The sequence below is a fragment of the Oryza glaberrima genome, chromosome 1 (assembly GCF_000147395.1).
Source record: "Oryza glaberrima chromosome 1, OglaRS2, whole genome shotgun sequence".
In the NCBI taxonomy this organism is placed as follows: Eukaryota; Viridiplantae; Streptophyta; class Magnoliopsida; order Poales; family Poaceae; genus Oryza; species Oryza glaberrima.
The window spans coordinates 20,011,403-20,135,817 of record NC_068326.1 but is presented as its reverse complement, the minus strand read 5'-3'; the positions used below and the strand labels follow the sequence as shown (position 1 = coordinate 20,135,817).

Here is a 124,415-nt window from a genome sequence, read left to right as displayed (position 1 = left end):
GAGGAAGAATAGTGTACAGGGGCATTTTGGTACTTACACAACTCTTTCTCTCTCCATTTCGACATAAAAAATAAAATAATGGGAGGATTGTCAATTTGTTATAGTGTCCACGAGCAAATACATGATCTTCGAGTGTCTCACAGCAAAGATCGCAATTTTTCGGTGTCCGGTAGCAAATTTTGCCATTTCTTAACAACATTACTAGAAACATAAATTCCCAGCAATGGCACTAGAAATGATCTGGGTGTATATATGGTTTATAGAAAGAATCAGCAAGCGCACGGATATACCATTGTAGCATTTCACCTGGGAGTATTCCAATGTATCGTATTTATTTAATCCCAAGGAAAGATTGTAAGAGATAACTATGCTAATAATGTATCCATGCCACTTGTATGATCATAGTCTCTTCAGGGGTTAAGATATTTATATTGGTAGAGTGGCACGAAGCAAAGAACTCATATATCTCATTTAATCATTCCCAAGCTGTGTGGAAGAATAAATAGTGTGGAAGAATAAATAGTGCCCCCTAACAGTGCCCTACTGGTGCTTTGAGAGACCACCCCGGGTTGCCGAGTTTCTTACGACAATCTGTCATGGCCGTCCAACCGAGTACCCTCCCCAGTAAAGTGTCTTAGGAATATATACTATCATGGAGGAATACCCGTATTGAGCTGTCAACATCAACGGCCCACCTCGAATGACCCGTAGCACATATGCCCAGATAATGATACTTAATAATCTAGACACTACGTTTACATTATTAAATACTACTCTACATCTCTCGAGATGACATAGAGCAACCGAATATTCGGACACTAAACCCATACCACTGTACCTCTCTGGTAGGTTAACTATACGACTGTACTGATACAGATATAAAGTAAAGACGATACTTAGATAAACTAAAGTATCAAGAGTATATAAAGAATGACATTTCATTAATTCTAAAATTCTTACAAAAGAAAGAAGAAAAGCTACTAGAGCCATATTGAAATTCCTCCGAAGACTCCGAGGACTCCGAGAGCTATTTTATTCTATTCCACTTAGCACTAGAATACTAAACTAAAGTATAGAAAAGATATCTTGAGCTTGCTTGAGTGTGTTGAGAGAGTGAATGAGCTCCTCCTTTTATAGCGTGGTTATGACGGATGTAGCTATGCGAATTGTCCATTCTGCCCCGCTGCCGTCATTGTGAAGTGATCTGGAGCGTCCACATGGAGGGCCGAGCTGAGCCGACTCTGCCAGGGTTCGGCCGAACCCCTGCATGGGCTAGCCTAGCAGGCCTCCAAACGTCTCTAGGTCACTGACAGGTGGGTCCCTATGACGGTTGTGGTAGTTATGACGGTTTCTGGGACGGTTACACCTGACATGTGGGCCCATCTTATCCGTAGGCTTGCTTAGGAGTGAGGTTTCCTCATTTTCTCTTCATTTTATTTGCTCAATTCCTACAACAAATAATGCTACAAGTACAAGTGGAAATAGATTATTCTAAAACAAATATGCATTGCAAGTATAGCTAGTTCTCCTTTATTTTAGTTATATTGATGGTCAAAATTGGTGTATAACGACCGTCAGCACTTAGCCGCCCCCTTAACTTGCCGTCGCCACGGTTGGGATCGCAAGAGCAAGCCGAACTCCATTCACCCCTTCGCCACCGCTGCGCACCGCCGGAACACCGCCACCGACGATGACCCAAACCGAGCCACCGCTCCGACCTCGCCGCCCTCGCCCGTCCTTCGCCGCCCATCATCGCGCCATCCACCGGTGAGTTCCTTGCGTCAAGCTGAATCCACCGGTGCCCTCGTTTAGCGTCGCCGGTGATGACATCAGCGCCACATCAGTCGCCATTCACCACGTCAGCACTTGTGTGGCAAACCGATCTAATGCTTAGTCATGCTTAGTAGATCGCTTCGATGCACCTGGTTTATCATGGACTCAATCCATGTTGATGCAATAATCCCCTTTTCCAATTCAAAAATAACTCTTTATTGCATCACAAATCATAAATATTATCTGCTTAAGGTTTAAATCTGATTAAACTTAGAAAATTTATAATTAATTCACCGTAACTAATTTATAACTAACTCGGATATAGGTGGTTCAACTCTCTAAATTCAACTAAAATCAAGATCTATCCATTAAAAATATATATCCGCATGTACTATATAGAGAAAATTCCCTATGTACCCTTGAAACTTCACCCAATCCCTTTTATGCCCCTGAGATTTGCTCATTCCCTTCCATACCCCTAAGTTTCAATTTGGATCACTTCTATATCCCTTCCATCAGTTGACTTTTAGTTGACCGTTAAATTTTTATCATAAAGTCCATTTTGCCCTTGTATCAAGAAAATATAAATTTATGAAGTATATTGATGAAGTGTATAAATTTATTGTATGCAACTATTACATGTATGAGTTTATTTTAGTTTCGCCTCGCGAAGGGAAAACAAAATTAATTTTTAACTATGAAAAAATTTATTTTAGATAAAACAAAAAAAATAATATTTTTACCATTAAAAAATGTATATATAGCAAGTTTTGTTATAGTAGTACACAATTTTTTAATAAGATAAATCTTGGTATGCGAGATAAAAATTGTTTTTTGTTAAATAATATCTCACAAAATAAACTCATAAATATAATAGTCGCATACAATAAATTTATACACACCATCAATATACTTCATAAATTTATATTTTCTTGATACCAAAGGGTAAAATGGACTTTATGATATGAATTTAACAGTCAACTGACGGAAGGGGTATAGATAGAAGGGATCCAAACCGAAATTTAGGGGGATGGAAGGGAATGAGCAAATCTCAAGGGTATAGAAGGGATTATGCGAACTTTCAGGGGTACAAAGGGAATTTTCTCTACTATATATGCTTATTTTTGTACAGTTTTGTTGATTTGCTTTAGCTTCTGACGTTCCCGAAGAGGCTGTTTACACTCAAGAAGGTTTGGAAGTCTTTGAAGACCTACAAGGAAAGTCACACATATCCTAAATACTCTTTGAGCATGTTGAATCCATTTAAAGCTATTGTTTCTATTCAACTATTGCATTTTTTTTGAATGTCACCGAGAAGAGTTGACCTATATCCTTTCTTATAGCCCTTTTAATATTGGTTACCTATCCTTTGTAAATGAGTTAATAATACAATTAGGTAGAACATTATATGGTTTTAGCTAAAGTTATTAGGAATGCTTAATCATGCTTAGAGATATTTGTTCATTATTGGGGAAGACTTCGGGCTCTTAGGCTTGATGGTCCTTGTTGCTCGTAGTATTGCCACGCCTGGAGGCCCTACCCGGCTAAGCCAGGTGTCCTTTCTTCCATCGGCTCCACAGGTGGCTGGCAACCACCTAGGGGTTGAGCCAAGACCTCGGGTTCTTGGGTTTGACGGTCCTTGTTACCTACAGTACAGGTATTGCCACGCCCGGAGGCTTAAAACTTCCCGACCACTCACTTGGCCCTGGCCATGCCCTACCCGGCTAAGCCAAGTGTCCCTTTTTCCGTCAGCCCGGCAGGTGACTGGCAACCACCTAGGGGGTTAAGCGAAGGCTTCAGGTTCTTGGGCTCGACGGTCCTCGTTACCTGAAGTATGGTCGCGCTCGGAGGCTTACGACCTCTAGGCCACCCATCCTACCCTGGTCAGACCTTATCAGCTGAGCCAGGTGCCCTCCCCTTCCGTCAGCTCCGGAAATGGTTTGCAACCATCTAGGAGTTGAGCGAACACCTTAGGTTCTTGTGATTGACGGTCCTTGGTTCCTTTGGTACTGCCATGCCCGGAGGCCCGTAACCTCCCAGCCCCTCACTCGGGCCTGGCCACGCCCTACTCGGCTGAGCCAGGAGTCCCCTTTTCCGTCGACCCCGCAGGTGGCTAGCAAACACCTAGGGGTTGAGCGAAGACCTTGGGTTCTTGGGCTTGACGGTCCTTGTTACCTGTGGTATTGCCACGCCCGGAGGCTTAAAACCTCCCGGCCACCTACTCCCCGTTGGCCCCATAGGTGGCTGGCAACCATCTAGGGGTTAAGCGAAGACCTCGGGCTCTTGGGCTTGGTAGTCCTTGCTGTCTGCGGTACTACTACACCCCTAGGCTCAAAACCTGATGGCGACCCACTCGGTCCTGGCCATGCCTTGACTGGCTAAGCCAGGTGTACCTTACCTGCTTGCCCCGTGGCTCAAAACCACCTAGTGGCACAGCGGAAGACTATAGACTTGATTCGCTGCAAAATTTCAAGACAACTCCACCCTGTGAAGACCCTAGTCATCATAGCACGGAGTCGTGAGGCTACCCGGCTTCGCTTCAAGTTTTTCAAGACAACTCTGCCCTGTGATGACCCTAGTCATCTCGGCATGGAGTCAGGAGGCTTCCCGCTTCGCTTCGCTGCAAGAATTTCAAGTGAACTCTACCCCGCAATGACCCTAGTCATCCCGGCATGGAGTCGGGAGGCTACCCAACTTCGCCGTGAGAATTTCAACTCAACTCCACCCCGCAACGACCCCAGTCATCCCGGTATGGAGTCGGGAGGCTACCCGGCTTTGCTTTACCCAAAATTACAATGAATTAACCTCATTCTACCTCAGCGTAAGGGGCCTACTAGGTATAGCTACTGACCTGCATTTTCTGAAGATCAAGAATGAGGCCTAGGTCCTGGTGGGCGTACTTGAGACCTCGAGCCATACCCCAGAGGGAGATGTGCCCTGGAGGGCTGCCTTATTTGGCCACCATTTCGTCGCCGCTTGGAAGCTTACACCTCCATGCCGGTCACCTACGTCGCTGCCAGGTGACGTCGTCTCCGTGCAGGATGGCTACTTCGTCACCGCCAAGAGGCTTACACCTCCACGCCAGCTACCTACGTGGCTACGTCGCTGCCGGGTGACATCGTCCCCGTGCAGGACAGCTACATCGTCAACGCCTGGAGGCCTAAACCACCACGCTAGCCACATTTAACGCCGCTGGGTGACATCGTCTCCGTGCTGGACGGCTATTTCGTCGCCTCCTGGAGGCTTGCACCTCCATGGCAGCCACCTACGCCGCTGCCGGGTGAGACGTCGTCTCCATGCATGACGGCTATTTCGTCGCCGCTTGGAGGCTTGCACCTCTACGCCAGCTGCCTACTTCACCGCCGGGTGACATCATCCCTGTGCTGGACGCCGTCGCCGCTTGGACGCTTACACCCCCATGCCGGCCACCTTCGTCGCCGTCGGGTGACCTCGTCCCCATGCTGGACGGCTACTTCGTCGCCGCCTGGAGGTTTATACCTCCACGCCGGCCACCTTCGCCGCCGCCGGGTGACGTCGTCCCCGTGGTGGACGGCTACTTCACCGTTGCCTAGAGGCTTGCATCTCCGAGAAGACTGCTTTCGCCTCTATGTCAAATACGACACTTCTTCAACATGATGATTATTCGGCTGATCAGTCGGACAAGGACTCGGCTACAATAACTACCACTCGGCAATGTTGGGGATGAGTACTCAGCCAATCTTGTCTCCCTCAGATAGCTTCACCAACCTCTGAGACTTCGTCAAGCTAAGTACTTGGGGACTACTGTGGGGTACACGGTACCCGGGTACCCAACGACAAGCCTTGGGCTATCCCGCATGGGGTGGGCCGAGTATCCTAGGCCCATGCAGCATAGATGTATACATAGAAGGAGATAAAGGATAAGGAAGTCTATGCCGTCTCTTGTACATAGGTGGCAGGTACCTAGATTATAAGGGATACCGTGCCACGTAAGGCTGTGCCGGAGCCCTAGCTCTATATAAAGGGCACTGGCAGCAATCCTGGAGACTCTTCTTTTGATCAGCTTCCACCGGATACAGATAATCCACCACACTGGACGTAGGGTATGACCTCACCTTGAGGGCCTGAACCAGGATAATCATCTATGTCACCATCTCTCCTTGATCTAGCGCACCTCATAAAATATATTGCCGATCACAGAAATCGACAAAGTGGCCCTAGCCTCCTAAGTTTTTACTTGTTTAGAGTGTTACATAATTAACCCGTTGATAGGAATATTTAGAGGGACATTCTAGGACTTTCATAGCCTATTTTACCTACATGGCTTTCATGGGTTGGCCGTGGGGATGGCCGTGGGTCTTAACCATGCCGGCCTCCTTATGAAGGTATTCTTTAGGGACTATCTTTACATTTGTTGAATTTGTCAGATGTAAATATAATACGATTCTAGTATAATTATACTGTAACTTGCATTTAAATAAAAATAACATGTATGTAGTTTTTAAATATCCCACGGTACCATGCTATACTCGTAAAGCGGATGCCACGCGGATGCCACGAGACAAAATCACATCACCCATGTTCGCACTGTGATTTTTTTTCTTCACCTCTTGCATGAATTTTTAAGCAAATCTAACGATTCAAAATTATGTGAATGTTACATTAGAGTTACATAGCAAGTTACAATGTAATTATACTTATAATATAAGGTAATTACATTTGACAAAATTTCAACAGAAAATTTGATGATAAATATATAGCAAAATCGCTTCCATGTGCTTGTGGCTCCTCGCCCTTGACCTCCTCAGCTATGAGCCTATGATGGCTCCTCGCCTAATTCATTCCTCTTTAGGCGCTGCATTTCGCCACCCATGTGGTTTCGGTTGGTCCGCTATGCCTCACCACGCTTCGCACTCATCTGGACTTGCCTCGTCTTGTTTCACCAAGTTTTGCTGCCCCTTTGTCACTCCTGTGGACTTGCTTGCTTGGGCAATCCTAACGAAGCCTTCATGGCTGGCCTGTCTCCAACCAGAAGTTCCGGAGGCTGAGTGTTGAACATATATAGAAAAGTAAAACCAGTCCAAGATCTGATTCCCTTTTTTTCTATGGTACTTCCTCCGTTTCACAATATAAGACTTTCTAACATTGTCCACATTTATTTGGATGTTAATGAATTTAGACATATGCATGTGTTTAGATTCATTAGCATCTATATGTATGTGGTAAATGCTAAAAAGTCTTACATTGTAAAACGAAGGGAGTACACAATTGATCAACATGATAACTGACAAGCATCCATGACAGCCCGACGCCGCTATTAGGCGGGTCTGACTGCAATATTGATCAGAGAAAAATCATCTGGGACAGCACAGTACGTGACAGTTAGCTCGTGCAGGAGAAGGGGAGCTGGTGGCCGGCGACAACCTCTCCGGGAGAGCGCAACGACACGCGCGCGTATGGTTAGCTCGGTATCGCCCATCAGCTTCAGTGAAGCAGCATCCTGGACTGACTCCCGGCATCAATGAAAGCCACCGGCCGGCCGGCTGGAGAAATGGCATGGAAAATATTGGTAACCTTTGTCTCACTACTACAGAAAGGGTAAAAGGTGCCGGTTCAGAAACCCTAATAGGTGCCGGTTTTCCCTACCGGCATAAAGGAGACGGCACTGATGATACTTGTCATCAGTGCCGGTTCTAGAACCGGCACCTATTAGGAAATAGGTGCCGGTTTTGCACTCAACCGACACCTATATGCTCCTAATAGGTGCCGGTTCTAAAGCAAAATGCCACGTGGCTGTCAAATAGGTGCCGGTTTTGAACTCAAAACCGGCACCTATATGGTCCTAATAGGTGTCGGTTCTAAAGCAAAATGCCACGTGGCTGTCAAATAGGTGCCAGTTTTAAACTCAAAACCGGCACCTATATGGTCCTAATAGGTGCCGGTTTAAGCCAAATTGCCACGTGGCTATTAAATAGGTGCCGGTTTTTGAGGTCAAAACCGGCACCTATTAGGGCCATATAGGTGCCGGTTCAAGCCTAAAAACCGGCACCTATTTGTTGGGTTAAAAAAAAATACAGCCCACATCCATATAGCACATTCCACATTCCACAATCACAAATCACAATCACAATCACAATCACAATCCACAATCCACAATCAACAATCCACAATTCAATTCACAATTCACAATTCACAATTCACAATCACAATGCACATTCCACATTCCACATTCCACATTCACATTCACATTCACATTCACAATCACAATCACAATTCACAACCTTTCACTTTCACTTTCACTTTCACTTTCACATTCACATTCATCACAACAAATAAAAACCTACAAGCCATTCATCACAACATATAAAAACCTACAAGCCTAAGTCAAAATTCGTAAATCCAAAAATTCCTATCTTTAAATCCTAAACATTTGCATATATATCCTAACTCAAAATATACCTAGTTTAAAATTCCTAAGTTAAAAGATTGTAAGTCTAAAATTTTTTAAGTCCAAAAATTCCTATGTCTAAATTGTGAACATTAATTTGAAAAATTCCTAAGTATGCAATATCTAAGAATTCATAAGTGCAAAAATATAAATGCGATTGTATTTTACCTCCAACATGGGGTGAGCATATGATTTTAAGAGTTTCTTGTCCTCAAGTCATCGAGCCTATAATAGAAAACAAAAGAATAGAATCCATAATAATAGCAAATATTCAAATGCATTACACATAAAGTAAACTTCCATAAAGTACACTTCCATAGTTCATGCATAAACACTAATTAAATACATTTTTTTCACATAAATCTAGCTAGTTGGTTTTTCTTTTCCTAGGAGATAATTTCTTCGCGACTTGGTCCCGAGGAGGAGGGGCAGAAGATTGCACTCGTTGTGGGGCCTTGTTGATGTTGTATTCGCCAGTTGGGTCTACGACATGACGACAGATGAACCCGCAAAACTCATCAGTGAGAGCTTTGAAGACGTGTGGTAGAATTTCACTTGTATCGAGACCCAATTTTTGCAACACAAGGATGGAAGCGCGTAAAAATTTACTTAGTACTTAAATAGAATTGCTCAATGTTATGACTTAGGTACCTGAAGCATGTCATACCTCAGCATTGCGGTGATTGTATCCATCCTCTACAAATTATAGCATGTACCGCATGACATAGAATCCGCAGAGGTCGGTGGCCTCTGGTTGACAAAGGATATATTTATGTTCGAAGATCCGAAATTCAGTTGCATCAATCTTGCATCTCCCATACGATCTTCCGGACCTACGGTACTTCTTATATGCCCTATTTAGTGCACTAAAAATAGTTTGGTACTTGTCTATCCCTCTCCTTAGGCTATCATATATGCAAATCGAACTGTCGTCGATGTTGTTCCTTTACCTGACGGGCCACCTCTAATCTCATACATTTGGCCTCCTCTTCTCTCGTGGGTCTTCTTGGACGGGCCCGATACATGTGTGCATCATCCGGGAACCATTCCTTCCATGGAACAGAACCAACGCCTCTCGTGTGTCCAGGGTGCTCTTTCGTCCCCAGTGCCACTATGAGTTCATCTTTTTCTCTTACTGGCACATATTTACCCTGTCTCGCCAAGGAAACGGCCTCGGTGATCTTTTCTTTCAGCTCTTGCTGTCGAGGTCCCTGAGTGACCAACTCCCCTGAATCCGATAATTGAGCCTTCCTGGCATACGCGTAGTGCTTTGTCTGGGTCCCCCATCCATCTGTCTCGACAACTATACCTGCTTGGCGCAGTTGTTCCTCCTTCTCTTCCTATTTGGGGATATTCTTAGCATATCCGCTTGGGCCAAGTCGGTGTGGATACTTGTTCAGCGCGGAGTTGGCCTTGTTTAGGGCGCTCACTTCTCTTGCCTCCTCAGATGTTTTCCAGTTCACAACCTCATCCCAGTAATCTGTCAACTTCTGATACCTGGGTTTCTCAAAATCCGGGGTCCGGTTGCGTTGGACGAACTTCGCGTTCAAGTCAGTCCTCCACTTTCTGAATAATGTGCACATCTTCAATAGGGCTCCCTTCTTTGCTAACTCTTCTTGGCCTTTTGGAAAGGTGAATATCAGCTTCATCTTTCGCCAACATTCTTCCTTCAGGTTATCTGGCACCGTCCAGTCGAGTTGTGTTACATCATTTGTTTTCCAATGTCTATACTTGATGGGAATGAAATCCTTGACGATACATCCACACGCCCTACCATAGGGAGTCACCGCCGTCGATGGTTCGTGTGGCCACCCAGTTTCAGTGAGCACTGTCACAACGTATTTTGTGCTCTCAAAACTGCTACAAGCACAAAACAGGAACATATTTGCTCTGAGATGGCGGGTTGCCAACTTAATGACCTCCTCGCCAAAATATGGCAGGCTGCCAATTGCGTGGCCTCCATGCCATGGTGTACTAGGTCGTCATCGATTATGTGTGGCAGTATAAATAGAGACGAGAATAAAGGGCAATTCAAAATTAGTGACCAAAAGAGAGTGAGAGAGAGAGCGTGTGGATAAGAGAGATAGAGGGTGAAGTGGGTAGGTGGCTGGACGGGTAATTAAATAGTAGGAGATAGGTGCCGGTTTTATACCCTAATCCGACACAATTCACAAATCACAAAAATAAATGAAATACTGCCACACATAATCTCCCACCATATGAATTTCATCATCGAGCAGCAAGTTATATTCACATGGGCAGTTTGGAAAGATTGGGGAAATGTTCAGATGTGCATGCCAAGATATACTTCTCCTTTACCAAACAAGAAATGAAGATGATGGATCATGGAAACAGAACCTAAGGGCATGAACATATTAATACTAGTAATATAACCTAAGTAAGCAAGTTTCATATATTTTAAATCATAGTCAGGACTCAGGGCAGCACCATAAGAGTTTCAGAAATTATGAAGCCTTACAATATGGCTAAATACTCTAAAACCAGTTTGGCAATTTAAAAGCATAATAACAATAAGAATTTTCATGGGAAACTGAAACAGACATTTGATCATCAGGAAACTGCTGTGATATCCCCTAACTTTGGAATTTCAGATCCAAACCCCAGTCTAAAGCAACAAATCTGGATAAACCAATAGTAAATTTTATGAATAAGACGAATGGTCAAGCATGTCATTAATCAACAAATCAGTAGTAATAATGATGCAGCAACAAGAGGACCAGAGACCAGACAGTAGAGCGCTGATCACTGCAATTCCCATCCCAAACATTCCAATTAGCTGCTTATTTACTGCTATTACGTACTCAACTTGCTATACAGAGCAAATAGTCCCCTTGATGTATAAAGCTCGATTGTTTAGAATCTGAGCCACTTTTAATGTATAAAGCTCGATTGTTTAGAATCTGAACCACACATTTAATGAAATTTACAACTTGATTGTTTAGAATCTGAGCCACTTTTGACACAAAATTTTCAACACAAAATTTATCATAGATGCCACTTGGTTTACCATGCTAGACTTGCCATTTTTCTATATATCCTAACATACAGAATTTTTGTTTTGTGACAGCCCATAAGATAGAGGATGGATGGGGGGGGAGAAGGGTACCTCTGCGTCGGGCCGTCGTTGCCGCCTCCACCTCTGCCTTGCCGCCGCTGCCCCACTTCACCTTGACACCGCACCGCACCGCTGCCGCTGCAAGAACCACAAAAAGTTCAGCACTGCCTAACTCTTCTAAAAACTACAAACAGAATTAAAGCAGCATGATAGTAGAAGGAACCAAATGTAAAAGCAATCAGTGAAGATAAGCATTTAGAATGTTAAACCATGATGACCTTGGAAAGAAGATAGTTTTTGCTTGGAATGAGAGATTCAGTGCAGCATCTACAGGATTAAGAGGCAAAACAAGGACATAATACAATTACGGAAGTAACATTAAATAACTCCTAGATTGAAGCAGAAAATTATATGTTCATTATTTCCTAAAATGCTACCTCTAACATAGACCAAAAATTTACTCAAATGCTAAAGTTCACTTTACATCATAAACTCATAATAGAGCAAAACTAATTGCTTTGCAAGACAAACATGAAGTCGTCAGAATCTACTCAAACATAGAAATATTGCACTAGTTCACATCAAAATAAGGTATATCTCCTCTTTTTCACCATATTTGCCAAAGCCCACAATGTACAATACCAAAATGGTAATAAGATTTTCTTTTCCGACGACAAACAATCAATTAGACCTAAATTTTCAACCAGCTCTGAATTCCTTGGTATGTATGTTTGATGTGCAATTGTGCATAGTGTGTGTGCATGTGTGTATTCAGTGTAAACAAAAAAAAATCTCAAAATTAGAGCCCCTGGCAGCAGCAGCAGGAGGCGGAGGTCGAGGAGGCAGGAGGAAGAAGAAGAGGAGGAGGATAGGCTTACCGTCGGGATGGATCTACCGCCGCCGCTGCCGCTCACCTCCTCCTCGCAGCCGCACGCCGTCGAGGCCTCCTCACCGCCGCGTCGAGCCGTCGCATCGCCGCGCGCCATCGAGGCCTTCTCACCGCCGCGTCGAGCCGCCGCACCGCCGCGCGCCGTCGAGCCCTCCTCGCCGCCGTACCACCGCCGTCGCCCTCCTCCTGCGCCGCGCCAAATGGATAAGGGAGAGAGAGCCCTGGCAGCTGCCGCCCTTCTCCCGCACCCTGGCAGCCGCCGCCCTCCTCCCACACCACTGCCGCCGCGCCAAATGGATAAGGGAGAGAGAGCCCTGGCCGCCGCCGCTCTCCTCCCGCACCCTCGCTGCCGCCGCTGCTGCATAGGGTGAGGAGGGGGCCGCGCCGCGCTCGCCGCCGCCGCCCCCGCCACTGCCGCCGAGGGTGAGGAGGGTGACGATGGTGAGAGAGTGAAGGGATAAGGGAGAGAGAGAGAGAGAGTGAGGGCATTTTAGAAAAGGAGATAGGTGCCGGTTCTACAACTAATAGGTGCCGGTTCTAACACCAATCCGGCACCTTCGACTATTGGAATTTTTTTTTCTTAAAAGATTACAGGCAAAAACATTTTCAAATTTTATAATAAGTAGAGTTAAGTGTGTTATATAAATGTAACTTTATACAGTATTAATTATAAATAACAATTTCTTTCTTAAATTTATGTTTCACTATAAAATAGGCATGTTACTTAATATGTTCCAAAAAAGAGTATAAAGGGTAAAAAAAAGAAATTAAATATTCTCATCTGTTGTGGGTGGCGGTGGCTCATCGGGCTGATCGTAGTCATCTTCGTCGATGATATTCCCCATTCCGACAATACTTCGCTTGCCTTCGAGTACAACATGACATGGCCTCACGAGTGATGGGTCCTTGATATAGAATATTTGCTTAACGGACTTTGCGAGCACGAATGATTCATCTTCATAGCCAACATCATTGAGGTCAACGATGATCGTTCCATGCTTGTCAATCTTCAAACCCCTTGGAATTTTGACCCATTTGCATTGGAATAGAGGGACTTTGAGGGCTCCATAATCTAACTCCCAGATTGACTCTATGAAACCGCAATAAGTCTACTTGTTGCCACCGTCATCGTAGGCGTCGATGCGCACGCCACTGTTTTGATTTGTACTCTTGTTGTCCCGGGCCTTGGTGTAAAAGGTATACCCGTTCATATCATAGCCCTGGTACGTGTGGATTGTGTTGGATGGCCCCCGAGATAAAGAAAAAAGGGCACCATTGATGTCTGCAGTTGTCAGGTACTCCATCAACCATTTCCCAAATTGAAGTTTATGCATCTTCGCGAGCCATGCTGCTCCTTTCCTGGGATTGTCTCTGTGGAGTACATCCAAGTGCATGTCCACGTACGGAGCTACCAAAGCTGACTGTCGTAACACTGCAAAATGGGCTTGTCTTATGGTTTGTCGATCAGGGGCAAAAATTCTCCTGTGACCTAATGTTCCCTTTCCAAGCATCCTGCCCTCGTGACGGGGCACAGGAACACCGATAGGTTGTAGATCCATGTAATCTATACAGAATTCGACCACCTCCTCTGTTGCATAACCCTCGACGATGCTGCCTTCGGGTCTCGATCTATTCCTAACATATTTCTTTATGATGCCCATAAACCTCTCGAAAGCCCACATGCTATGCAAATATGCTGGACCTAAGATCTTTACTTGTTCCACAAGATGAACAATCAGATGCACCATGATATCGAAGAAAGAAAGAGGGAACAACATCTCCAACTGGCAAAGGTTGAGAATCGCATCCTCCTGAAGCTTACCTAATGAAGCCGGATCGATAACCTTTTGGTTTATCGCTTTGAAGAACTGGCACAACTTGATGATTGGGTCTCGGACCTTTTCTGGAAGGATACCCCTGATTGCGACCGATAGCAGCTGCGTCATAAGAACATGGCAATCATGTGACTTTATTCCAACCAACCTCTTATCTTTCATGCTAACCAGTCTCTTAATGTTCGCACAGTAACCGGATGGGACTTTGATACCCTGCAGGCATTCCAACATACTCGTTTTTTCTGCAGCACTAAGAGTGTAGCATGCCGGAGGTAGGTAGTAGTGGCCATTTCCTCTGTCCTGAAGATGCAGCTCTTTCCTGATGCCCATGTCTTCGAGATCTTTCCGTGCTTGCAAAGTGTCTTTCATCTTGCCAGGTGTGTTCAACAATACCCCGAGCACGCCTTCGCACACATTCTTCTCCACGTGCATCACATCAATCGCATGACGAATATCCAGGTCTTCCCAATATGGCAAATCCCAAAAGACAGACTTCTTTTTGAATAGAGGGGTCTCACCGCTCGATGTGGATGCACATGTGCTTCCGCTCCCTTTACCGAATACAACTCTGAGATACTTCACCTCCGCCAAGATCTCACTTCCGGTTCTAAAAATTGGACGTCCATCCATTTCCATTGTCCCATCAAAAGCATCTTTATTTCGGCGGTACGGGTGATCCCGCCTGAGGAACCTCCGATGGCGCATGTACACGGTCTTCCGACAGTGATTCATCCACTTGCCTCCTGTTTGGGCCATGCACCTTACACATGCTTTTGCCCTTCACCGTTTGGCCCGACGTGTTTCCAAGTGCTGGGTAGTCTGTTATTGTCCCTAACAAAATAGCCCGACATGTGAAGTGTTCTCGCTTGTACGCATCCCACATCCGCACGCCTTCCGTCCATAGTGTATGAAGATCCTCTACCAGCGGCTTGAAGTACACATCGATATCGTTGCCAGGTTGTTTAGGCCCTTGAATCAGAAGTGGCATCATGATGTACTTACGCTTCAAATAGAGCCAGTAAGGGAGATTGTAGATAATAACAGCCACTGGCCATGTGCTATGATGACTGCTCATGTTACCAAACGGGTTCATGCCATCAGTGCTTAGTGCAATCCTCACATTTCTGATGTCGTGAGAAAACTCTTTTTGGTACTTCCTGTCTATCTTTCTCCACTGAGACCCATCAGCTGGGTGTCGTATCATTCCATCTTTTTTACGCTCTTCGTGGTGCCAACGCATCAGCTTGGCATGCTTTTTGTTTGCATACATACGTTCCAAACGGGGGATGATTGGAAAATACCAAACGACCTTCACCGGCACTCTTTTCTTATTTCCACCCTCATCATCCCTGTCTCCACACTTATAGCGGGAAGCCTTGCATACCGGGCATTGCTCCAAATCTGCAAATTCACCACGATACAGAATGCAATCATTTAGACAAGCGTGAATTTTCTGTATGTCAAGACCAAGGGGACATATAACTTTTTTGGCTTGGTACGTCGATTCTGGCAAGACATTGTCCGTAGGAAGAATTTCTTTCAAGAGCTCTAACAACTCAGTGAAGCTCTTATCGGACCATCCGTTGCTCGCCTTCAGGTGAAGCAGCGATAGGACCACTTGGAGATTGCTGTGCTCCGCCTTACATCCATTGTAAATTGGAGTTTTTGAGTCCTTCACCATGGTTGTGAACTTGTGATATTCCCTATCATCAGTGCCAAATCTCTCCCCGTCGCGCAGCATCTGATCTAGATTTGGTTCACCGTGATCGACACATGTTTGGTCCTCCTCCTCCTGGTAGCCAACATCTGCATCATGCCCGTGACAATTGCCGGCACTTCCCTCCCCTTGCTCCTCCTCGCCAAGGAAGTTGTCCATAAAACCCCTTGTAAGGAGATGTGAATGGACCCGCTGAGCTGGAAGTTGTCTGTCTTTCTTGCAATCATGGCATGGACATCAAATATATTCTAGTGCATCAACTGAGTTTGTGCTAGTGGCCACGGCAACGAGAGCCGTTACTCCCCTGAAATACTCCACAGAGTCACGATCCGCTGTAGTTATCCATTCTAGATCCATTATATCCAATGGGTACCTGTGATTATTATCGTTTATTACAAACCGTGAAGGAAAAAAACAATGAAGATTTCATAATTTACAAGCACATTAGAATAAAAACAATGAGGAATGACCATTTTACCCTACGATGAAATTGAGGTTTTAGCACACACTCAAGTCACCTTAACTAGATAGTCATGGCTAACGAAAAGATAAAAAAAAATTCTATTTTTCGTCAATGCGAAAAAATATTTGGCTAATGTGAAACATTAACGATGATGGCATAGATTGAAAAAACCATTAATTCAAATTTAGCATAGCACCCGAGAACAGATCTACGAATGACTTATGGATCCATACAAATTAATGACTAGTGCATTTTACATGTATTACCACATGGCAATTCAATTCAACGAGCGGGTGTGAATCGAGGTGAGAAATAATGAATATTTACCTTGTAGGCTTCAATCTTCAACCAAAACCCAAGAAAAATCGAGCAAAACTGCTTCCATCTCCTCTAGCGGATCGATGGGCACCCCTAACATAAATTTGAGATAAATCAAGCTATCAATGGATATTTTCGTGGCCTTAACATAGTTTGACAACCATTAATTTGACTAACGGCCATGACGTAGGTGGAAGAAAACATTAACACAAATTTAGCATTTCATCTAACAATAGACACAAAAAAATAAAAAGAATTATCCCTAAAAACAACACCCATATCATATTTTACATGCATACGCACACGACAATTCAAATCAACAACGAAGAGTTAAACGGAGGGAGAAATAATGAATATTTACCTTTAGGCTTCAATCTTTAACCAAACACCACAAAAAAATAGAGCAAAACCTCCTCCCCTCCTCAAGCTGATCGGGCAAGAAGGAGAGGCGTCGCTCTCTTCTTGCTCAATCAGCTCGAGTGGCAAGGGATGGAGTATAAGTACTGCTGTCGGAACAAAGGTGCCGGTTCTAGACCCAAAACCGGCACCTTTGTCTTCCCAACCGGCACCTTTGTGTAGGGCATGAAAAGCAATATTGGAAGAAAGGTGCTGGTTATAGACCAAAAACTGGCACCTTTGTGTGGGGCATGAAAAGCACTATTGGAACAAAGGTGCCGGTTCTAGACCCAAAACCGGCACCTTTGTCTTCCCAATCGGCACCTTTGTGTAGGGCATGAAAAGTGCTATTAGAAGAAAGGTGCCGGTTCTAGACCAAAAACCAGCACCTTTGTCTTGTCATAAAAAAAACCGGCACCTATGTGTGGGGCCCACCAACGGCTAGTGTGGGAGGGAAAATATTAAAGGTGCCGGTTTTGGATCGAGAACCGGCACCTTTGACTTGAATACCAAGAACCGGCACCTTTGTATAGGGCCCACCGTCGGACATGAAAAACACTAATGAAACAAAGGTGCAGGTTTTGGGTTGAGAACCGACACCTTTGTCTTAAAACCGGCACCTATGTGTGGGGCCCGCCAACGGCTAGTGTGGGAGGGAGAAAATTAAAGGTGCCGGTTTTGGGTCTAAAACCGGCACCTTTCTTGGACACAGGTTTTAGGTGTCGGTTTTATTTAAAAACCGGCACCTATTTAAAGATAAAGGTGCCGATTTTTAAATATGTGGTGCGTAGGGATGGGCTCATGGGCGGGGAAGGCATTATAGGTGCCGGTTTTTGGTGTGCCGGCACCTATAGTGACGTCATCTATTTGCCTTTTTTAGTAGTGTATGTTTTTGAATAATTGATGACGACTGGCTAAGTGGCTAGCTCTTATATTACTACTTGTTTGTTTTCGCTCGACAGTTCCTTCACGTCGATTCAATCAGATTGCGCTGATCGATCAGCTCCAGACTTTTAGCTACGGAAGGAATTAAATTTTTAAGTTGCAGAGTCTTGCAAACACTCCATTTTGGTCTTGTCTTGCATCAGAAATTTGACTCGCACCTACCACGTATTAGACCACAACGTCATTGGGCTGCCTTCGGGAGTGGCATGCAAAATGGAGCAGGGTTTAGCGTGTGATTAATTAAGTATTAACTATTTTTTAAAAAAGAAATGGATTAATATGATTTTTAAGCAACTTTCGTATATAGAAATTTTTTTGTAAAAAACGCACCGTTGAGTGGTTTGAAAAGTGTGCGCGCAAAAAACGAGGAGGAGAGGATAGGAACAGCTACTGCCGAACACAGCCTTAACCTGAGGTTTTTCCTAGCTTCATTTGTGTACCATATCTTCCAAATTTTACTTGTTGCTTTAGTGCACGGACCAGATTAGGTTTAACATAACATATTTGATAGTACTTGCTAAATCTGATCTCTGAAGTTGTGTGCTGTAATCTTTTGCATTCAGTAAACTTCACGTGAAATCAATGCAATGTTTTGATTATCATTTTTATGATGAACAATTGGTATATTGGTTTTGATGATTTGGTGATCTATTAGTATTTATCCATTTTGAATTCATGGTTTTGTGCAATCACATCAGGATATAATTAAATAAACAAGAGGTTTAGACTCTCGGTATCGATTTTTACATAATAGTTTTATGAGAAAAATAGGGTCTTAGCCTCGATTTTGATTTGAATTTGAAAGTTAAGAGCAAAGTGTTATAGTTGCACTTTGTAAAGACAATTAGAAGCAATAAGATTGATCTACTTTCAATGTGTATTTTGATTTGTGTTATTTTGGGTTCCGACGGTCGGACCAGAGGGCATTGCAATCAGCAGTGGCGTATAAGCTTTCGAACCGACGTAGGGAAACCGGTTGGACAAGTAGTAAAACAGCAGCCACACCGATGCACTGTTGCCGGTGAGATCAAATTTCAATTAGGTTTGAGTCCGAAAAAAAGTTTTGTTTTATGGTGTTCATACCATTCACCTACTCTGTAATATGATTGGTTCTTGTGTTCAATCCTACACTTTATACTTGTAGGTCCTTCCAAAATAGTTAGAGCGTTAGCCCTAAAAGTTGCTCAATAAAAGTGTATTTCCTCTTTTTTTTTCTTGGAAGAACTACACATTACTTGGGAAAAAAGGAAGGATGTTTGGAGCTCTTACCCGTGGATAATTTCAGAAAATAATGGATACTTAACACTTAAGTTCAAACATAAAACTTCTCTTTATGGGGGTAGCTCCGCATTTCCAGTGCAACCGTATGCTTCTTGACAGAAAACGATGCTGAAAATAAGTACAGTAATCACACAGATAGACGCAAAAAAAGCAATGTTAAAGCTTGCATGCTAGTGCTAGTGTTCATCTTAGGTTGTTATACGAGGTGACGAGGATTGATATCAGTCGCTTGCGTCCTGCTTGAGTACCTTGAGATGTTCATGTGGATATCCTTCCCCATTACGTGTAAAGGTGAAAGCTGATCGGGAAACAGAGAAAAACGGCCGCCGCACGAGCTACGCTGCTTGCTAGTGCAGCCAGGGTAAGAGAAGAAAAAGAACGGTATAGATCGCCCATCCACTAGTTCAAGTTTATTGTCTATTCGTCGCTGGAATTTTTTGCGACAACGTCTCCTCTCAGAAGGAATATGGACAGTGATCAAAGGAAGGCAAGAGGAGATGATTGCCCGCACGAAGGCCTTGTTCAATTGAGCCTGGATACCAAGAAGAGAACCACAGAACTGCCGTATCGACGTGTACGGACATCCATCCTCACATCGATTTCTAATTTCTAAACTTATACAATACGAATGGATCATATCGTATCATAGATATGGGAGTAGTCTACTCCAGATAACGATGGTGGCAGGCTGGCCACATAGCAGCAAAGAAAATACCTTTGGTAGTCTCACAAAATTGATAAAATTTGTTACAGGAATATAAATATTAGTATGTTCTTTACCGGTGAACACCGCTAAAACGTGGTTTGATCTTAGGACACGCAAAAAAAAACTTTTAATTTGCTATACGATACTGTAGTGATTATTTTAATTCACTGGGACGAAGTTTTGCGCGGCTCTGCATGGAGACGAGTCGCCTAGTGTGGTCGCGGGCACACGCGACACGTCGACCAAAATCCTCCGTGGCGCAACAAAGTCCCGGTCCAGCTCACCACACTGTGACCGACCTAAGCGTGAGGCCCAGCTGCCTGGTTAGCCCTGTTGCAGTGCGAGCAAACGGAAATACGCACGAGAATGCTGAAAAGGGCGGCGCAAGAAGAGGCAGGTGGACATTTTGGCGTCAGGAGCTGAGGAGGCAATCTTGTGGTAAGTCTCAACAATAGCCTTCTTTCTCATGAATGGCTCACTGGATGCGATCAAACTTCCATTATCAGGTTGTTTTGCTTGATCAAGCTTGCCTTTTTTTCTCATGGAACAAGCAGCTGGCTGACAATCCTGTTAAGATCGGTTGTCAAAGCTTACATTCCTGTCTACGATGGAAGGACATAGGTATGTAATACAATGTCATTGTTGTTCTATATGAATGTGTGTTGATATTGAATCAGTGATCTTAGCAAAGCTTATCCAATCTTTTAGGTCAACGTATATATCTTTGCACTAGTGTCATGCTCTGCCTTTTTTGTGTTAACGTATCTATGCACTCAGTACTTTTTTTTTTCCTTCCATATACGGAGAGAGCTTAATTCCCGGTTTGCTACCTAAAGTTGGCATGGAATTTACAAATCCTGGATGAAGCTTGGGCATTTTGGCTTTGCTACAGTGGGCAAAAAGGCTATGAGGTCAGAAAAAGGTATTCAAACAAAAGGCCATCCGATGACAAGGTTACATCATGTATATTTGTGTGTGCAAACAAGACTCATAGATTACCGGACAAAAGGGATCATTTAACAAAATTCCCTCGAGCTGAAACTAGAACTGGTTGTCAAGTTCACATGACTATTAAAATGGACAGAAAGGAGGGTAATTATAGTCTTTGATTTGGTATTGGAACACAATCACAAACAGGAGTCTGAAGATTACAGTGCTATTGATAGCTTCACGCAACTGTTGACGGTAATCTTGATCAAATAGTTAGTTTACAAATCTATAGATGATAATCAAGCAAAAAAAATCTTAATTGTTTATTTAATTTTCAGCGACCAATCACAAATGATCTTTTTACTGGAGATTTTGTGTCCTGGTGAAGTAATTCTATTGCTGGCAATCTTATACTCTGAGTTGATCTGTCAAGTATCTTTTGCCTTTTGGCAAGCAAGCAGGATATATATGCTTAGCTTTCTATTGCTCTTAAATTGACAGCACCCAGTTCTTCTTACAAAGTGGCAGAATTTAGCCTTCTCTCAAACTGGCAGCACTTAGTGATGTATATGTGTTCAGCTTTCTTTTGCCATTTTGCAAGCAAACATCCTGGGACAAAATATATATTTAATGTTCAGCCATCATGTTCACTGCAACAAATTGACAGCACCTTGTTCTTCTTTCAATTTGTCAGGATATACTGAATTAAACTCAAAAGATTCACAACAAGGCTGTGTTTAGTTTCCAACTTTTTTCTTCAAACTTCAAACTTTTCCGTCACATGAAATATTTAGACACCTCTATGGAGCATTAAATGTGGAAAAAAAACCAATTGCACAATTTGCATGTAAATTGCGAGACGAATTTTTTAAGCTTAATTACGCCATGATTAGCCATAAGTGCTACAGTAACCCATATTTGTTAATGACAGATTAATTAGGCTCAAAAGATTCATCTCGCAGTTTACAGACGGAATATGTAATTTGTTTTATTATTAGTCTATGTTTAATACTTCAAATGTGTGTCCGTATATGTCAAAAGAAATTTCGGCACCGACCTAAACACGGCCCAATACGATCTTCTCATTCTCAAACTGACACAATAATCAGTCTCAAATTGAAAAAGAAAAACTCATTCATCACATTCAGTATCGAGTCATACTCTCAATTCACATCAATTGAAAATCACAATTCATGTCCATCGTCAGTCTCAATCGTGGCTTCTCAAGCTGCTACTGTTGCCCTCCACTACAAGGCCTCCAAACCGGAGCAGCAGACCACCTGTGCCGGGGAGGAGACATCCATGCGATGGAGAGGGATGAGGTGGAGGCCGGCGGAGGAGGGGTCTTCTTCAGGGACGTCGTCGACGCAGATCACCTGCGCCGGTGGAAGCCGACGTTGTCGACGCAGAGCTCAACCTCCATACTGGGGCAGCAGAACTCCCACGCAGAGGACACATGGGAGAGGAATGGCGAGGAGGGCGGCGTCGGAGTGGTCTTCTTCAGGACCAACTCCACTTGCGCTAGCGCCGGCCGAGGCGACGACTAGCGGCGAGCGGTGGTCAGCTATGGAGGCGGAGCGTTGTTTATCCCCTGCACTTGCTCCAAACAGGGGGTGCGGGGACGTGGTGGCGACGAGGATGGACGTGAGGTGGTGCGGCGACTCGATGCACCGGTCCTGCCCGGCTCGGCATTTGGCCAAGCAGGTGGCGGGCGGCGTGCTGGCTGGCCTTGGGCCAGGCCAGGCGCAGTGGGGCCAGCGTGTCGCTGCGGCCCAGGAAGGAAGGAGGTGGGAAGCTGGGCCGGCCTAGAGAGGGAGGACAACAGGACCTGGGGTTGGCTGGCCTAAATAAGGAAAAAGTGCACCCAAGGTCCCTCAACTTGTCAACGAAATACAAAATCGTCCCCCAATCGCAAAACGAATTAGATCCCTCGGTGGTGGTTTTGATCCCGGTTTTATCTGACGTGGCAGCTGAGTCAGCGTAGGACCCATGTGGGCCCCACATGTCAGACTATCTATATCAGCCTCCTCTCCCTTCCTCCTCTCTCTTCCTCTCTCCTACACACCCAGACGAGTCGTCGGCTCTGTCGACGGCGGCGGCGGTAGCGCGTCTGCCCAGGAGCGGCTCCGTCGGCAGCGACGACTGTAGCGCGTCGGCAGCAGCGGGGGTAGCGCGTCCGCGCGTCGGCGGCTGCGGCGGCGGCGGTAGCACGTCTGCCCAGGAGCGGCTTCGTCAGCGGCGACGGCGGATGTAGCGCGTCGGTGCGTCTTCGTCGTCATTGCCGCCGCCGCCGTCGGCGACAACCTCCTGGAGCCGGTACCGTCATCGCGGGCACCATCGAAGGAGCGGCGCGAGCGGATGAGGACAGCGGCGGCGAAAAATCCCGCATGCAAAGTAATTAAGATCGATCGACAACCACATATTTACAACAGCCACCACGCACATCATCTCTTCATCATGCATAAATATACGCCCGCATGCGGAGTAATTAAGATCGATCGATCGATCGAATTAACAAGGACAATGGAGACCACCGGCGGAGGAGGATCTCCCAAGGAGGCGGTGGTGCCGTCCGCTGCCTCCGGCGACACCACACTCGGCCGCCACCTGGCGCACCGCCTCGTGCAGGACTGCAGGTGGGCATCAGCGACGTCTTCGCCGTGCCCGGGGACTTGAACCTCACGCTTCTCAACCACCTCATTTCACCGAGCCCGGCCTCTACATCGTCGGCTGCTGCAACGAGCTCAACGCTGGCTAGCTACGCCGCCGACGGCTACGCGCGGGCCCGTGGCGTGGGCGCCTGCGCCTGCGCCGTCACCTTCACCGTCCGCGGCCAGCTGCTGCACGGCTGCCGTCACCGCAGCCATCGGTTCTGGAATCAGGTGATGGGCGACGAAGCGCGGAAGCAGGCACCGCCTTTAGGAATCAGGAGCGCGCGGGCGCGGCTCCGTCGTTGCTGTCGGTGGTAGCTCGTCGGAGCGGCTCCGTCGTTGTCGGCGGCGGTAGCGCGTCTCCATCGTCGCCGCCGTCGCCTTCATCGGAGACGACAGCCTTCTGGGACCGGCACGGTTGAAGCGCGTGGGCGTGAGCTCGAGGCCGCGTTTTCCAGGAGCCACCGCCGCGCTCCTCCCCCGCCGGGCCTGCCGTGCCCACTGCATCGGTAACGCACTCCCCTTCTCCCGCGTCGTCGTCGCCGAGCGACGGCTCGCTTGCTCCGTCGGACAAGAGGAGAAAAGTGAGAGAGAGACGAGGAAGGGAGAGGATGGGGAAGAGAGAGGAGGCTAACATGGATAGCCTGATATGTGGGACCCACGTGGGTCCCATACTGACTTCGCCGCCACGTTAGATAAAACTAGGATCAAGGCCACCGAGGATCTAAAGCGAACGGTTTTGTTGGTTGAGGGACGCACGGTATCTGGTTTTGTGATTGGGGGATGATTTTGTATCTCGATGACAAGTTGAGGGACCTTGAGTGTACTTTTTCCTCTAAATAAGGAAGAAACCGTGTTGGGCTGATAAAGAAAGGAATGGCCCAAATGTAATAGATTCTTTTCCTATTTTCCTTATATTTGTATAAATGGACATTTGTTTGAATTTGTAATTGGACTTTTGAATCGTAATTTGGCATTTGGATGTGTGCGAGATATTGTGGTATTCCGAGAAGTGATGATGGATAGACTGTGCTGTTGAATAGAGGTTTAGGAACGACGCTCGAAATACAAATCCACCTGAAGTCTTAGGTTTGGAAGTAAGGGACTATTTCAATGAGTTTTGTATACAGTGGAATTTAGAGGAAAGGTATCTGAGGAAAGGGAATTCGAATAAACGGAATCGGGTTAGAATCAATTTGCTATTCAAAGGATTCACACGAATAACATGGTAGTGTACTAATAAGGGTGGGTGACGGGAACTTGTTTAACTTAAACACAACACGAATAAAGGAATAGACGGGAAAGGAGAGGACAAAGTGTAACATCTCGAAAAAAGGTAAGAAAAACATATGTTGGTTTGGTTCTTGGTTTTGAGTTGTATTAAAAAAAATGATGTTTGGCATAAATTCTTTGGCAGAAAAAAATACCTTTCGAAGTGAGCCAAGTCAACCTGGGCCAAAGCCCACCAACCCAATCTCTCCTACCCCACCTAAACCCCTAGAGGAGGGAGACCGAACCCGTCTCCCTGGCCGGCCTCCAACGGCGCCCCCTCCTCCCCTCCTCCTGTGTTCGCATCTCTCTCCCCTCTACAATAAATTGCTCTTCCTAGATCTCTACCTTCATAGCTTGGATCAAGAAGCGAAGTGGAAAAACGGAACGAGAAGGAGGAGAGGAGTAGAAGGAGGGGTTAGATCATAGTCTCCCCTATTGTCTTCTCACAAGTTCTTTAAACAAACCCTAGGTGAGGCTCTTCCCCTTGCTTTATCAGTTGTTCTAGCATGGCTTTACTGCTTTAATTCGTGGTTAGGGAAGGTTAGAGAAGGTGTTGCGGTTCGGTTTGTTGCAGTTCTGCATGTGGGCAGATTTGCAGTGCTTCAGTTTTCGATGTTTCGGGTCTCTAAATGTTCTTTTCTGAAAAAGTGTATAACTAGGAAGTTGTAGGTAATATTTAGATCTATTTTCTGACCAAAGGGCGTGATTTTATCTTAAGTGGTTTAGGTGATATGAATTTTTGATAACTATTGTTATTATGTCATAATCTAGATAGTAGTAGATTGAACTGTTTTTGGAGGGGTTAGTCAGAGGAATCAGTCAGGCCGCCTATAGACAAAGTTATAGATTTTTTTCTCCGAGCTTTCCATATTGATAAAATACACTTTGATCAGATGAGTAGAACTCTAGATATAGTTTTTTTTTGTGTGCCCTCTGAAATTCTGGACAGATTCTAAAGCCTGCTTTCAAGTGCAAATTAGACCATTTAAATGGCAGAATAAAAATATGCTTTCTATATAAAAGTTGTAGGTATTGTTCTGTAGATTTTCAAAATGTATATATTTTCAGTCATAACCTTTTTATATTTCAAGATATAAAGGTTTGAAGCAGCAATATTGTTTATAGTGCAGTAGGTTCACCTTTTTCATTGTTTTATATGCATGTTTGAATGTGTTTACTGAGGTTTTATTTGTGATTAGGTGGTGATTCTTCAGATCGTGCATGATGCCAACCCTTCATTGGAGGCAAGTGCATGGCGAACTAATTGTGCGATTCATGGATTGTTTGCTCTATTTATTTATTTCCGTTATATTTTTATGTGATATGTGATTGCTTATGTTCAGACTGTTGTTCATGCCATTTAGATTTCAAATTTATATTATGTTAACGATGTTATTCTTGTTTCAATATTCCGGATATTGGTTCTGGTTAAATAATTCAAGTTCTATGCTTGCAATGGATGTGCAATATGGTTTCAATTTTGGTTCTTTGTTTCCGGTTTCAATTATTCATGTTGCATGCGAGTTATGGATGTGCTATCTGATTTCTATTCATGTTCCTATGGGTAAGCGCTGATTACGCTTACTCGGCTTTGCCAGCAAATACTGGGATGTATTCACTATTGTCCGGGATGGAAACTACTATTTCAATTCATGCCTGCCCGGGATGAGAACTACTATTTTCTTCGACTTTGGTGTTTGAAAATGTGTTTCTTATTAAAGAAAGAAAGCTTTCTGTTCATGCTTTATTGCCAATGATGTGTATATGTGTTTTCTAGTTCCATATTCTACTTGCTGAGTATTTTTATACTCACTCTTGTGTTTTATTTGGTTTTAGGTACACATTGAGATCGGCATGCATGGGCGGGAAAGTAATACCCTTATATATGCACATCTATCTGCACACTATCAAACTATTTTGCTTAGGTCCATAATTATACTTAAACTATATGATGTTTTGGTCTTGTAATAAACTTTTAGATATCTATTAGTTTCTTTCCATAGATTATATCGATGGGTAGCACTGTAGGAATGAAATTATTATTAGTTTAACCTATAATTTCCTATCATGGATGACCGTATTTACAGGGGAGACTCTATCAAATTCTTAATGAATTTAGGACTTAGTGGTTTCTGCACCGTAGTGTGTGGCATTTCTAGGTAAGAGAATACCTGGGGTGTTACACAAAGAAAGGATACCTAACGGAGGACATCCTTGGCATGAAAACCTAAACACACATGTTTCATTAGGCGGGCCGAGCTAGGCCCTTCAAGGAGGATACCTTGGCATTCCTATGCATTTTACAAAGCTTTCTAACAAAGATTGGCAAACTATTAAATAAAGAATTGAGAAGAAATTTAGTAGTTGGAAAGGAAAACATATATCAGTTGGGGGAAGATTGGTTTTGATTATTTTAGTACTTTCATGTTTATGATTTCTTTTTTTTTAGATTCCAAAAGGGGTTCTTCAAAAAATTGATTATTATAGGTCACAGTTCTTTTAACAAGGAGATGACCATAAGAAAAAGTACAGACTCACAAGATTGGATATTATTTGCCAACCCAAAGAACAAGGGGGGTTTGTGTGTTCATAATCTGGAAACTAAAAACAAATGTCTCTTGAGTAAATGGTAGTATAAGTTAATTAATGAACAAGGGATTTGGCAGGACTTATTGAAAAGGAAGTATCTTTCTAATCTTTTTATATGCCAAGTTGATAGGAAACAGGGATATTCTCATTTTTGGTTGGGTCTCATGAAAGTTAAGAATAATTTTTTAAACGTGGGTTCCTGGATTGTGAATAATGGGGAACAAGTTAGATTTTGAGAGGATAAATGGTTAGCTAACTTGGCTTTTAAAGATAAATACCCATCTTTATATGCTATAGTTCGAAGGAGAAACTCTTCTATTGCTACTGTTGTGAGAACCGTTCCGCTGAATGTTTCTTTTAGGAGAGCTTTAGTTGGTTAGAATATAGTAAATTGGCATGAATTGTGTGCTTTAATTGTGCATCAGTTGACACAACAGAGTGATTGTTTTAGATGGAATTTTCATCAGAACGGTCAGTTTTTTGTTCGATATTTAATAAACAATGGTTATATTGACAAAAACAAGATTATTTGCAAGCTTAAGTTACCTCTAAAGATTAAGATCTTTTTGTGGTACTTGCATAAATGGGTTGTCTGGGGTTGTCTGAACCATGGATAATCTGGCAAGAAGGAATTGGAATGGTTGTTTAATGTGTTCTTTTTGTATGAAAAATGAGACTATTCATCAGCTTTTTTTGAATGCCATTATCCAAAGTTTCTTTGGAGGATGGTACAGCTTTCTTTTGGTCTATACCCTCCTCATAGCATATCTCATATGTTTGAAAATTGGCTACTGGGGTTGACAAAATATCCAGGAAACTTATACTTATAGTAGCATCTGCTATATGTTGGGTTTTATGGTTGAGTAGAAATGGTGTAGTTTTTAACAATTCACCATCTATGTGATATATATGCAGGTTCTTTTCAGGGCAACTCATTGGCTTCGGTCCTAAGCTCAATTACAAAGGTGTGATGTTGATGGCAAGTTTTTAAAAGTTGCATGTCGTAATCTTAAGACAACAATTATGCAATTTTTTTTGTCAACTTATGATGGAGGTTTACAAATAGGATTCAATAATTGTACACTCTTTATCTGGTGTTGACAAGTTTTCATTTTTAAGTTTGTTTATGTTTTAATGGCTACACTAGCCTTTATAAGTTTCATTGGTATGCACTCGTGTTGAGTGTTTCATTGTAATAATTGGTTGTAGCTCTCGGAGTAAAGGCTGGGATGGTTTTATTCTATTCCACTACTGGAGAAACCATCTTTGGCGGGTCGGCCAAAATCCACAATAACCCCGGTTTGAGTAGGAACCGGGACTAAAGATATGTCCCGGTTCAAAAGACCAGGGGTACTTTTTGATCTTTAGCCCTGGGTGATGTTACCAACCGGAAATAAAGATCATTTTTAATCCCGGTTTAAAACATGCCAGGCGGTGTCAGACCTCTTCACTATCTTTAGTCCCGGTTGGTAACACCAACCGGAATTAAAGATCTATTTTTACTCCCGGTTGTTAGGCCCCGAGCCGCGCGCTACCACCTGGCCGCCTCGTACTCCTCCCCGAGTTAACTCCTCACCTCGATCCTTCTCCTCGCAACTTATCTATTCTCCTCTCCTCCCACTCATTCACTCACCCCCATCTCCTCCCCTCTCCTCCTCCGGCCCCCTCCCCTCTCCTCCCCCTCCTCCCCTCCCCTGCCCTCCGGCTCCCTTCCGGCAGGCGGTGGCGCCCAGGTGGCATGCGACGGCAGTGGAGCGAGCCAGTTGTGTGGTAGGCGGCCAGGCGGTGGCCGCGGGGGCTGCGGCAGCCTGCGGTGGCAGTGGCCTCCCCTCCGTCAGATCCAGGAGGGGAGGCGGCCAGGGAGATAGGTGTTCATGCGGCAGCGGCGGAACAAGCCGGCCGCGTGGCAAGCGGCCGGGCGGCAGCGGCCCGCACGAGGGGCGGCAGCCTGCAGCGGTGGTGGCGTGTGGGCGGCACGAGGGTGGCGGCGATCTCCCCTCCGCCAGATCCGGGAGGGGAGGAGGCCGGGCGGCGGCGCCGGAGAAAAGCTGGCCGTTGTAGCCGACGGAAGGCGGGAGGCCGGCGGCGGGTGTGGAATTAGATTTGTAGATTTTTTTTTGTTGATTTGGGGATAGTTTTATGATTGATTTGTGGATTGTGGATGGGCATGTATTTTGGATGATTGTGTATGATTTGTGGGGATTTGGGTGTGAGATTGTGGTCGAGGTGCAAACAGCATAAAAACAATGAAAATAAAAAAAATCTTTTAGTCCCACCAACCGGATCTAAAGATCATCTTTAGCCTTGATTATTACAAGCGGAACTAAAGATGAACATCTTTAGTCCCCGATTTATAGTTCCAGTTCGTAACCTGGAACTAAGCAGGTTACAAATTATGACTAGAAACCTTTCTATAGCGGTGATATTAGAAAAAGGTATATGGAACAAATTAATAAAGATCGCGTGGACCCTCTTGAAGTAGTTCTGCATGCTTCCAGCATTATTTTTAATACAATTCGTTTTTATTCTTTATTTTCAATACAATTAATGCAGACCAATATATATCTGGTTTTCACATTTTTAGGACCATATATATATATATATATATATATATAAGACACTCATACGGGGCACCATGGTGTCCGGGCAACATGGTATGAAATACACAAATTATGAGTATATACCTAGTTATAAGTATTCGATTCATACCCATACCTAGCAACAAAACAACTGAAATTTAACTTTATTTCACAATCCAATATTACATACCTAACTAATTATATGTTTGGATGTTATATACCTAAAATCAAATTCTAATAAAAACATGTTTAAATTCAGTTCGAACTTGTTTTAAACTAGTTAGTAAAGTAGTTAATGTTAATACCTAAACATTTGAGAAAATTTCAAACTCAGTTAAATTGAGTATATACTCAATTTGAATCATGGAGCCCGGGCACCATGGAGCACCAAACAAATTTAATATATATATATATACATATATATATATATTAAATTTGTTTGGTGCTCAATGGTGCCTGGGCACCATTGTTGAAATTGAGTATATACCCAATTCAAATGAGTATGGAACTTTTTCAATTACTTAGGTATTAACATTAACTACTTTACTAACTAGTTCAAAGCAAGTTTGAACTGAATTTGAACTTGTTTTTGTTAGATTTTGATTGTAGGTATATAGCATCCATACATATAATTAGTTAGGTATGTAATCATGGATTGTGAAATAAAGTTAAATTTGAGTTGTTTTGTTGATAGGTATATGTATGAATCGAATTATTATAACTAGGTATATACTCACAATTTGAAAATTTTGAAAAATTTGAGTGATTTTGTGCATTTGATACCATGGTGCCCGGGCACCATGGTGCCCCCATATAAGTGTCATATATATATATATATATATATATATATATATATATATATATATATTTTTATTTATTTATTTATTTATTTATTTCCGACGTGCGAACGCCGCAACGCTCTCAGTTGTCAACATTAGTTGCCTGCTACGGCTGTCCGGAGAGTTTCACTGATCATCGCAGGCGCCACGGCGGCAGAAATGGCATACTGCAAAACAATACCGACACAGTTAGCATCAATGAATGAAAGCTCCATTTTATGCACTCTTTTCGGAGTTTCAGGTCCTCATTAATTATTGTCTTTTTAAAATCCATAAAATCGACATAAACTAATTAATTTTTGTCGTGATTATTATTTAAAACCTAAGTTCTGAGCATATGAAAACGGCGTAGCCAAATTTGTTACAATAAAGTTTCCACAATATTGCGCTTGTGAAACTATGGGTATATACGAACGTATGCATATATATGTATGCCTGTTTGGTTTATTTAAATTTCAGTCTTACTAAATTCTAGCAAATTCAAAATTGGTCATTAAGAAAGTTTGGTAGACCAGGTAAAAAATATATATATTTGGATTACACTCTTAATTCCAAACTTTGGTGTTCTGAGAGCTAGTAAAAGTTTCTAACATTACTAAAAATTGGTAAAATTACAATGGTTCTACATGTTTGGTTTACCGCTAAAACAAAGTTGATAAGTTTTTTTTTTCACAATAAGCCCTTTATCTTTTCAATTTATACAAAAGAATCTAGCTATCAGATCAAGATTAATTCTATATGTTTTCTGAAAAAAAAGGAACAGTCATATTTACCTACTTTGAAAAACTTAGAACCTAAAATGTTGTCCTCTATTCTCTCCAACCCAAAAGTCTGTCGGGAGGGCAGAGGCCCGCGCGCGGCGGCCAGCGAGGCCGGCGGTGGGGCGCCGCGGCGGACTGCGCTCGCGGGCAGAGGAGACCCGCGCGCGCGGAGTAGGAGGCCGGGAGGGCGGTGGCCGGCGGCAGCGCCAGATTTTTTTTTTTTTTAGAATTTGTGATTCATTGGATTGATCTATTATGTATTTGATTTGTGATGTGAATCTATAATTTGTGATTCAAATTTGATTTGGTGATATGATTGAGGATATCTAGTGAGCAACTCGATTTGGAAAATCAAAATATAGTGAGCAAAGGAACAATGAAAAAAAAAGAAAAAAATATAGTGACCAACCTAGACCACTATCATCTTTAGTCCCGGTTTGTAACACCAACCGGGACTAAAGATGGATTTTTAGTCCCGATTATTTCACCCGTACTACAGGGGGTTGCGAACCGTGGGTAAAACCCTTTTCTCCAGCAGTGATTTAATTATAATTAAATTCTTTGTATTTATGTTACTAGTGGTTGTACCTTATATTTTAGTATGGAGCGAGCCCCCCCCCCCCCCCCCCGCCCAAAAAAAAAGTCTAGGGCATATTTCTTTCGTCATCAAAAGCAAGAAAAATCAACTCATTCTACATGTAACAAATAGTAATGAGTATTAAGATGACGGCTTGATTCCGACCAACAGTTTAATCTAGCATTGCAAAACGAAAAGACAACTTCTTCATTTAAATCTTGGATGCACGTATATTACAAATATATCTATCTCATTTAGATAAAAACTAGAAAATAAAATATGCTTAACAGTTTTGAAAGGAGAGAGTACAATATATTAGCTTTAATGTTTTTTTTTGTTTTTTTTCCTCCTCTCACTTATGTGTTTAATCCATCTATCTTGGAGCACGTCTAAAACTAGCTCTTACTCCCTCCGTCCCTAAATATAAGAGATTATAGTGGGATGTGACACGTCTGTCCAGATTTGTTGTACTAGGATGTATTACATCTCACCAAAATCCCTTATATTTAGGGACGGAGGAAGTACATTATAAGTCAACATTTCTCTTTTTTTTTCACGCTCTCTTCCATACTTCCTTCGTCCTGTAAAAACCAACATAGGACGGAAAGTGACATTTTCTAGTACAATGAATCTGAACACACCCTTGTCCAGATTCATTATACTAGAAAACTTCACATCTCGTCCTATGTTGTTTTTTTTTTTGAGACGATGGGATTATGTGCTTAGTTATAGCAGGTTTATGGTATACAATTATACTGGCTCTAAATCCATATATCCTAACTCTAAATATTTGCTTATTAGTATCATATTAGACACATCATAATATGATGAATCTGAACATTAGGGTCTATCTAGATTCGTCATACTAAGATATCTAGTTTGATACTAGATTTTTATAATCTAGGACGAAGGGATTGAAACCTTTTTTTTTTAGATTTTATGGATATAGCGTACTACTTATGAAACAAGAGCATTAATAATACTAGGTGATTCCTCGTGCTTTGCGGCTGGAATTACTGAGAAATTATCGATATATGTTTTCAACAATCAAGCTAGACGTGAAAGGAAAAAAATGAAACATCAGAGTTTATCAGTAAGACAAGTATATAGTATAAATATTTTTATAGTATATATAGCTAACTATAAATATTATTATAGTATATATAGCTAACTAGTCTCTCTGTACCAAAATATAAGACAACTATTTTTCCACATATCATAATATAAGGCATGCATGCATGTATAACATCTTTCTCCTCTAAATTTGATTTGCTTTAAATCCTCTACCATCAAGCCCCTCAATCACATTACGTGCATATGCATCAAGGTGATCCAATCAAGAAGGTAATTCAATTCTTTCTTTCTATAAATTTGCATTACTTGTGGTTGTACTTTATATTTTGGGATGGAGGTACTACAAGCTATAAGCTCATCTAAAGATACTATTAGAGCTAACATATACTCCCTCCATCCAAAAGTTTAGAGTGTATTCTTTTGTCATTAAGAGCAAGAAAATAAACTCATCCTACATGTAACAAATACCAAGGATTATACGCATGCATAGAACCAATAAGTATTAAGATGACTGCTTAGATATATTCTGGCCAACAGTTTAGTCTAGCATTATAAAAACAAACAGACAACTACTTCATTGAAGTCTTGGATTCATGGATACTACAAATATGTCTATCTCATTTAGAAAAAGCTAGAAAATAAAATATGCAAAACACGTTTGAATGGAGAGAGTACAATATATTTGCTATAATTATTTTTTTTCCTCCTCTCACTTATGTGCTTGATCTATTTATATATCTTGGAGCATGTATAAAACTAGCTCTTACATTAGAGTCAACGTTAACATTTCTCTTTTTTTTCTTGCTCTCTTCCATATGTGCTCAGTTTTTTTATAACTTTTATGGATACGGCATACTAGTAGGTATACTAGTTAAGAAACATGAGCATTAATAATATAACATATGGAGTTTCTATTAAGTGAGAGAGACAACCTTAGCTCGTATCTTCAGTCCGAGAAGACCATTCGGTGCCGACGCCTGCACCGAGAGAACATCAAGACGGAGGCTCTTGATGGCGTCGAACAACCGTGTCATCATCAGCTCCTTCCACCGGCAGTGCACCTCCAGGTGCAGCTCATCCTTGTCCATGACGATCACACGCACATTGCTTGGGGTGCCCTCCTGGGAGTCGGAGAGCACCCAGTGGTGGTGCTCTTTAACAGCTCCGGCATCGCCGCCGCCGATGATCGTCTCCGAGCACGGCTTCCTCTTGGCCGGCCTAGACACCTTCTTCCCGGACTCGAGCTCTTGCACCCTCCTCTCCAGCTCCTTGAGGTAGGCTATCGTCTCTGCAAGGATGGATGCTTTGTCCACCTGAAATAAGTAACACAGTTATTTCAGTACATAGTAATGAGTAATAAAGTAACTTAATTTTCGTCATGAAATATCAATGAAAAGTTGATCTACTACTAAATTATTAAGCAGTAAGCTAGGTAGCTACCTTGTCGATGGACGGGACCAGTGATTTGAGAGTGAGGAACATCTCATTCAGCTTCTCCCGGCGCCTTCTCTCGGACATGACATGGTTCTTGATGCTGCTACCAGCGGCACGATTCATCCATGCGCCGCCGCCGCCCACGGCTTTCTTCAGCAACCTCTGCGCCGCCTCCCCGCCGCCGGCCACCGCCTGCTTGTCCAGCTCCGTTCTCTTCCAAGGCACAAAGCACGAGGCGGGAGAGACAACGACGTGGTCCAGGAGCTCGATCCAGCTGCTGCTGCTGTCGTTATCCCAGTTCCTGATCAGGCTGTAGATCATATCATCGTCGATCTCCATGGCGGTGGCTGCTTGTTGTTGCCCGAGGTCGTTGCCTAGCTGATGATCTTCTTGATCTCCTCCTGCTGGTATCGCATCGCTGTGGGCGAGGAAGAGGTCGTCGATGAGCACGGTGTTGGCGTCTCCAGTTTCTTTCGTCAGCGGCGATGATGGGGAAGAAGGGGTACCAGAGCTAATTGGCTCGTCTGAGCATGCCAGAAGTTGAAACTCCCAGAAAGCCGTGGTGATTCGGTTTACCACATTTGGTTCCTCCGGAACCTTTGGAAATATGGGATATCACGGTTACCACACCATCTTGTGAGTATAAATTATAATTAAATACAGTGGACTGAGAGCCTTAATTTCTTCATGTCTCTGGTTGCTATTTGTTCACTGAGTTTTTTTTCTTATCCATCCATTACTTTTTTCAACAACAGATAATATCCAATAACTTGTATTTATGTTCGTTTCTTCTTTTTATGAGGCCAATGTTACTACCTAAACATATAAAAATATGTACAATATCTACTTCCTTGTTTATTCTCAATGATATAAACAATTTCCAATGACCTCACGACAAGATAATCGAGCTATTGCCACCAAATTATTACAATGAAAAATAATTTATGATAATATATTGTACTATTGCAACAATAGTTTTTTTATGACAAATACCTTTATTTTGTTTCAATGATTTACAATAGTTGTTTCACTCAATATTTTTGTTAGAATAGTAAATGAGCTATCACCAAAAAAGCATTATTGTTGCAAAAAAAAACATATTCTATCTCGCCACAATTTTAATTTTTGTGGTAATTTGCATAGTACATGGTTGTGGTAAGTTACTTTTCACTATTTTATATTGCCATGATCAACAAATGCGTTACAATAAAAAAAATTATCATCTCACAATTTAACTTAGTTTTTTTTTCCATATGGACATAGATTGGGACAAATTTTATATGAAAATTATAGCTCTCCACAAGATCTACAATTTTATAGGTGGCAAATTTTTTATATGAAATCTTTTAGATACTCAAGTCTATGATTCAAATCTCAGTTAGTAGGCTCAAATGAAAAGATTTGCATTTTATAATAAAATTAATGCGTAGGTATGTTGGTAAAGGAGACCGTGCGTGGGGGAGAGGTTTTGGTTCAAATCCTAGCCATGACAAGATATCAAAAAGAAATAGTTATGATGATAGTTTAATATTTAAACTTTTTATTTGGCATGTAGAACTAATGCCACATATGAAGTAGTGGTATAATTATTTATTGCAACAATGTGAAGTGTTGCAATATGATTTTTTTGCCACATCCATTTTGTGGCAATATCGAAATTTGTTTCCACTAAATAAAAATCGTTGCAATAACCTATTACCATTATATTTATTACCATGACTATCAACGATTTTAAAATGGTGGGAACATGTATCTATTGCTACAGTTTCAACATTGATGACACATTTTTGTTTCATGGCGTAAATTATTTTCCTAGTAGTATAGAAGCATAAAAATACATATGGGTTTGTTGAATTAATAAATAAAGTAAAATAAAATGTTTATTTAATTTGCACTTTACTAGTTTATGAATTGTGTACGTGTAGTTTAATTTACACCTTATAGATGTAAGTGTAGGTGACTGACAATTTTTTTAAAAAAAATAGACGACTGATAAATAAGAAAGTTGGTATTTATTACAACATCTTTTGGTTATACATAGAGAAAAAAAAGTCTATTCACATGATCTATTTCGTTGGTATGGTGCACCGTGCACATGAACCCTAAACTTCTTTTGACTCATTCTACACCCGGTTCTTAAATTACTTTACTTGATCTTTCTTTATACTAACTAGCGAAATTTTAAGATTCCGCTAGTTACATGTGCATTTTCTAAGCTTCCTGATGGAACAATTAAGAAGACTGATAATAAAAAAGGCATGGTACGTATCTGGAGAGGTTCTAATTAGGACCTCTCCATTTGGTAGCTTGGGACAAAGTATTATGTCAACCAAAAAGAAACGATGGTCTAGGATCGTGAGATTCCTTGGGTTAACATGTTCTGGCTAATCCGCCGTGGTTTCCTACGCCGACAGGAGGAGGAGGAGGAGAGGCTGGAGGAGGACAGGAGGTGGAGAGGCTGCAGGAGGAAGAGAAGGAATGGGAGAGGTGAATGGGAAGGGATAAGATTGGAGGAGATTTTAATAGAGGGAATATTTTTTTCACAGTCGGTGCAAGTTAGCTGTCGCCAGCGAAAATCGGCTGCCAGCAAAAACCTAATTTTTTATGGCGGGCCTCTTAGCGTAGCCGCCAGTGAAAATAGAGCTATTTTTAATTGCGGACCTCTTAGCGTGGCCGCCAGCGAAAACCGATTTTCGCTGGCGGTCCGTAACCCCTCACCCCTTGTTACATTTTTAGTAGCAGTTTTCGCATATAACCTCCAGCGAAAATTATAGGGTGACGCCATGAAAAATCATTTTTTAGTAGAGAAAGGAATCACATGATTTTCAGAAATATAAGTCTCCACCTTTTTAAGTTTGTAAAATGTAGATTTAGATCATATTTTACCTTGGTTATTCATATAACAAAACATAGCTATATACCATCCACAGATTACAGAATGGCTAGACAACATGTAGTGAAACCTATACAATTTTTCTTTTTGTAATTTTTTGAGTAAATTTCACAAAACTATAGGTACTTTGATCAAACTACTGCAGAACTACAGATTTAAGCCGTTGTATCACAAAACTAAATATTTAACACCATATATATCACAAAATTACATATTTAAGGTTAAATAAAACTGCATATTTAAAATTGAAGTTATCACAAAAATACAGCTTTTAGAGTTTAAATCCTAGCTCCATTATTATGCTGCAGCTATAAACATTATTGTTTTGTGACTAAATTGGTTCTAAACTTATAGTTTTGTAATAATTTAGTTACTAAATATGTAGTTTTGTGACACTTCATCTTAAATGTGTAGTTTTGTGATAAATTTGGTGTTAAATGTTTAGTTTTGTGATAAACCTAGTTAAATTTGTAGTTTTGTGATAGTTTGGTCATGGTATGTATAGTTTTGTGAAATTTACTCTAATTTTTATATATTTAATATATACATTGTAGGAATATCTCCTACATTATATTTTTTTAAAAAAAATCTAACAAATTTTCCCACGTAACTTAAATATATGAAAAGCTAGATTTTAAAGGTAGAAGACACAACACTAGGGAAGTATGTCTAATTAACGAGCAAACTAATTTTCAGTGAACTGTGAGTTGGTGCATTAATTTAATTTCGTGAATATACGATGACATTAACACATGGTCGTATCCCAAGAATTTGAGGTACGGTCGAAGTACTAAACACAAAATGAGACCTTATATTTTAAAATGCCAAACGATACCCAAAAAAATGATTTCATTTGGGCTATCTATATATTGACCAAAGTTACACAAAGACTAGGGCTATACCTATTTTTCAATCCATCGCAAGAGGTCAATCTCTACCAGCACAGTCAATCTTTGCTCAATCAAAATCGCGGCTGGCAACACCCTCTCTATCCACATCAAGAAAGCTAGCTAAGCTAGTGATCAATCTAATGTGATAATCTCTGTGTTAAGTAGGAATCGTGTGTGACCAAATGATTGCTAGAGGAACACAGATGGATGCACAACAGATATGGCTGGGGAAATTAAGGTTACGAAGAAGAAGAATTTATGTCCTAAGACAACAATTTGATTTTCTTTAGGAAGTGCAAAAATAGAATCCTGAATACTTGAAACGTATGTTAACATCGTCCTCTAAGCTATGTAGTTTCTTTGAGGTAGCTAAATCATCAAAAACACTTGTTCAAGTCGAGAAAATTAAGAGACATCTTCAAACCAAATCGGTGGATAATTAAAGAGGGAGCTTGAAGAAAGAGAGAAAGAGGAGGTCTTGAAGCATACTAGAACTAACGCATTATGCGGCCTAATATTGTAGACTCTATTCCATCGCTTATGCTGAACGTGCCTATTCCCTTTGTCATATAAAAAGCCAACTTCTGACTATGAACTTGAACATACGTTATGTCCAGATTCGTAGCTAGAAGTTGATTTTTTATGAGATGAAGAAGCTAGGGAGTATATATATGCGGCCTGCAAGTATTGCAACGTCTTTGCAAACCCTATCGTCTGCACACTCTTGCATGTACAAATTAATTTAGTTAAGGCTTGCCTAGCTAGCTAGTGTTGTACACTCACGTATATATTATATTATCATATGTTATATACTCCCTCCGTACTTATAAAGGATATTGTTTTAGACATCGACACCGACACGGTCTTTAAAATACAACTTTGACTTCTTATTTCTATAAAAATATTTATTGAAAAATGATATATTGTACTTTATGAAAGTATTTTTTAAGACAAAACTATTCATATATTTTTTACATTTTCAAACTCAACAATTAGTGTTGAGAGTTATTAATGATTTATATTCTCAAAATTTGGCTTAAACATTGTTCTAAATGACTTCTTTTACGAGTATGGAGTGAGTATATATATATAATTTAACGTTGTGTAAGATTATACTCCCCCGTACGTCCTTAAAAGAAGGTAATCTAGGTGAGGATTTGGTACCATCTAAGATAATAAATCTGCATAATTAACCTAGCTCATATCCAGATTAATTCATGAGTAAGTGCTTACCGGATCAGTGGTCCCAAGCTCAAGTACGCCATTCATGAAGGGGACGCAGACAATTGTCTGTATAACCGATCGATATTCATTTCATTAATTAATTAATTAGCTGATGCAGATCAGAAATATAAAATATATATAGGACGTACGAACATCAATTTGGCCTCAAGAAGCATGTACAATAGGTATGTACCTGAATAGAAGCGTTCTGCAACAAATTATTGGCGATCCAAAGAGACACAGCATGTATGCACATAAGTTAGTACTAGATCGATCAACGTAGTCCCTTCATCTTAAAATAACTTAAGCTAATATAAGATATATATGACATATCCTAACACAACATGTCTAGATTCTATCCAAATTTATTGTTTTAGAATGTATCACATCAGATTCTATCCTACATCGTTAAGATATTTTAAGACGGAGGAGTACAACTATCCTACGTCATTAAGATATTTTAGAAGGGAGGGAGTACAACCGTATATTTTGGATGGGCCGGTTTAATGTACTAGTACGAAAGTACGTACCTTGGCTAAGAGCTGGCGTGGAAAGGCTTTGCTATCAGCAGACTGAGCGTTGCACAGCCAGGCACATCCATTGCTTGCAAAGCTTTTACCTGGCAAACTGACAGTGCATGCATACACCACCAGACCAACACGGTAACAACAATTCAGTACGTACACGTACTGTGAAATCATTTTTGTCAATATATACATAAAAAATTGACTGCCAGCTGCATGCTTGACTAGCTACTAGTACTATCTTGGATTTAAAATATTAGTACTACCTAGTAGTACATGATTACTTGCAAATGAATTTAGGCCCTCTTTAGCTCATGAAAAGAAAATTTTTTTTGTCACATCTATTTCTAGGATTCTTTTTTCGGGAGAGAGTGAGTATATGTTATAACACACTTCTTAACCGCCATCTGTGTGGCACCATTCAGATATAAGGAATTAATCGAAGTTTTCTAGGCCGAAAGAAATGTACCACTAACTAATTATACTATATATCAAAGAAGTATACCATTGTCCAGGCCGGAACGCATAGGTCATGCAGACCATGTAGAACCATTCCATGTTGCCGAGATCCTCCGGCGACAGCGCGGTGACAGGCCTCCTCCTCAGCTTTTCATTTTCTTGTACGTGGGACTCACCCGTCAGATTCATCTTCTTCCTCCATATATACTCATTTCTTCTTTCTTCACAGGTAGAGGAGAGGGGGCGCTGAAGCTCCGGTGGCTAGGAGGTGGCGACGCTTCTTTCTTCACATTGTTCTAGTGAAGACGACGATAAGAAAATGATCTGCACGGCGACGAGGTCCTTGAACACCGGCCGCTCGATCTGCAGCACGGCGTCGCCTACCTCCGCGCTAGGGAGGCCACGCTGCTGCTGCAACGACGTTGGCCTGCGGTGGTGGTCAGCGGCGAGGTCGTGCACGCCACCGCTGCGGATCAGCTCATTCAGGTGCAGGTCGGTATCCGGCAGCGCCACAGGGCTCACGCGCGCGCCTCACCTCGGCTTAGAGCTCGTCAGCGAGGAACGCCGCCATGTCGAGCACGGACACCGGGCTTGTCTACTAGTCGTCGCCGGCCGTGAACGCCTGGATGCTGCTCAGCAGCTTGCCTCAGCGCTGGAGCAATCCACGGTCACTCCGGAGCTCGTCGGGGAGGGTGCGCTGCTACATTTCAAAGAGCCAAAGATTCCAGTGCTTTGGTGGCTGGGAGCACCGACGCCCTGCTCCTTTCCTCCTTGTTCTCTGCCTGTGTTCACAGAGAGAAGAAACGAAGAAATGGTAGAGAGAGCTGAAAATAAACAGGGGAGGATGAAGGAAGAAGATGAATCTAACAGATGGATCCCATATACAGATGAGGGAGAAGATGGAAAGCTTGACGGCGGTGGCATGATTCTAATTTTATAAAGTATAAGTGGCACGGCTACCAATAGATGAATTATAATGCATTTATCTGAATAGCCACATTTGTAATGGCATGTATCAAATTAACCCAAAATGAAATTTGTGGGTGATCGTGCACGACTAGTCGCTTATTAGGTTTCTCGACCAGTGATGTATTATGTCTCATAGCCTCATCTACAATGGGTTTTATTTGGACCCTGTCATATATTATTATTTTTTTTGAATTGGTCACCGGGGGGGAGACCTTCCCCACCTGTATTCGCATTAAAAGGAAACCGGAAAGATAAGGTACATAGCAATTACAAATTCAGAGATCGAAGGGAGGAAGAGAAAATGTCTTTCCAGGCAGAGACCACAATTCGATCGTCCACCTTAAGCCTCTCTGCCCAGAGCGTTGCATCCTCGATGTATTTCACTAGCAGGTGATACAAGGATATTGCTTCATTTCGGAAAACTACGCTATGACGATGATTCCACAGGTTCTAAAAACATAGCAAGTAGAAGATCTTGTAGCGCCTTGCCGGGATCTGCGCCCTGTGTATAAGGTCATCTGGAATGAGATACTTTGAGCTGTCACAGATTGTGCCGTTTTGGTGTTTTACGTGCGAGTGGGTCATTGAGAGGAGTCCGTAGTGCTCTACATCTGTATACAGTGCCACAGCAGGATTGGAAGCGATGGATGTAGCTCTCTGTGAAGAGAGAAGGACTTGTTGTTGTCCCTACGCCAGCTCGTTGTTCGCGGGCAGGGCAGCTGCATGCGACGCGGATCTCCAAATCCCAAATCGAATCAACTGTCTAGCTCCACGCCAGATTTGACGGCTAGAAACCTACCGAGATGGAAAATCGGACAGTCTAGTTTTGTTTGATCATGACGTGGCACAGTATAATTTGCACGAGAGCTTGCTGATTTCACTATTTTATTAGATGCATCGTGATTAATTCTACACTTGCAGCCTCTATATATCCTATCGGAGTAGTCCATGCATGGATGGAGTGGAAATATTTGTCATTCGGTATAAGCATATTACATGTCTACCCTAGCTACTGGCATCTACTTCACAGTGCGCCGAGTCCCCTATGTCATGCCCAAAGGAAAAAAGCATATACACGTAGGCATGGAGATTATGAGGTTAGGCGCCAGATCCACTGCCCCCTCTTCCACCACCGCCATCTTTCCTTCTTCTCAGGGTGGTGGCCTTGCCGGTGGACCGCTGCTGCCTTGCACGGGGCGTCGCACGGGTCACGCCCTCTACCAACGCGCCGCTCGACAAGTACTCGCCCCGCCCTGACAAATGTCTGACAAATATTGATGAAGAACCGGTGTCTCACTTTGGCCTTGTTTAGTTCCTAAAACAAAAACTTTTCACCTATCACATCGAATGTTTAGGCACATGCATGGAGTATTAAATGTGTAAAAAAAAACAATTACATAGTTTGCGTGTAAATTACGAGACGAATCGTTTAAGCCTAATTGCTCCATGATGACAATGTGTTGTTACAGTAAACACTGTTAATGACAGATTAATTAGGCTTAATAAATTCATCTTGCAGTTTCCTTGCGGAATCTGTAATTTATTTTGTTATTAGACTATGTTTAATACTTTAAATGTATGTCCATATATCTGATGTGATAACCAAACCCAAAACTTTTCCCCAACTAAACAAGGCCTTTGGCTACGGGTTCTTCAAGTTGGGCACATCAGGCGCGTATGTGGCAACGAATCTCCTATGTGGAAACCAAGGCTGAACGCCAACAAGGAGCACTGTGAATGGCCTAATAAGTTTACTTCCAGAGTGATGATTGTATCGGAGTTTGTGAAAGTAGAAAAAATATTTGTATTGAAGTAAATAAAGTGAGGAATAGTAACATTGGGATTTGATAAAGTGTGGTTGTAGAGATCGCTGCCAGGTGGTTACCTCATTTGCAAAACAAACATTTGGCAGGAGATATTTTGTCTGCCCTAATGTATACAACAATTTCGTTATACGTCTAACATTTTCCCAATTTTGATCGCTAGAATCTGCATAATATTACTATCCTAACTAACTAACTATGTTTATTTCTCAGGACAATTCAAGGAGGTGTGGACTCACTTTGTAGATAGACAATGTCAATCCAACATATCATGGCCAAAAGATAACTAAGTCTAAAACACAAATATAGTACCAGCGATTGAAGTAGCATGAAAATGTAATACAAGTTGAACGACGTAGAAGGGGTCGGTAGATAAGCTCAGGCTCGATTCGTCGGGACTGACAAATTTGTATCATGTATCCCTGGCACTTCTTAACTATCTTATTATTATTATGTTTATTTATGATGGTGTGTTGTTGTATGCGTCACGAATTAAAAATTAATGTGATTGTATCGTTGCGATTTGCAAAGTTCCTTTGACGCCCCGATACGTTGTATTCCTTATAATTTTAAATTCTACCTTAATTGTGTACATGATTACATGATTCAACGTACACGAGAATTATACACAAGTTACGTAACTTACAATGTAGAGGTAAAAAACCCCCTCCTTGGGCTCCAATCTGGGTGAAAATAAATCATTGCAATTTTAAAAAAAAAATTCTTCCTGTTGTGTTCGTTTCAAAAAGATAGTATACCTATTTTTTATGTAAAACCAACCTCTTGGCCTCCAATTTGAGTGCAAAATAAATCATTGGAATTTTAATAATTCTTCCTATTTTGTTCATTTTCAAATCAATGATTTACCTAATATTTTTAACTAACAATTCAATATTTTGATGTAAAAAAACTCCCCCCTAGGGCTCCAATCCGCCTCAACAACAAATCATTCAAATCTAAAAACATTTTCCCTGTTTTGGTTGTTTTCAAAACGATGATTTACTTATTTTTTAAAACAAATGGTTAAATATAGCAGCAACAATATAAAACCACCCTATGGGAGGATGGCAAGGGGACCGCCTGCAAAAAAAACCAGGCGGCTACCCTTAAACTGGCGTCCCCGGCCCCCTGTACAGTGTAAAATCGTCCTCTCAGAGAGCAGCAAGAGAACCACCTGCAAAAAGGCCAGGCCGCCCTCCCCGCCACTCTGCAGGCAGCCCCCTAGACCAAAAATCAGCCTTTAGGAGGGCGGCAAGGGGGCTGCCTGCAAAATGGCTCCCCCTCCTTAGCCAGCCGTTAGGCGAGAGCCATGGTCGTTTGCCACGTCAGATAAATCGTCCTCTGAGAGGATCAAAGGGCGATGGGCGACTAGTTTTGTAAAATTTTAAAATAGAAAATTATTTTTGTAAATATTTAAATAAAAAAATCCATATTTGAGGAACGTTAAGCGAACTTTTTCCGACCCTGAATGGAAGAAAACATCATATGGGCATAGGCTGTGACCTACCACACTAAATTTACCCTTGTGTTAGGTACTTGGGCGCTTGCTGCCAGGGAAAGGTCACCCGTTATTCCAACCAAGAATCTCCTCCACCGCTGCAGTCTGCAGAGGCCTAGGGGCGCCTTGGTCATTTCCGGTCTGGTGAGTGGTGGCCGCGGCCACGGCAAGCGCGTCGACGTCTTCGTCTCTTTCGATCGACCGCGCGCACTACCGCATGCAGTTCGTTCCACTTCCATTTATTCCGGTGTGGTCTTCTTCTTCCATCATCTGTCAGTGTCATCTTCTTTGTTCAACACTGGTGGAGAAACCTTCCTTAGTCCCAGTTCATAACCCCGAACTACCAATCGCAAAAGAAGCAAGTCAGCAACAGATCAGTGTCTGCGTTGCTATAGAGAAAAAAAACGTATATATTAAAGAAAGATTGGCCTGATATCAAATAAATAGGAGAGGGTGAGGCTTCGAACCCTGATCGGCTAGCCCACAACTTTATGAAGCTAGCCGAAAATTCCTAAGCGTTTCTCTTTGCATTGCTATAGTATTTTTTATCTCTCTCTTAAATTTTTATGTCTTGATATTTACTTCTATGTAGTATAGAATAGATATGCACGCGCTACAATACTCCCTAGTTTAACGACCGCCGCCTTAGCTTGCTATAATTTTCTTTTCTATATAATTGGCACGTGAAACCTAGCTATATGATGGTGAAGGAGGAATTTTGCCTTACACGAACGAAACGAAGGGCAACTCGGTCAAGCCATGCATCTAATTAACTTGAGGTATGCTAGAGTGAGGCAATTTGTCCTATCAAACACGTTCCTTCAAAAAAAAAAATTCTTATCTTATCCTCACACACCCTCTCACCCCCACATGCATATTTCTTATTTATTAAGGGACACTAAGGTTTTTTTTTTCAACCGTAATATCTGCTAAAAAAATTCTGGAAATGATTCTATTTTTGGACGGTACTCCTCCATCCACAAATATAACAACTTCTAACATTTAAACCTATCTCATAATAAATTGCACATTCGGTCTATTAATTAACTTGTGTGGCCATGTCATGTAGGCCCTTAAACTTTCAAGATATAGATCGCAGTCGAGGGGGAAAAATTTTACCGATTGATTCTTTGTTAGGGATTTTATGATGTAGTGACAGCGTAAATATATTTTTTTTTCAGGTGGTAATTGATGTGCATGTATTACAGTGTTTTTTTTGTAAGAGGAGAAAAATCACCCATGTAAATGGTTTGTGCCGTCTGAACAAACATTTTACGTAGTAGTGTAAGTCCATCACCGATAAGTTATCATTGATAATGGGTGTGGCCATGAGGTTCAATCTTCAACTAGGCGTTTTTCGGCCCGTCACACGTGGGTGCCTGTATAATGGGTCATGGGCCTCTTTCACATATGAGCCGTACATAACGTTAACAGTCATTATTTAGTCCATAAACAAACTCTAAGAATTATAAGTTCTCATTTTTATAGTAACATATATAAGTGACCATAATGCAACACATCGTATCAACCTCAATATCACAACCGTAATTAACATACAAATTGACATGGATTAACTCGTTAAACTTATGTATATACAGATTATTGTTTATAGTCTGTAGTATGGATCCTCTTGGAGTAATTCTCTGCTTCCAGCATTATTTTCAATATAATGAAGACCGATATATATATAGTTTTCACATTTTAGGACTATATACATCTCCGATGTGCGAAGCAACGTTGTCAACACTAGCTGCCTATGGCTGTCCGGAGAGCTTCGCTGATCATCCCAGGCGCCGCGGCGGCAGAACTGGCATACTGCAAACAATACCAACATAGCTAGCATAAATAAATGAAAGCCCCATTTATACATCTCTTTCGGAGTTTCAGGTCATTATTGTCGTTTTACATAAAATCGACATAAACAAATTTTTATCATAATTCTTATTTAAAACATAAGTTTTGAGCATGTGAATAATAACGTGGCCAAATTTGTTAAAAAATAGTTTCAACAATATTGCACTTGTAAACCTATATATATGTGTATTTATGTATGTTTGATTATAATAAACCTTAGTAAATTCTAGCAAAGTCAAAATTGGTCATTACCAAAGTTTGGTAGGCCAGGTAAAAATATATTATTTGGCTTAAACTCTTAATTACCAAACTTTGGTGTTGTTTTGAGGACAAAAGTTTAAAATTACTTAAAAATGTAAAATTATAATGGTTAATTAGAACTTTTTGGTTTACTGCTAAAAGTTGGTATGAATTTTTCGTAATAAGCCAGGCATGTAACACTCCAGGTAACCACGTATCTAGAGTGTCACATAAAAATACACTCAAAACCACTAACTCCCAAAATTTTTTTAGAAATTCCGGCAAAGTCGATCTCCTCTATAATACGAACATCCACGACAAGCAAATATAAAATAACTCAATAACAACATAATCCACACAATCCAAACCATCCTAGCTCCATAAATTTCACGTGAAAATAAGGACCAGAACTTTAAATGACCTTTACAAATTCTATGCAAAACTTATGCTAAGCAGAATCATAGTCTAAAACTAATTTTCAATAGTGTGCAATAATAATGTGTAGTCCAAGGGTACTACTCCCACCCCATACCAATCAATGCCCTTTATATTTTAAATTTGTACGAAATATCACTACTACAAAACACCCTATTAAAACTAAATAGGGGTTGCCCGTGACTATTTTGACTCAACACATGGGTCAAGTCTATCGGTAACGGCATTTTCCTTAATGCCCGATTGAGATGACTAGTCATCCGTGACGGGCTTAGTAGTGTGCCTGATTAATATTAATCATCCGTGACGGGCTACTTCTTAATCTGGTTTGACTCGGGTTGCTTGGTCAATCTTATCTATGACGGGCTTGGTTGCTGGCCCGATTGAGATGACATATATCCGTGACGGCTTTGTGCCCGATTGAGATATTTTCTCACAGCAGTGAACTTTGCTTAGTGACAGGGGACCCAAAAGAGATGAGGCTTTAAGCCCATTAGAGATAACCAATCACATTCTAGTGTAGACACGCTGCTGGATGTAATTCGTTAAACTTATACACATACATTATCTGTTGTCTGTGCAGTACGTAGATGGAACAAATTAATTAATTAAGATCGCGTGGATCCTGTTGGAGTAGTTCTGCTTCCAGCATTATTTTCAATTCAATTCTTTTTTAATCTTTATTTTCAATACAATTAATGCAGAGCAATATATATCGATCTGGTTTTCATATTTTTAGGACCATATATATATATATTTCCAACGTGCGAACGCCGCAACGCTCTCAACAGTCAACATTAGTTGCCTGCTACGGCTGTCCGGAGAGTTTCACTGATCATCGCAGGCGCCACGGCGGCAGAAATGGCATACTGCAAAACAATACCAACACAGTTAGCATCAATGAATGAAAGCTCCATTTTATACACTCTTTTCGGAGTTTCAGGTCGTCATTAATTATTGTCTTTTTAAAATCCATAAAATCAATATAAACTAATTAATTTTTGTCGTTATCATTATTTAAACCTAAGTTCTAAGCAAATGAAAATGGTGTAGCTAGACAAAATGATATATTTGGGTCCCCTGTCTTATATTTCTCTGCACCAAATATAAGCCACTATTTTTCCATATATCATAAGGCGTGCATACGTGTATACATTAGCTAGTACATCTTTCTCCTCTAAATTTGATTTGTTTTAAATCCTCTGCCATCAAGCCCTCCAATCACATTACATGCATGCATCAAGGTGATCCAATCGAGAGGATAATTCAATTCTTTCTTTGTATTTGCGTTACTTATGGTTGTATTTTATATTTTAGGATGGAGGGACTACAAGCTATAAGCTCATCAAAAGATACTATCTTTCTATCCAAAAGTTTAGAGCGTATTCTTTTGCCATCAAGAGCAAGAAAAATAAAACTCATCCTACATATAACAAATACCAAGGATTATACGCATGCATGAAACCAATAAGTATTAATATATTCCGGCCAATAGTTTAGTCTAGCATTATAAAAACAAACAGACAACTTCTTCATTTAAGTCTTGGATACATGGATACTATAAATATGTCTATCTCATTTAGAAAACACTAGAAAATAAAATATGCAAAAGACTTTTGAATGGAGAGAGTACAATATATTTGCTATAATGTTTTTTTTAATTTTTCCTCCTCTCACTTATGTGCTTGATCTATCTATATATCTTGAAGCATGTATAAAACTAGCTCTTACATTAGAGTCAACATTTCTCTCTCTTTTTTTCGCTCTCTTCCATATGTGCTTAGTTATAGCTGGTTCATGGTATACAATTATATTGGCTTTAAATATTTGTTTATTAGTACTAGATTAGACACATCCTATTACGATATATATATATACATATATATATATACATATATACATATACATATATATATATATATATACATATGTGCATATATACATATATATATATATAGGACACTCGTATGGGGCACCATGGTGCCCGGGCACCATGGTATCTAATGCACAAAATCACTCAAATTTTTCAAAATTTTCAAATTGTGAGTATATACCTAGTTATAATAATTTGATTCATACCTATACTTATCAACAAAACAACTCAAATTTAACTTTATTTCACAGTCAATGATTACATAACTAACTAATTATATGTATGGATGCTATATACCTAGAATCAAAATCTAACAAAAACAAGTTCAAATTTAGTTCAAACTTGCTTTAAACTAGTTAGTAAAGTAGTTAATGTTAATACCTAAGTAATTGAAAAAGTTTCATACTCATTTGAATTGGGTATATACTCAATTTCAACAATGGTGCCCGGGCACCATAGAGCACCAAACAAATTTACTATATATATATATATTATATATATATATATATGAACATTATGGTCTATCGAGATTCGTCGTACTAAGATTTATTATTTAGTTTGATACTAGATTGTTACTATAATTTAAGATGAAGGGATCAGTTCTTTATAACTTTTATGGATACAACTTACTAAGTATACCACATAAAAAACATGAGCATTAATAATATAAAATGCTGAGTTTCTATCGAGTGAGAGAGACAACCTTAGCTCGTATCTTCAATCCGAGAAGACCATCCGGTGCTGATGCCTGAACCGAGAGAACGTCAAGACGGAGGCTCTTGATGGCGTCAAACACCCGTGTCATCAGCAGCTCCTTCCACCGGCAGTGCACCTCATATCATTTTTCTAGAGTTCAAACGGACCACTGACTGTTTCTTCATGTCAGTTTGAACTCATATCATTTTTCTAGAGTTCAAACCGGCAGTGCACCTCATATCATTTTCTCCGGCCAAGAAGATCTCTTTGAACTCAATTGACAGTCCGGCCAATAATTGCCCATAGACAAAAATGGCATAGGATGAAATAAAATATAACTTTATACAGGATTAGCAAATTACTAGTGACATCAGTAAAGTTGAGAATTTTGACTAGCAAATTAAAATTATCATATCGTCTTTGATTAACTCGATAATTTGTTACATTCACCAAAAATGTAAGAAGTATGGTTATAAACCCGACCACAGGCAAGTATCTTACCATGTTCACACCATCACCTGTTAACAACTACTCCCTATTTCATATTATAAGTTGTTTGATTTTTTTTTGTAGTCAAAGATTTTTAAGTTGATCAAGTTTATAGAAAAATATAGTAATATTTTCAATACAAACAAACATTATATCAAAATATATTTAATGCTAGATTTAATGAAACTAATTTCGTATTGTAGATATAGTTAACTTTTTTTATAAACTTGGTCAAAGTTAAAGAACTTTGACTACGGAAAAAGTCAAACGACTTATAATATGAAACGAGAGAGTATTATGTTCTACAAGCTACAGCGTAATATACAAACAAGTCATATTATCACATTTATATCATCTTCACAGTATCTTAACTTATATCCATTCATTATTTCTACGATATTTGAATTATATCTTGCAAAATATTTTTCGTTATGAAGTGCAGGACAATACCTATGACAGCACCTAGTATAAAAGATAATAGGATCCACTTGTTGTGAAAAAGAACCCATTAGTGAATAGCATGGAGTTACTAAAGTGCAAATTTCATTTTTCTCAAATTATAAGGAAGACACATACCATAGTCACATGTTAGCGGATACACCTTGTAATATTGTAACGCATCCTATCTTTGTATAAAGTTGATGCCAACTAACTCCTAAAACTCAACATGCAACTATATCACATCATCACCCACTAGCAATTATTATCTATTAACCTTATGCAAGCATACAACATTACTTTGGGCCTCTTCTTCCACATCCAGCTCCCTCTCTCTTATCTCTGTTTCTTCTCTCTATCTTGACTGCAAAGGGCTAGAGGAATCACCATGAGCAGGCCAACAAGTGATCACCAGCGTTGTTAGGGGTGGGCATACGGAGAAATTCGGTTCGGTTTCTAGGTCTTTTTAAAAATTCGGTCTTTAGAATCTCAAGACCGATCGGTCTCCAACAAAACTCAAGACTGAGCAATTCGGTCTTCGGTTAGTTCGGTTCGGTCTCGGTTATAGACCGAAATAACCATAACAAAAGTTTGAACAACAAAAAAAAATCAAATTATCAGTAAGATCGATGAATCAAGCAATTAGGCCGCAGATACACACTACAAATTGGTGTCACCAGCAAATCAAGCACGATTTAGGCAAAAAAAAAGAAGCAAATTGAGCACAATTTAGAAAAGAAAAGAAACAAATCGATACTGTCAATCTGCCATGACTTGAATCCATTGACTTGAATCTGCAATCTACTCATGGCTGGCCTCTTCCACCACCGAGCTCACGGCGCACAACGAATCGACGATGGAGGTTGGCTGGAGGCGGTGGAGGGCAGAGGCGGCGCCGGCGCGGGGGAGGACGACGGAGGCGGCACCGGCACGGTGGAGGCCGGCGGAGGCGGCGGCGGCAGCGGTGGAGGACGACGGAGGCGGCGCCGGCGTGGTGGAGACGGAGGCCGAGAGGATGGGGATGCGGCGCGATGGGAATGGGAGATTGGGATTAGGGAGTGCGGCAGTGGTAGGGTTGTATCTAGGGTTAGTACTACTGGGCTTATTGGGTTCTAGGCCTATTGGGCCAAAATTTTGATCAATTTGGTTAATCCGGTTAGCCGAGCCCAATAGCCGAAATGACCGAAATAAATTCGGCCTTTCGATGGCTGGGACCGAACAGCTAACCAAATTTATCGGTCTCGGTCTCGGTCTTTTCGCTTCGGTTCTTCGGTTCGGTCTAAATCTGCCCACCCATAAGTGTTGTACTTGTGTCGAAGCTCCGTCGGCGTCACCTCCGTGTGCTTGGAAAGGAGATCGACCTCCCTAATTGTTGGGAGGTCAAGCTCGAGGTAGAGTATGGCAAACAGCAGGACTCGAGATAGTGTGGCATCAGTAGAGCTTGAGGATGAGTGTGGTGTGAAATTCAAGTAGGGCGGAGAGAAGATCAATGGAGTTGAAGGTGGAAGAAGAGCCCCAAAATGAAACAACATGTAAATATAAATATAGGTGGTCCAAAGTGAAAAGGTTTCTCTACCCCTGGTCCAAGTTGAAATAATGGTAAAGAAAGGTGGCCCAATATGCAATTTAATCTTTATTTAATTCTACAAATATACATGCAAGTATATCTAATCATCACCTCTCACATCATTCCCACAAATATTTTAATAAATATATCTATCATTTTTATAATATTTAATATGTACTTATCAATATTTTTCCATATTAAATCACATGTATCATTTGTTTGTTTTACAATAAGTAGTGATAAACCCTCACGTTTTATTATTTTCTTTTCTTTTTACTCCTAACTTGATCGTCGAAAAAATATATTGAAAATTGTTTAGTAATTCACGCCGCAAAGCGTTGAGAATCGCCTATTATCAAAAAGAAAAGCACGTAAATTGCAATCATACATTTGTAAATGTGCTCTCTAACAAACGCTCAAAGAAACGAAAACTAGTATGAGTGTATGATATTTTTGAGCACGTGGATTTGTAAATAGTGAGTAGAGTCATGCCCCACTCCCAATGATCCCGCAACCACATCCTTGATATGATAGTGCTGAGATATAGATATAAAGTGTTCTTTTACGAAAGTACTCCCTCTATAAAAAGGATAAATCAAACTGTTTAAAATTCTGAATATTAACAATTTTTCAATTTCTTAGTTTCAAAATTCCTAATTGTAGCGTAAATCTGCTTTAAAAAATATCATAAACTTATTAGTTTTTATAAGCTTATTTCAATATAATATTTAATTATGAGAACTTCTGATCGAGTTTATCCTAAAATATCGAACATTCACGATTGTCCCGTCGTAATTTTACACAATCCATTTTTTCTAAAAGATCAACTTCGTACTGCTCTTCTACGAAAATTGAATTAGGGTGTGTTTTTCACGTTAAAATTAGAAGTTTGGTTAAAATTAGAATGATGTATTGGAAAAGTTAGAAATTTATATGTGTAGAAAAGTTTTAATATGATAAAAAAGTTGGAAGTTTGAAGAAAAAAGTTTGGTATTAAACTCGGCCTTAATTTTCGTGAAAATCACGTGTTTTCCCCATCTATCCGAGAGATTTCGTAACGAGTCAAACCGAGAGACCCACCCGACCCGCGTAGGCTTCGTCATCCTCCTCCTCCCCCAACCCGTTCGCGCAGGAGACCCGCAGCGATAGAGAGAGAGAGAGAGAGAGAGAGAGAGAGAGAGAGAGAGAAAGAGAGCGCGCTCTCGCGTCGCGCACAACCAGCCGCCGCGCCGTGGCGCCCCCTCCCCTCCCCTCCCTCCGGTGAGCAGCGCGCGGGCGCGGGGCGATCCCGGCGGGGGGATCCGGCGGCGGTGATGGCGTCGCGGATCTTCGAGTACTTCGTCGTGTGCGGGATGGGCCCGGAGATCCGGACGCTGGACGGCGTCAAGGGCTACCACGGCGTCGACGACATGTACATGCCGGCCTTCCTCGACCAGCTCCCGCCCTCCAGCCACGCGCTCTACCCGCCCCCGCCGCCGCAGCTCCCCACCGTGAGCACCCGCAGATCCCCCGCCCCCTCCCCTCTCTATAACAACCGCCTCGAATCTCGATCTGCTTCGGGCGCTTGTTTGCTGCCCCCCATTTTGTGGTTGGAATGGTGCCGAATTGGTGGTTTTGCGACGAAATGTGCGTGTGCTGTTGTCATTTGTTCGGTATGCGTGCTTGGTAATTAGGAAAACAATTTTATCGTTAGAGGTGAATTCGTGATACTGGCTTGCCCAAATCGGTTGGCTAGTCACTTTGTTGATTTGGTAGGGTTGAAGCGATCGTTTTGATTTAGGCGTTAGTGGCTAGGGTCGCTACTTGCTAGTGCTAGCGCAGTGGAGCATACTGTGATATATAGTCATATAGTAATCAAATTAGAGGCAAAACTAGCTAACCAATAGAGGGTTCCCTTCAACAATTTCCTTCCTTCTTAGATGAACATCATGATGGACATTTCTTTTCATTCATGTTAGTGAAGGAAGAAAAAAATACCAAAATATCTTGAAAGGCATCCCTTGTGGCCTTGCCACTGCAGGCCTTGTAGGGCACGCACTCGTTCTTGGTCTGGTTTTACACTATGTGAGCTGGTGGAAGCAGGAACTCAGTATGTCTTTGGGTAGAGTTGCTGTACATCGAAGGTCACTATTTATTCCATTATGATGCTATTGCTGTGATTGTGATAATGTTATGTATGTGGGCTTATGTTGTTGTAGCATGTACAATTCATGGTTTTATCCCTGCTGCTGTAAGATAATTTTATACCAGCACATATAATTTGTACCGAAAATACTTTTCAGTGTTGGGTGAAATAATGTTTTCAGTAATATATTTTAAAGCAGCACACCAACGCAACCTCGTATGGAATAAAAAAAATATGAGAAATGTAATGCGACTGTTTAGCCATTTGTTTTGTCAGCGATGGATAATACCATGAAATTTTGGCAGAAAGATGAACTTGGGGGGAGTGATTCGTGGTGATATTGTACGCACTATTTTATAGCAACATGTCAATGTTTTGAATTATTTTCCAGATGATACAGTACAAAAGAGAAAACAATTAAAAACAAATGGGTCTTGTAATAATACTTTTGAACTGCTCACTGACAATCGTAATACCTTTGATTCTGTTTATCTCTGCATCTAATTGTTTCGCTATATTTGTGAATCTGAGCCTCTATCATTGACTGGTGATAAATGCAGTGTGTTTTGCCAGCTGGAGTAAGGATATACTCTTCTGGGTTGGATGCAAATGATTTCTCAACCTATCCACGGAGTTATCCCATAGTTTTGACAGGTGCATGCAACGGTTGTTCAGATTGATGATCCTGTCGAAGGCTTGAAGCTGATATTTCCTAAACCTTTTGAGACTGTTTCATTCTTCTAGTTAAAACTGTTATTGGTTACTGTATATAGATTGCTCCCTTACCTTTGTTCTCACTTCTTGTAGAGGGAGATGGCTCAAAAATTTATGTTAGTTGTATTGCATTTCGGGATCCAATTTGTGAAGATATTCTTGAAGCTTACCAAATTCCGGCAAACTCTTTTGCTGATAAATGCATATGCTTTGTGTCCCATTCTCCTAGTTTCCAAGTCCTTCGTGATGCCCTAGAAGAAATATTTGTCCTTTGTTTTTCTCCTGCCGGCTGTAGGTAAACTTCAATGTTCATGCAAGTTGTATATTCTGGTTGGAACCTTCTTATGGTCTAATTTTTGTGTGCTCTGATTTCAGCAAGCCATTGTGGGACATAATATCACATTTGGTGTCAAATGTTCCATTACCAACACCAGGAAAGAATCGTGTTTTATTTGCCATTGAGAATTGCCTTCTTTCTGTGGAGGCTCCTCCAAAAGAATGGCTTCCTCATGCTGATGTATGGCCCCCCTTTTCTATTGTTCTTTTGTTTCTCTACTATATTCCCATTACCATTCACTCCTTAAGCTTGATAGATCCATTTTTAAGCATCCATTGCTTAAATTAAGCTTACTGTGACTGCAGATATCCTTCCAGCCATTGGTGCAGTGCCTAGATGTTGATAAATTAATACAATTATTTACTGCAGTTCTGCTTGAAAGAAGGATATTGCTGCGATCAAATAAGTGCGTCGAATTTTAACAAGTGTTACTTTGGTAGCTGTAACTTGATTCCTGTGCTGATTTAAGGCTTGATGGGTTTCTCTTTTATTCGTAACAATGCAGGTATACACTGTTGACTCTAGTTTCAGAAGCCATATGCCATTTAATATACCCACTTAGGTGGCAGGTAGGTTTGATTCAAAATTTGTCCTTTTTTACTACTAAGTTTTTCCGCAGTTTTCACAAATATGTCAGATGACAATTGCTGAAACTTGCAACTAAAGAGTCATTTGTATTTGTTCCCATAAGTCCCCATTGTTGCTACATTACTACATTACTTGATCATGGAGTGAATTACTCCCAAATTATTCGTCATGCTGCAGCATGTCTACATCCCAATAATTTTCTCTAGTGGGGTTGATTACATAGATGCTCCAACACCCTACATGATGGGACTTCATTCAGGTGTTGACACATCCACAGTGACAATGGATGGTGTAAGTTGGTTCCATTATTTAATACTTTTGTTTTTACTTGCCTCTGTTATTTTGGAGTATTTCACTACTTACATTTAGCACTGTGAAATAAGCCTTCTCACAATTGATTTGGCGAACTGGATTCTTTGCTGACTGAATTGCTTTACTTTTTAGAATGCATGTTTAAATCCATATCTTGATTTATTCACAAGCAAACACTGTCATAATATTCTTCTCATGAATAAGACTAGGTTGATAATGAGCAAGGTATCTTACAAAATTCTTAGAGTGAAAGTATTTTGTCACTCTATCTGAAGAACTTTTGTGCACATACTATTATATGTAGCTTAGGAGCACAATATTTACCTTCCAAAATGTGTGGACAATTTCTCCTTGAAACTAATCTGCTGTTGTATCACCTGACATGTTCACTACGCATATCAAAGTGACCTTAACAAGAGAAGTTGATTTGCCTTTTAGTTCTATGGACCAGATGCTTAGAAATATAGCTTGCTGTACATGCTGAATGCATTTTTCAGACTATGTTGCAATAATTTTTTGTGTTTGCCTATCAATGTAAACTTTTCAATACCTTGTTACTTGTTGTATTGCATATTGAACCACTCTGATGAGCTACAATGATGTAATTCCAGGTTGTGGTGGTAGACCTCGAATACAATCGGATTACAACCTCAGAAGAAATCCCTCCAATACCAGAGACTGAACATAATTTCTTGCGTGGTGAGATATTAAAACTACTACAGCCCAATGTAATGGGTATTGATTACATGAAAATCAACCTTGGCAGTATGGGTGACCATTCTCTCCGGACTGGCACAAAATCATGGGGGCAGGAACATGATTTTCAGCTTAGGTAATTTTACTATACTTTGTTTAACATGTAACTGTGCATGATTTCAAATTTATATGATGCTCACGGTTCACGTAAGCATGGTAGGCCTGGTACTAGTAGGACAGAATCATACTAACATTCAGTTGAATATAGACCTGGTGTCTTGCTAGCGTTTCTTGGACGTAAGACTAGTAACTTACACAAAATACATATAGTTTCAAATTAATACAATTTCATGGTAGGTCTAATTCTAGTAGCATAGAATTATGCTCAATTGAATGTAGGTCTAGTATCTTGCTAGCATTCTATTGGTCATGCCTTGTAACATACACAAAAATATGATAAGTTTAATTCAATTCCTGCACAAGCATAGATACACATAAAAGTGAATAATTTGACTATTTTACTTGATTCTTTCTTGTCCCATGGGACCAGCAGGTGTGCATAAAGAGTTAAAGACTATTCGCAATTACACAAACACAACAACCTCAAAACCAGATCATGCTAAATCATTAGAAATTGGAAAAAAAAGGAAGCATGCTCAACATGTCATATTGGGAGCTTAGGATTCTTCACGATGCATTGTTTTATTGCAAGTTAACACAATATACTGCGACTAACATGAGCTTTTATACTACTGTGGTAGTCATGATTGAAATTCTGGGACTTTCATTCTCTGTCAGTTAAAAATTATCATTGGAACAATCTTATCAGCTGATGTTCTGCATTTATGCAGGTTGATTTTCTTAAGATTCTTTGCCTTGATTATGAGCGGTTACCGTAACTTCATTGTAAGTTATGTCTAATATGTTTTCTGCCAGCTACTGACCTTGTTCCATATTATAAGTCATTTTTGGGTTTGCCCTAAATCAAACTTCAAGTTTGACCAAGTTTTTAGAAAACCATAGCAACATCTAGAACACCAAATTATTTTCACTAAACCCATCATTGGATATATTTTAATAATATACTTCTTTTGTGTTAGAAATGTTGTTATGCTTTTCTATAAACTTGGTCAAACTTGAAGAAGTTTGACTTGGGAGTTAGGGCAAACCTAAAATGACTTATAGTATGTAACGGTGGAAATATTTGTCTAAAAGGCTCGAGTTGTAACTTGTTTGAGTTTTGTTTTTAGGATAATGCTTCACCAAGTGGTTTCAATACTCAAGCATTTCTTAAAAAGCGTTCACGTGCAACTAATCAGCCTGTTGAGTCAATGTCAATGGTATGCTTACTACTCCTGTTCTACCTTTTCTTTTGGTTTCTTTTTGGCTGTTTGTTATTATTATCTAAATGTGATGCTTTCATCAATGACCATTTCAATTATTAGACATTTCAAGAAATATGAAAAATAAAAGGTGAACCTGGACAACTTTTAGTTTCTTAAGCTGTTTTAAGTCATAAATTCTAACGGTACTAGTCTCAGCTCTGGACCTGGAGTTGGGATCTTTTTTTCTCTTTTTGCTCTGTACTTCTGAAATTTTGAGTTCACTTCGATTTCATCTGGTACATTAGATACTGCGGTCTTCATGTATGAAAATGTCTCATACACCTGTTGAACATGTCCAGATTCAAACAAATTCTGGTTTTTCTTTGTTGATGCTACATGAAAATTTTCCGTTGTACTATAATGATTCATACACCTGTTGATATATAGTGTGCACCCAAGGTTCAAACTTCATAAGTTTTTATCAACAATTACTCAATTAGTTTAGCAATGTCTCATGATTTTGTGTTATACAGAATAAATTATAAGAAACTAATGGTCAAGTTTTAGTTTTATAGACTGCACTGAGTCAAACTGCGCCTTGTAAAAGTCAATGAGGATTGAGGAGTATTTATTTATTTTTCTCGATTATTCTTAATCCTACAAATAGCTAACTAGAGTTCTCTAACTTTATGTTATGTGCCTGGAGGTACTTTAATGTTAATATTCTAAAGTCAATTTGATTGTATCCATTGTTAATAAACTACAAAATTTCATGATTATTTGGCAGATTATGCAGTTTATAGAGACACAAGGATTCTTGGATTATCTGGAAAGATGCAACAATGCAGAAGAAAACACCAATAACCTTCTTGATAAGTTGCAGGATGCAACTGGGAGAGGACAAAACCCTCTGGCAATATTTCCTTCTCATGTTGCTGATCCTGAGATCATAACAATAGCTGATTCTGAGACTGGAGGTTCAGGTACTTAATCTCTATTTGATTTCTTTTTTACACTGGTATGCTCTCCAAATGTGTGTGTCAAAATTGCCAAAATGTGCTGTCTAGAAACAAATACTATCAGTCATACAAAAAAAAATACTGAAGGATATATATATGCCCATTAAGCATCATTTGTTTACTGTTAGAGGCCAGTTTGCCTTCATTACCCTGCATCACTTTGCTGATTAAAATAATGTTGGCAAATGGCAACTTAGTGAAGCCGTTAGAATAATGTTGGGATTGTTCTACAACCAACTAAAATTCTTTAGAGAAACCAACAGTATTTGACCTTTTGTGTTCAATTTGTTTATTTAAATGAAGGAACATTGTAATATTGAATTTTCGAATCTACTCCACGTCAAGGTCCATGTTTTATTTAATAATGCCTGTGGAGTGGGGGCTGATAATTCTGTAATTTCTGGTGTTTTCGGATTGATAATTGAGTAATTGACCACACGTGTTTACAGAAGCAGGTAAACGATTCTGCTATAAAAGGTTTCCAACAAACGCAAGGACAGAAGAACAAGAAGAAAAACGCAAATCAATTCTAGCAGTAGCTAGTGGGGCTAGTAAGCAAGTACCAAAGTAAGATTACATGCCAAGATTTTCCTCTGTTATTCTTTCCGTTGACTATAAATTTATAACTGCAATGTATACTTTCAGCTCTCCCTCAATTCCAACTATTGGAGGTGGTCCAAAGGTAGAAAGTTTGAGTCCTAGAGAGAGGGCGGTAAGTCATACATACTGGGAAATAATCTTTCCATTGTTTCTCTACATGCATGACAGGGTAACTATTTTGTTTTTACAAAATATTATTTTCTATTTTTCAACAGGCGGAGAGAGAAAGGATGGTTCTAGATATAAAAGTAAAGCTTCAGGTAATAAGCTGATTCATCTCAATTGTTCCAACCGATTGAGTTTCATATGTTCTTGGCAACACTTTTAACTTGTGATTATCATGTTCCGTAAGTATTTGCAAAATGAAGCTTTTATGGACTATCAAAAGCATGGTTAAAGCCATTGGATGCCATACTTTATTTTTTTTAAGTGATTTATTATATTTATTATATTCTGACAAAAAAATACTGTGAAACTGATGATTAAAAATAAAACAAGAAAGAGGACCATAGCCAAGTTGGAATTGGAAGCTGCAGCACTTACTCCAAAGTATGAAGTAATTACATCGCACCTTTATTGATTTGTTTGTTTTGAACTACTTAGTGAAGAGTCTTATATCATTTAAACCCTTGTTAAGCCAAAAGCCACATGCCCTATTATTGTCAAGCTTAGTGGCAGGAGACATGCAATAGGAACTTTTTTCTCTAGATATTCTCGTAGGCTGCCATCACTGCTATAAAAACCATAGCTGTGATAGTGTGAAAGTGGTTTACAGGTAGCGTCAGAGGTTCAGAACTGTAATAGGGCCATTATAGCCTGCGAATTAAAATAGTGATATTCAGGTAGTTCCATATGTTGTCCAGCCTTCTAAATATTCTCCAAAAAGGTAAAACCCCTCTTTTAAATAGAAAATGCTATTCAGATGATTCCATCTTAGGCAAGAGATTACCATCATCATATAACTGGCTCATGCATAAACAATACATATTCATGCTTGACATATTGCACATCACAAATTGTGAGCATATCATCGAGCATCTGCCCTTTTATTTTCAGGGACTGTGGCTTCGTCTTCTGAGACTTGGAGCAACTGAGGATCCCCTTTCATCATTTGAATATGGCACCATTCTTGGTATCTTGAAGTTTCAGTCAAACCATAACATTGCGTACTCTATTTATCTATGGCTGCCATACCTTCCCATTTCCCAACATAACTTTTATTTCTCTTTGCAGCTTTGATTGAGTCTGACGCAGAAGGCATTGGGGGTAGTGGCTTTGTTGAGTGCATCAGAGAGCATATTCATTCGGTAATCTGGATAAGCAATCAGTGAATGTATACCTTGGCATTTTCTGATCCACATTATATCCAACTAACTTCTCTACCTTTTAGGGTTGGCAATGCCGATTAACTGATGAACAGTTTATTGCTGTAAAAGAACTGGTGAGATGAATTTCTTGTTTCACTGTCCCACACTCTGCTAGATATAGACACTTTTGTTCCCCTTAGAACCGGTAAATACCTGTTCAAGGTAGTCGTTTCATGTTAGTATATTTTAGCTGGCAGGTGTACACTAGCTGCTATGCTTTTTTTTCTCTATCCGATTGTCATTGTCATATTTGTACTGCTGTTCTTTTTTTTTTTAAAAAAAAGAAAGACATCAAATTCACATAAATACATCTTCACCACTATGGAGGCTATGCAAAGTTTTTCTAATTTACAAGAGTAAGTTTTGGATACATGCAGACCTATCAATAATTCAATGTGCTTATTTTTCTCCGTGTGTCATATTGGTTGTTTTTGAACAATCTCATAATTCTCTCTGCATACAGCTCAAGACGGCTATAACTCGTGCCAACTCCCGCAATGACATGCTAACCATCAGAGATGCTCTTGAAGTTTCTGCTGAAATGTATAAGAAGGACCCAAACAATGTTCAAGACTATGTCCAGCGTCATCTATTGTCCCTGCCAGTATGGGAGGAACTTCGGTATGTTGTATGAGACAATTTGATCATATTTGTTTTGAAATTTATCTTAATTTCCTGATTTGCAATCAATTTGTCGTGTCATTCTCTGTATCTATGAATGTGGCCACATTAAGCTTGAAAGAACATGGTAGCTTGTCATGCCATTTAGCTTATTAATCTCAAGTTATCTTGCTACTTTAGAAACTACAATGCTAAGCTGAAGAAACTGAGGGTGTTTGTGATTTGAGTCGACTTGAGGTACTGTAGGTTCAGTTTTGTCCTTACATAATACTCCCTCCATCTACTTTTGGTAGTCATATTTCCAAATCTGAAAAATTTATTTTTGATAGGCATATTTCAATTCAACAACCTTTCATCTTAATGACTTTCTCGAATTTAATGCATGACTCTCCATTCTTCCACACAAGATTGGCTACATGGGCGTCGAGAAATGTAAATATTGATGAATCGCTTGTTTACGAGGAATGAGTAGTAGCATGTTTAAATGGATGATAAGTAGAATTACTTATCCTTGGTCTGTGTGCCAAGATGAAATATGACTATCAAAAGTAGATGGAGGGAGTAAGGCTGTGTTCGCATGCACCTTTTCCCATCCCCTCTCCCTCGTTTTCCGCGCGCACGCTTTTCAAACTGCTAAACGGTGCTTTTTTTGCAAAAAGTTTCTATACGAAAGTTGCTTAAAAAAATCAAATTAATCCAGTTTTGGAAAAAAATAGCTAATACTTAGTTAATCACGCGCTAATGGACTGCTCCGTTTTCTGCGCTTACTGTTCCTGGATGGGAACAAGCCACTGCGAACACAGCCTAAGTAGTTATGGAATTGGAAGAGGATGGAAAAAGTTTGCATAAATTCAAATAAGTATTACCTGTCATAGTAGCATGCATATCCAACTAGCTTGTGCAGCTGACTGCTGTCTCTGGATCAAATACTCAATTAGCTTGTGTATACTGCTGTCTCCAAAGCATGCTAAAGGTGTATCAGTTATTAATTTTTGATCTGTTAATTGTTAATGATAGGATATTCCACATGGTTACACTACTTGAAGAGTTTTACCAATCGGCGGTTGCCTTGCTTTGTTTTCTGGGTTTATTTTCATGTTACCTGTTTCAGATTCACTTTTGATATGACGCATCAATTCATTTCTCTTGCAGTTTCTGGGATGGCTATTTTGAATACTTGATGGAGAATTGTTCGAACAAGTATGTTGCGATTTGCCTGCTCTTATGTTCCTGTATTTATTTTGTTCAGTCTGTCTCAACACCATGCATGTATTCCTGGTGCAGCTTAAGAATGCTAACTGATAGCATGGAGATATGATTTTTCCTTTTTATACTTTCATTTTCCACACTTAAGAAATTTATATAATCAAAATATTAGCTTAAGTTGGCTGAACTAAATCACGAAAAATGTTTTGATGGCATCAAATATTCTGCCTTTTACTATTGGTCAGGTTTTAGTACAGCTCGTTTACACTGAGGAATTTTAGTATAATTGCATAATTATCATCTCATCTTTTATATCTTCTTTTTTTCTCAGGTCAACAAATTATGTAACATTAGTTACTGCACAGCTTATTGTCATGGCAACTCACATGGTACTTGAAATCTTTCACCTTATTTATACTCTTGGTAAAACAATTGCATTTAACTGTCCTGACTTGTTTATTTTCCACCAACAATGGAGGCCGGACTGGGACTATCTGATATTGATTCTTGGAATATGATTGAGAAAATAGCTGAGAGAAACAACTTGGGTTACAAGCAGCTCGTGAGTCAAACAACACCAGATTTTTTTTTTTTTTTGAAAATTTGATTGTTTTGAATACCTTTTCTTAACCATTCTTAAACCCTCCTCAGATCAAACTTAGAGCATTGCTCACACATCTGCAACAACTGCGCATTGGCTATTGGGGAGTCGCTACAGGGAAAGGACAACAACCGCCATCATATGGCATGGCTTCCCCCCGTGCGCTTGATGTATCTGATGAAAGCCAACAACCTGCCGAGGCATCTGGATTGGGTCGAAATTGGGTGCAAAGCATGTTTAGTAGGGACAGAAGCTTAAGGGCTAGCTCTTTCAACCGAACTAGTAAGCTTTTTGCTACTATTACCTCTCCTGCTTTTAGGACCCGAGTACAGTATGTTAGTGATTACTTTATCCACATCTCTCTAATATGGTGAATGTCGCCCAATTATTTCAGATGAAGTGAAGGTTGGTGCTACTGCAGGCAAAACTGACCTACCTGCTGCACAAAAGAAAATTCAAACAAATATGAGGACCCTTAGAGGACATACAGGTGCTATTACTGCTCTTCATTGTGTAACAAGGAAAGAGGTTTGGGATCTTGTTGGTGATCGTGAAGATGCTGGCTTTTTCATCAGTGGAAGCACAGATTGCACGGTTAGGCTAAGCTTCATGCGTTTCGTTCCTTATTTTCATTCATTTGTTGCTCAAAATCGTTGTTCCCTTTGTTATCAGTCACTCCATCACATAGAAAGGGTTTAGAGTACCTAAGCGTGTTGTGTTCTCCCAAATTTTGCTGATATTACAAAAAAAAAAAGAAGCTTTGCATGGAAAAGGCAAAGGTTTTATGATTAAAGTTTTGCTAGGCAAATTAAGACATTCACCATGGCACTCTTGATAATACCAGATTATGTGATATTGTGTTACTTTGTGTGTTTTTTTAGAGTAGTATTGGCCCATAAGTTTTTCTCAAATTTATTAAGAGACAATTTAAAGCCTTTTTGTGTTGTCGACCTGTTCTGAAGTACTCCCTCCATCCCAAGTTACAGTGTGCATACTTTTTTTATGCTAAGACCAAGGAGAGAACGCGTTAAGGGAGTTTGTTACTATTATGCCCCTAATTAAGCACACAGTTATGTATTTAATCTGATCGCTTCACTGGTTTGCATGCTCTGTGCGCATAGGCTGTGGCAGTTTGCATGCTTGCATCAGGAAAGGGTAATATTGGGAGATAGTGAATCAAATTGAAGATGTGCCTTGTATACTGGGACACCAGCCAGAAAATTAGACGCCCTCTGATCATAATTGAAAAAAATGGACTGGTGGATGACCCGGTGAACCCCTCGGTTCACCGGTCCAGCGGTCGGACCGGCTGGTCGGACGGTCGAACCGCGGTTTAATAAAGTAAAGTCATCTACCATGTATGTTTTAATTATTGCACACAACGGCACGAGGTGCGATGGTCATGGCAGTTGGCTTCTATCCTAGCGATCGGAGGTCGAATCCCCTCTGCGCGCCTTTGCAAGGCATTTTTTGCAAAAAAAAAAAAATCATTGTCTTGCCAGGCTGAAGAACTAAATGGGCCTTCGTGTGGCCCATTTACACCCTCTCATGTCTTAGCCCGGTACGACTGCCAGCGGTTTATTGTCCGGTTCAAACCGGTTCGATTACATGTTTGGTCTTTCTATTGAACCGAACCGTGCTAACCTCTGGTTCCGGTTTTTTCCGGTCAAACTGCCGGTCCGGTCCAGTTTTTTCCACTATGCCTCTGATCTGGGATGGAGGGAGCACATTAAACCAGATTGCGAGACCAAAATATACCTAGCATGACTAGTAAAATGCCTGCTGTTGACTTTTTTGTTCACTTTGTTTGTTTCTGGCCAGTTACTTGTAGAACATGGCATGCCACAACCATGCAAGTCTGTGGTTCATTCCAAGCAAAAACTTGGTTTGCCGAGAAATGAAGCAAAGATCAGCATGCTGCCAAGGTAGTGGCATGTCAGATTGTCACATTTCTGGAGGAAACAAAACTGCCCGAATTGTATTTCTAAAATCTGTTATTGGGTTTGAAGATAAGAACTGGCTGATGTCTTAGTTTCGATTAAAAAGTATCAAAACATGAATTTCATGTTCGATTGTTCCTAAACCAGTAAACTGGCCATAGTTTGAGAAAACAAAATTGGGCTAATCTAGCTTGTATTTGGCTGGTTACTGCCAGGTTGTGAATCATGTGTAGTAGGGGCTATCTGTATATTCAATTTCGTTTTAGAAATTGCTTCTATAAATTCCTGTGAAAATACATGCATCTATTCTGCAACCTTAATCTTTGTAAATTTATCAATGCTGTTTGTGTTCTAATGTAAGTACAATTAGCCAGTTTACAGCTTGTTTGGTATCGTTAACATTGCTTAACGTGCATGTTAGTGTGCAATGATTATTCAGGACCTTAATTGCATCACTATCAAAGCCTCTACATCTTGAAATTAAATGAGATTCATGTATACTTCATATGGACTATGCTGCTATAGGCTTATAGCATTTCTAGTCATTCTATATTATTATATTTTGTATGCTCCATCTTTACTTATACAGCTTGTAGCTAATGCTGCATTACTAGGAAATCTGTTGCTCAGGAAAAATTCTTGTGGATATTTTACTGATACTTTGTTTATGTACATTTTACAGGTAAAAATATGGGATCCAAGTTTGCGTGGTTCTGAACTTCGGACAACACTTAAAGGGCACACTAGGTAGAAATCATCTAAGTTAACCAGTTCAATGAAATATGCACTATCACCATCGTAGTTCACTGTGTTGTGAACTAACTAGATCTGCTTATCTCGGACATAATAATAGTTGTGGACAAATTAATTAAATGTCATGATTTCTGTCAATTTTGGCCTTGTACATCAATGAACTTGAACCATCTTGTAAGTGCCCATTTGATTTGGACTCTACTACTTTGGATATTCCAATTCGAGTTAAGTCCAAAGATTTCTGTAAGAAATCTTCCTTGACAGAAAATGTGCATATCCAAGATGCAGCTCTAAAATTAGCTTTGTATTTAGTGGTATTATCCATTATATTTTCCATTGTCGAGTGTGTTGTGTTAGATCTAAAATCCTACTTAACCAAGGAATTTGCCAAATTTTCTTGGTTTTTTGGCTGTGCATTGGATCATGAAGTCTACATTTATTTCTAAGCATGAGTAGTTGAGTTCTGCAAATAAATTTGTTCTAGCTCTATTGCACAGAATGTTACATAGAGCAGTATCATAAAATAGGTTGGATCATCTTGAATTGTAAAGTTCTTATGAAGTGCAATAGTGTATGAATGGCATTACTGTTTGTTTGTCTTGTCTCTTTCAAGAAGTGAGCGATTTGTAGTGAATTTAAGTTTCTTTGACTTTCTCCACAGGATTTTCCCATCCATTATTTATCCAGCTTGATGACAATAATGTACTTTCTTTTTTTGTAGGACAATTCGAGCAATTAGTTCAGATCGTGGTAAAATTGTTTCTGGAGCTGATGATCAATCTGTCATAGTCTGGGATAAGCAAACTTTTAAACTTTTGGAGGAACTTAAGGGTCATGATGCACCGGTCAGAATCCTCCCATGCCATGGCAATCTTTGACAATATTTTTTTTTCTAGTCTTTGTGCCACTGACATGTCGTAAGTGACAACTAATGGATTGCCTCCAAAATAGAAAAAAGTATGGAAAATATGACATATGTTAGATACAAGAAATACCAGAGAGTTGTCTTTATCTGATAAAATATAAGAGATTATTTATCATTTTAGTATATATATGTTCATATTTCTACCCAAATGTTTGTGTGCAAACTTTCTTTATATATATATTTTTAGATATTCTTTTGAAATGTACAAGTGCAAATTGAAAATGGGGTAGCGGGATGTTGCTACACCAAACATTACTTATAACATTCGCTTCCAAAATATCCTTATCCAGTCTTACACTTTTTGACACTGCTGCAGGTTAGTTCTGTCCGGATGCTCTCAGGAGAACGTGTTCTTACTGCATCTCATGATGGCACTGTCAAGATGTGGGATGTACGTACCGATACTTGTGTTGCTACTGTGGGTCGTTGTCAAAGTGCAGTTCTCTGTATGGAATATGATGACTCAACTGGAATTCTAGCAGCTGCTGGAAGAGATGTGTATGTACATCTTCTTAACTCCAACATGTTTCAAGATACATTAATTTTTTTAAAAAAGGAGTAAATTGCAGTTTGGGTCACATTTTATTGCCAAAATTTCACTTTGGACCACCCTTTGCCTAGACTTTCACTTTGGTCCAAGTAAGTTTGCATTCCACCTTTGGGCCACCCCAATTATCTTCTCTAGCCATGCTTAGTCTCTTATCCTGCAAAGATAGGGTTTGCATATATGTAGAAGAGCTCGCCAGCGTGCTAGAGTCGATGTGCTGGAGGTAGTTGATGTACTGAAGTTGGTTTGGGGTGGTCCAAAGTGTAACAAAAGGCAAATTTACCTAGTCCAAAGTGAAAAAACTGAGTAAAGGGTGATCCAAAGTGAAATTTCAGTAATAAATGGTGTCCCAAAGTGCATTTCACTCAATTTTAAATTCACTTGAGCAACTTGGGTTGCAATTTAATGTAAAAAAAAATAATTCCATCTTCAGGGTGGCACATGTCTGGGATATTCGTTCCAGTAAGCAGATGTTCAAGCTCCAAGGGCACACAAAGTGGATAAGGTAATGTCTAACCGCAGTTATGGGTGGGTGGGTCGGAGCAACTTGCACCCGTAATCTACAGATGCTTACACAAATTTTGGTTGATTGAAGATCAATGAGGATGACGGGTGAAACCATAATAACTGGGAGTGATGATTGGACGGCTAGGGTGTGGTCTCTTACCCGAGGAACATGTGACGCTGTGTTAGCATGCCATGCTGGCCCAATACTCTGTGTTGAGTACTCACCCTCAGATAAAGGAATCATCACGGGTATGTGACCATTGCTTATTTTAAAACTGGGGAGCTGAGCTCTATCACATATCCACTGTACTCTACAGTATTCATCATCAAATAATGCTCTTCATGTCAAATGAGTCTGATCCTTAATTAACATCCCAGGTTCCTCTGATGGGCTTATACGTTTTTGGGAAAATGAAGGTGAGATCTTCTGCATTTGTTGTTTGGTGCTCTTTTGGGAAATTCTGATCTTGTGCCTTTTATGTACACACAAGAAGCATGCCTTGTATGTACCCATGGGATGACTTCTTCAAGAAAGAATATGATACTAGCTAGAACTAGGTGTATTTTTTTTTAAAGTAGAAACACTAACGTCTCAACCTTGAGTTGAAGAGGACTCAAACCATGGTGGTGGGGTATTAGTGTATTACGACCGCACCTCCCATCAGCTAGTTGAACACAGGTAACCATGTGTTTGTATTTCTATGAAACTTGTCTACAATGGAGTCTGCATTAGCTGTAGACAGATCAAGACAGTGAAGACTTGAGGTAGAACAATGCTAGCTGGAGGGGACTGATTAGGGGATAAGGGCAGCTAAAAATTCTGCCTAGGGAACAGAATAGAGCTGGACTTTGGGCTAGGGGCTTACTTGTTCATCTTTGTTTAATTAAAAAAGATACATAATTCTTTGCTTAATTAAAAAAGATACATAATTCTTTGTTTAATTAAAAAAGATACACAATTCTTTTTTACATTTACTGGTATCTGTTCAATGGTAGGTGGTAGCCTCATCTTATTTTGTTATGGTTTTGAAATTCGTACATGCAGTACTATGATCTACCACCTGTTAGTGCATAAAAGAGATATCAAATTATACATGTGGTGAACTGGTGATTGATAGTCCAGCATTTTCATTCTCTTGTAGGAGGAATAAGATGTGTCAAGAACCTTACGCTTCACTCGGCATCTGTTCTGTCCATTAGTGCCAGTGATCATTGGCTAGGAATAGGTGCTGCTGACAACTCTATGTCTCTTTTCCATCGTCCGCAAGAAAGATTCGGGGGTTTCTCAAATACAGGATCAAAAGTTGCAGGATGGCAGCTTTACAGAACTCCCCAGAAAACTGCTGCTATGGTATGAAACTGTTTCTCACTATCAGTTATGTCCGTAGCATGGCCTTGTGTTGGCAATTGTTTACATAATCAATTATTTCTCATGCCAGTTCGAATATATATATATATATATATATATATATATATATATATATTATATATTTCTCATGCTTGATCATGAAGATAAGCATATTCAACAAATGATGTTCATATTTAATCTTTTTGAAGCATCATTGCAAGTCCGTACCGTGCTTAAATTGTGAGGTTAACAATAGTGTGCACTGATATACTCCCTCTATCTCAAAATATAAGAGATTTTGGAGGGATGTGACATATCCTAGTAATATGAATCTGGACAGGCTTATGTTTAGATTTGTAGTACTAAAATGTGTAGCATCCCTCCAAAATCCCTGATACTATGAGACGAATAGAGTATTACAAGAAAGCTAGAGCGCAAAGTGTAGGATTTAATAGTTCATGGGCTCATGGCTAAGTTGCTTTTGAGTTCGCAAGGGACAAAATGCATGTTTTTCTGAGAAGTCTGTCATGTTGAAGTTCAAAGAAAATGCTTGTAACAAAAACAAACTTAGTTATACATCGTTGTGTTTCTCCTTTAATTTGGCATATTATGTTGTTAAGTCCTCAATTTTGCTTTTGACAGGTGAGATGTGTAGCATCGGACCTGGATCGGAAAAGAATCTGCAGCGGTGGTCGCAACGGACTTCTTCGGCTTTGGGATGCCACCACGAGTATCTAAGTTATACCAGGACCCATGTCCATGTAAAGAAAATGTCAATTGCACTGTTGTGTTTGTTGTATGTTATTAATTTTTTAGTGGCCCTCTGTATAAATAATATAGGAACTCTATATAAGTTCCATCCATTTTTGTAATCTCAAAAGACCTGCCCAGATACCTCGAGTGGAATTTTGTGTATATTTAGAAGAAAATTTATTGTTCTAGCCCATCCTCAGCTGATCCCCTTTGTCGCTTTTTTTTCTAGTTCTATGTTCTATGCTCATCTTAAAACCCATGTGAATGAGCTCAACGTGTCACAAGTGCTCGAGTAAGTCCATCTGTCCATGGGAGGCTACTACCCGTATCGTGCTTATTATCACTTACTTCCTCCGTTTTAAATTGTTTGACACAGTTAACTTTTTAAGCACGTGTTTGACCATTCGTCTTATTCAAAAAAAATTAAGTAATTATTTATTTTTTTTCATATCATTTAATTCATTGTTAAATATATTTTTACGTATACATATAGATTTACATATTTTACAAATTTTTTTAATAAGACGAACGGTCAAACATGTGCTAAAAAGTTAACGGTGTCAAACATTTTAAAACAGAGAAAGTATTTCTTCGGCATGCTACTGCCGTCTGCGGAGGATATGCTTCGCCTATAGATGGCCAAAGGGCCCGCCCGGCACGGCCCAGCAGCCATCGGGCTGGCACGGCTCGATAGGCACTTCGTGCCGGGCCGTGCTGGCCCATGGGCTGCACTTCCCGCCCAGGCATGGCCCACCAGCTGTTGGGCCATGCTGTGCCGGCCCGAAGGCATGGGTGGTCCATCGGACTTTTTTTTAATAAGTCTATTTTTCGTCCCTTCTCTTTGGGTTATTTCATATGTATAACTAAATAAGTCTGTTTTTCTGTCCCTCCTCTTTAGGCTGACATATATATAGCTAAAATAAGTCTATTTTCTGTCCCTCCTCTTTGGCTAACATGTATAGATAAAAAAAGTCTATTTTAGATCACTATTCTTTCGTCCATGGCATATAATATGTCTATTTTTACTCCCCTATTTTTTTTTGTGTATCGGGCCTAGTTGCCGGCCCATCGTGCCGGGCCGGCCCGGCCGTGCCGGGCCTGCCCAACGTGCCGGTGGAGGGGACCAGGCACGGCACGGTGGTCGAGCTGGGCCGGCACGAGCCCGACCTCCGTCGGGCCGTGCTGTGCTTGGGCCGGGCCAAAATACCGTGCCATGGGCCGGACAGTCGAGCCTCGGACCTTTTGGCCATCTATAACTTCGCCACATGTACACCCAGTGCTTTCATCCATGCCTCCTCCCCGAGAGAGAGACAAGACAAACACCGGTGCCTGTGAAAGTTTAACAAGGGCCAGACACGCTTACAAATTTTACACGACAATCAGCAGCAGTCTCCTCCATACCCATTGGCTCACGCGCTATATCAAGGTCCGCCGTTTCCTTTACTTATATCACTGCTGTAAACCTGGTAGTAGCATCCAAAGTCCTTATAACGGGGAAAATATGTGGTGGAAACCACATATAAGTGGTGTGGTGGAAACTTATAAATTATCGTTCGATTGAAAAATGGACATCTTAGATTCGTTCACGTCATCAGTACAAGTAAAAATTTTACTTACGGGTTTACTCATGAGTAAATTTTTTTACTCGTAATAATGTGGACGAATCTTGGACGTCCATTTTTCGATCCAACGGTAGTTTTCAAGTTTCCACCACATATGTGGTTTCCACCGTATATTTTCTTCTTATAACTAGCCATGTACATTATGAACATTAGCCACAAGACATTAAATACCAAAAATTGCCATAAAATAATAAGATAATAAAACACAAATGCACACTAGAGGATGAGAATGTCTTTAGGGTATGGTGGGGCCCATTTTAAAATAGAATCTTTTTTTATATATAGATGTGTGATCTATCTTAATATCCATTCTTACCTTTTTGCAAGCACAATAAGGTGATGTAGGCGAGCTTTATAAGTTGTCACGTTATATCTGTGCTTATGTGTAGGAGAGAGGAGATGAGGTGAGCTTTATAAGTTGAAAAGAAAAGCGGGCTACAGATTTATAGTCAAATGTAACACAAGCTCCAATAAACCATACGAGATATGTGGGTTAGATATTAGATATTAATGCTAGCTGTAACACAAGCTCCAATAAACCATACGAGAGATATAGGTAAGATATAGATGATGTGTTAATTTTTTGAGATAATGGTTGCCTATAATATTAAATTTATTCTTAAGCGTTGTAGCCATAGCTATAGGGTATGATTGGATCTATCTTATTTTCACCGAAGTCATCAAGATTGTTGTTGCGGCTTTCGATATTTTGTAGCTGAGTGCGTTTTTACTGTCCAACAGGTACACTTGTGCGTTAGTTCTTCACTTCTTCTTCTTCTTCTTCTTCTTCTCTTTTTTAAATTATACAGTACAACACATGACAACACACACTCATCCCTATAAACTCGTTGTCAAAGGGTACGTCGCGTACCACTGAAAGCACAATACCGTTAAATTCTAGAACCGGCAAATCCTAAAGATTGACGAAGTCACCACAGTTACCTCGCTGTCTAGGGGTACATCATGTACCGCTGAAAGCACAATACCGTTAAATCCTAGAAAATTCACTCCTATGGGGAGTCGAACCCAGGACCTAAGATGCTACTGAGACTCTTATAACCACTGGGCTACGCACTCTTCTTTTTTTCTGGTTCAAAGCCCTTTTGTTTACTTAAACCCTTAATTTTGTTTAGGACCAGTGTATAAGGCGATAATGAACTTGGTTTAGTTACAGGAGTTCAATGTAACCACCAGTTTTAGATTATCTAAGTAAGCATGTGCAGTAACCAGAGAGAGCATACAATAAAGTAACCAGAGAGAGCATACGATTTGTAGGCAACTCAATGCACAGGCTACAAGAATTTTTTTTTAACGCCTCGCACGAGACGGTGTGAAGTTCTATTGATAGAGCAGGAAAAAATAACAAGATTATAACCCTGGAGGGACGTAACCAGGAAAAAGAAAAAAAATACCACCACCCACACACCAACATCGCCAACACACAAGCCCAGGAGAAGGCTAGCACCGGACTGGCCGCCGCTAAGCGTGACCGGCCGACACTAGACCAACAAAGGGACACAGCCGAGATCGCTCCCTAGGGGATGCCAAAACGACGTCTTCAAGAAGAGAAGCGACGGAAAAACCGCCACCGTCGTCCGTCGGGACTCAAAGGAGCCAAGACTGGGCTTACGCCCGACAATCACCCTTGAGGGGTGAGACCCACGGCTGACACACCGATGCTCCACCACCACACTAGCTCTGCCGACATGTGGGACCCCTGCACTGGCGTCCCCCGACGGCCAGCCTTCGTGCGCTGAAGACAGCGCCACACCCACCGGTAGCTTCTCCTCACACCTAGGTCGCCTCCTCCACCGCCAGCCGCGCCTCTCGCGCCAAGCCGGCCTCCTCCACTGGACGCGCCTCTCGCGCCAATCCGGCCTCCCTCCATCGGCTGCGCCTCTCGCGCCAAGCTGGCCTCCAACTCCGCCGCCCACGCCTCTCGCGTCGAGCCGGCCTCCACTGCCATCGGCTGCGCCTCTCTGCGCCAAGCCGGTCTCCGACCCTTCCACCAAACGATGCCGCGCCGGCCAAATGCAGTCGTCTCCCACGCCCTCGGCTAGCCGTCCAAGGCCGCCATGCCTCTGGTGACCGTTGTCGCGGCCACCAGCCACCGGCTCCGTGAATCGCCGCCTCTGCCAGCGGCTGCTTCGTTGTCGCCCTCCGCCATGCCGCCGCCAAGTCCTTCGCTCGTGTCGTCAGCCGACGCCGTCGCTGCCAACTGCCGCGGCCACCACCGTCGCCGCCGTCGCCAACTGTCGTCGCTAGCCGTCGCAAGTTGGCCGCCGTCGCCGACCACCACAGCCGGCCACCCTCCAGATCCGGACGAGAGGCGCGGATCTGGGGGCACCGCCGCCGTCGCCGCCGAGCACCGCACCGTCGCCGCGTAGGGACCAAAGCCGCTGCCTTCGCGCCCTCGGCCGACGCCATCCCCGTCGCCATCGCCATCCCTGACGCCTTCAACCACCGTGACGCTGTCACCACCACCACCAGAACCACCGCCGCCCAACTCAACCCCTCCACCAGCCGCTAGCTTGCCGGCACTATCGCCGCCGTGGCGGCCTCGCCGTTGCCAGGCAGCCACGGCCGTCATGTCGCGCTGCCGGCCACAGCCGCCCGCCGGTCAGCCACGGCCGTCGCGCCACCTGCTGCGGCCGCCCGCGCCCCCAGCCGTAGCGCTTGCCGCCGACACCGTGTCTCCCCGCCGACGCCACGCTCCCGCACCTCCGCCGACCAGCCACGGCCGTTGCGCCACCGGCGTCGCTGCATCCGCCGTGCTCCCGCACCACCACGGCTCAGATCCGGCAGCGGAGACGCCGGATCCAGCCGCCACTCGCCTCGTGGCCGATGCTGGGCGCTGGATCCGGTGGTGGCTGCGCCGAATCCGCCGCCCCTCGCCTCGCCGCCGCTGCGGCCTTCCCGAAGCTCCGCGCCGCCCCTTCGCGCCGAGGCGGCCACGCTGCCTGGGTTGGAGCCTCGCCGCAGTCATCCCAGCGGCCGCACGGTTTCTAGCGACATGCTCCGGTGGCGGCGAGGCCGGGGAGAGGAGGGGTGTGGCGGCGGCCGGGGGCTAGGGTTCGCCCCCGGTCGCCCGCGCGAGGACGACTGGGAGCGCTCTATCAGCGTGTATGATTCTCCGCTACAAGATTTTTATGCTACACTTGATCACTGTAGCTACTAGCTAGCTAGCTCAGCTTCTTGGAGAACCATGGCATGTCGAGGGCCGGGGCGGCGGTGAGCCTGTCTCCGGCGGCGTACTGCAACAAGCCGTTGAGCACGATCGAAGCCCGCCGGCGAGAGCTTCTCCTCGGGCACCTTGCGCCGCAGCTGGCTCGGCCTGGTAGTGACGCCCAGGGGCAAGCCGTCCATCGCCTCGTCGGCCACGCCGAGGACGCCGGCGACGAGGACCACCTGGTGGTACTCCGTGTCCGCCGGGAACAGCGTCTCGCCGGTGAGGAGCTCCGCCATCACGCACCCCAGCGCCCACATGTCCACCGCCGGGCCGTACTCCCCGCCGCCGAGGTACTGCTCCGGCGACATGTACCAGAACGTGCCGACCAGCTGCGTCCGCGGCGGCGCCGCCGACGCCGGCCCGCCGAGGCCCAGGTCGCAGATCCTGACGCGGCCGTCGGCGGCGCCGACGAGGACGTTGCCCGGCTTGATGTCGCGGTGGATGACCCCGCGCGCGTGCATCTGCCCCACGCCGGCGAGCAGCTGCCGCATCACGCCCCGCGCCTCCGCCTCCGTCAGCGCGCCGTCGAGGCGGTGGGTGAGGAGGTCGGCGAGGCTGGGGCCGACGTAGTCCATGACGAGGTGGAGCTTGCTGGTCTCCGGGTGGCGCGCCACCTCGCGGAGCCTCACGACGGCGGGGTTCCCGCGCACGCCGCGAGCATCTCGGCCTCCCGCAGCAGCGCCTCGTCGCCGCCGCCGCCGCCGCCGTTCTTGTGGGCGATCTTGACGGCGACCGTTTCGCCGGTCGCGACGTGGCGCGCCCTGAAGACGGCGCCGCACGCGCCCTCGCCGATGAGCCTCAGGCGGTCGTAGGATTCCATGCTCCCGAACGGCACCACCACCCCGATCAGCCCGGCGACGTCGCCATGTCTCGTAGCGGGGACGTGGTGAGAGTCGTCGTCGGCGGAGGCAAGGGTGACCGCCGAGTTCTTGGCCGCAGCGGCGGCGGCGGCGCCGGGTTCTCCGGTGCGCTCACGCCGCTGGGCGGCGAGCGGGCCGGCGAGCGAGGAAGAGGCCTTCCGGCGAAGCGCGCCCATGGCACACCGGCGATCGAGCGACGAGGTCGAGCCGATCGGCGATCGATTTCCAAAGGGAATGGGAGGAAACGGTCGCTCGACACGTTCGCGGTCGGGCCTTATACTGTGGTCAACATGGACAGGGGATTCGGAGTCGGACTCCGACTCCGACTACATGCGTGTACAGGCTACGCGCGGGAATGCACGTTCGAGTTCGAGTACTATAGATGGCCAAAAGGCCCACCCGGCACGGCCCGGCCCAGGCACGGCTGGGCACGGCCCGATCGGCACTTCGTGCCGGGCCGTGCCGTGCCAGCCCGAAGGCAAGGGTGGCCTATCGGGCCTTTTTAAATAAGTCTATTTTTCGTCTCTCCTCTTTGGGCTATTACATATGTATAGCTAAAATAAGTCTATTTTCAATCCCTCCTCTTTGGACTGACATATGTATAGCTAAATAAGTCTATTTTCCATCCCTCCTCTTTGGGCTAACATATGTATAGATAACAAAGTCTATTTTACATCCCTATTCTTTCATCGATCGCATATAATATGTCCATATAATATGCCGGCCCATCGTGCCGGGCTGACCCAACGTGCTGGTGGAGGGGCCCAGGCACGGCCCAATGGTCGGGCTGGGCCAACACGGGCCCGACCTCCGTCGGGTCTTGCCGTGCTTGGGCCGGGCCAAAATGTTGTGCTATGGGTCGGGCTGTCGGGCCTCGGGCCTTTTGGCCATCTATAAGTTCGACCTTCAAAATTGTTGATTGCGAACGGGGGCATGAAAACTGGCCCAGTTCGCGTGCCTCGGCCCAGATCAGATGGGCCGAATATGTATGGACTTTTGTCTGGTTTCCTTTTTGGATAAAAAAATCCATTAGGATTCCCGCGATAAGCCGATTCTCATTCGCAACCCTCAACCGTAAAGCCGGATGTATCGTCTCCTCCATCTCAAAACCAGATTAATGTACCTCCTCCTTTTGTAGTTTTTACCTTGGTTTTTGTTAGACGTGACATATTTGAATTGGTTGACACATGCTAACATTGTGCTTATGTGGCAATTCTACCAGAAAATAATAAAAAAATCATCAAGCCCACGTGTCTCTTCCTCCATACGCCTCTCTCTTCAACGTCCATGAGGCAGCAAAGATGGCGCGCAGGCTTGCCTCCACCAATCAGCCAGATAGACATGCGTTGTTTCCGAGGGCTTCCTCCATGTCGTTGCCGCCTAGGGCAAAGGTTAGCACCTCTTGGATCTCCATGCACCATCGTTGATGAGGACCATCCTTACCAGGGGTGGATTCAGGCCTAGGGCAGCTAGGGCTTGAACCTAGGCATGGGTTCAAAACTCCATATAAATTCTATATAAGTTTAAGAAAAATAATATGAATTTGTAAAGATTATAGAAATGAGCCCCAGGCATGGCTCGTAGCTGGCTTTGCCACTGATCATCGCATCTACAACCTTGACCTCTACTCTGCCTACTCCCTGACAGCGATCTCCTGCACAACAACCTTGACCATGTTGTGCTCGCTGCCCGTCTGACGTTTGCCAAGGGAGGGACATCGGCAGGTCAGAGCAAACGTCGTCATCGCGTAGTGGCGGATCCCCGCGATGACACCACGCCCTACCGTGGCAACCTCTCTTGAGAGGACCTCATCGGCGACCTCTTCCACATCTCTATCCCCCATCCAACTCCACTCCTCCCTCGAGCAGTCATGGCCGTCCTCCTCTCCCCCTCCATCCTTCCACAATGGATGCCATAGAGTCTTAGTTAGAGCTTGACCTCTCTCCACCGACGGCATCAATCTAGATGGAGTCAGCGTCGATGTATTCTCCTCGAGCACTTGACGTTGTTGTTCGGGTACACCATCGTGCGCGCCTATGAGCTTTTTCTCTTGGAGGCACTTCTTCCTTATTGCCGGTAGTGGTGGTGGGCTAGGAGGATGGAGCCATCAACAGTGACGGAGGTCGGTGTTGCTGTGGAGGGGCGTTGGCATTCTGCTAGGGAGAGAGGAGAGCTGGAGGCTGGAGGAAGAACATGAGATGTGGTCACTTACATGTGGGCCCAACATCCTTTTAAAAAAATTCTTTGCCACTTGGATATCACGTCAGCTGAAACCACCTTAAAAATAGATGAGGGAATTATTTTACATTGGTTTTATACTTGGGGAAAGCGATATTCCCGGTTTTATATATGGTTGAGGGATTGAAAATAGATTCGAGCAATATTTGAGAGAATCAAAAGAGACCTTATTATTATTATTATTTCCTGCTCTATCTGTTCTTCCCGACACCCTGGTTTAGGTTTTAGAGCCGGTCATATATTTATTCTTGATTTTATATATCATCTACATGTTAATCGGAAAGGATTTTTATTTCCTGAAACATATTATAAACTCACGTACGGTCATAATCGGAAAGGGTAATTATTCATCCATAAAAGATAACTGTTGTGATGTTTGTGTTAATCCAACTGTTCAAAATCGTCGTTACAAGATCACTTGCTATGACCTCTTTCCGACTATATATTATTCCGCTTCCTTGAAGAAAGGCCAAAACATTTATAGACGAGGTAACTAAAAGAGGATCAACACGAATGACAAATGTAAAACCACTGCAAAGTTCGGCTGCTATAGCTAGTGGTGGCTAATGTGCATATCCTATATATGTAAAAAGTTCATCCCCACTAACTCTAATTCTCTCTTCTCACAGCGTGCCACATCATCGCAATTTAGTTTGGCCATTAGATTTTCAATTTATGCTTGAGATTTCATCGATTAATTACTGCATCCTCAGTTTAGCCATGTTATCATATTTACACTGCTATTAGCACGTACCACTAACATTGAGGCACATGCGTTTAGTGCACTATTAGGTACATCATCATATTACATTGTCATTACTACGTCGCACTAACACTAACACTCGTGGATCATGCTTAAAACCTTATCACCATGAATGTGAAAAGCCTCCGGCTTCTTCAATTACACTAGGAAAACGAATTGTCCTGAAGTTAATTACGCAAGCAGTTAATTACCCAAGTGTTGAAAAGAAAACGAGTTGACCTACAATTAAGCGGTTAAGCAATAGCACTACTAGAAATCAATAGAGCAATCAATTAATTTTAAGTGTTAGTATATGATCGGGTGGGATGATTCATGGTCCATGTAAGCTCCCCACCTCTCACCGTTGTCAAGGCTCATTGCACTACCGTTAGGAGTGGTTTGCTTCCCTAATCCCTTGGAGCTATGCTAAACCTTGGAGACAGGTTCAATGATTTTTCAACCCAGTTGATATAATTTGGTGATTGTTCATTCTTTAGTGGTAGTTGATGCCCATATACTCTTATTTTTCAAGTTTGTGTATAAATTTAGTAATTAAAATAATATTTCTATGCATCTTATATAATTTTACCATGCTCTTTATGAAAGGACATTGCTGATGCAAAAGTATTGTACTACAGGTTATCAAATTGCCTACCAAAAGACTATTGCCCAAGCGTTTACGCATAAGGTTGTCAAACAAGTTGCTCCACTTGCATTCACCGTTTTACATGCATCGATTATGTTGATTTTCCAAAATGTTTGTTAAATAATCTCTTCCACAAAAGCGCTAATATAATAGCTACTATATGCATCATTGTTATTTTATTTGCTAGGCATGTCGGATTTATCAAGTAAAATATGCATGTCATGAAACTTCAGTCACAGTTGTTTTCTCACGCGTTTTTTCCGGTCACAGTTATTTTTCTTTCTCATGTTTTTTATGTCGTTTTCATGTTACATTCTTTTCTACAAATGGTAGCTCTTTTGTATACAAATGTTCCGTTGCAACGCACGGGGTATTATCTAGTATATATAACACTCCCTCTATTCCTATATAATTGTTACTATTGATTGTTATAACTTTGAGTACTAAAAATTTTAATCGATATATTATGATAATTAAACAGAAGTTTAATACTTATAGTTGGTGTGTAATTACTACACTTCGATAAGGTGCACCTATATATTTAAGTATTTAGAATTTCATTTTTACATAAAAAAAAGATGAATGGTGAAAATTATAAATTTGAATAGTGAAAAGTAGCTAACGAAGTACTATTCTTTATATGTACTACATCAACATTTGCCCGAACAACCAATATACCACCAGATTAACAATCACTCAAAACCACCACCATGCATGTATATACATAGAGATATACATATACATATACCTATACTAGCTAGGCTAGCGCTACTAAAGCACCATCGTCTGCAACCTAGCTTGCGGCTGCAACTAGGGCACACCTGAAAAATATGCTACGTAATTACTATCACCGTCCTAAAATATAATAACTTTTAGCTATATATTTATACATGTTTATACATCATCAAAACTTATTATATTTTAAGACGGAAAAAGGAATGAATAACCAAACCCTAATATATATCTAACAATATTCTTCCCCACTCTCGAAGCATTTGAATTGTCCTCGTTTTCCTCCTCCAACTATTGAGATCGGTTATGACGTAGCGAACCCATCGCCCCCCATACATAAATATTTTTTTTACTGCTTCAACGTTCAACCATGACTGCACGCGCGCGAGGACGATGAGGATGGATTGAATTAACCGGTAGGTCGCCACCGCCGCCGCTCGCTGCTAATCACTCACTAATCAGCAATCACTGTGCTGCCGTGATCGCGAGCGGGGCGCAGGAAATGGTCGCGTCGTTCGCCGCCTTCGTCATCGCCTCGTGGAACGACGCCTCGTTCCAATCTCCTCCCTGCACATCGATCATTCCATTCCATTTAGCTAAGATCGTCCTAAATGCAATATTACTGGAAGATGTATACAAAAATGATTTGATGCTGAGTAGTTTGATGAGTAGTGATGAATGAAATGTGAGTAATTGCAATTAATTAATTACCATGATCTGGAGCTTGATGTTGGCGATGGCCTTGAGAAGAAGCTGCGGCGAGTAGGTGTCGGCGTAGACGGACAGCACGCTGATCTCCTTCATCCACCTGAGGCATTCCAGGATGTGGAGCACCAGCTCCACCACGTCGCACTCCACCATCACCATCACCGTCAGGTTCACCAGCTGCTGCGACTGCGAGTCCGCCGCCTTGCTGATCTGCACCTTGGCCCTCTGCTGCGCCCGGCGAGCCCTCATGGCGGCGTCCGCCGCGCCGCCGCCGCCGGCGATGTGCTTCTCCAGCTTCGTGTTCGTCCCTTCCAGCTCCGTGATCTCCGTCTCCAGCGACTTGAGGTACTTGGCCGCGTTGATCAGCACCGTCGTCTTGTCCTTCTGCATCGATGAGTTATCAAACTTTAATTAATATTTTATAATAAACGTAGTTTAAATTATTAACTCTTAATATAGTATCAGAGCGCGATACGAGAAAAGAAAATAAAGTTTAAATATCTCTTTTAATGAGGAAACGAGAAATAATTGCTTTTGTGATATTAATATCTCTGATGGTGGTGAGTGCAACTCTAATCCAATAATCTACGTGGGGATCGAGGTAGAAAATCTGTCATTATCGTGGAGTAGGAGCTAATAATATAGTTTGCTCGAATGATATGGACAGCTCACGTTGTCACTTCCGTTTCCATGAAACAGGTTGTTTCCTGGTAACCACTCAAATACTGTGTAAAGCTGTGCAAATTATATGACTTTTTTCTAAAGTTTTATCGCCACGATTCGTCATCAATCTAATTAGGGCTTTTGAAATTGCTTTCCTGTTGTCTTCTTCCTGACAGCTACCCTTGTCATCAACTTGCCAATTTGTGGACCAGCTAGATTACAGAGCAAGCAGAGACCCTTCCAATCGCCTTCCTCTGCTGATATGCCCATAGCTTGAAAACAAAATTGGTTGACTAGCCATTATGCTTGACCTTCAATTAAAATCCATCCTCTTTTTTACAAATTGGCAATGTTTAACTGCTGCCATAGTATCTGCAGTTAATCTTTTTTAAAGCACTGAAGGAACTAAATTTAGCATATCCTTTGTCGTATATTTAAGAGCTAATTGTCGTGTTGCTAATTACTTTTCTAAGAGGAATTGGTATTGTAATATCAACTTGGAGTCCATGAAACTGTGTATTCTTAATTTCTTATGTTTGTTTGACCGCACTATATATATTCCATCTCCGACGCATAAGAAGAGTTTTTGTTTATTTTTCATTGTTTGAATCCTGTAGACGTTTAACGGTTCAATGTGCAATTTGACAATATTCAAACTAATTAAATACTATTCGCGTTTGTTACAACTTACAACAACCATCAAAACACATTTTCTTTATTAAAATCATCATATTTAATACTTTAATTTCAAACATTTATATAACTTGCGGGTACGGCTGACTGACAATTATTTCCCTCACAATCATACTTTAAGGAAAAATTAAGGATAACCTTTGATTGTTAAGGTGGCATATGCCAAAAAGCCCCAAAACTAATTATTGACACTAAATGACCTACTATTTTATGCATGAAAAAACTAGCTAGTCTATCCCTTTCTCGTGCAATTGGCTCATTAAGTACTTTCTTTTGGAAGGTTCCCTCTGTGTTCCTTTCCAGCATTTCAGCGTGTAAACATTTGATTAAGAATCTAACCTAGTGGCCGGGCCTTCTAACCACCTTCCTTTTGTCAATGTTTGTTGTCTTGTAGTTAAAAAAAACACTGCTTTTGACAGCGCAGCGGGATGGTCCTTTGTACTGCCAAGACTCTCACTTCATTTCTTCCAAGTCGAAAAAGATGAAAAGGACAGAGAGGATCGATTCGATCCCTCTTGTCTCTATAAAAACCAAAACAAAAGGAGCCTTGTCTACCCAATTTGAACTATTTTTGTCACCCAATCACAAATATAAAAAAGAATGTGTTAATTAATCCGTATTCGATTGGCATATATGCATTAGTTTTCTGAATGGACGGTCTACATATAGTATTATTGCAAGTTTGGTATGGGAAACTCGTATAATCCTTTAAGGGGATCGATTTCCTCTTAATCAGCTAATTAATTAAACATCACCTATATGGTTACAAATAATTTTATAAGAATTATAACATGGTGTATTGTATTAATCTATTACTCCGTAAAATTGTGATAGATGGCTCCTACTCTATTTTGTCGGGGTTTCTTTTCATCCCTTCGGTTGAGTGAGTGGAATATATCCACCATGCATGCCTAGTTGGTATGTATTGATAATGAACATTGAGTTGAAGATTTACACCTAGATGGATGCTAATTGAGAGATATAGATTCTAGTTAGTGTTTTAAGGTAGTGAGAAAATGATAGTAATTAATGTATGTAGGCATTGGGCCATAATTAAGATATAAATGTAGAATTTGAGATGAAATTTTTTAGATATTTTTTGTAGAATTGAGATGAAATGGAGTGAGTTGGGGTTTAATTTAGACTACCTTGGAGCAAGGTGGGAGGAGTGATCTGAGCGTGTGGAAGCTGTCGTTGAGCTTCTCCCTCCTCTTCCTCTCCGACATCATGTGGTAGAGCTGGCTGCTGTTGGTGGCGCTCGCCGCCGCCGCCTCCTCCTGCTGCCGTCCCCGCCCGCCGCCGCCGGGCTTCTGATCCATCGGCATGGCGAGGCCGCCGCCGCTGCTGCTGCTCTTCACCACCACGTGGCCGCCGTTCCCTCCACGCGGCTGCTGCGGCGCCGCCATGGCTGGCTGACCTGCAGGCTGGTGGTGCGCGCCGCTGTCCCGGCTGAACGGGGTGGGCGAGGAGGCGGAGCCGCCCGAGGAGGAGGGGGAGGCCGAGGCGGAGGAGATGACGGCCATCATGGCACGCATGATGGCGTCCTCGTGGTCGTCGACTGCGCCGCCGCCGCCGCCGCCACCGGCGCCGGAGGCGAACATGCCGTGCGCGACGGGCGGCGGGTACGGGTGCGGGACGGCGAGGGTCGACATCGCCAGCGCCGCGGCGGCGTCGAGCGAGAAGGAGGACATGGAGCCGGCGCTGTCGATGGAGAGGGAGCGGCCCGAGGAGAGCGACGACGGCGACGAGGACGACAGCATCAGGTGCTCGGCCTCGGCGTCCCCCACCAAGAAGCCACTCCCGTCGGCGCCGTCGTCCATGGCCACCATCCTAGTGTCACCCGACGACCCTCCCGCCATGAGCTCGTCGAAGCACGCATTGTCGCCGCCGCCGCCGGCGATGAAGCTCGCAGCACAGCTGAGATACAAGAAACAGAAGAGTCAGCTACAAACTCAAACATCTGAAGTTCTGAACACAAAAACAAGAAGACGACATCGTGATGGTACGTACTCGGCGAAAGCCGGCCAGAAGGAGGGGTCGTGGAGGTCGGGCGGCGGCGGCTGGTGGATGCCGGCGGCGATGTCGGCCGGCATGCTGTCCAGGCTGCACCACACCTCATCCATGGAGATCGATATAGACCTATACAATAGTTCCCAGACAAAACCAAGAAGCGCAAGAAATGGAGCTAGCTTAGCTATACACTAATGATGATTAGTACTAGCTAAGCCTAAGCGCAGGTGAGCTAGGGGGGGAGAAGAGTGGGAGGCAGCCTATATATGCAGGTAGAGGAGAGCTCGGCCATGGGAGCAAGGGGATGCAAGTGGGAGTAAAAACGAGAGAACCTGGTCGAGTCGAGTCGATCTGAATAGTCGCCGTGGCGCCGCGCGGTCAAAGTCGTAGGGTGGATGAGAGAGAGGAAGCAGGGCACGCGACGGGAGGGGGAAGAAGAAGAAGGTTCGAGGAAAGGTCAAATCCGGAGGCACACAAGGCACGGATCAACGGCGAGGGATTATTGTTGCATTCTTCTTTTATATTATATTCCCTCGGTTTCAATTTTTAGCGTGACCGTTTTCGTGAGCAATTTTCATCGTCCATCTTATTTAATTTTTTTATAATTAATACTTTTATTGTTATAAGATGATAAACACATAAATAGTACTTTATACATGATTTATGTTTTTATTTTTTAAAAAAAAATAAATAAGATGGACGATCAAAGTTGGTCACAAAGTAATGGCTATACTTAAAAAGGGACGGAGGGAGTATATAGTATACGTATATTATGTGCATGATTTTCTATTGGTGATTTGCGTGCACGTACCTTGGGTTTATGTACGTACTCCGGATCTGTCCCCCTTGTTCGCTTCACCGGTGAAGGACTTCGTCCGATACGACGACTGAGGATTGTACTTGTACCGTTTGAAAATTGTCTTCGTGTTTTTCTTTTTTTCTAATAATGAAATTTATTTCGTTATTTGCTTCGGAAAAGTTACAACCAGGCCACTTGTCGAAATCGCTAAACTACCATCGTAAGCTTTTTTTTTTTCAAAAACTTTTACATGTCAATATAGTGTAATTCAGCAACAACTGTAGTGTAATTGCATCGTAGTTTTTATATGCTCCCTCTATCCCATAATATAAGATGTGCACATATTTCGATATTCAACTTTAAAAACATTTGACCAACAATTATTATAATGTAAATTAAATTTTTATTTGCTAAAATTAATATCATTCTATTGACATTTAAATGTACTTTAAGATGGTTATAATTTTGTTACAATAAAACTTATAATATATGAGATATTATAAATTAAAAAATTAGTTTTGAAGATTGTGTCAAGTTTGAACATACCTATATTATGAGATAGATAGATAGATAGAGTAAACCTAAGAGCTTGTGCATTGTAACCAAAAACAAATTGAGTTTGTAGCTTATTTAGTCGAATAAGCACACATTTAGTCCAGGTAGTACTTTTTATGATTTTTTTATTGAACAGTTTTGTGATTTCGAAATTTAGGAAGGGCTAGCAATATAACGGGGATGACTTATTCGAGGGTAATATAATAGTATATATTGCGGTGTCCAAACATTAGTAGCAGGGGTGGTGTGGCAGAAGAACACTACCGCTACTAACATTTTAAGTGGTATATGTAGAAAATAAGGCAAGAGTTATATATAAGTTCTATGTGTTTCCTAATACAAATTATATAAAAATTATAATGTATAGTTATATAATTATACTACAGTCATACTATATAAAGCTATAATTTGAAAGGTCTCCAACTAAAAACTTTGGGGCAATTTTCCCCAAAACTTTTTGCTGTAGTTTTTGTTAGAATAATTGGGCTAGACCCGATTTATTCTATTAAATCTCAAAGGCCCATAATAAATGTTAAGGATAATAATACCACCTCAGGAATTAAACGAGGAGTATCTCAATTTAAATAGGGAGTTATTGGAGGCTCCCTGTTGACCGGTTGAGGTGGGAATCGAAAAGCCACACGCGCGCGCGCCGTGGCGAGGCGAGGCGTGGCGGGCAATTCCAATTGTATCGCGTCGTTACTATGGCAACTGGCGGATATCACTCCTGCAATATAAGGAAACCGCTAATCCGATCAGATCTCGCTCGCTTGCTTTCCATCTCTGGTGTTCTTCCTCCTCCTCGCGCCTATGCTGCCTCTGCCTCCCCGCTTCTGATCGCTTGCGCGCACGAGAGATCGGAACGAGCCTGAGATCTGCACCGGGTAGGCGGGTGATTAGGTTTTTGGGGAGTGCTTCCGCACGACTGCTCTCGACTTCTGCTCTGTTCGTCGTCGTCTCATCGTCCACCATGTCTGCACCTGGAGCCGCCGCCGCTGCCGCCGTCCCTGGAGATGGCGCGCCGGGAGCCGGAGCCGCTGCGAACGTCAACGTCAACGGAGGCAGTTCTACCTCACAATCCAGCGGAGGGACATTCTCGGGGTATATCTTTCTCCTACTGTTAACTCATTCTCTGATACCTCTGTTGGTCGTGTTAGTCGCAATTCTATTGCGTTCTTGGTATGTTCATGATGCTTATTATACTCTAAGCATGCTCCTGGTTATGTTACATTTTATCACTAGATAACCCCACATTGTTCATGCCATGATTATTGTCTTAATATTTTGGATTAAAATATGCCGATATATGACTATATTTTCAACAGTTTTTAGATAGCTCCCATTATTACAGAGGTAACATGTTCAATAACTGTGAATTATAAAATCACAGTTTCTTTAGAAAACAAGAAAATTACTTTGTAACACTAGCCAAGCAGAAATAACACCTACTACTAAACTTCTATATATGGTTGGTGAAAATATATATGACCATTATTTTTACGTAGCGGCTTGCGAGTGGTATATAGCGTTTGTTTTTCTCAAACTAACAAATAGAATCTACAAAATTAGTGGATGGTCATTATGCCAATTGATTTTTAAGTCCATCAGCGACTGAGTTCTAGATCAGTCTTTCTCTTAGATCTTATCGCCGTCTTAGCCATTCAAGCCGATCGTGCACCATTTGCAGCAATCGAAGTCGTTTTGTATGTGTTTTGTGCACCATGGACCAATGAATTCAGAGGCGGATCTAACCATTAGGCAGGGTATGTCGACCGTCCTAACTACGACCCGTGTCGCCCCACACCCCCAAAGACCCCCCCCCCCCTATCTCTTAAAGTAGTCATAGGCCATCAAAATTAGGCATAACAAGGTGTAAACACTCAACAGATTAGTTCGTCTCTTCACAACGCACGCACGCCACAAACAATGATTGAGACAATTATACGATTGAACTATAAATACGATATGTGTTGTATTTGATTGCTCTTATCAAGTGAATATCTTCGTTCTCCGCCCCATCTATATTTTAAAGTTGCGTCCGCCACTGAATGAATTTGCTTTTCGTAGTCTGATTTCTCCTTTTGTTTCTCCATGAATAAATCAAATATGATGTCTTGCATACTAATATATGCAAATGTAATATGTTATATTCCATCTTTTTCAGATTTTTATGTTAGCTATTTAGCTTGCATGCGACACAGAAGATGGCAAAACACTATTACAGAAACGGTTTTTCTGTACGGTTTTTCTGTACGAGACCCCCGGTAGGTTCCAGGTGGGCCATAAGTGGCCGCGCCTGGAAAAACTAGTCCCCCAGGGCCAGTTGATGGACCGCACGCGAAGATGCATTCTACTATCTTTTATGAGAATATGCGCATTCTACTATCTTATTTATGTCATATATAATATGATTTCTTAATTCGTACGACTAACGACAATCCCAATATGTAGTACGCATACCATTCGATAATCCGGTATTGCTACCGGTTAATATAGGACGACATATTCCCAAACAGCTAGGCAATTATATATAATGCCACATGGGAAGATCTATTATCACGTGCGGTAACACGACCGCATGGGAAGATCTATTATCCCGTGCGGTCGACTTAACTCAACCGTACAGGATAATTGATCTTCATATGTGGTCGCCTTAAGTCGACCACACGGGATAATGCATCTTCCCATGCGGCTGGGCCGCCCACACGTGAAAATATGATTATCATAGACCTTCTCAGGCTGAGTTTGTTTCAAAGGGTTACCAACCCCTCTCCCTTGTTTTCTACGCGCACGCTTTTCAAACTGCTAAGCGGTGCGTCTTTTGCAAAAAGTTTTTATACGAATGTTGTTTAAAAAAATCATATTGATCCATTTTTGAAAAAAATAGCTAAAACTTAATTAATCACACGCTAATGGACTACTCTATTTTTCGTGCAAAGTAGATTTGTTTCCAACCCACCCCAACGAACACAGCCTCAGGCGTGCGGGCCGGCCTTCCTAACAAGAAGATGCCTTTCGGCCCACACGCAAAAACCCTTTATGTAGTAGTGAAATGACCTTGAAGGATCATTTCAGATCTTTTTATTTGAAACTTTTTAATTAAATTTTCAAATAAATCATTTGAGAGTTTGTTTTTAAAAATAAATATTTCTGCCCATGAGTGGTTAGATTGTTTTCTATTGAGGGGAATTAATGAGAGGTTAGATTTTGTTGCCAGGAGTGCCCAACTTCTTGCCGCTCCATAGTTTACCACCCAGAAGTACAGGACCCTTGTTGGTACCAATTGGGAACCGGGTATAGGTGTTTATGCAACGATGGAAATATGTCTAGTGGAATTTTTCGCTCCCTCGGAATAAGTAACTGGAGTCTGGAGACGTGGGGTATAGAGATGTACTTAAAACTAGGAAATAGAACAGTCAGAGGAAGACACGTCTGAAATTCAGACCATTATGTTTGGAATCCTATATTACTTACTACGATATAATTAGAACATGTTTATAAAGCTTAGTATGCATCAAGTCACGTCATCTAGAAAACAAGAAACATTCAATACTTCTTGCCTTAATCACAACCATCGATCTGTGCATTATGTACTATTACCATTCCCCATCAAGCTTAACATGCACTATCTCGTCTTAGCTCAATGAGTCCCTTCAAATATTTTTTAAAAGAAAATAAATAAATAACTGTTGCACCGTGCAGGGCACATAGGAAGATGCGTCTATTTGGGCATGTGCAATAGTTATTAATAGAGAGCATTTAGCCTTATTAATTAAAAATATTTATTGATATAGGAGAGAGGAGAGATAAACATCGTCGCGACAATTAACAGCGAAAAAAGTAGGAAAAAGAAAACATATATGAAAAAAAGGTTGTTTAGACAAATTGTTAGTCTTTACTGTCTCACTGTTGTAAGGATATATAGTCTTTAAATTAACGTATATTGCTTAAAAGTGTATATTGGGCTATCGAGCTTTACCTTTAAACATGCCCAACCTATGTACTAAACCACATATACAAATTATTCAAGCCTTACAAAATTAACCTGTGCTCCCGTATGGTTTATTTGTGCAACAATCCAAAGCTAGTTTCTACACCAACACAGACAATCATCAAGCCTGTAATTTAGGTATACTGTCTATATTTACGCTTCCTATGTACACATGGAAAATTAGTTCAAATTGAAATTTTCTACGTGCGGACTGGCGGCGTTCTGACCCTAATCATACCAGTTTATAATTTCCTAATTAATCAATTAGCTCTGGTTAGCTGTGACAATGACAGGTAGGGCCTAAACCAGAATCCCACCTCCCAAAGAAAATGAATCGATTTTTTTCCTTTGTTTATTTGTATACTTTGGACTGAAATATTATTAGACATGTACAAGTCGCCCTCATGTGTGTGCTCTTTTTACCGGTAATATGACCGAGTCAGGCTCTTGAGAGTTACAAGACCAGAAAAAACTGATGGGGGCAATAATGTGTTCCTCTTCATCGGTTGTGATGCTGACATGGATGAAGGAAGTAGTAGTTTTCACCATATGCAATACGGTCTTTTACTATGGTTAATTTTAAAGGGAACATTTTGATCTTAAGCTAAACGTTGGATTTAGGGTTGGGCAGATCCAATAAAAGAATGAAAAGAGACTCGTCTCATTTTTCCTCCTCTAACCCACCTACTCTAGCTATCTAGCTACGCTAGTAGTTGCAGTGACCTGAGTAGTATCTCAAGATCGTAAGTTTCTTCATAGGAGAGAATTTTAGATTGGGCTGTTTGCGGGTCCAAGTTTCTAATTTGAATGGCTCCATATATCAAATTGGGTATAGAGTATGGGTAAAAAAACACTCTTCTCTCTCAAAAAAAACTATTTTTCTCTCCCTTTTCTTCCCCTTGCACTCTCCCTTTTTCTCAATAATAATCCAGCGGGGTAGATAGGATTTGAGTCATCCAGCAACCACGTTGGATGCCCCCTGAGTGTAGCCTTGCTAAGCAAGGCTTGGTGTTTGATAGCAGTAGAAAATTCCTTGCTTTTGATGGCAATCTAAGCCTCTAACCGCAGACAAATTCTCGCCGGACGAGGAGAGGAGAATCATTCCCGCGACGGCAAGCATGTGGCGAGAGGATAAACCGTCGTGAACCCATGCGTGATTAATAAGCTTCTCTGGTCAGCAGAGAACCAAACGATGGGCAAGCTGACGTAGCGTAGCTAGATTAACTTGGGCAAAAGATCCAAACAGACCAGTAGGCGTTAGAAGTTAATTAAGATAGAAGGCAATTCGTTTTGTCAACAGAAATAGCATCATTTCTAACTTTCAAAAAAGAAAAAGAAAGGGTCCAATTTACTCCCCTTCACTTTTTCATTGAATCACTTTGAGCCCTGTTTTTTTTTTTGTTTATTTAACCCCCTAAACTATTAAAAAGGTTCACGTTACAGATTAATAGTATTTTTCTTTTTAGTTTCTCTTTATACAAGTTGTATTTAAGCAGAAGTTTTGTAGAGACATATATAACATCATTATAAAAGTTCCAAAATACTTTTCAAAATAATTTGTGAATATTTGCTTAAAATTTGAAACCTTGAGTTTAAATCAGTCTAAGTGATTCCAAACAATGTAAACTGTGGTAAAAAAAATTCCAAAAAATGTTGAGAGGTAGGTTATAATGCATCTATCAATACTACCAAATTTTGTTGCAAAATACGATTTATATAGAGAGAAATATTGGTTAGGGAGTAAGGTGAACCGTTTCAATATATAGTTCGGGTGCAAAATGACCCAAGAAAATGTTTAGGGGATTAGGTTATCCAATGAGATGATTCAGAGAGTAAAATGGATTATTTTTTTCAAAAAAGAATGTTTTCATGAGATGGCATGGATCTCCCTCATGAATCAGGGTGTAAATTGATCTCGGCTACTTAGTGGTTCCATAAAAAATAAATTTAGTATGAGATGTGATATATCTTAGTAGTATGAATTTGAACAAGATTTGTCTAGATATTTAGGAAATGTTGCATTACATACTAGATTTGTTTTTTATTAAACGGAGTATACAAGAATGGCAGAGAGTGTCAAGCCCCTTCATCTTTGAGATGACCATTCATTCTTTCTTAACAGGGGACCCTCAGTACCACACATCGGTTACAAGTTAAAATTGGGACATGTACAATGTATGAGATAGCTACAATCTTCACAAATCTATACATAAATTAAGGACAACTCAAAATCCATTCGAGAAACGGTACAGTGTTCTTTACCAGTAGTATTATAATACCCGTAGAAATAATTTGAACCGTTCGTTCCTAGAGCATATTAGTATATATTTTTACAAACTCAATGAGTAGGGGTAAGTTCGACATTTAGTTTTGTTTTCATCTTGATCTCTCTTGTGTAAGATGGATCAGATCAAGATATCGCTCGCTCGCTCATATCAGAGCGTCTTCTCGCTCGACGGCGCATCCTTCTTGCTCATGAAATCCTCCCGCTGGCTGCCCCTCTCAGATGGTTATTATTTTTTGGATTATCAAAAAAAAAAGGAAAGAAACATAACGGCAAGATAATCAGACGGCCCATGTTTTCTAGTAGTTCTGACTGACCTTCAGACTTCAGAGTCGAGATAATCACAAGAGAATTCTCTATTATCTATATCATCAAAATAAGTACTATAAGTAGTTTGATGTTTGATCACAACACACATGGATCCTTTATCTGCAAATTGTACATCAGTGGACTGCCTATTAATTCGGTTAACTTTTTGAAGAAACAAATAAACCCCTCAAAAAGAAATGGAAAGAGAATATGAAACCCCTTTTGGAGGAGACCGAGGGGACAACAAAGGCGACAGAAAGACTTTAGGTTGAATATTAAGGATGCAAAAGATTTCCAAACCTCAAAAGTTGAGATGGACAACGATATGCTTGTGTCTCATTCGAATACGAGAATAGTTGGATTAGAGCTGGAAACAGAAACTTGCATGCTTAGAATGAATATATAAGGGCTTAAAAAGCATTAACTTTTGAGCTAGATATATATACTTCGCTAGTGGTTTGATTAACCAACAGTTCACGGCAATCCTTATTGTCTCCAGCAACCAATTTCTTGGTGTTTTTGCCTCTTCTTCCTTCACTCGGCGTGCTAAAAGGACAAGGATAATTTGAGACGGAAGAAACAGTTGGTTCTTAAAAGGGATTATACATGAGAAAATATGAACTGACTGCGATGTAGCACCGGTTTAAATTGAATTAATCTCCCTAGGAGCAACCGACCCCATGTGCAGAATGCTACTCAAGTTCTAAAATGTGCACCGCTTTTAGGAAGCGCATGACCAAACTAGTTAACTTGTATGAAATTTGCATGGTTTGATTTGAGAAGAAATACATCCTATAATATAATAATATTTTTAAATTTTGTCTTCATAATATAATACTCCCTTTATTTTTTATAATATAATGTTTTCAAAGTTCAAGGTTGAATTAATCATATCATATAAAAAAAATGGAGGGGAAGTAGATTTTAAACCCCCGAGGGATTCAAACGGTTGTGAAATTTTTCCACAAAAGTAAGATATAATGTAGATGAACGGTCAAATTTGATCTACCCATGGAGAAAAAAACACAATAAATTTTATTGCAAGTGCATTAAAAAATTACTTGTAATTTTTGTTTCTGTACGTGTGGATCGAATCTGATCATGCATGTTACTGGGGAGGGACATAAGATTTACTACTCGAGATGTTAGAAAGGCAAGGTAAAGGAACCCCTGCCCTGCGAGCACGCAAGGATCGGAGCCAGCAAAAGGTGACGAGGACTTGGCGTGTGAATAATGAGGCAAAAGATTTCCAAAGCTCAAAGGTAGAGATGGGATGGGATGGTCTCATTCGGGAATCTGCAAATTATTGGCCGGCAGGGCTTGTCGTGTACTCTTACCTCAATTTGTGAAACAAAGACGCTGCTAATCCTGACATGGTGCACTTGTGCACAACGGGGAAAATATTAAATATGGCATCATTGTGGACGGCAGCAAACCAATTTGCTACTATAGTTCTTACCGCGGATTATGCTTAGTTTTAACAGGTAAGTTACCAGGGAGCACAGTTGTGACAACTAGAAGGCACTTGTGAATCAGATGTACCAGGTGAAGTTCATATCTGAAGAGTGACGACGCCTGGCAAGAAACAATTCAAACCTAGGAGAAGTTCAAACTGTACTCAAGCATTTGCAAACAGCTCACAAAATCGCAATACATTCTTGTTTAAGCAAAACGGGTCATTCTCAAAAGCAATCGGACTGCAGTTTCAAGACATGTACATACATTTTTCGTGTCCATGCAATCAACTGTATATAGTAGTGTAGAATGCACTGCTGTGCTCCCCTGGCCTCCTTGGGTTGAGATGATAAAACCGCAAATCTTCTATACAACCATCATATAAGCTGTTACAAAAAAAAAATGAAATAAAACATATTCTACAGCGTTTCTTACAAACAAACTCCCTGGGCCCAAAATCCCATAAATAACCTCTGGCTGGGGCCATTGAATCTCCGTACATCAGATGGGGAAGGGCAAGCTTACAAAAACTGCAAGGCGCTTCGGTCTCCAAAGGCTCAGCCGTTGAAACTACAACTGCTGGGGTTTTCAGCTAAAAGCTATAGATGAACTGATCAGTGTGCAATCGGGCTTGAATATTCGGGTCCACTCTCCGAAGAGGTTATGCTGGATGACCCTGCCGATGTCACGTTGCTGTGTGAACCATTCCTTGTGGATTTTGGTTGGAGTTCCATCTCTCTTTGCCTCTCTGGGGCTGCAGGTCTCTGCCCCTCATCAGCTAATCTCTTCAGGATGTTCATTATCGTGGGAACGAATTTCGTCGAAAGTGATAGGACGGCTGGAAGCTGCAACATTGCAGGCATAAAAACAAGTATCAGGAGAGAAACTCTTTAGGAAGCTTGAAATATATACTAATGGCAATGTGGCTTCAATACTTACAAATCCATTTTGGAACTCCTTGGCAATGTCTAGCTGTACCCACATGGCTTTTCCAACAAGGAAAACAACAAATATGACTCCCAGGTAAAGGGGATTCCTGCCATTAAAGAGAACTCAGTACGGTCAAACACTGCAATAGCTTATCAAATGCTCATGCATGATTCAGTAGACAGAAGGAAATACTTTAACAATGTCATGAACTCGTTGAATCCAAGGATAGCCATTGCGGCAAGTGCCCATGGAGGTGGCAGCCAGTTGTTGTTCCTCTTATTTGCCTCCTGATGAAGGAAAAAGTAAAACAGTTAGGCATACAATCATACATCATTTTATACCCAATAGGTCAATCCCACTCCACAATGTTTCAAGTACCAAACGAAAATTAAAGATTTCAATTAACAGGATACCTGAGCAGCTATGGCCTGAGTGACAGTATATTCAGTTTCAGCCTTAAATTGCCTCCATAAAGATTTGCACTGGACAGGTGTAATTAAAGTTTTCTCCTCTGGAACCTGCTTGTGCAAATGACATTTACTTAGCAAAACATATGGTTCATGCTGAAAAGAAGTTACTGAAAAGGATAAAAACAAAGGGTCGCTTGGGCAGACAAAAATGACAGCATTAAACATAGCACACAGCTTCCTTACCCTTTCCCATGAGCTAGAGGCAAGTGGATCGAACGATTGGATGCTCCTATCTGTAGTCCCTGGCCTTGCTGTGTCAACTAGAGCAAGGGACAGGGTGTTCTCAATGTTGTCACCATCCTCATCCAATCGAATTGCAGCCATTGTAGAAAGCAACTTCATAGACTGTAACGCAGAAATGGAGAAGTTGATGGATTAGTTATAGAACCAATCCATTTGTGTTTCAAATAGACACGATATTAGCATTTGACATACAGCTGAACGAGCAGTTTTAGTAATGGCCTTTATGTCCTCCTTTCCGGTCCACACTCTTGGCATTGAGTCAGCATCACGGCTGAATAGTGTTGAGAACCTTCATGTTTTTCATCCAATTAGTCTCTGAAAACACATATCATTTGAATCAACATTTGGTGTGCAGCTCACCTGTCCTTCATCCGAATCAAGACCCTTGCAGCTTCCTCTTTTGCCTTTGATTCAACAACGCTCTTTCCGTGACTCTCCAGCTTTGAAAGTAATTCTTTCTGAGTCACCTCATCAAGCTCAAAAGATGCCATGGCAGATTCAAAACCCGAAACAGCAGATTTTGTCTCGCGTTGAAGAAGCTTCCTAATTGCTGGCCAGGTTTCTTCACTGGCTGAATCTAGAAGAGCTTCAACTGGTTCTGCCAGTGCCTTGGTAAGTTGTCCCTAAAATAACACATCTCAAATTAGATAATGGCTTGTTTCTCTTGATAACTTTGCCAACCATTTGATTAGATAAACATAAGCAACCTCGTATTTGGAACAAAGTTCAGATAGTTTTTTGGCACGAACTGATGCCACATGCGCCTCAATGTCACGCTTAAGCTTATCCTTAATTTTTGATGGGTCCCATTTCACTTGTTGGATAGCAGCATCTGTCAATGGATACACAAATATATCATTGTCATCAGATACTCCATATATTCATTTGTGCAGAAAAAGGAGGAGTGCAACATATACCATCTGAACAAAAGAGTTTTCTCATAAATCCATGTTCATTACCAGCTAATATTATAGTTTAAAAAGCAGAAACATCAACGCAGCAAATCGTTATTATTTCATTTGGTAGTTAACCACCTTCTTCATAATCCTAGCTTCATCCCTGCCTAAGCTGGGTGCAATTCACATGCAAAAACAAGAATTGTACCTGGTCCTTTTTTAGATACCAAAACTAGGTTTCATAATGAAATTGGATCCATCAGGAAAATATTGAGTAGCTAGTAATGAATTGGGCTCTCAGCAGATGACTGAATCGAAACATATATTGCTTTTGGAGAGTTCACTTTGTGACTTTTTAGCATTGAAAGATGTCAACTGGATTGTTTTTTATGTTATAATGACCTAGCTAGCTTCCACTTGTTCAGGCAATAAAACCAAAAGTACCCGGGGTTAACTTACCGGTAACCAACATAGCTAGAACAGTGGATCAGTATTCTCCAGATTAAAATATCATGCAAGTAACATTCTGAAAACATACCTTCGGATCCTTTGTCAAACTTCTCCAAGAAAACCTTAGTACAGTCACGAGCAGCAACAGCAAAACCCTCCTTTTCTAGGGACTTGTCAAAGGACTCCTTAAATGCTTCTAAAGTTCTAGTCCGTAAATGATCCAAAAGATTTTGGTATGCAGGGTTGACAAGCTAAAAGGCAAGGAAACATTGGTATAAGAACAAATCAAGATAATAATATCAGTAAATAAATGCACTAATAACATGGAACAAGAACAACTAAAAAAATAGTAGAACATGAGACAGGATCAGTATTTTTTTTTCTAATATACCTAAAAAATAATTTAGCGGGAAAATGAATACAAAGTTCATGGATTTGATATTAAATTTTCAGTTTGCTGTAAAACACTTTCCCTCTTCGACTTATCTCAGAAGATATTGTAATCGGTCATCAAGAAATGAACATTGCGATTTGTATTCCAGATCAAATTTACGGTAAACAAAGATGGTATTGAACCTTGATTGGTACCATGGCAAAGATCTCAAAGTTGGAAAATGCCATCACGTATCATTGACACGTTTGCCCAGGCCCTTATGTCATTCTTACAACTAACTGTATTTTCTGTATGCGATGGTACTTACCTAATACTGGCCCTATTTCAACTCTTGGTTGAACATCATGTGCAGAGAGGACGGCACTTATAATGGGATAAAACAAACATAAAAGCTCATAGGAAGTATGGAAGAACCTGCAAAAGTTTAGACTCAAGTTGGTGCCTTTTCGAAGTTCTGACACCTTCATCAAAATAAATAGCTTCCATGTCATACCTACAATTTAAAGAAAAAAAACCATCATAGCTTGTTCTTGCCTAGCAAACCAGGTAAAATTGCAATATGTGCTTTATATACAAATTTTGTTTGAATCTGGTGTGCATTCTACAACCTCAATTCAAATTTAATATGTTTTCTCGATGTTCCATTTGAACTTGATGTGCTTTGTACAAATTATTTTTTGTAAAGAAAGTTGTTTGGTTTCCAAGCTCAAGACTGCTTAGTCATTTTGGGCAAGCACTTGATCCATCTTGACAAGAAAAGTTTGATTCTCACAGAGCAAAAAGAAACACGAGTCTAAATAAGGGCCTGCTTCCACTGGTTTAGAGTAATTGGCTGGTTCCAAGAACTATACCAAAAACATGTTATTATGCTTTTGGCTTAGATAAAGTTGGTGAGAATCAACATCGCGGGGGAACAAACTGACCTAGCCTACACCATAAAGTATGAATAGTAAAGAGCAGTAACCGACTAGTCCCCCATGAGTTATGCAAATCTTGGGAATATCATAGCCGGAATTAAAAAAAATAGTATTGGTCAAAAGGTACTGATGAACTCACTCTGATAAGCATCTGTCAAGAAGGTTGCTGATCTTCTTCCCAAACCCAGGCACGTAATCATGTTGAACAGCTTCCTCAAATTGTTGCCACTCCTTTTAAATACAAAACATATAAAGTATCAGCTGATTTCTTCAATCAAATTAGTGTAGGTCAAGCACAACATGTATTGCAATCACCTCATCAGCTGTAAAACTGGCAATTTTCTCATTACCGATTTCCTCACAGCGTACAGTAGCGACCATAACCTGAATTAAATGCGGAAAAGATGTCAGCATGCATAATTTTGATAACTCGCTACTGAAAGGGGCAAGGATGCTTACTTTATGAGCTGGTAGATCAAGGTCTTTATTCTCCTTAATGACCTTCCAAAATTGTTGTGAACTGAAAGAGAAACCAGATGCAGGGACAACGCCCCGCCGATCTCCAGCAAGTCCACCAGGAGCAATAGACTGTTGGAACCTATCTCTTAAACTGGCAACCTAAATAAATTAATTTATTATCAGTCATACAATTTCCAGAAGATCAGTAACAAGCACAGATTCATAACTAATGCTTAACGATGCCAACCTGCTCTTTGAATAACTCCTCCTTTTCCTCATAACTAGATAGGGCCACAACTTCGACCTGCATGGAGAACAGACTTGGCAGTGAGAAAATATAGAATATAACATTAACTAGAAATATTGAATTGTGGATTTTACATTGAAAAATTCACTCAGTGGAGTTTCCTTGTGGGCATGGGGTTTAGGGACACCATCCCATATCTGCAGCAAGACGAAAAGATTAGTGTATTTAAAATGGAAGAAAGGTCAAGCAGACAGGAAAAGGGCTCTCAAGTAAATGCATACCTTCTGAATATCTTCCCTTAGAATCGGTTCAAGATTTTCCAGAGGTGTCTGTTGTAAACCGAAATGGGCACATGTTAGTTGCAGTACATAGATTTGGATTTGGAGTTCATAGTAGGACTGCTGGTAGTTTCTCAGGAAACTAACAGCCTAAATTGCACCCTAGCAAGCCCTCACCTTTGATTTATCACGAATAACAAACAACAATGTCGTTTTACGTGGACTGAACAATCTCATCATAACCTATTCAGGTTGACAAAGACACAATGATATTATAGTATCTTCCACCACTGAAGAATCAGGAATCAAAGAAAATAAGCCCACATTGTAGCACTAACAAACTGACCTGGAAAACAGTCTTCAAAAGAGGTTTGTTCGCAGCCTGTTCTCTACCAATGTCATGACACCACCTATGGAAGAAAATAATTAAAAGTTCACTCATTGCACTGTCCAATTTAGGAAACAATAGGTCCAACGCACATCATTCAGCAGAACTTACATATTGATCAACACAATATCTGAAACAGCCAAAGCAAACAGTGCACTTTGCTTTTCAAAGGCTGTGTCATCCTGAAACATCACAAGTAAATTAAAGAGTTATTGTGAGGCAAAAGGTCAAACCAAAAACAAAAAGTAACAAACAATAAAGTGCCTTTTCATCATGTAATTTGACCCAAGAACACCAAATTTATCACATAATTTCACTTAAGATATTGTAGCACAAAACACCAGCTCTCCAAAGCATGTTCTTGATTAAGACTCTACTAAATAGCAAAGGCATCTAAGACCCACGCCTTCTCCAATGGACCTCTCCAGCAGTTAGGAAAGAATCTCAAAGTATGAGGGAGGAAAAAACATATAGTAGATATGTAAGGCAGTTCACTGATATTTTAACTCCACGGACCAAAAGTCCACGTATCATTATTACAATGTGTCATTTGTTGTTTACAAATAAGTCAAGGCCAATGGCAGGAAGGTAGAAAAATCACAGATGCAGTGCTTTATGACAAATTTTCCCAAAGATGGTATTAAGTAAATACAAGTGTTTTATGAAACTTAGATCAAAATACCCAGCATGAGCAAGTTTTTTTTAGAATATGCAGGAGATCTGCATATCATTTCATTAAGAGAGGAAAAAGGTGGTGGGAGAACAAGAGCAAGTTACTCAACAAATAACAAACATCACATAACCCTGATGCCCATTAGCAGTTGAAAGGATCAACATGAGGAAATTTTAGCTTAATCTTGTGGGCTTATATGATGAAGCCAAAATGCAATGGATGGTACTAAGATTGTTTCACAAGCTATGCCACTACATATCTTGTTTAACTACACGTCAGAAATATGCAAATATGAAATCAATGGGAGGGTTAAGTTTATTAGCTTAGCTAATTTGGATGGTGCCTTGCTAGTACAGGACACTCCTTAACTCTGTACTATCAGATACACAAAAATCTCCGTTTCAACAAACAATTGGTAAAGCAAACTTAAGTATGTACCCGTCACACTAATACTGGCATCTAATCCAATCAACTACAGATCAGGAAAAACAATTGTTTTTTTATTACCTCTCCCCTCTCTCGACCATCCGTGCCTTCCAAATCCATTACAAGAGTGCATGGTTCAATATTATGGGCCTTCGCCATCCATATACCTTTGGTAGTCTGTGACCTGAAGAATTCAGAAAATGGCAGTGAACTTGATTTAGAATAAGAACCAATTCCATCAAAGCCAATAAAGTTTCTGATGAGAAAAGGCATGAACTAAAGGCTAGAAAGGAATAAGAACATGCCTTCCTTTGAAGGCATCCATTTCCCTGAAATTGGTGCGGAAAAGGTGATTTAAAAGTGTACTCTTTCCTGGAAAAAAATGTAAAAAGGAATTGATGAACAATGGCGCTGGGATAAAATATATTATTCATTGAAAACAGATAGAGCAAATGATGAAAGGAAAAAAAAAACACCATACCACTACTTTGTGGACCCATTATTGACACAACAGCATATGAAAGCCCACATTCGCCCATTTTAACTTCCTTCATGAAGTTCTCCAATCCAGAAACATTGAAAACGCCATCTCCATCAATAAGCTGTGTTGAAAAACAGGCATCCATTTCTGCAAGACAAGTAATAGAAAAAATCACTAGTAAGCTCTTTAGAGAAAATGATATAACCAAAAGCAAATGAGTAGAACATGTTTTCCAATGCACAACCCCTGAAAGATTATTGTAAGAACCAAATGATACTAGAAAATAAACACAGGTTAAGCAAATTGCTTGGCTGGTGGGATATCAATAATAAAAAAAAATAGTGCTTCTACACAATACCATACAAAATTACCGTCATCAAGCATACTAGCATTGTAAGAAACCGACTGAAATATTGATGAAACCACAAGCATTAAATGGGGAGAGAGCTCAGAGCTGTATGAAGTCCAATTTTACTTTAATGTACTTACTAAGGCGAAGCAAATTGATGGGTGCGAGCTTCCCTTTGGTCGGGTGCTCTACTTAATTATTACTACAGATCGCACACTGTACAATCTCGCATCCAACCACCCCAAGTGATACTACTCGTTACCGTAAAACACGAATCACTCAATGGTAATCGCATGAACTGGATTTTCTACGGCCACTTAGGGCGATAGTGCCACCCCCCCCCCCCAAAGCATCATTAACCCTAGCCTAGCCTAGCCTAGCCAAATCGTACGGCGGGCGAGATCACGGAATCGAGAGGGAGCAAGCTTCAAAAAAAAATAAAAATAAAACAGCTCGAGCTTTTCCGGCCGATCTAGCGGGCGATCCAAGCGAGCGCGGCGAGCTCCGCGTCGAATCGAGCTCCAATCCCCCCACCCCCAACCCTAAACCCCCGCACCGGGGGGGAGGGCACCCAGGCTTGAATCGGCCCGGGCCCACCGAGGTCGCCGCCACGAACCGCACAGCGTGCGCCCCCCCCCCCCCCCCCCCCCGCCGTCGATCCGACCATCCCCGCCGCCGCAGCGAAACACGAGAAGGACGGGGGGGAAGTACCAACGGAGAAATCCAAATCGGAGCCCCCGGAGGAGGAAGCAGGAGAGCGATCCGGGGCGTCGATCGGATCAGGGAGGGGGAGGGGGGAGATTTAGAGCGAGAGAGGGGGCGCACCTGGGAGATGGCGCCGGGGACCTCCCCTCCCGCGGCGGTCGGCGGCGGCGGCGACGGCAAGGGAAGCGGGTGGGGGAAGGAGGGAGGGGAGGGAGGAAGGAAGGAAAGGCGTGCGTGCGTGTTGGTGGTGGTGATGGGTGGCTCTTTATTGAGAAGTGGGTAATTGTAATTTTCGAAAAGCTGTTTATGAACAGTATGATTAGTTGATTTCGATTGATTTCGGATTTGGAAAATTTAAAAAATGAATAATAAGGTATACCGTTTTTTATTTTGAAAAAAAAATAAAGTACACCGTTGGATGATAGAGAGAGCGACGGCCTACTCGTACACGTGTAATTCCATGCGTATTAATGTGGCTGCCAAACATCTTGGCTTACTCTTAACATGTCAATTTTGTGTTAAAATTACTGCTGGTAGTTTATGTAAAATAGTGGCACCATTTATTTATAAATTTTGTCAGTCTGGTTGTCAATTTGTCATACGGGGTAACTCCGTGTATTTTGTTGGGATGTCTGGGAAAGAAATTTGATCCGTAGACACATTCACACCGCGGGTGACGTGGCACGTGGGCCCACTCCCACCGACCTGAGGGCCACAGGATAGGAAGCAAGGGATGAGGGGATCTCCTGCGGCCAGTAGATACGGTTGGATGTTTACTTGTGATCATTCATCAGTTAACTGTGCATGGCAGTGTACACTGTACAGTGTATAGGCTCATGAGAATGAGACTGACTGGCATGGTCCGATGCGCGCCAACCCGATGCAGGCAACCAAACACACCCATAAGAATTATAGGATTGGGTAGAGACAGTGACGAACCCAAAAAAAAATATAAGGGTCCAATACGTACTAATTATCTAATTTTTTATCATATAATTTAGTTAGAATTGAATAATTTACCCAGGGTCTGAGGATGCCGGGAAAATGTACCTAGAATCGCCACACGGGTGGGGGATGTAGTTATACCGAAAAAACTTGGACTAGTGTTTCTGGGACTGAATAAGGATAGGTTATCACTACTCGGACTTAGTGATATCAATGGTAACCAATCCGTTACTTGAAATAAACAAGCGAAATTGAATAAATTTTATAAAAAAGTATGTTTAAAATTTTATTGAACTTGATCGGTATATTAAGCAGCTTCTATTATCTTATCCCGGTAGTAAGCCTGATTACCGCAATAATCTTTTTTTTTGCGGTAAGCCTGATTACCGCAATAATCGACCGTAAGGAAACCTTGGTTCAAATAAGCAAGCACTATAAGTTCTTTTGAAATGTAGGATTCTTAAAAAAAACATGATTGAAATACCATGACATGCTGAATCAAAATTAAATTTAGGAACCTCACAACTTTTATGTGTTTAGGTGCCTTGCAGGGAAAATATGAGAATTTTGATATTGCATTTTGCTTAAATTAGAAAGAGAACAAGACCACAGCTCATGTTAATGTGTTGAGCCATTCAAATAAATTTCTTGGGACCTGCATTTTAAGGATAAAAAAATATCACTAACCAAGTCCTACAAAATAATTTTTCTAAATCATTCGTTCCAAATAAATCACATCAAAATATTTATGAGGGATAATCTACCTAGTATTTCACAATATAAATGACACAAGTAATCATCACAACGCTTTTGAGTAAACGGTGACTTAAAACAAGCACTTAGTTGCGTTGAAATACATTTTTTCCCTCAAAAAATAAAAAACCACAAGCAACATACATAGAACAACAATAACGTAGAAAAAAATCAGTTTTCTACTAAATCTCTCGTAGTAAATAACCTCCATTGCTGGTCAGCACACTATTATGATGATCCGTTAATTCCAATGTAAATGGACCATGGCTGTTCTAAAAAAAAAAAGACCATGGCACGTACGACCGGTGACACGCCAGGCACAGAAAATCCCGGGAGGCATGGCACGAGTGGAGAACCTCTCACCGACAAGATGGGACCCACGCAGTCCTGGGCCCACACGTCAGTGACCTAAGCCAGAAATCAGATGTACATAGAAAAGACGTGACAGGCAAAAAAAAAAAAAGATCGGGGTCGTTGGCAGGGAGAGCCGAAAGGTAGGCGGCCACCCAGGCGCCGCCCACGGGATGACGTGTCAACCCAACTCCTTTTTGCGACCACGCTTTGGGCTGGCGACTGCTTATAATTAATCAACGAAGGTTACATTTTTTTTTCTAGAAATTAAGGAAGATGACATGATTTGGAGAGGCTCTCGCAGCTTTATCTTTGTCAGAATTTTTTTTGTCCACAAAATAATCTAGATTCTCAGCCAGCTTCAAAGATTCTGTAACTATAAAATTTAGAAAATTAACTGAAAACTAAAAGTTAGGTTTATACTATATAATTCAAAAAAAAACTAAAAGACAGAACTAAAAGACTCTTACAAATCTTAAGCTTCCAAATAGGACCTAAATACTAAATAGAGAGATTAGGCAAAATATCATTCAAAACTGAATTCAATCTAAAAGATTAGGTTTCTAAGCTCTTTATTTATTGTTATTTTCTGAACTCTATGGCTATATAATTAAAATATAGTTGAGAGTTCAAATTATTTGATGAGCTAAAAATTTTGAAAGAAATCGTAGCCTAGGGTGTGTTTTTCTCTCCCTTTTAACTACTATCATCGTTTTCCGCGTACACGCTTCCCTAATTGATAAACGGTGTGTTTTTTACAAAAAGAAGAATTTCTATAGTAAAGTTGTTTTTAGAAAATAAACATATTGATCTCTTATTTAAGTGTATTTTAAGCTAATACTTCATTCATCATGTGCTAGTCCATCACTCCGTATATACCCGAAGAAAAAGATTCCCAGCCCATACAATACAACACAACCTAAACCTCTCAAATATGGCCTAGCTAGGACTAGCAAGTTGTAGTGCAAAATTGGATGGCATGATCAGCTGTCCGAATGATTACATAGATCTCAAGCGATTAATGATTGAACCACCTCCTTTCGATCCCCCATAAAAGCCAACGGTAGATTATACTAATACTATGCAAGTAAATCTGGCCTGGGCACCAAAGAGGCTGCAGAGAGAGAGATGAAACAACTTTTGATGACGGTACTACCAGGGGGACCATACAATCAATCCATCCATTTTCCATCATATCGATCCTTGCATAGTTTGTTGCAATCCTCTCCCTTCTATTTGACAACTTTGCTGCATAAACAATTGCTTGCTAATCATCTCTCTTTGGTCTCAAGCCTTCTCCACGTAACCGGGGGCTAATATAATAACACTACAACTAAGTAGTATGCCGTTAATTACTACCGTAATGCTAGCTGCTGCTCATGGTTAAGCAGAAAGGTGAGCTTTGAGTTTTTTTGACCAGCCAAATTAAAGCGAGTTGCACTTGCACAACACGCTGTCAACCAGGGCATGCGCCGCGCACGGGCTGGTCGGTCAAACCGACAGGCTGGAAACATTCGTCGTCCATTGCTTGCGAGGTTGCGATCCCAAAGTGTATAAAAATGAAATCTTCTGAATAGCCTCCGTTAGTTTAGGGAGAAATTACAAATATATGGAGTATATCACTACTTTCACCCCCTAACTTGAATAGCCATAAAAGAAACATAAACTGCAAATTTACCATTGGTTTTGATTTGCATTGTTTCCGTTTGCCACTGTCATGCATTTGATTTCATGCAAATAAGAGGACAGAAATAATTCATAAAAAATAAATAAACATGATAATACCATTATGCTCTTAGTCAATGTTGATCCTCTTGCTGCCCAACTCTCCCGATCTTTGCTTTTCACTCCACCGTGAAGAACCGGGACCTCTCTCTCTAATAACCCAATCCCCAAATCCCCTCATCACTTCCTCCAAATCAAAAGCACATCAACCTAAGATGACAATGGAGGAGCTCGTGGAAACATATTTTGGTGAGTAGCGGTTGTGGTCGGGGGTAGTAGGGGCAGCAGCAGCGTCAGGCGGCAGGGAGTTGCCGGGGAAGTGGCCTGGGGGCGGCGGCGGCGACGGCGAGGGAGCAGCACAAGTGTCAGGTGGTAATTGCTGCAACGGCTAGGCGGTGGCAACAGCGGCAGCATAGTAGCAGCAGCTGATGTTCGTTCAATTTTTCTGCGTTCATTCGTCCCCCCCCCCCCCCCCACACACACACACAAAGAAAAACGATGAATTAGTTCTTTTTTGTCGCTGATGAAAAATGAGGAAAGGCATCCTACAGCAGCATGCATCAGGCGATCCTTATCCTATTTAGGAAAATCTATTATCTAACGGTGTTAGTCTAATCTGTCAATCCAGTGGCAGGCATGTTGGGTTCTAACCCTTTTTATGGCAAATATGCAATTATATTTTTTTTGCAATGGTAAATTCACAATACTGGTTCAAACTAGTGGCAAATATGTAATATCCCTTAGTTTATAGTTATAGTCTGCTACTTACAAGTTATATTTTTCTAGTACGGTCTATATATACGTAGGACATCTATATCTATTTTTAAAAATATGGAAGACTTCTGTGATTTTTTTTGTCCGCCCTTTCTGCTTTGGTACGTCGCACGCCCGCTTTTCCCTGCGCACTATATCACTGTGTATTCTGTCTGTGTGTGTAGCACGTCCGATCGCGAAACTGTTTCCAATCAATTGTGTGACTGAAGAGGCCACGTCGGCCTTAGGAGCGGTGGGGATTGCTGTGGCAATCGCACGCCTCGGCTCTTCCTCCTCCACCACCGCACGACGGCCAGATCCGGCTGAGGCGGCTCCTTGATAGATGGGAGCGGCCAGCGGTGATGAGCACGGCGATCAGCGCTTCTCGGGGCGTCCTCCTCGACCTCGACGGCGATGACAACATCAACTGTGAAGGGCTTCGGGTAGTGGCGGGGATCGGGGCTAGGGTTTCACAGATTTTTGGGATTTTGTTTGTTAGCCAAAATTCAAGTGCAAGCGGTGGTGGGGATCGAGGCTAGGGTTTTGTAGCCTTTTTGGATTTTTTTTTGTTTGTGTAAACATGCACTCCTATGAAAAAAAATCATCTACAGGACATCTAAAATCTAGTAGTTACCTTCAAATTTAAATCGGGCTATAACTTATTTATAAACAATAGCTCAATAAAAACAGGCCCTTCTTATCCAACTATGAATGTTCTTATTTTGTTGAGATGTCTAAATTTGCTGTTGTCTTCTTGATTTATTTGTGGATTGGTGTACATGAGACGCTCGTCACTTGGCACGTAATGCACGCTCATTCAACAACCAATGTGGCGAAGTTAATCGAGTCGCATCATCATGGCCCCATCAAATTTTGGAGACCCCAACAATGTCATGTGAGGAGAGACAATTGGCCCAGATCGACGACAAGGCCGCTACTCCATAAGGAATTGAGTCAGCCAACCGGCTGCCAAGTGGTTGTCGTGAATCGTGATCCACGGGTTCTCGTGCTTCATTCTTATAGTTGCTATGACATGATACTGATCACGCGTCCATAACACCTCCTGCCGAACCCTCGGTGAGTTCTAACTACACTAGCCTCGTAGCGTTTTTTATTGTCTTCACTTCCTCTCTCTATGCATGTTCAAAACTTTTTCGGTTCTACATTCATGAACCGAACTAAAACATGAGGAATCAAACTGTAAACCTCGGCATCTAGCACAGTGACAAATGACAAGGCACATGAGCATGGGAGAAAAAGGGAAGTCGAGGGAATAAAAGCAGTTAAGCAAAGGAGACGGGCGTGTGCAGACAAAACCCCGATGAGGCGATGAGTGCGATCAGACCAGATCGGATCAGATCAAAGCATCATGTCATGTGTGTACGCAAATACAGTGGAAATTAAGCTTTCTGGGCAGCACGCGAATTTCTAACGGGCGCGGCGTCCTCTCGCGACGACAAGGCTATCGTGATCAGCAACACCTGCACGTGCAGAGCTGCTACACCGTGCGTCATCTCCCAACGCGCACATCAACAATCTTAAACTCAAGTACTTCCTCCGTTTAAAAAAAAAAAAAAAAGTAAAACACTGGATTTTTTTCCAATTTTGACTGTTCGTCTTATATAAAATTTTTTTATAATTCGTATTTTTATTGTTGTTTGATGATAAAACATGATTAATATTTTATGCATGACTTGTCTTTTTAATTTTTTTCATAATTTTTTCAAATAAGACGGACGGTCAAACGTTGTGCACGGAAACCAGGGTTTGTCTTTTTTTAAGACAGGGAGTAGTTCTTAGATTATTATAGATTTAATTAATAGTTTCAGCACTTCAGTAGGAGTACTATTGAACGGGGTTTAGAACAGGGGAGTTTGTAAACAAAGGCCGATTTTAGTTACCAATTTTTTCTTCAAACTTTCAATTTTTCCATCACATTAACTTTCAACTTTTCTGTCACATCGTTTTAATTTCAACCAATCTTTCAATTTTAGCATGAACTAAAAAGCAGTTTGAGTATACTGAAGCCTTAACTTTCTTAGACCCTATTTGTTTTAGCTTAAGATTATTGTAATCTAAATTGTTGAGCTAGATTACTATAAATTGGGTTATAATAAACCGGCATATAATAAGTTATTAGCTGTTTGCTAGTTGTTAGCCACCCAATAATCTAAAAAAGCATCTTTAGAATGGATTACCAGATTATAGTAATCTAGTTTATAGATTATAATAATCTATCATAATAAGATATCTGTTTGTTTTAACTTACTAATAATAATCCAGATTATAATTATCCTAAGCTGAATCAAACAGAGCCATAGGGTCTGTTCAGATTGTAGCAAAATAAACCTTACCAAGTTTTGGCAGTGCTAAAATTTTAGCAAGATGGCAATATTGCTAAAATTTTAGCAGGATTTCTTATGTATTGACCAAATTTAGCAACAAACTAAACATATATATTTTTTTGGCAACTTTACCAAAAAAAATAATATGGTTGAAAATGGCATCAAAGTGAATAGACCCTTAATTGAAAATTTCAACGATAACTCTTGGGACGGTCGATTTAAAAACAGAGTTGCTAAAAAGTGGCACCATATTTTGTAGAAAGAATATATTGATTCCTAAATCATACAATATGTGTTATGAAGTAAGATTCGTGCAGTACATACAAAAAAGATCAGGACCAACCATCGTCATCCTCATCTCTAGTGGCTCCCCATCACTGGATCCGCCACCACCAGCCATCGCTTCCTAACCACAAGCTTGTTTTGCCCCCATCGCCAAAGCCAGGGCACCGCCCACTACTGCAGATTGCGCGGCTTCGGCGGCGGCGCCGCTGCATCACTACCCACCTATTCCGCCGCCTGCCATCGAGCTGCTACCTTCCACGACGATCCCTCTAAAGCCCGCGAACTTTCCCCTCTTCCCGGTTTCCCCACCCTCAAACCGGGACCTAATCTATAGCTAGGTACTCCTCCTGAGTTCAAGGTGCCGCTTGTGCTGAAGAAGAAGAGGTCACCGGAGCCGGAGAAAAAGAGCTTAAAGCACAAATCATGAAGTATATCTGGTGACCCAAAATCAGATGAATTTTCTATAGATAGAATGTTAGCAATTCCGATAACTCTTTTGTAATAGGAATATAGAAATATTTAGTCTTAAATTGACACTATTGCTTACATCTTCCCTAACAAGTAAAAAGGTCGATGAAGCTAAATAGTATTAACAACACTACAATATTTGATAGCAGGGACAACATCACAAGTGTTTGCGGTAATTTAAAATGTAGAAGTGTCTGAGGTTTGTTTGTGCTAATGATAGGAATATAAAGTGGGTTATCCAGCACTTGTCTGAGGTTTTCGGTTGGTTGTCAAAATAACTTTATTCCTTGAGTGCAGTTGGTCCATTGTAGAGAACACTGCCATGTGGTCCAGTTCTCTATATAGCTAATAACCATATGTTTGCAAGAGTCGCACACAATTTTTCAGAATAAAAAACATGGAGGAATGTTATGCAACATGAGGCAATAATTGTAAACTCTTAAAAATATAAATATGTTTGTAGGCGAGTGGCTGTAGCGCTCTAGTACAAACTAACGGCTCCTGGGTTCGACTCCCCTTGAAAATGAACCATGGGGTGGATCCGCATGTCAAGAGCCAATATTTGCGTCCTCCTGTGACATTTTTTATTGAGGTGTTCTATTATATTGAAGTTGTGGTGGCGGTATTTCTCCTACCAGTCAAGGTTTTTTAATAAATATTTAAAAAGAACATCTACTCGTAAATTGTTAATGAAAAGGACCATGGTGAAAAATATCGTTTTGATATATTCATGCGGATGATTAATTTTGGATGGACTTTTTGACATTTCGGCTATTTCTGAAGATACAACAGCTCCATCTTTCTTCTTCTCTGACAAAGTCATGCCATCATGCATATATATCGTGTAAAATGAGTAAATTACATGAAACAATTTAGTTCTCAAGCTAATGTATATATTTTGAATGGCAGGAAACAGTTTAACTATCAAGCCAAAAATACTGTTAGATTAATGGGAGTAGTACGTACGAGCAACATCGTTCTTAGCCGCGAAGGCATCAGCATTTCGCTCTTTCCGTCACGCAACTGGTCTATATCTGTCTGGTCGTCGATCTCCTCGGAGTAAAGAAAATGGAAAAATGAATTAAAGAGAAGGGCAAAGGCTTTTACTTTTTAAGCAAGGAAACTTGGCACCAAGCAATGCTACAAGTCTCCTCACCAGAAGAAAAAAAAGGAAAGAAAGAAAGAAAAGAAAAGAAAAAAGAAAAGAAAAGTAGTGGTAGAAGGTGAGCAAACCCATTTGCCATTTGTCGGTTGGCACGTTTTAACTAGTTTCCAGGCCGGCCCAGGCAGATACTGGTTCAGTGTTGGGCTCCCAGCCATCAGTGCCGGCCCAAACTGATTTTTCATGAGCTCTATGGGCTCAATCACCGGGCCCAGCTGAAGAGGCCAAAATAGGAATAAGTTCACTTTGACTCCCTTAAAAGTGACGCGAATCTAATTCATGACCCTAAACTGCAAAACCAGATATCTTGACCCCTAAACTGTTAAAACCGGTGCAATTTGACTCCCTCAGCGGTTTTGGAGGGCGGTTTTGCTGACATGGCGCCTACGTGGCGATATTGACCGAGTCTTCGTTCCACGTGGTGTTGACGTGGCACTTACATGGCATTAAAATTAAAAAATATGCGTGGGACCCATTAGTCATTCACACAAAAAGAAATGTGGGCCATTGCCATGTGGGGCTCACATGTCAGTCCTCCCTGTCTCATTGCTTCTTCCTCCATCTCTCCCCTCTCTCTCTTTCTCTCCCCTTCTTCTTTCCCTTCGGCCAGTGGCGGCGGTGGTAGAGGAAGCGGCGGCATCAAGCAGCGAGCGGGGAAGGAGGTGGGTGGCGCGGCTCACCGCGAGTAGCAGGGTGGGTGACATCAGGGTGGTGCCAGCAGAGCGATGTGGCTGCGACAGGGGGATCTTGGCGAACTACCACAACCTTGCGCGCGCTGCGGGGATCCGACCGATAAGTGCTTCGAGTTTTTCCCCTCGCCGAAGTTCATTTCTCGCCGCCGCGGCCGCATCCCGAAGCCTCCGTCGGTTTCACGGCTGCGAAGGCGAAGCCACAGATGGTGGGAGGAGAGCGAGAGGAGGAAGAACAGTCAGCCTGGCTTGCGGTTCCACTTCCGCTGGGTGTCACCGATCCAATCCCTAATCCCGTGCTTCTTACTCTCTGCCATCTCCATGCTACGTTCCCTATGTTCCAAGTGATTGTCGATGGAGCTTTCTATGATTTTTGGTTAATCTATATGTTACTTGTTCGGCTGTGATATCCATCTCTTTTGCAAATTATACTGCTATATCATGTAACGCTTAATCACATTCGTGAGCTAACTTACATCTCACGGTGGTAAGTTGTTCTTCTATTCATTGAGCTTGCTTCTTCCACTTCAGGTGTGCAGAGAAGGGGCAAGCAGCATCTGCACAAACTCTGCTGGAGGCATCGTCTATGATAGCTGATTCCTCATCCTCTTCTCAGCCTAAGGCAGTAGCGGTAGCTCAGGATACCATTGAGTTCTCCGAACCATCAGGGCGCTGCCTTTCCTTGTCTCCTGTCTCACGCATTTGGTCCCAATTGATGCGTCAATGGGGATGGCGGCGGGCAGGAGCAGGCCGATGGCGGCATCAAGTAGCGAGCGGGGGAGGAGGTGGTCGGCACGGCTCACTGTTAGGAGCAGGGTGGGCGACATCAGGGCGGCGCCGGCAGAGCGATGTGGTCGCGGCAGCGGGGATCCCGGTGAGCCGCCACGCCCTTGCGCATGTCCGGCTTGGAAGGGGAGAGAGAGAGAAGGGAGAGGAGGAGGAAGGAAGGAGACACGAAGGACTGACATGTGGGCCCGCATGTCAGTGGGCCCACATTTCTTTGTGTGAGTGACTAACGGGTCCCACGCATATTTTTTACTTCTAATGCCACGTAAGTGCCACGTCAACGCCACTGGAATGAAGACTCGGTCAATATCGCCACGTAGGCGCCACGTCAGCAAAACCACCATCCAAAACCGCTGAGGGAGTCAAATTGCACCGGTTTTAACAGTTTAGGGGTCAAGATATCTGATTTTGGAGTTCAGGGTCATGAATTAGATTCGGGTCACTTTTGAGGGAGTCAAAGTGAACTTATTCCGCCAAAATATCCCTCTGCTGTCATTTGACAGGCCATATGTGACAGAAGACAGAACTCTGAACAATGCCATTGGGTTTTATTAACATCAAGCTTCAAAGCTGCCAGGTAAGGTTTTCAATTTTCTCAAACAAACTGCATTCTTGAGGACTACTCCAATACTCAAGTCTATTCATATTAAGAATTGGAGAAGAACACGTTGTCAGTGGATTTATACATCCCTAGCTCAAAAGTGGACCCAGGAGTGTTTTAGGCATAGTAAAAAAAAAACTCGAACCGGACGTTGAACCGGTGAAGAGCTCGGTTCACCGGTCCGATGGTCGAACTGGTGGGCCATCGCTTTCACTATGGTTCGTAAATATTAACTAAATTACTACCTCCGTATTTTAATGTATGACGCCGTTGACTTTTTATCTAACGTTTGACCATTCGTCTTATTCAAAAAATTTATGTAATTATTATTTATTTTATTGTGACTTGATTCGTCGTCAAATGTTCTTTAAACATGACATAAATATTTTCACATTTGCACAAAAATTTTAAATAAAACAAATGGTCAAATGTTGGTTGAAAAGTCAACAGCGTCATACATTAAAATATGGAGGGAGTAGTATTTATTGGCTACCACAACAACGAGCTTAGCCTGATAATGGGTGAGTTGCCATTCCGACCAACCGAGTAGGGATCGATCCCCCAAACTTGCACCCTTCAGAGCAAGTATAATAGTGAGCTATAAGTCTACTATAAGTTTATGTGGAGGAGAGAGATAATAAAAAATCAAAGATGTTGGCTCTCATGCAAGAGCTAGCTTAACACAAGCTCCTAGGTAAATACATTAAATATATAGGTGAGAGATAGATAGAGGAGGAGAAAATTATAGCCAACCTTATAGCTAATCCATTATATATGTTGGCTTTAAGATAGGCTAATAATAGGAAGTGAGATATATTATTATCCTTGCTCTTAGAAGTCCTCGGTTCAGTGGTTTCTCGTGAAAACCAACCGGTTCACACTGGATCGATTGCGTGAGCGGTCCTTGAATCAATCTGAGCCAGTGAGGGTGGGCACGAAAACATTCAAAAGTTTGGAGAACCCAGAGGAATTAGGTATGTGTTTAGGCATTGAACTAAGTAAATTTAAAAATATTGCAAGAGGAAGTAAGGTTGCAAAATAGACATGAGATGCATATCATCTTTCGCCGAACATGAAACAAAACAATCCTATTTCAACAGTTTGTACTACCTTATTTAACAGAGATAAAATCCTAATACCCTAGATCCTAAGAGCGATGCTCCGGTGCTCTCTACTGATAGTATTACACTACCAGTATTATTATGGTTAAATTAGAAATTCACTAATACAATGATTAGGAGTTTCTTTGTTATTTATGTTTTTTTGGCTAAATCAATCTTTGATCATTCATTGCATTGGCATCGCTCATATTCCATCGAAAAAGCCAAAAAAAAGAGAGGAAAAAAATGTGTAGCTACTTCTAAATGAAAATTATACCTCACACTTCTATTACCGCTAACCGGGGTGGTAGTATAAATAGATTTGAACCCTTCTATCAAATAAGATCAATGGTTCAGATTGTTTTCTACTACCAGTAGAGATCATCGTGGTGAGGCTTAGATCAAAGATGTTTGGCCTAAATCCCTAGTAAGATACAGTACCTCACATAATGAAGAGAGATAAGCCACCCTGGGCCTGCAGGCTGCAGGTCCTTACCCCTTAGGGACCAAAGAGGCAGGACGCCCGGCCTGCTTGGTTGGCTTGTGCACACCCTGATCGGTCCAAGCTCACCCTGCCATACTTGCCATCTATCCATGATCCATCCATCTGCATCTGCCTCTGCCAAATCAAGGTCCCCCTCATCTTTGATGCAAACTCCAAGGTAGCCAAAACAAAATGAAACATTCCGAGTACTATAAAAGCTGGAGAAAACTGAGTAAATGCCTCCCCCCACCTCATTGCAAAGCTAATGCTGTCAGGGTAGTGAGTTAGTAGTGACCAGTGTTGTTGTTGTACTGTTGTACTGCAACTCACACACAGTATCATATTCATATGCAGTCATACTACTTAACTCTCCATTGGATTATTTGCTCTGATGTCATCTTGTGGTGACCGTGGTGAGGCAGAGGCAGGGACCAAGAACAGCTTAATTAACCTGACCAGCCTTTTCTCTGATGTGAATCCAAGCTCAAGATTAGTGGTGGGGGTGTAATGCAAATGCGTTTCAGATTTGCAGCGATGCAGAATTTGCAGATGCAGGCGACTGCATTGGTCCGTTTCTCTGATCTGATCCGTTGGTCATCGGCTCGTCTCGTCGTCACCCTTAGCTTTTTCTCCAGCCCTCATGCTTGAAATCGATTGGATTTGTAATATAATCGCAAGTGAGTAACGCATGCATATGCTGCCGGAATTAGCTTGGGGACCAGGTGAAATGATGAATAATCAGTGCACTCTAGCTAGTTTTTCATGTTTGGATCGCAGTAGAGTATTGTTCCACCGTGTCTGATCGATCATTTGTTACACGCATTATGACTTTTGTTTATACTAATTACTATATTTGTTTCTGCTATATTATACTTCCTCCGTTTCAAAATGTTTGACACCGTTGACTTTGTAGCACATGTTTGACCGTTCGTCTTATTCAAAAACTTTTGTGAAATATGTAAAATTATATGCCTACATAAAAATATATTTAACAATGAATCAAATGATAGGAAAAGAATTAATAACTACTTAAATTTTTTAAATAAGACGAACGGTCAAGCATGTGCTAAAAAGTCAACGGCGTCAAATATTTTGAAACGGAGATAGTATATAACACACTGTTGTTAGTTCCAGTATCTGCAGTTCCTTCCACAAATGCGCAAAAGAATCACACGCCATTCTAATTAGAGGAAAGTACCGAATCAGAAAGGAATTAATCATGCCAACAAGAGAGGTTCACTAACTTGTTCTATAAATGGATAATAGTGGTATTAATTATCAGATAAATTAGCTAGCCAGCGGCAGCATTAGGCATTAGCCAATGTCTCTCTGTCTATATATGCATGAGAAATGACCCCATGTTTGTATTTGTATATGTATAGGTAGAGTATACTACTCATCTAGTGACTTCTCAAATTGGGCCGTTGGTGCTGTGCACGACAACTGATGGATGGACACACGCCACCAGCTTATTCCGGCATTATCTAGTACTTCTGTTTTTTGCATGCATCACTTCCTTAATTACCATATCATCTACAAGTAATTATACCTTCCTCTCTTTTTTTTCCTTTCATTTCATCTCCCCCCATCTGTCAGAATTTCCTCAGTTTAGAAATCTGTCGATCGATCGATAGGGGTAGCAGAGAAAGAATAGAGATCTCTGAAACTGCAAAATGCAGTAACTATAAACTACACCAACTTGATGAACTTCTTTTAAATCTTCACTACTATAACCTTTTTACGCTGATTCGGTGCCTATCTGCTGGCACCAACCGGGGATGAATCTTTGATTGATTAGTGTCAGTTGATTGCAGAGAGAGAGAGAGAGAGAGAGAGAGAGAGAGAGACAAGAGACAGATACAGCGGCCACACCGGTTGTTCGGAATACGTACAAAACGGCCAGCTGATCGATCTACGGGCGGCGCCGCCGTCGTCGACGTGCGTACGTGGGCCGGGACGACTCTCGCATACGATATACGACAAGCTAACCACCCAATTGGCTCTCTTCAATTCGTATATTTTTTTTCCTTTCTCTCTCCTACGGCCATTACCATTTGCCATGCCATGCTCCAAATCATCTTGAAACAAAATTCAAAAACGAAAAGAAGAAAACAACTCCATACTACATGCATCGTGCAGGTGACGCGTCTCGATCGATCCACCCCGGCAAAACGAAAAAGGGGAAAAAAATTGGAGATAATCAGAATCATGCACAAGCCACGCAATTCTGATATTCGGTTTTTCGAGATATAATGAATGCTTTAATGAGGTTTTTTTTTTAAGGTTAACACCAGACAGCGCGATCGATGATTCATAAATGGTAGGGAAAAATTATAAGATTAGAGCGCTGAAAAACAGTAACTAGGAAAGAAGAAGAAAAAACAATCCACCACCACGCACTGATGTCACCAACACACAATCAAGACGAAGGCTTAGCACCGAACCGACCTCCGTTAAACGTGACCGTAGGTCTTTTTTAGAACGCGGGAACTATGATACATGTAGATATGAATTCTTGCTACGAATGTCGAAAATTTTCTATGTTTCGAACAGGACAACTGTGCGTGTGTGCATGTATGTGCTTGGTATCATGCGCTTACAATTAAAGATGAAATCTTTGTTAGATTATGAGAATATGTATTGGAATGTTGAGAGTGACCTCTTTCTTGCGTGGTGGTAGTACTAGTATTAGCGGGCAAAGCAGGATAGGCTTTGAGTGATTAGGACATCACCTCTCCTAAAAAAAAATAAAGATGGTTTGTGTGGTGGAAAAATGTCACATTGTCACAGCAATTTCTTGGCGTAGTGCCCGGCATGCAAGGTCAGGTCGTTTTTGCGAAAGCTAATAACATGATCAAGCTGCCTGTACTAGGCTAGAACGAATGATGATGGTTCAGAGGAATAGAAAAGGAGAGGCATCCAGCATCTACAGACAGAAGAAAAGGTGAGCACATATATTATGGTTGTTTGTCCACTTGGTGTTATGCTAATTAATCTTGTCCAAATCAGGTCACCCGTTCTTTTTCAGATTCTATCCTGATTTCCGTTATCACATATCCGTTATCACATATTGTTAAACTGGTAGATAGTTTCTTTAAATTATCAGAGAAAAACATTTTCCAAGTCTATAAGAAATAAAACTTACTCCCTCCATTTCTAAATATTTGACATCGTTGACTTTTTTTAAATATGTTTGACCGTTCGTCTTATTAAAATTTTTTTAAGTAATTATTAATTCTTTTCCATACATTTGATTCATTGTTAAATATATTTATATGTATACATATAGTTTTACATATTTCACAAAAGTTTTTGAATAAGACGAACGGTCAAACATGTGCTAAAAATTCAACGGTGTCAAATATTTTAATTATGAGTTAATTGCTTTCTTTGTTTAGAGAAGAGTTTTTTTTTTATCCGGCCTCTACATCCAACAGGATATATGCAGTCATTTAAATTGGGAACTTAGCCCTATAAACAACCCAATATGAAATTCGCTCCTATGAAGATTTGAACTCAGAACCCTTGGGTGCTACTCAGGTCACTGCAATCACTAAGTTACATGTCCTTTCGCAGTTAATTGCTTTTCTGTGCGTCGTGTTCTAACTTTATCTTCTATCTTCATTAAAAATGAACATAAGCTTAATCCCCTCAGACTCTGTCAATGGGATCATGTTTAATGTTATCCCTGGCATGACCTTGTTTGTGTGACAGAGAGGAAGAGGAGTATATGTGTCTATGTGTGTGTGTGTGATAGTGAGTGTGTTTTTTGTCCACTTGCTTATTGCCTTTATTCTTATATGGTGCCCTAGCGAGCTAGCCCGAATGACTGTAACGCTCATTTCGGCCCTAACCACAACGGCCTGATGGATGGATCTCTGACAGGTCCGGCTCTCCCCAAGGATTCATTGTGCTTAGGAGCTGTGTGCTTGCCTTTCTCTAATAAGAGACAGGCGAAAATAACCGTCGTCATGATTAGTTTGTAACCTCTTATTCGGTTCGTCGTGAGTCTATTGATAATATCTTTAATTTGTGTTTGAGTTTTAGTGGTACATTGTTGTCTTCATCTTGTTGGTTAAGTAGAAGTCTCCCAGCAATATAATTTACTCCCTCCATTTCTCAATGTAAGGGTCCCTTTAATTTGTAGGAAAAATGTAGGGATTTTGGGGGATTTCAATCCTATGGAAAAAAAATCCTATGAAAGCCTTTGAAACAAAGGATTGAATCCTATCAAATCCTTTAAAATTCCTATGGAATAGGTAATCCTATGCACATTTTGGAGGAAAGTTAGCAAGAGGTCTAACCTCTTGGAACATTTCATCTGAGTCTATCTCTCTCATCTGATTCATGCGTTTTTTCTGTGGTCCAATTAAACGGCCATTCCTGTGTTTTTCGTATTGTATTCCTGTCAAAATCATGTGTTTTTCCTATTCCTTTGTTTTTTCATTCCTACGATTCAAAGAGGCCCTAAGACTTTCTAACATTATCCACATACATATAAATGTTAATGAATCTAAACACATACATATATATATATAGATTCATTAACATCTAAATGAATGTAGGAAATGCTAGAAAGTCTTACATTGTGAAACGGAGAAAGTATAAAACACGGATAAGATTTATAGGATATATACACAATATGACAATACTATCTCCATAAAAAAAGCCCAACGTAATATGAAATTGGACATAATCTAATACAATAAATCTAGTCAGACTCCTATTCAGATTCATTGTACTAGATTATGTCTCATCTTATAATAGGTTGGGTTTTTCTTCGACAGAGGGAGTACCTATTTCTCAATGATTATCATTATGAGTTGAGAGTTGAGAACTTTCGATCATAATTACAAGTATCAAAGCATGAATTATTGCAATTGATAACGAGATACTGCTAGTATAGTGTAAAAAAGAAATAAACAAATATATGTGAGCTATACTATTTATTTAGATATTTTGTGACGCCTCCCAAACGATATAGGAAGCGCAACAACGGTAGAAATGTAGGAGTATTACAATTTTCGTCACGCCGCACACTGTACACACGCCACAGCATGGACTGCATAATCGATGCCACAGCTGATGGCCGGTTGTCTCGATCAGACAACTAAAGCCCACTAACATTTGTGTGATAATTACACCTCCACAGTAGATGCCAACCCAAATCCCCCTCCTTATCCGCTAAACCACCGGTCCCCACCCACCCCTGCACGAATCTTGATGGCGCCGCAGCCGTCCATCCGCTCCTCGTTGCTTACATTGGGGCCCTTGTAAACGTGCACACAAGCTTACACCGGAGAAAGGGATAACCGTCTGCGACGTGTAATGAATGTACTTACTACATCCGTTACAAAATATAAGTGTTAAGATTAAACGTGGTTATTCAGAAAATAATTAAATATGATTATTTACAAAGTAGATAGAATTAAATAAAAAGAGATTATGATTAGTTAAAAAGCTAGGATAGAAGCGAAAAATAAATAATAGAGGGTTGTAATTGGTTGAGAAGGGAATATTGGTAGAGAAATTATTATATTTTAGGATAAATTTTAAGTGCTAAGAATTACTTATATTTTAGTACGTAGCTAGTACCTTCTTTTCTGTTCGTAGCCATAACCGTATCCGTATAGCCTAGCTGTACGCGACGCCATACCATTGACTGTATCAGCTATGATTGGCATTTGCCATTTCCCCATTTGGCTCGTATAATAATTAATATAGTAGCACTACTCCCTTTGTTTCACAATGAAAATCATTTTAACATTTTCCACATTTATATTATTTCACAATATATTTATCTAGATTCATTAACATCAATATGAATATGGAAAAATGCTAGAATGACTTACATTGTGAAACGAAGGAAGTAATTTATATAGGCACTTTTAATTGCTTTGCCAAGTGTTTCATTGTATTCTACTACCTCTGTTTCAGGTTATAAAACTTTCTAGCATTGTTCATATTTATATAGATATTAATGAATCTAGGCACACATATATGTCTAGATTCATTAACATATATATGAACGTAGGCAGTGGTCTTGTAATATGAAACGGATGAAGCATTTATTAAGTAATTTTTTTAAACTACATATACTTTGATTGAACTATTGTAAAACTACAAATTTAGGATCTTGTATCACAAAACTGCACTTTAGTGAAATTTCATACAAAACTATAGATTTAGGAAGGAGTGTCATAAAAATAAAGATTTTAGTAAATTTATGAAAAAATTATAGGTATGATGCTAATTTATCCCAAAATTACAATGTTTATAACTCCAACATAACATAGTACTAGGAATTTAAACTATAAAATATGTAGTTTTATATGTAGTTTTATGATAACTTCATTATTAAATCTGTATTTTTGTGGTAACTTCAATATGAAATATGTAATTTTGTGATACTTGACTTTAAATATGTAGTTTTGTGATAAATTTATCGTTAAATCTGTACTTTTGCGATGCATCGTCTTAAACCTATAGTTTTCTGACGATTTGATCGAAATATACGTAGTTTTGTGAAATTTACTTTTTTTTTCTCAATTTATCCCCCAACTACATTAAAAAACACATCTTAGTTTGCTCCAAAGTACTATGTATTTATATTTCAGTACAGAGGGAGTAATAGCATTTTTCTTTTCTTTTTGACACAAAAAATATGTTGGACATGTGAAACCAGATATATGGTAAAATGCCATAAATTCGCATGTGATCTTCATGAAATCCGTAAAATAAAATCTCATTTGAAGTAAATTAAGAGGGCCACTTTCAGTGGCTCGGGTGGTAAAATGAACCCAAATAAATAGTTTAGGTGTTTACTGAGCCAGCAAAATAATTGGAAGGAACAAAAGGGACTTTTTCCTACACATATGCGGTGTGGCTAATGTTCTTGTATAGAGCAGACATTGAATTGAGAAGACAGTTTTCATTTAAACATACACGCATATGCTAATTGAGCTTAGTATTATTTTTGTTTCATTAAAAATATTTATCCATAGCCCACTGTGCCAACAGATCAAGGAAACACAAAATCTAAAAAAAAAAAGACTAGATAGTGCAAAAAATACTGTGACTTTGTGTTGATCTGCCTTCAGTATGCAAATATTACGAACAAACACTGATCGAGGCAACAAACAAATATTATGAAGACGGAAAATGTATGGACCCATCGTTTCGCTTATTCGGTGAAAAATAATTTGTGAATAAAATTTTTATATACGTGTTCTTAGCAATCTAAAAATAAAGGTTGAAAAATAAACTTCGATAAAAAAACCCCCAAAATCAACTCCAAATTTAAGATTGAAAATTCAAATTTTAGCTGATAAGCATAAGTATTAGTGAAAAGATGAGACCCATACTATATTCCTATACACCACTATTCCTTTCATTAAACTTTTACTACCTCCGTCCCTAGATATAAGTGATTTTGATTGGATGTGACACATACTAGTACAACGAATCTAAACAAAGGATGTGTCACATCCAACCAAAATCCTTTATATTTAGGGACAGAGGGAGTAAGATTTTCCACACAATGTGCTAAAAGTTTGACTTTTACACGTCCATATTAGAACTATAGAGTTATACAGCTGAAAAGAAAATAATTACACCAAAATCCACAAAGTTATAAAGTTCAGATGTAAAGCATTTCATTATCTTTTAAAATAAATCGACAAAATTCAGGTAGAAACGATAAGACTTATTTTCAAAAGCAGTCATGTTTAAAGTACTCTTGTTGGAGCACAAACAAGCTAACAGCTGGCTAAAAGGCCCCTTTCTCACTACAATTTTACTCCATGAAAGCTACATCAAACGAATAGATTACATATAAGAGAGAGTTGACAAACGGCTCGAGATAAGCCTAACAATATCATTGCATAATTGCGATATAATTGGTATTATTACTAGGTTGGTGTGATATCCTACAATATTATTAGCACACCTCCAAAGTCCAACCCACAAAAAAAAATCAGAAATCTATCAGAGGCAATCTTTTCTAATAGGTATTTTCCACACAACCAAAGTACACTGATAATAACTCACAAAAGCCAAGAAACAAACAATGAAAAAAAACCAAAAAAATTAAATCAGAACAGAAAAGGAAAACTTTATACTGCAAAAAAAAAAAAAACCCAAGAAAGACCCAAAACAATAGTGCGTGACCATAGCTGGCGACCAGCAAAGACTCGCAAGAGAGAAATGAATTAAAAAAAGCGAAAAAAATATATTCCACAGTGCACATATATAAATGCACCCCACTTATTGCTCTCTCTCCTCTTCTTTTTCTTCCTTCCTTTTACTCGCTCGCTCGCTCGCTGGGTGTTCGTCCATTTGCCCCCAAGCCGGAGCTGCGCGAGCAGCAGCAGCAGGAGAGAGAGAGAGAGAATGGGCGACCGGGCGTACGTGCCGGCATCGAAGCCGGTGCCGGTGGCGGCGGCGCGGGCGGCGAACGGGGTGGCGAACGGAGGCGGAGGAGGGGTTGGGGGTGGGGGAGGGGGAGGGGCGGCGCGGCCGCCGCCCATGGTGCCAGGGCGCGTGCCCCCGCCGCCGATGTACAGGCCGAAGCCGTTGCAGGCGCCGGCGAGGCGGAGGCGGAGCCGGCGCGGGTGGTGCTGCGCGTGCTGCCTGTGGATGACGCTGGTGGTGGTGGGGCTGGTGTTCCTGGGCGCCATCGCGGCGGGGGTGTTCTACGTGGCGTACCACCCGCAGCTCCCCACCTTCGCCGTCACGTCCCTCCGCCTCGCCGCGCTCAACGTGTCCGACTCCGACGCCGTCACCTCCCGCATCGAGTTCACCGTCACCGCCCGCAACCCCAACGACAAGATCGCCTTCGCGTACGGCGACATCGCGGCCGCGTTCGCCGCGGACGGCGCCGACGTCGGCGACGGCACGGTCCCGGGGTTCGTCCACCCCGCCGGCAACACCACCGTCATCAAGGGCGACGCCTCCGCCGCCGCCGCCACCGTGGACCCGCTGGTGGCGAACGGCCTCAGATCCAGGAAGTCGCACGCCATGTCGGTGGAGATGGACTCCAAGGTTGGGTTCCAGATCGGCCGCTTCAAGTCCAAGCGCATCAACGTCCGCGTCCTCTGCGCCGGCTTCACCGCCGCCCTCGCCAAGAACACCCCCTCCGCTCCACCGATCGTCGTCGCCGCCGCCCCGTCGCCGGTGAGGTCGGTCGTCAAGGCCTCCTCCTCCTCCTCCTCCTCCTCCTCCTCGTCGAGCACGACGGACGCCAAGTGTAAGCTCCGGGTCAAGATCTGGATTTGGACATTTTGACGGATTTGACGGTAGAGAAGACTTCCTTCTTCCTTCTTCTTCTTCTTGTTTTTTTTCTCTCTCAATTTTTCAACCTTTTTTTCTCTCTCACAGTGTATGTGGATTTATTGGAGTATAGTTTATATGATTTTCTTTTACTCACTTCCTCAGCTC

At 41.3% G+C, this 124,415-nt stretch overlaps 7 protein-coding genes and 1 long non-coding RNA gene across 9 annotated transcripts; 2 read left to right on the top strand and 6 right to left on the bottom strand.

Annotated features, from left to right (window-relative positions):
* Positions 1 to 8,437: 8,437 nt before the first annotated feature.
* Positions 8,438 to 12,609, bottom strand: LOC127765189 (uncharacterized). 2 transcript variants are annotated; one of them, XR_008016085.1, is made up of 3 exons: positions 12,155 to 12,609; positions 11,328 to 11,414; positions 8,438 to 10,840 (listed from the first exon to the last, which is right to left on the bottom strand). It is a non-coding gene; the product is annotated as an uncharacterized LOC127765189 (long non-coding RNA). The 2 variants fall into 2 exon arrangements; XR_008016092.1 differs by having other exon boundaries at positions 8,438 to 8,683.
* Positions 12,610 to 12,932: 323 nt separating this feature from the next.
* Positions 12,933 to 15,876, bottom strand: LOC127778549 (uncharacterized). Its single transcript, XM_052305201.1, has 3 exons — positions 14,741 to 15,876; positions 13,279 to 14,607; positions 12,933 to 13,182 (listed from the first exon to the last, which is right to left on the bottom strand). Exons 1-3 carry the CDS (start codon positions 15,874 to 15,876, stop codon positions 12,933 to 12,935), a joined length of 2,715 nt encoding a protein of 904 aa, XP_052161161.1.
* A 14,905-nt stretch (positions 15,877 to 30,781) lies between these two features.
* On the bottom strand, positions 30,782 to 44,946 carry LOC127778457 (anthocyanin regulatory R-S protein-like). Its single transcript, XM_052305098.1, has 9 exons — positions 44,836 to 44,946; positions 41,176 to 41,222; positions 40,569 to 40,739; positions 40,070 to 40,166; positions 39,733 to 39,747; positions 39,549 to 39,605; positions 34,539 to 35,129; positions 34,031 to 34,411; positions 30,782 to 30,853 (listed from the first exon to the last, which is right to left on the bottom strand). The coding sequence occupies exons 1-9, from the start codon at positions 44,944 to 44,946 to the stop codon at positions 30,782 to 30,784; spliced, it is 1,542 nt and encodes a 513-aa protein (XP_052161058.1).
* An 8,595-nt stretch (positions 44,947 to 53,541) lies between these two features.
* LOC127769999 (DENN domain and WD repeat-containing protein SCD1) lies at positions 53,542 to 70,879 on the top strand. The gene is made up of 31 exons (XM_052295671.1): positions 53,542 to 53,894; positions 55,090 to 55,183; positions 55,337 to 55,538; positions 55,619 to 55,760; positions 55,886 to 55,986; positions 56,086 to 56,149; positions 56,346 to 56,459; positions 57,092 to 57,312; positions 58,028 to 58,082; positions 58,427 to 58,516; positions 59,289 to 59,484; positions 59,970 to 60,087; positions 60,166 to 60,232; positions 60,336 to 60,380; positions 61,177 to 61,252; positions 61,354 to 61,427; positions 61,511 to 61,561; positions 61,951 to 62,108; positions 63,261 to 63,308; positions 63,646 to 63,703; positions 63,793 to 63,876; positions 63,966 to 64,197; positions 64,310 to 64,509; positions 66,538 to 66,602; positions 67,330 to 67,453; positions 67,850 to 68,031; positions 68,514 to 68,585; positions 68,676 to 68,836; positions 68,966 to 69,004; positions 69,730 to 69,938; positions 70,578 to 70,879. Exons 1-31 carry the CDS (start codon positions 53,718 to 53,720, stop codon positions 70,671 to 70,673), a joined length of 3,615 nt encoding a protein of 1,204 aa, XP_052151631.1. The 5' UTR covers positions 53,542 to 53,717; the 3' UTR covers positions 70,674 to 70,879.
* A 4,605-nt stretch (positions 70,880 to 75,484) lies between these two features.
* On the bottom strand, positions 75,485 to 76,114 carry LOC127778366 (putative cyclin-dependent kinase F-2). Its single transcript, XM_052304990.1, has one exon. It carries the CDS (start codon positions 76,112 to 76,114, stop codon positions 75,485 to 75,487), a length of 630 nt encoding a protein of 209 aa, XP_052160950.1.
* Positions 76,115 to 80,702: 4,588 nt separating this feature from the next.
* LOC127764832 (putative transcription factor bHLH041) lies at positions 80,703 to 85,220 on the bottom strand. Its single transcript, XM_052289749.1, has 4 exons — positions 84,832 to 85,220; positions 83,970 to 84,738; positions 81,469 to 81,849; positions 80,703 to 81,324 (listed from the first exon to the last, which is right to left on the bottom strand). The coding sequence occupies exons 1-4, from the start codon at positions 84,942 to 84,944 to the stop codon at positions 81,223 to 81,225; spliced, it is 1,365 nt and encodes a 454-aa protein (XP_052145709.1). The 5' UTR covers positions 84,945 to 85,220; the 3' UTR covers positions 80,703 to 81,222.
* A 9,174-nt stretch (positions 85,221 to 94,394) lies between these two features.
* Positions 94,395 to 102,786, bottom strand: LOC127775540 (protein ROOT HAIR DEFECTIVE 3). Its single transcript, XM_052301800.1, has 23 exons — positions 102,651 to 102,786; positions 101,477 to 101,623; positions 101,301 to 101,367; positions 101,077 to 101,179; positions 100,008 to 100,078; positions 99,855 to 99,918; positions 99,686 to 99,751; positions 99,512 to 99,559; positions 99,365 to 99,427; positions 99,231 to 99,287; positions 98,984 to 99,142; positions 98,840 to 98,908; positions 98,664 to 98,755; positions 98,022 to 98,100; positions 97,302 to 97,464; positions 96,575 to 96,699; positions 96,228 to 96,490; positions 96,060 to 96,156; positions 95,808 to 95,969; positions 95,568 to 95,672; positions 95,347 to 95,441; positions 95,164 to 95,260; positions 94,395 to 95,069 (listed from the first exon to the last, which is right to left on the bottom strand). Exons 2-23 carry the CDS (start codon positions 101,619 to 101,621, stop codon positions 94,839 to 94,841), a joined length of 2,421 nt encoding a protein of 806 aa, XP_052157760.1. The 5' UTR covers positions 101,622 to 101,623; positions 102,651 to 102,786; the 3' UTR covers positions 94,395 to 94,838.
* Positions 102,787 to 123,253: 20,467 nt separating this feature from the next.
* Positions 123,254 to 124,403, top strand: LOC127765558 (NDR1/HIN1-like protein 13). Its single transcript, XM_052290480.1, has one exon. It carries the CDS (start codon positions 123,369 to 123,371, stop codon positions 124,260 to 124,262), a length of 894 nt encoding a protein of 297 aa, XP_052146440.1. The 5' UTR covers positions 123,254 to 123,368; the 3' UTR covers positions 124,263 to 124,403.
* Positions 124,404 to 124,415: the final 12 nt, after the last annotated feature.

Coding starts and splice junctions, on each gene's coding strand:
- LOC127778457 (XM_052305098.1), bottom strand. CDS start 44,946: ATGACCAAGGCGCCCCTAGGCCTCTGCAGACTGCAGCGGTGGAGGAGA. Junction 41,223..44,835: donor CCCAAGTACCTAACACAAGG/GTAAATTTAGTG, acceptor TTTGAAATGTAG/CAGCGCACCCTCCCCGACGA. Junction 40,167..40,568: donor GCGTTCCGGCCTGGACAATG/GTATACTTCTTT, acceptor ATGCACTGTCAG/TTTGCCAGGTAAAAGCTTTG.
- LOC127769999 (XM_052295671.1), top strand. CDS start 53,718: ATGGCGTCGCGGATCTTCGAGTACTTCGTCGTGTGCGGGATGGGCCCG. Junction 61,428..61,510: donor TCAGAGAGCATATTCATTCG/GTAATCTGGATA, acceptor TCTACCTTTTAG/GGTTGGCAATGCCGATTAAC. Junction 69,005..69,729: donor ACGTTTTTGGGAAAATGAAG/GTGAGATCTTCT, acceptor ATTCTCTTGTAG/GAGGAATAAGATGTGTCAAG.
- LOC127765558 (XM_052290480.1), top strand. CDS start 123,369: ATGGGCGACCGGGCGTACGTGCCGGCATCGAAGCCGGTGCCGGTGGCG.
- LOC127778366 (XM_052304990.1), bottom strand. CDS start 76,114: ATGGACTACGTCGGCCCCAGCCTCGCCGACCTCCTCACCCACCGCCTC.
- LOC127775540 (XM_052301800.1), bottom strand. CDS start 101,621: ATGGATGCCTGTTTTTCAACACAGCTTATTGATGGAGATGGCGTTTTC. Junction 99,560..99,685: donor TTATTCGTGATAAATCAAAG/GTGAGGGCTTGC, acceptor GGTTTACAACAG/ACACCTCTGGAAAATCTTGA. Junction 98,756..98,839: donor CCAGTTTTACAGCTGATGAG/GTGATTGCAATA, acceptor TGTATTTAAAAG/GAGTGGCAACAATTTGAGGA.
- LOC127764832 (XM_052289749.1), bottom strand. CDS start 84,944: ATGGATGAGGTGTGGTGCAGCCTGGACAGCATGCCGGCCGACATCGCC. Junction 81,850..83,969: donor TCCTCCCACCTTGCTCCAAG/GTAGTCTAAATT, acceptor TCATCGATGCAG/AAGGACAAGACGACGGTGCT. Junction 81,325..81,468: donor ACATCAAGCTCCAGATCATG/GTAATTAATTAA, acceptor ATCGATGTGCAG/GGAGGAGATTGGAACGAGGC.
- LOC127778549 (XM_052305201.1), bottom strand. CDS start 15,876: ATGGACAACTTCCTTGGCGAGGAGGAGCAAGGGGAGGGAAGTGCCGGC. Junction 14,608..14,740: donor GTGCATGGCCCAAACAGGAG/GCAAGTGGATGA, acceptor TCCAATTTTTAG/AACCGGAAGTGAGATCTTGG. Junction 13,183..13,278: donor TACGATGACGGTGGCAACAA/GTAGACTTATTG, acceptor CAAAATTCCAAG/GGGTTTGAAGATTGACAAGC.